Raw genomic sequence first — 144,179 nt, forward strand, 5'->3', positions numbered from 1 at the left:
GGTTGTTTTTGCAAATCTTGTAGAGAAGAACTGGGTGAAGGATTGGTAGCCGTAGCAGCTGCGTCTGTGTGAAAGGGCATGATGGTCACTTCTTTTTATAGTCGATGACTTGCGAAGCGTCGATCCAAGAATCAAAACTGGGTGGATATCCTTTCCAATGTACTTTGACTTCTTTGACACGTCGTTTGCCCACTTTACGGGTTCTGCGTTCGAGAATGCTTTCGATGTCGTACACGTCGTCTTCTTTTTTGGTGACACGTTGTAACTCTTGCAAATAAAACGTTCCTTTGAGCACTTCTCCGTTCATGTCTTCCAATTTATAGACGGCAGGATGACGGCCATGCACTCGTCCAGTGACACGAAACAATTCGGTCGTCCAGTTAGGTAAGTAACCTTTGTCGAAAGTGCGTTTGGTTTTGCAAATGCGCACCCAATCTCCTACGGCCAACTATCCACTTTTCTTGTGGACAGCCCTCGTCGGGGACGTACCAAACAGGCGCTCAAACACCAGCACTTCGTTGTCGGGAGTCACTTCTTGCGGGGCACGTCCAATGCTTCGATGGTAAGATTGGTTGTACGCTTGCACCAGGTGCGGTAAGATGTCGATGTACTTTAGAGTGTGGTGATGCGTAAAATATTTCCACATGCGTTCTTTCAAAGTGCGTTGAAAACGTTCCACGATGCTGGCTTTGGTTTCGGGATTCTCGGTGGTAAAAAATGAATGTCACGTTTCTTTAATTCTTTTTGGAAAGCTTGGTTCAGAAATTAGGTACCTTTGTCCGTTTGCCATCGCAGAAGGTGACGACCACTTTGTTTCAACACCCGTTGCAGGGCTCGCACTAACTCGCTGCTCGATTTGGAAGTCAAGGGCACGACCCAGGCAAATTTGGTAAATACGTCGATGACACAAAACAAATATTTGTAGCCACGATTGTAGCTGGCCAAATGAGAGACATCGGCTAAATCGGCTTGCCATTGATGATCGATGCCTTCCACTCGGGTGCGACTTCTGGCAAACTTGCGTCGAATGGGTTTGTGTAAAGTGTAGGTAGCTTGTTCTTGTAACCATCGTTGCACTTGAGGTAAACGGAGACTTTTCAGTCGAGTTTTGGCAGCACGATACAATTTTTGAACTCCTGCGTAACCTGCAGGATGAGAGGGATCGTAGTAAATGCTGGCTAAGACTTTTTCCATTTTTTGTTTGTTTGTGTGTTAATAAGGCACCCACTCTTGGAGGATGCTACTCTTTTTTTCTTGGGGTACTTTCTTGGATTGCAATGCTTTGCGTGTGCGACCGGCAATAGGTGTTGAAGAGGAGGATGTCTGAGCGGGGGATATCGGTTCTTGTTTCACTTCTGTCTTCACTTCTGTCTTCACTTTCTTTTTCTTTTGTGATGAAGAAGGGGTGGTCATCATCTTTTTAATCCATCCAATTCTGGAGGTAGGTGGTGTTGTTAACTTGCGTACTTTTTCTGGTGGAGATTGAAACCCTTCTTCTTCTTCTTCTCCTTTCTCTGTCTTGGTCACTGGTAGTGGTGGTACTGGTACTGGTGATGGTGCTGGACTTTTCATCAAGGTCTTCAAATCTTTCAGTGTGGGTAGAGCTGTTTCGTCTAAAGCTTTCTGGTGAAAGAGTTGCAGTCGTTGCAAGAGTTGACCGTACTTTTGTGATTTTTCTGTTTCGGACAAATCTTGGCGATTCATCAAGGACTGCAATTCGTGTTGTAACTTGGACATCTCGCTCAAATGGGGATTGGGAGGTAAATGCGAGGTGCGTTGTTCTTGCCAACGATGATATTCCATCCATCGTTTTTTAGGCACTAAAGCCAGTTATCGTCCTTCCATGGGGTTGTCAGGGGTCGATTCTGAGATCTTGGGACTTCCGAGGGCCTTTTTATCGTGCTCCCACCAGTCCTCCCAACATGGTTCCCAAGACTCCTTTCTATAAGGGACCTAACAAGAGGGGTAAAATGCCTCCACGTTGGACCAACTTCTTCTTTTGACGAATGGGAATTTTCTTTTGAACCATTTGGCGAAGAACGCGACGATGTTTGCCTAAGCATTGTTTCTGGTGTTTGGACAAAGGGATCGTGCCTTTCAAGACGTTCAAACAACATTCGCACACGGTATCGATGCCCTCTTTGGAGGCTGATTGAATGAGTTTTTTCGTAGAGGTGGAGAAGCTTTGGACAGGACAGATAACATGTCTCCATGTTTGACTAAACGTGGAGGTAGTCCTTTTCTTTTCTTTCCTTGGGTTTGTTTAGAAGAGGGATGTTTTCTGGAGGGTAACATCTTTGAGTCTTCAGCACCAAAAACACTGATACCCCGACTTGGTCACAGGCCTTTTTTATACTGGAACGCGTCGCCACTGATTGTCTTTACGGCGTATCAACTTCAGGACAGGCATGACACGTCGTGCAGGGGTACGCAACGGACTAAATCGAGCCAGTTCTTGCTTGGACAAATCCAGTAAACTTTGTAACATGCCCGATCTTTCTTGGACCTTGATTTTGGGAGAAGGTACTTTGTGAGCAGCAGCCACTGCCACTAAATTGGAGGGTCCTGCCACTGGGGAAGTTCTTCTTGGGGTCATCAACGGAGAAGTTCTTGGTGTGATCAACGTCTCCAAGTACTCTTCAGTTCTTGGTGTCATCAACGGAGAAGTGGATGAACATGAGGCTGCCGGAGACGCGGTCACCGCCGTGGCAGGTTGTGGTTTGCGAGTGTAAGGTTGCGTCCTGGCCGAAGAAGTGCCTCTCTTGCGACTAGTTTTCTTCTGTGGACTTTTCTTTTTCTGAGGACTTTTTCTCTGTTTTTTTTTCTGAGAGCTTCTTTTCTTTTTCCCGAGTAGTGTCTGGTAAGAGGAGGGTCCCGCCACTGGAGAAGTTCTCCTTGGGGACCTGGTCTTTTTCTTCTTCTTGGAGCTTCGTTTGACCTTTTTCTTGGGGAGAAGTTTGGAGGCATTAGGATCCCATCTTAAGAGAGAGCGAATGATGACCCCTCCTAGAGTACCGCCCCCTCCAGGTTTCAAAATGATTTGTTTTCTGGTTTGAGTGTCGATGCGGGGATCGGCCAGTTGGGTCAAAGCGACTTTGTTTCGATCAAAAAAGCGTTTGGTTTGATGAGGAATCTGAATGATTCCTTGGAGTAATTGACGTGCCATCACCGCGAACCATCGTAAGACTTCTTTGAGACTAGCTTCTAAGACACGAGCTCGTATTTGTGGATTTTTTCTCGACTGATGACATACAAGGCACGAATCAATTTGACGAGAAGATGCTACTGAAGGGACGTCATGTTGACGTTGTGTGAGACAGACGAAAAGGGTCTGAGGTTTTTATAGATTTTTTAGTGGAGTGAAATTAAGTCGAAGACGGAGACGTGTACAGGACAGGCCCTCCGTCTTGGCACCAGTGGTGAAACAAGTTGGTACGAGATCGCAAATCCTCGGGGCTCGTAGGTTTCAAATCGACGAGTAAATAGGCATGTGGCGTTTGAGTGGCATCGTCGTACGCCTGAGTCAGCCAAGGCGTTCCTAACTGTTTGGCTAAGACTTGCACTTGCGATTTATCTCGAGGGCTTTTAAACAAGACCACGTAATGCGCATTGAGACTAATGGCTTTACTACGTTGAAACAAATTTTGGGTGATGTAAACGACACTCGCATTACAGTGAAGCCCTTTGCGCGTGAACCACGGTTTCATTTCTTCTTTGTCTTCTCCTAACATGTCGTCGAAAATGACCAAATGGGTTTGACGGGAGTCAGAGACGATGCCGTCGTCTTCTTTATGAATGCCTTCCACAAATACGATGGAATCGCCTTGACTTTCTCGCAAGAGGCTGTATGCCGATTGCCACTCTTTGTAACACCACACGATCCGCTAAGGTGGCCGATCGATCAAATGATGTTTATGTTCGATCAAACGTTTGACGAATTCGGTTTTGCCTGAACCGCTAGGTCCAGCAATGAGGATGTTAAAGGGATGGCGAAGATACAAAGCCTCCCAACTGGCACGATCTAAGTGTTCGTCGATGACTTTGACAGTAGAGGAAGAGGGAGCAGAGACAGCAGAGGTAGCCATAGTGTTAGGAATGTTACTTGTGACACGAAAACAAACAAGACGAGAGTTTATATACCTTTTTTTTCAGAACACGTTTATTGAATGTTTTAAACATGAATACGAAAGACAAAAATACATAAAAGCCAAAGGCTTAAGTACAAGGATAAAAGGCACATGATAACCATTAACGTGGAATAAAAACAAGTGTCTGTACAACATGTTTTGGGTAAAGTTCTGACCAGTTCTATAGAGGGTAAGGTCACACAAGTGTCCTCCCGAAAGTGTCTTTCAGGCCTGTCCACGACAGTCCTGTCCTGGGTGACGGGTTCTTCTGGCACCGTCACTAACACAGGTTGAAAAGTAACTTTTTTCCTTGAACAACTCTCGTGCATACTGGGCCACTTCTTGGGTCCAAGCCTCAAAATCCCATTCTTTCCAGGCACGGACATCTGTCCAATGGGGGTGTAAGTCACAAGCTACACACACATCGTCATACACGTCTTCGGTAGCTAAAAGTTGACGAATCTTTTTTTCCCGTAGAGGTCGAGAAGTATCCAGATGAAACCGCAAGGCTTTGAGCAAAAGGAGTCTTTCGTGACCATTTAAGGCCATGGGGGGTGTGGTAGGTACTGATCGTAAAGAGTCCACAAGGAATCGGCTGGTAAACGAAATCCTAGAAAACAAGTCACTAAGACACACACCACTTGTCGACCCAAATTGAATGGATACAGTTCTTGTAATAATCGATGGTAATGATCCACGGTTTGAATATGGTCATTGAGTTCCTTCCACGGAATCTGTTGGATTACATGCGATAAAAGTCGCGGCATGGCAGCCTGTTTTTATAGTCTCTTTGTTTCGGAAACAATACAAGCACTTTCTACCCAGAGATCTTCGTTCTCCAGTGGGGAATTTAAATGTTGCATACTGTAACCGAAACGTCAGACTTCGTTTAGAACTTTCCTCTTCCGCTAAGTAGATTCCACGTAAAATATGTCGGTAATCTTTTACCTTGTCTTCCTCAATGTGTTGTACTAGGTGAATCTCGAAGTAACCAAAATGATCAACACGTGGATCATCGGGGGCTTGGAAGTATTGAACAAGGTCTGACCACTGAAACAATTTCTGACGAATCAGTTCTCTTATACCATTCAAGTACCAGTGGTTAAAGATCTGGTGACGTAACGGATGCAACTGTTCTTTATGTTTGACTTGTATTTTGACCAGCTCTCGGTAAATGCGTTCTCTCAACTCCACAGGCAAAGCACGAATGCTCTCTTGTAAAGTATCCATGAATAGGTCAGTCCGTACAATTCACAATCTTCTCCTAGAGCAAAAGTAATCCACATAGTGAGTAATTTCTGACCACTGCCATTCAGGGTAACGTCCAAGAATGTCACTGAACTCTTTTGATGTAAACGGTCTAAAGCGATACAATAGGATGAATGCACCCTTGACCCAGAGAAATCTAACACACTGGTTGACATTTTTCACTTTCCTCTTGTGAATTTCTCGGCACAAAAGTTCTACAGTCACCCATTGAGATTTCACTCTGGCAAGTCCCTGCCAAACTTCCTTGTAAATCTTCTCTTGTAGTTCTTTAGGTAATGATTCAATATCGTTTTTGAAATGAAGTTTAAATACTGGCCTCGGTGATGTCAAACATTTGACTCCTAGCCAAACTGGTTTCTTCTTCGTCAACGACATGGTGAGTTACTTTAATGTCTCGGTCCCACTAAGGGTAAGTAATGACAATTCGGTGACCATCGAGCATGTTCTACGTAGGCCGAATCTTGCGGTTCCCAGTGGTGAAGTGACACGCCGCAACTGAAGCACTTGACTTTATCTCCTTCGCCCAAGTAGAAAAATCCGGCTCTGGCTAATTCTTCGGGGGTCGGGCCTCCCAGATACTTAGGCCATTTTCCTTTGAACGATTGAAGACGATTTTCAAAGTCGCAGTATTCCGACAAACGCACAGGAAACGAATATTCGTCTTTCACAGGTTCGTTTCGATGAGGGTTGAGTGACATGGGCAGGAGTTTTCTCAGAGCTGGATGACATCCGTAGGGGGGCAGACGTGAAGATGAACATTCACCTTTAAAACGAAACCCAGTAAAATGTCCAAGAGGTCGAGCGGCATCGCTTTCGCATCCCTCAGGTTTGACACGCACAGCATCACTTTCCATGATAGGGGTAGTGAGAACAAAGTTCCCACTATGCTTTACGGCATCGCTAAGGTCACAACGTACAGCATCGTACCCATCGCAAGGCTCACAATCGCATTCCACTTCCGAAGCCCCACACTTCAATTGTGCCTGTCTAAACTTGTTTTGTGTTTCTATGAAAGTATTCATCTTGTTCGCTCGGTCTTGGTAGTCACAATGAACTATCGATCTTGACCATAGCCCCTGTTTATACTAGTCGCAATGCAGTCTCAAGCTTGTACATCGTTCTTTTTTTATATTTTTTATGTCTTGTTCTGGAAGGTAACGTCTCTAAGGTACCGTCATCATTGTACCGTAATGTCATGGGTGGAAAGGCCATAGAAAGGTAAGGGCAGTGCGGAGACCATCGAGTATGTTCCAGAATAGCTGAATCTTTATAGATACATAGATCCATTCGTAACTTCAGGCCACAAGCGAAACACTGTACTTCATATCCCAATCCTGACTCAGGTCCCAAGTAGACAAATCCTGTTCTAGCTAAAATATGCGAAGAAGGTAATCCTTTCCTATCCGTAGGTCAAGCTTGAAACGTGTCCAATGACGGGCACAATCACAATAGTCAGGTAAGAAGACTGGAAAATGGTAGGGTTTGAACTTGGAGTTCTCATCAGGTTTCTCACTCGATTCTTGCTGTGGCGAAGCCATCCTTCTAGTGGGTGGCTATCCGCTTACAACCAAAGTTTTATACCAACATGTCCATACGGCAAAGTGAAATGATTGGGCAGTCGCACTCGCTTCTGGTACACGATTTGATAGACTTTTTCCAAGGGTCGACTGACGATGTGGTGAGTGGGTAAACGTACAATCTTGTTCGGTTGATAGGTGGTCACTTTAAAATGTTCATCCTCTCCCGATTGCAAGGCTTCTTTCAATACCCCAAAGTTGACCACTCGACTGGTACGATAATTCAGAGTCTATCCTTTCCCTTTGCACGTCGTGTGCACTTCTCCTTGTGGGTCCCGGTATTCGTAGCCGTAATTTTTGGGACCGCCACTGACGAAACTTAGAATCTCGTCTGACCAGGCTCCTAAACGGTCTCCTTCGATGTCAGGGTGATGTTGACTCGGGTGATGGATGTAAATGCAACTGTCCGTGTCAAAGTACAGGACGCGTTCCCCTAACAGTTCTAAAGCTTCGTACAATTTTAAGCGAGCATGAGCTGTCACGTAAGCCGCAATGATGACATTTCCAAAAGGGTCATCTTGTACAAAGTCCAGAACTTCTTCGTAATTGACCAAGATCAAATCCTCACGAACGACGTCCACGTGTTTCATGAATTTGGTTTTGTCGTGAATCTTCTGGAAGTAGCGGGAAGGTTGTGTCAAATATTCCGTCTTGGGTAAACACGGTCGTTGTGCCATTTTACCCCACAAGCAATTTAACATCACTTTGGCAAACGATCGCCTGCCTTCATTTTTCTCGATGTGGTCTAAAGAGATGCCTTCTTGTTCATAGTATTTCTCTTTGAATGTCTTTTCGTCTTCAGAAGTGTGACACCAGGAAGGATAGCCACTGGCTTCTTGCTTAAGTTTCAAAAAGGCATCCACGTAGTCGGCGAAAATGCCTTTCTGACTGGGGTCACCCTTGTGGTATTGTTGTGTCTTGGGAAAGTGGCAAATTTCGTACACTTCTAACAGTTGGTATCCCATGTCCAGAGCTTTGAACAATTCCACGCTAACCCACGTCCCCGTCAAGGCACGTTCTTCCTGGGTGTGCTGACAAGGCGATCTTGGTTGCACGTTTCGGCACAAGTACGGCACAAAGGAAACATCAGTTTGCCTTGGCAATGGTGAGGTAGCACGGGATGGTACAAGTCCATGGGAGGCAAGACTTTGCACTTGATCAGACCTTCGTATTGTCGAATGTTTTTCAGGTAGATGTGTTCCGTCAGCAATTGCGGGTGCCCTGCAGGAAAGCCATAATATTTGCATACGTAAGGATACAGCGAACACACGTCCAAGTATTTCATTTCTTCTCCTTTCTCTTCGTCGGCTTGGTACAGCAAACAGGTGGCATTGGTCCTTCCTCCGTACGAACTATCCCTCGGGTTCAGGGGGTCCACCCACTGGTAACTTTCCACGACACGTTTAAATTCGGGATCAGTTTTCAAACGGTGATCGTACTCGTGTTCCCACATTTTCACCACTTGGTATCCTTCCTGTTCTAACTTTAGGCGTCGCTGACAAGTGTCCTGGTACAAGTCTTCCATGGTTCGTTGTAAAAACTGATTTTTAGTGCCACGGTCAGGGTAACAGACGAGACATCCGTGAAATAAGCAACCGTTAAACTCGTACACGATCTTGGGGTTTTCTAAGTCCCAGCCACTGACCGAATGCGTTCCGATGGTCTTTTCGCCTCCTCCATTGCGGGTATGCTGAATCCATTTGTCTTCCTTGTCGCACAAGTAATGTAACCAGCGTAGCGCTTTGACCGAGTATTGATGTTTGACATAGTGGGTCGTTTGAGGGCTGATGACAGCTACGGTCTTTTCAGGCATCAATCGTTGTCGATACATTAAGGAACACGCTTTGGCAATGGTGCAAGCTTCTTTCAAAGGATCGACCCCTCCGTGTTCCATGAACATTTCTCGAAATTTTCCACAGCAACGCCGTAAAATGTCCACGTCGGAACGACAATACTTTAACTTTTCTTCCTGAAAGTCGAAGGGGTCGGAGACGTGAGCCTGGTACCAAGCGTAGAAAGCTTCTCGTTGTTCGGTACGCATGTTGTCGGGGTCGTAATAGTGAACCTCAGGCAAATGGGGTAGAACGGCGTGTTTTTTGGCTTCCGTATTGAAAAAGTGTGGAAAGTACCCTTTAGCCATTTCTGTCATTCCAAACGTTTTAGGCATTCGACTCAAAGGCATGGCCAAGTAACTCATCGAATCTTTAAACTGCACTTGTCCCACTTGCATGAAAATGATTCTGGCTCCGTTCAAAGTCACTTTAGGACGTTCGGTACCTTGTTCCGTATAGTATCTGAGAAGAAACTGTCCATCGTATCCGGAGAAATTGTGAGCCATCACTGTGGCATGGCGATGACAATCTCGGTAACGTTCGATGTCCACTTGGCTCCATGTCTTGTCGATGGGGTCTAAGACCCATCGAGCGAAATCGGCTAGCGTGTTCGGTCCCCGAAAGATTTTCTCACGCCCTCCGGGAATCATGCTGCAGTGAGGGCAATGACTGAAGATAGGTTCGTGAATGCACTTCTCACACGCTCGATGAGCCACGCAGAAATTAGGAATGTGAATGCCGGTCTCTTGCATGCATTCAAAATCAAAAAAGATGAAATTGCCTTTCTTCTTGTGACCGTCCTCTTTCTCTGGTGGGGGTTGGTATTTTTGCACGTAGCACTGGTGTTCCAAGTCCACGATGTGATGACGAATGTGACATTTTTTCTTTCCTCGACATACGTGTGCCTTGACAGTATTGGTACATAGGCCCTGTCCACAGGTAGGGCACAATCTCAGGAGTTGACAAGCACATTTCTGCTGTGAACCTTGCGTCTTCAGATGTTGTTGGTAACAGGCAGGGCTGACAAACGTGCGCAGACAAGCAGGACAATGTACTCTTTCTTGTCCTTCGCTCAGACAGGGTGGAGAGGCCAAACATCCTGAGCATTTCAATCCGCAATGTTTGTGTTGCTCTCGATTATTATAACCATGGTCACATTTCTCACAGTAATAACCGTATCCCAAGAATGCAGTGATACTGGTAATGGTATCGAAATGTTCATCGTGATAATAGACATGAATGTATTTTCCGTCCTTAAAGTCTTGGCCTCGAAACAACAGAGGCCCACGCACTTCTTGAGGGTGCACTTTCAAGGTGTAGAATGGAGCTAGGACATCTTGCAATTTTTGCATCTCAGGAATGCCACAGGGTGTGTCTTTGGACAGTCCGGCTTGTTGTAACAGGAGTTCTGCTTCATTTCGTTGTTTGGCTCGATCGGATCGTTGAATAGTTTTCCAGGTTTTTTTCCATTCTGTCGTGTCGTTCTTGTTGGCATAGGTTCGTCCCACCACGATGGCTCGAGCTAAACACATCTGGTCTTGAGAATTGTTAATTTGGACAAGACTCTTTTTGGTGCTGCGAAGTCGTTCACCAATAACACCTTATTGCGTTGTCCGGTCCCTTGAGGAGGACAGACGTGGGTCATGTTCAGTGTGGCTTTTCCATCGGTGATGTCAAAATGGTCATTAGATTGTTGCACGTGTTGAATCTTGTTCATGACTTTGGAAGCAGTCCATTCTGCGGGTCTGCTAAACTCGATCCAAACAGGGGATTTCAAACCGTCGTGTTGTATGGAAAGTCTCAAGCGATCGTCTTCTTTGGCTTCACATTGTCGCTTGAGTGCGGTGAGCAAAGAATCCCACACCCCAGTGATGAACACTTCTGCTTTCTCTAACGGTACTTCAGCCTTGAAATCTTTAAACTTCACTGTGTATTTGTAAGCCGTGGTTCTAAATTTTCTAGAGGAGCGCTTTTCGGACTCTCGAATGGAATAGTATTTTTCAGGGTTGACTAAGGGTGGTGAACTTGGTTTAGAGGGTTCGGATTCTGGTTCACTCATGTCCTCTTCAAAATCACTGGCATGAATTTGTGCCAAGATTTCAGCCCTGGTACGAGGCGATAGATCACGTTTCTGCCTCTTACTTTCTTCTTCTTTCTTCTCGAATGGACAGGATCGTTTCATCTTGAGTGCAAAACGTCAAATGACTCAAGTTTAAACACCATGGACTAATTTATAGTCATGGCAGACCAGCGTATATAAAAGGGTGTGTGTCTTGTCCTTTCACTATTCATTTCACTCTCAAAGCGAGCACAACGATGGAAGAGACTAGCCAAATCGAACGTTTCATCAGAGATTTGCGAGGGGTCATTAGGAAATTCTCTTCAGACCAGCCGACGGACTACTCTCCTTCCTTTCAAGATAAAAGTCAAGATACTTGCTATATCTGTCAAAAGAAAGGGCATTGGTCTTCAGAGTGTCCAGACCGTCAAAAAAGAAAAAGAAACATGGGCTAGAAAAGACAAAAGTCAAGATACCTGTTATTATTGTCAAGAAAAAGGACATTGGTCTCCAGATTGCCCAAAAAAGAAACAAGAGGAGTCAGAAGAAAAGAGGGATTCTTCAGAAGAAGAGAGGGATTCTTCAGAGGAAGAAAGCAGCCAGGTGAAGAAAAAGAAAAAGGAGAAGAAAAGACGAAGGGAAGAAAGTGAGGAGGAAGAAGAGGAAAATACTGTGATGGTGAAGAAATTGAAAAAACAGAGAGAGTAAACAATGAGATAGAAGAAGTCTATGAACTTTTTAAAGTGTTATGTTGTGAATTGTGAATTGGATTGTAAGTATTGAGAAAAGAATAAATTAATTATATAAGGTAAGTGTCTTTGAGTTTTGATTTTAAAATAAGAACGTACACTCACGCACTCATACACAGACATGTACTATAAGGGTAAAATGGTTTTTTTTTTTTTTTTTTTTTTTGAGTTATTGGCAAATTGAAAGTGTATCTCTTTTCGAGAGACGTGGGTGGCCCTGAAAAGGGCCTTTGGTTTTTGGTGTAGGGGTGAGTTTAAGCAATCAACTTTAACTGCCTTAAGCCTTTGCCACGGCCAAGGCCTACTTCTGGACTGCGTACTGTTGATGATGATGATTTGGTTGAAATCACTAAGGGTGGTACAGTAGGCTTAGTCACAGGGTTGGCGTGTTTAGCTCGGGAAGGTCGTATTCTCTTCGGTCGTGATAAAGAAGTCTGATACATTTGTTTCAGACTTCTTAACTCTGGTAAAATGTCCAACAGTACCGTGACGGTTTGATTTTCACCCTCTTGTTTCTTTGCTGCTACTTCTTCTTGTTGTTTTTTTCTTACCTCTTCTTGCTGCTGTTGCTGTAGGAGAAAAGCTTGTTCCGCTTCCTTTTGTCGTTGTATAAATTTCTCCAATTCTTCTTTCTGTCTCTGTCTAAAATTCTCCACTTGCGGTAATGAAGGTGACGAAGGTTCCGGAACAAATTCTTGCGAGGTAAGAAAATCCACAAAATCCCAATTTACCTCTTCTGAAAGTAAGTCCGGGTTCCCTTGGGCGGTCTCCACTGCTGGTGCACCCCAATGGATCGTTTTCTGAGTTTCCGTCATGTTGAATCACTGTCTCGCATCGATTGACTGCACACAGGCGCTAGCGAATCTATATAGACCACGTGACGTCACAGACTGTTCTCTTCGGATTGGATGCGGACTAACTGAATTTTGTAACGCGTGTTTGGATTGGTCAATGAACTCAATCCATTTCAATCCTTCCTACCCCTATAAATAAGCGCAGTTCACTCATTGATTCACCTGTTCTCGGCGCCTCAAGATGTGGACCACAGTCGAATCATCCACCCTTGTTTCTTCAATGATGTTTAGGACGGACATGCTAATGTATGTCCGATCCAAGTGGACAGTTGTCCACAAGTCAGACACCAGTCTGTGGATACGAAGAGTGTACGTGGAGAGACAAGGTTGCCTCAAGAGGACACTGATTTATGGCCCTCGAGTAAGACGCAGCTTGAGGACAAGAAGATGCCGCTGATGCCCTTTATGTTAAGGGCATATTAACATAAACCCAAAGGCCCTTTTCAGGGCCACCCACATTTCTCGAAAAGAGATTGACTTTCCATTGCCTACCCCATTTTTGTTTTATTTTTATTTTTATTTTTTATTTTTTATTTTTAAAAAAAAAAATAAATAAATAGAGTGACCCAAGACTTTGTTTTATCATTGTTCATATCCTCTTGTCGCTAAACAGTCCCACCCTGTTTATTCCCATATTCCCATGTGCAATTCCCCTTGTCGCTAAACAGTCCCACGATTTTTCGTCCATGTTAAATTTACATAGTCGCTAAACAGTCCCACGGTGGTTAATGTTAAATTTACATAGTCGCTAAACAGTCCCAGGGGTGTTTTTAATGCTAATTCCCCTTGTCGCTGAATCGTCCCTATTAACTACTGATGTCACAAAACTATTTGCATCACTAGGAGTGTGTGTGTATAATGCGTTATTGTAACTTAATGCGTGTGCTGGGTGTGATACCATGAGTGTACTGGCAGGACAGGGAAAGATGAAAGAGCTGAAAATTCTTCTTTGAATGACGACGTTTGGAAAGCATTTTCATCTCTCGGTCCAAATTTAGAACTTCCCCAGAGAAGTGTTCAACACCATCCAAGAAAAACTTTGTTAAAAAGTGACACTAACTGTGGTATGATAATCGGCATAGTACGCTTGAAAAAAATCAATTCCTATCCCATCTGGTGCCTTCCCAGATATAAGCCTAGGTGTACTGTGTTCAACGTCCTCTTCAGATATAGGTTCTGTTAGTATATCACAGTCTGCATGATGTTTATTCAAAAAGGGGTTCCACCTCATTACCATCATCAATTACTATTTTGTAATATAGTCAGTTCTTAAAATAATCTTACGAATCTGAGCCATAAATATTTGATTTGCTTTGATAATCAATGTTGCCACAGGATCTAAGCGTTTTCCAAATTGTTTGTGTATTATCTCTTACAGAAAAAAAAGCTCCTCTGTTTCTATCGATGATTTTCTTTCTTTACTTTACAAACTTTATTTTTTGCACGTGTATAACTATTATGACTAACTGGAGAGTTAATTGCCCCTAAACTGCATAAGAACATACTTTGTCTCTTTTGCTATTTTCACACTCAGTATACCACTGTACAGGTTGACATGACATATTTATAGAGATTGTGTCGAGCGTATTGAAAACATTCCGCTGTCTTATGAAGCAAAATTCAATAACACTTAAGGTCTCACCTACTTTCTTGGTTTATTAATGCACATATATCTGAAAGCACTAATATGACCCTCTTACTAAAATTTGACAAAAACAGTTCCTTTACTCATTTTCTAAGTTATTATAGTAACTGTTCAGAATGAAAATGCCCTCCATATAATGATTGGTTGTATTGTCCACTGAAATATTAAAAGGAAAGCTTACGGCTTTGCTTCGTGGAGAGATAAACACCGCGACTGGGATTTCCTTGACTCGGTGCAAACCCCAACGTAGGTTTATATTCTGTCCCAAGATTTCCTTATGAAGTTAAAGAACTCTTCATTTTTTTTTACCGTTTAACATATTATACACAGTCAGTATTTATCATTCAATATTATTTCTTTACGTTTATCTGTAGATAATAATGTTTTATGAAAACCTGAATAATAATTTCAGTAGAATCCAACTATACTTACTGCTTATACACCCTCAATAGATGAATGCTATATTAAATCAACAATAAATAAGCAATATGTATTTCATCAGTTCTACTTTAGAAACGTTTTATGGTAAATAATGAAACTATACTGGATATACAGCTCTTGACCACAGCGAAGAACGAAATGTAGCATGGTTTATTCATAGGTACTTAGAAATATGTGCCACTGTCCTACGTAATTCTCCTTTCTTTGAAGGAGCTTAAACTTCTTGCAACATAGTGGCATTGTAATTGATATTAATTGTAAGATTACCACCTGTGTATGAAAGACCCTTCAAACATAGCTCCTAACGAATAACCATGTGCTGAACTTTCAAGTTCACGGTTTCTTGTAAAATTGATATTTTCTGTCTTGGAAATATGTCAAGTGTTGCTGTTAGTAGTGCAAGGATATGCTACAGGGAAATCTGCATGTGGAAAAACCAGTGGACGGATAACTGATTCATTACGAATGGCATGATTTGTCACTTCTGATTTCAGGTACATCTTTGATTCAACTGGGGCACAATGGGGATGTTTAACAGCTAGAAGAGAACTGGGTTGACATAGCACATTCTGGTTGTTACTACGTTTTATGTAGTTGTTGAGAGATTTAGGATTTTTGTTGGCCAGCGATGTGTATGATGTGTATAGTCTGTGTGTGCGGAACAGTCCTTTCTATGAGTTTCTTACATAGATATTTTCTCACGCTTTAGTTGTACTGCGTCTGGAAGCCAAATCTGGCAAATCTGTTTTGTTTTCATAACCATTTTTTCATTAGTGAATTAAGCTGTCTTGCCCTAAGTGGTGCCCGTAAAATCTTTTTTAAAAATTATTTGTTTCTCTCCTCCAAAAGCTATTTTGGCAAATTCCCGAAAGCATCGGCGTTTGTTGGAATGAAAAACAACTCTATCGAGCCAAGCAGAAGACAACAGCGGTTTGGTCCATTAATAAATTAGGTAAAAGCGCGTGGACATCACGACCCAAAATACCTGCGGTATGATAATACCTGCGTGAGATAGGAAAAGCATGGTTAGCGAAACTGCAAGAATTCTCTGTCTCATTGTTGAGATTAATATAATCTCTGTTGGAGTTAGACAAGGAAATCCCAGTCAGAAAGTTACATTATTTGTCTCCACATGAGGATCTGCCGAGACATGAACATAACCCTGTAACTGAGATGTCTTTGTCTTGTTACAAACACCGACATAGATTATTTTCCTCACCCAATTTTTTTTCCAATTAAATTAAAATAACCCGGCTGTTTGCAATATAGTTAGCAGAATCAAAACATTGCATTCAACGGTACTGTTATTGCCTCTCACTCTGTATAAAGGTCGTTAGGTTTTGCACTCCTTTAATATAATCTGAATGTTTATCTAATTGTTTCGTGTTGCAATTATTGCATCATGAGCGTCTCGAGCCTCGTACGTTTGTGGTAAACGCGCATTAATACGATTATGTTAATGAGGGCAACGGGGTACACAGTCGACTCTAAGAACACAAGTTCCACACAGGAGAAAACAGTAACATAAAAATCATTTGATATCATTACTATATTATCATATTAAACGATGGATGCCATGGGATAATAACAATATGTACCTAATATATTTTATACAGATAACGTCTGACTTTCATCAGTTCTAATTTGGAAAAAGTTCTAAGGTAGGCGACGGTACGATAAAGTACACAGCTGAGTCTAACCAAGTGTGTAATGACTTTGAGAAGATTTTTAATGCACGATATTCTTAGACATTTAAATTTTCTGTCCTGAAAATATGACATGTGTTGCTATTACTGATACAATGAGACGATACATGGAAATGTGGAATAGCGTGTAGACTGATGAATGAAACACTCTGATTGCAAGTGCATGAATTGTCATTTGTTTACAATATTTGATTCAAATGGGGCTGATTAGGTGTATTAGACAAAGTTTGAAGAAAGCAGGTCAGACATAGCACATTTCTGGTTGTTGCTGGCTTTGCGGATGATCTTGATAGAGTATGAATTTTGTAGTCAGTGAAGTGTACTGCCCGTATGTCTGGAACAGTTTTTTATGTGATAGTTCGTTCCATACAATATGGAGAATTGTATCATATCTGTAGCTCACTAACTTTCAGGTCAGCGTCATCGTATCTAACTAACAGTACCTAATTGGTTTCACACAAAGCATTTAAAAATAATTAGATACTTTTAGCTACATTTAATGATGCTAACCTGACAATGTACCTATTTTCAGATAAGATAAAATTCCCCATGTTGTGTGTAGTTTTTCGCAAAATTCCAAATAATTTAACTAGCTGCGTGTGTCCATCTCTCTCAGAAAATGTTGTATGGTGTGTTATCAAATTTGGAGAGATCTGAACTTGTTTATGAGTGAATTTTATTTTGTTACACAGCAGTCGTTGTTTTTTGATTTCATAACAACTCGGTCAGGCGCAGCAGAGTACAACAGGGGTTTCTTCTTTTAAAAAGTAGTTCATAGCGCGTGGACATAATGACTGAGACGAACAGGCTGGGATAAGAAAAGTAAATTCAGAATAACAGCTACATTTCTCTGTCACACGAATGAGAAAACGTTATGCATTCTGAAAATCGATATTTAGACGTCATTAAAAAAACTTCAGAATATTTATTTCTTATTCAGAAAAAGTAATTAAAAAAACTTATTAAGAATAAACATGGAATATTACTCAACTATATTTGATTCAATTTATTAAACAAGCAACAAAAAGGTTTGTGAATAATAATTCACAATACGCGGGTATACACTCGAGATGCCGGCTAGCCTTGGTTAACTTGCTGCTGAACAGAGGCTGTCAAGTTCTAATTTGAAAAAGAAATATATATCGTCTTTTGGCAATACAATTCATTTTAGAACAATTTCCTTTCTATACATATTTTGAAATCAACATACGTGGAATGTTTCAGTCGTGCAATCATTACTACATGAAACCATAACTGAATAGCATGTCATTATAATCTATCATCTTAACCTTTGACTTCTTTTAGCACTAATATGTTAACATGGTTTTTCTTTTTAAAAGTTCATGTTCTCAATCTTATCTTCATATTTTCTTATAACGTATCTTCTAACAAGACCATATGTGCAGGTTGTTCTAAATTCTTCCCGTGGGCTGAAGCAAAGTTGAATAGATGTGATCATTAATTTACATTACATAGTTACATTTGTGTTGTTCATAAGTGTCACATTTCCCACACACTGCATAGCAATTCACTTAAGCCAATTTTTACTAAAGATACTCAGTAAATATACGGAGCAGCTGTATCCACCCTATTACACTTTAGTAGTGTGGATAAAACTCTCCATATATTAACTGATCACGTCCTGGTCAAAGTTGGGGGCAGTTAAATTTAAATTATAAGCCAGACTAAATTATTTTATTGGCGGGATAATCTGTTCCATTATTACAAAGAAACAAGACTTATTGTTTCTTAACAATATTTTTCAGTCATGAAATAATTTCATCAATGGATCGAGAAAACATATTAATTAATTTGCAAAATAAGAGAGTTTCTAAACAATTAGTTTTCGCTGTATTCAACTTTCCCTTTTTAGACAAGATCACCAGCTACACTCAGAACTCTCTTGTTTTGATATCACAGTGTTTAGTTTAATAATTTCGTTTTGCCACAAATATGATATTATAAGGTAAAATGATGGGGTACAACTTGTGCAACTTACAAAGTTCCTCTCCATTATAACCTTCTATGTAGACGATGCAAGAAATATATATTTTTAAATTGCCGAAACCAGATACCACTATATTCCTTCTAATTAAATTTCGTAGAAACAGCGTAATATTAAATGGATTATAGTCGCCATAACTAATTCCCAATTCTCAGAGTTAAAGACATGGTGTAATGATAATTCCTATCCCACTATACGACTTATGCATGAAACATTAATCTGATACCTAGACTGACTAACGGTCATCGGGACTCACAACGATTATTAAATTTATGTATATAGCTAGATGGATCAGAAATAGGAAGCGATAGGAGGACAAGTGTCATACATGGACCAGAAATATATATCACTTCGTTTGCATGTGTTTATTTATTTTTCTTTCAGTACAAGATGCTGAATTATTCCATGTCATTTCACACACTATTATCTATCAGAATTAGCAAACGGAATATATATATATATATATATATATATATATATATATATATATATATATATATATATATATATATATATATATATATATATATATTGCTAATGTATGAATCATAAAAGAAAATCTGAAACAGGTAAACACATTCGCGAAGCTATTCTATACCCAATGGTATGCATATATGTTTGAGAGTGACAGAGAGAAACATGATACGGTTATAAATATCTTTCCGCTCACACCTTAATCAATGACCTTCTTAAGATATTTCTTATGTATGAAATATTTTCTTTCAGCTTAAGAATGTATGAGAGAAAGAATCCTTGTATTCGTTGCTTTGTGTCTGTCGTAGACATGATAAGAGTTGTTATCGAACAAGAGCTTCCAGTTTTGGGACACTGCATGACAATAGCAAGATATACTGCAGCAGACATTTGATATCATTAGATATACCAGAATATGAATTGCATCATAAATAAGATGGATGGGCACAGTAGCAACCAAATCTGAAACCAATCATATTTTGCGTCTTTAGTGTACGTTTGGTGACAATGGGTGAAAATGTATTGAAACTAGAGACCGGACCAATTTTTTATAGAACAAAAATTCTCTCCTTTTAAAGAGAAGAATATGAGATATCGAGTCCAATGTTATCCATCAGCATTAGCGTTAATGTAAAGTTGTTTTCATCCCCGTAACTTAACAAATATGTTCAGGAATTTGATGAACCTAGCTACACTTAATGTGCAGGAATGGGGGATTGCTATTTGTCAATCTAGTCGCAATAGAAAAGGGGTGCATGAGTTAAAAAGGACAACAACTGTGCTATGCTGTTCTGAAGTAAGCACAGGTAAATGCAAAAATACTACCAAAATGTAAATAGCATGCAGTACATTCTAACGTGAAAACAGAAGAAACGATCATTACCACCTTAACATTAAATGAAAACCACGAGATACACAAATTAATTATCATAAATGTGTTATTATGAAAATTAGATCATGTCAAATCAGTGCAAACCCTCTCTATACGTGTTAAATTTATAAAACTAACAGGGTTTACAGAAGGTTTGACACCAATGAGTAATACAATTAGCCACTATTGCATCCTATCGTAATTTCCAAAGAAACTCATTCCCAGATGTATCTCAAATTTTTCCAGGACACCTGCTGACTTATGAAGCACAGTACTTGTATTTATAAATGTCAATCATAGCATACTTATATTGACAAATAAAATGTTCATGCAGTTTTTGCAATAAATGACAAAAATGACAGATACAATTTGATCAGCATATCAAGATCGCATTCACTTGCATGATTGCATAGAACGCTATATTTCCTATTCTCAGCTGTAACATGGTCTAAACAAAACCAAACTATTAAAAAAGCAGATCATTGTGACCTACTTCATAACGATTTATTACTAATGATTATATTGAATATACCTATGAAGTATTATAACTGTGTGTCAGAGAAGAGAACTTAAAAGCAAAATGTCTTGATCAAGTTTCCTGAAGTTTACTGAATGAGCACTTCACATAAAAAAACAAAGCGCTGTAACTACAGAAAACTCACAAACCTTTATTGTTTGTGTTCTGTTTTGCTTTTGACTTTCAAGTATTCATCTTATATTCTTATCTAAATTAGTCATTCAAGAAATAGCTGTATCTGCAGAAGCTACAAAAATATTATTCTTGATCATTTGGGTTGTCTGCATTATCATTTGAGGTGTTACGATAGACTATAATTAAAAGCGAATCTCTAGACATTCGTGAGATAAATCAAGTGCAACAAAGCCATATCTCGTTCTAAGCTGACAGTACATCATAAGCTTCCAAACATAGTTTACACTACTCATTTTAGATATGAATGTCTGACAAGTATCGCGACCTTCTGTAATACCTTCATTAGCTTCAGAAGAATCAAAAGTAAAATCTATTTTTCTTAGGGGGAACAAAGAATTATGGAATATCCTTCAAAGATTAAGCCCTCTCGTAAAGAAATATGACACTTTAGATTTTAATTACCATATAGAAATAGCAAGACTAGTAAAATTTATCCAAGCACACAGAGACGTAAGCATGCAGATACATTGCAAAATTAGAATCATCTCTGCATTTCGTAGGTTTTTGTTTTCCTTTTTCCTGTGTTCATGAAAGTAATTACAATGAACCAATACTCGATAAATACTCTTCACGTGTTTTGCTGCAAACCATCAGTGACGATTACTTAAGCGGTTAGTATTAACTATGTATTATAGATATGTACTCTCTCATGAGTTGTTTAACAATGAACTATTTTGTACTACATGAAAGATAAATACAAAATAAAAAACATGTCAGCAGTGACAAACATGCATTGAATACCTAAAGGCCATTGTCACAACACAATGCAATAAAGTTGGATAGCTTAAAAGTTTGCCTGATAATCATATACTGTGTTATGTGTATTTATCTTATGTATTTAATTACTGTTTATGATTTTAGATTGCTGTGATCTCTTCTATAAAAACATACCATACAGGTAATTTTGTCCATAAGTGTAGATTATATTTTAGATAATGAGCTACAAATAGGTTGTTAACTTGGATTTTAGTTTTAAACCCACCAATGATAATGAACCTGTTTACAGTTTGGGGTAAATTTCCGATCGGATTGTTGAGTATTTCAATATAAGTCAGATGGGGAAGAATTGCAAAATAGACCAAGTAGAAACGTACTGCGAGACAGAAATAAAATATAATCGTAGTGATTTATATAAGGCGGAAGACGTGAACAATAATTCGTTCTTATTCCTGTTTCTATTACTGTTCTTATTTTGTTTAAATTCTGCAGAAGTACTGAATATTTTATTATTATTATTATTATTATTATTATTATTTATTGGAATTACAAAGCACTCATATGATCTTTTGACAGTAACATTAATTTTATATTATTGTGAATTCATTCAAAACCTTGCTGGACAATGCCGTTGTGACACATTAAGACTATTGGCACTTCATCACATTCAGTTTTATTAGTACACCACCACATTCCAGATTTGGAATTCATTATGAACATTCTATTGTTTTGGACATGTGATAAAACTATTATGATTAATATGGATTGGCGCAATATTAGAATTACTTTCGATTTGACTCACAATACTCTAAGTTCCTCTTATATTTTCATTGTATAACGTAGATAATTAAATTATTTGTTACGTTGAACAAACATATTGGGTTTGATTTCGTCTTCCTTAGTTTAACACCATGGATTAGTCACAGTTGTTCTATTATTTGTTATCAAAAAGGTCTTACTTGAGAAAAGTCTCAGCATAAATATTAAATTTCTAGTTATTATAAATTAGTATTTCATGTATGCTAAACTCTGTTGTTTTTTTAACTATCTGACTGAAAAATAATTGGAACAACTTTTCTCAAATAAATTTTACCTTTTTAAGTGGTGTTTAATTTATTCTTCAATTTGCCTTTGATGGTCACTGTGATAATCATGTCTTTGAGATTCTATTATTTTTTCCTGGGCGTGGTTGGGTAAGTTTACAAAATTGTCGTTTGTGAAGTGTTTTGTCTGTAATATCAGTTTTAAAGTCTCTGGTTATGTTAATTGTTCGAGGGTTTGTTTGATAATTAATGATTTAGATTAATTTTTCTTTAGTTTTGATCAATCTCGTTTCACCTTAACTGCCTTGATTGTTCTCATAAACACATATCTCTTATATTATGAAGGAAAATACGTACTGCGATTAGCAAATGTGTAATCCAGGAAATAAATTATGGAGTCATAAAGACATTCCTCAAATCATGGAGAACAGATTATACATTCAAATTTTATGCTGTCTTTCCTTCGTCCTCATCTTGTATGTTTTTTCCATGTTCAAGATTTGAAAAGCATATTACTGACAATATACTGGTAAATAGCAAATGATACCTATGGTTTAGAAGAAATATGTTTAATCATTCTAAAGAATCAAACGTTGATTTCAATCTTCTTCCAGTATTAACATCTATTGACTCAACAAGAATTTCAGTATTGCCAAACGAAATGATTATGCGGCATATTCTCTCCTTATGGGATTTATTCATGTCAAGCTGATCCACTTTAAGGTGGCCTACAAATGTACAGCAGTCGTCGTTTATATACTTTACAGCTTTATCCGTACTAGCATATACACCGATGTCAAAACAATCTTCTTTCTCATCGCTGGAATGGTGTATCTCGTCATAAACAACATCCCCAGCCTTAAATAAAGTACCCTCCTTGATCATTGGTGTAAAAACATTCAAGCAATACCGTGTCCCATCAGAAGTGGTTTTTAAGAATTCTACTGGGTGCACGCCATCCTCAAAATAATTCATAATATGTATCCCATACGTGTACCTGCATACCCGGTAGGTAATCGCCGATTGATCGAGTCCAAATAGAACGGCCCCTTTCAATACAACAAGTCCTGCATCATCAGGGACCACAACACACCAAGATGGGCACTTATTTTTCACAGCACTTGCAAGTACTGGTGATTCCGAGAAACCTCCGACAAGCAGAGCAACATGTATGTCGTACTTGTTTTCAGCATTATGGTAAGTTTGAACGTGATTCGATGCACCCTCTACAGCCTTATCAAAAAAAGAACGCATCAAGGAATTACCTATCTTTAGTTTATTTCCTTTCAATAGCTCCAGTTGCGAAGCAAACGGTGATTGAACCAAAGCCTCCTGAAGAGTTTTCTTATTTCTTTCCTCAAATATTTCCACCAGCGTTAAGGGAAGACTGATGACACATTTACCTTCAACATCTGGAATGACTATCCTCTTCTTCACCTCGAAGTCACGAAATATCCCCAAGTAGTCATCCATTGCCTCTTGCTTGAACTCTATCAAGACGGGACCACTAAAGATTTGGATCAAAAACTGTTTGAAAGCCTCATCTACCTCTTGTCCTCCCCAAGCACCACCTGTTGCTTTGTGAAGTTCTTTTAGATTTCCATCACCCATCACTTCATGGACAGTTATGTCGATTGTACCACCTGCAATAAAGATTCGTACCTTCATCTTTTTGGAAACATTTTGAAGTCTATAATCTACATGGGAAACAGGTTTAGTTTAATTTTTCAAAATATCATAAATATGTATATATCTATAAGTAAACCTGATATAATACGACTTTCGAAAAATTGTTTTATCACTAAGTAAAAATTATATTTATAGAAATTTGAGCGTATGATCAAGCCATGTAAAAGCTTGGGGCACTGATGCATAAAAGTTAGATAGGTTCTGTTACTCGCGGAATTGGATTGGTTCCTGCGAGAAATGAAAAATAAGTCTTTTACCTGCAAGATTATAATATCTGAATTTCTTGCCTATAATCATTCATCCATACATACAATGTGGGATTAGCTCTCTTAAATCTCTGAAATATAGATGTCCGTTTGATCTCCTGGACTTCGAGTACTTATCTTCTAACCTGTTTTATAGGCATTTTTCTTTTGTATGTGAGGAGGGGAGCAGCTTGTAAATATTTATAACTCCTATACCTTGTTTGATTATATTAATCTTGCTCTATATTTAAAAAAGTATAATCACATATCTAAAGATTCTATGTCGAATCAAATGATAATCAACCACAACAAAATACGTTTCGAAATAGAAACAAATTGGTTTTTTTTCATATATAGCTGTTTGTTAAATCCCGCTTACATAGCTAGCGAATTGTCACATATCTTGAGTCGCTACATTCGAAGGTGTTGCCTCCACCCGTGAACCCCAACCAATTTTGGCTGGTGGTGGGAGTAGGAGTAGGGACGGGGAATTATAACCGAATGGTGCCAGGATAATATTTCATAAAATCTAGGCTTCGACATTTCATGGAACTAATTATATTTTACCATCCTGTCTATTTTATCAGTGTTATTTTATAATATGTTTGTGTTAGAGCGTACTGGACCACATCTTACAAAAATCAATAATTTCCTATTCCAGTACTCTCAACTATCAAACTAGCCTAAACATTGTTGAGCAATGTTTCAGAAACAAAAATATACTTGAGCTCCTAGACCATAGACTAATTCTTGATTTTGCATCAAGTTCAAGTTACAGCTCAACAGAAACAAGACAAAACATTTATACAGTTTGTATGTGTTCTAGATCATGCAGGCCGAACAGAGAGAATCGATACACAGTGCATCAGCAGGGGTGTAGTGCGGTAGAAACCAGTGGGAACGGCGTTCCCCTACTGTTTTTATGCGTTCCTTTACTTTCTGAGCTCTCTATTGCAACCCCCCCCCCCAAGCATTTGAGTAGCATGCGTTCCCCAACTTCTTTTTGCGTTTTCACACTTATTTATTTAGCACTGCACCACTGTGCATCAATACAATATTTCTTGCATTATGTTACAAATGAATTAGTCTCTTACATTCCTACAATCCAATATATAATATAGTCTCCTATTAAAGTAAAAATGTAAAGCGCATGGTCACGTGATTTTGTCATACGGTTTTAATTTGCAGATACTTGTCCAGGCAAAAATAAAGACAAAGTTCACACTGGGGAAGGCATTTCACCACTGTATTTATATACCACTGTAATTTGTCCAGACAAGAATAAAGACAATGTTCACACTGGGGAATGCATTTCACCACTGTATTTATATACCACTGTATAACAATAATTACTATCGTGATATTGAATAATTCTACAAACAATACATGTAGCTGCTAAACTGCAGATATACTGCAACTCAAACAATTGTTTAAAAATACATCTCACTACTGCATGTATAATGAAGTGTACAGCAAATATTATATTTTAATATTTCAGACCAGAGGAAATTTCTCAATCTTTTTAACTATGTTCAATAACCTAAACGATATGATGGCTGCTTTTCAGACAAATAAGTTTCCAATTCGACTCGTACTGTCAGAAAATAATCATAGACGATTCATTCGTTCAAGTAAGACACTTGATTGGGTTCGTTCGAACTGAGCCAAGGAGTATATGAAATCAAGGAAATAGAGTTGACCTTACGAGTGCACGAAACGCATACCTATCGATGAGATAATATAAGAGAGGATATAATAAATAAGACAATATAACTACTGAATGTGTAACTAAACCCTGTAGTAAAGAGTAATTTGTTCCATCTATCATTAATCATAGAAATAAAACAAATCTCAACGTTCAGGAGATATTTTTATAATTACTTTTATTATTGGATAGTCTTGTCATCGCTGAAACATATACTTTCTCATTAGTTCTTCACAGCTACATAATTTATGATTTACAGACATGGTAGAGGCATATCTGATCACAACACAAAGACTTTCTCATTCACATCCTTTACCTCAAACAATAAATATTAGCAACACCAACATTAAATTTACACAATCAGGACGAAACATAGGTGTTACTCTGGACAGTACTCTCACATTGCACCAAAATGTCATGAACATATGCAAGGCTGCATATCTCGAGCTGAGACGCATCAGCTCAATTCGCAAATATCGTTCAGTTGATGCCACTAAAACACTTGTGTGTTCATTAGTACTTTCAAGACTGGACTATTGTAACTCAATTATATCTGGTTCATCTCAATATCTGCTCCGGAAACTTGAAAAAGTTCAAAACACAGCTGCTCGGATCATACTTAGAGTTCCACGATCAGAGCATACCGCCCCGCTGATCTGTACCCTACACTGGCTATCCAAAATTTGTTCTCTGTGCTACGTTTCACTAACAGCCTCCAGTTCAACATACCTACCCGATCTCACCCATGTATACACACCAGCAAGATACTTACGCTCCTCTTCTGACAATCGTATACTCATTATTCCCACTATGAAAACGAAGTCATATGGACAACTTTCTTTTGCATACCAGGGCCCAGCAACATGGAATGAATTGCCCACTGAACTTAGACACAAAGACACAGTGACCCCATTCAAGAGTGCTCTTAAAACTCTCTTATTTCGACTGCAAGAACAAAGTTAAAGACCTAATAATATTTCCTACCTTAAATATTTTCAGCATGTTTTTTATGTTTTCTAATTTCATGATGTTTTTGTTTGTTTGTAATCATATCATTATATATGTTTTTTATGTTTCAGGTGTTGTCTAATGATGTAAAGCGCTTAGAGCTTCTAAAGATTAGGCGCTATACAATGTCCTCATTATTATTATTATTATTATTTATTATTAGCACGCAAAATATAATGGTGCAAAAAAGTGAAGTTCCAGTCACTCTCTACTTTTGGTAACAGCTGCCTTTTAACGATCTAGAGGTTTCTTAGTCTAAAAGCGAGTGTTCAAACCTTTGAATTTGACAACCAAACTAAAAAAAACAAAAAACCACTATATGTTTCAGTTAGCCTGATATCTGAAACATCGGGAATCATGTAATAAACATTCAAGATTCTCAGCGTGATGTCATTGTAGAGTCCATCTTTAAACGTTCGTCGGTTGATTTATTGTACCAATTTTGTGACTCGAATATCCTTAGTGCCTTAGTCAAAATCGCAATAGCAATGATATTAATTAACCTACAACCATCACCCGTTGCAATGTGTAGCTAAAATACAGTGATATGACGAGTATAATTTATTATTTGTTTAAGTTTTCTAAACTTGTGTAGTTTACATGGAATGGTAACGGACAAAGGTCGCCTACATTTTACCACTAATGTTTCAAATATATATATTTAACTTCAGCAATAACATGCACAATGGAAGAAAATGGGATTAAACACACTTGTCTCTTTTTAGAGGATTTGCATATATATATTTAGATTAGAAAAATATGTCTGAGCTAATGCTTCAGTAAATGTTGAGATGGCATTTTGAGTATGAAATATCTAGAAATGTAAGATACCAATATGCCTCGGAGTTCATTTCTATTTAGTCTTGACATAAATTATAGTATCAAGCATTTTAGAAGAAATTACTATATATGAGGTACAACTAAAGTCCAACACTGTAATTTTTGTCATTTTCTTTTAGAACGTCATTGGCGGCGCCCAAAATAGCAAGTATAGACATAATACATGGAAGCGGCAACGTTGAATGACACTATAGTTTTATAGTACAATCTTCTTAATGTGAACCTGCGAATCGTCAAAATCTTAGATAGAATTCTGAAGTTAATGGGGAAAAGGCAGAGTATGGATTTTGCATTATATGTTGACTAGCCTCCAAGATGAAAATTCTTCGATAACACTTTTGTAAAGCTCCAGCAGTGAGAAAATAGTTAATTATCATCAAGAATTCACAATATGATGCGACTGCTATCCCAAATATGCATTATCTCATAAACTGCAGATAAGAATGCAGTCACAACAAGCCACAGCCCTGGAAAAATATCACAGCTTTGCATTTGAACATAATGCAGAAGATACTAGGAGCTCTTGAAGACAACAATTGTTCATGCACGGTCAAGAGTGTATGACAAAACATGCATCTTTTCTTAGCGACAAAGTGTATGAAAGGAACAAATAGTCGTGACCCAATGAAGTAGAACTCTCAGTAGAACTCAGACCAGTCAAAACAGTTATTGATATCACAACCCAATATGTAAATTATATAATAATAAATGTAGGCTCGATGAATATTGTCGCAGCATAAGTGCACAACAACCGAACGTGTTGTGTCACAATGCACGCCAAAAGCCGGACAATTCAATTCCATACTCCTGCTAACAAGTAAAGATGCTTCTTTCAACGTGCTATTTAGAAACATTCAGAGTGGTGTTTTGTTTTCGAAACCCACGGATTGTTCCTCTCAATGAACAAACGTCCCAAATAGTGTCCTACATGATAATAAATTGAACAGATCAGGTCACAACCTCAAACAAAAGTCTTGAGGTCGAATATGGAGACTCACTGCATTTTTGACTGTACGGACGTTTGTTTTAATCAGTGGCTACCGATTAAGTACGCTTGAAGAGAAACCTTTAGACATCCGACTAGCAATACCAATATAAACATATGATCAAATCAGGCAGATGTATGCTTCCATGGCCAAATAAACGGTGGAATTCACGAATATGATTGGCTTCCGCACCCACAAAATCTCAATTCTACATATATTTCCTTACCTGATCGTGCAATTTGTAATGTTTTACTTGGTGGTTAGCAAGAGTCATCGTTTCGCATCAACCTACTGTCATGGACCATTGAACAAATTATTAATAAATGTTGTGACTGTCAGCGTAGTATTAACTCCGATGCATATACTAGTTTTTTGTGTAACACAGCTCTAACGGGAAGATTTAACTGATGAAATCAATGAATCGATATCGGAACTTCTCATTGGAAGAGCTTGACTGCAAATTTAAAACTTGAATATATCGACACTGACAGCGTCCATCTTCCCGTAAATTTCCTTCCGTCTATTCCTTCTACGTTAGCTTTTGATAATATTAACAGAAGCCAATAATAGAGCCATCAGTAGTGAAAGGGGTCACCCTACGGACAATGGGAATTAGCATTACAGGGACCCCTGGGTCACTCTACGGACAATGGAAATTTAACATGGCGAAAAATCGTGGGTCACTCTACGGACAAGGGGAATTAACATGGAGAAAATCGTGGGTCACTCTACGGACAAGGGGAATTTAACATGGCAATAAATCGTGGGTCACTCTACGGACAAGGGGAATTTAACATGGGATTTTTTTTTTAAAAATTTTTTTAAAAAAGGGGTAGGCAATTCAAAGACTATCTCTTTTCGAGAAATATGGCTGGCCCTGAAAAGGGCCTTTGGGTTTTCTTCTTCTTCTTCTTCTAATTTCTCCTTTTCCTCCACCAACTTCTTATTTTATCTCCAACACTCTTTCTCTTCTTTTTTTTCTCCTTCTCTTCTTTCTTCTCTTCCTCCTCTTCTTTCTTCCTCTTCTCATTTTCCTCTTCTTTTTCAATTTTTTCATTCCATTCTCTCATCCTTATCCTTTCCTCTTCATCCTCCTTTTCCTCCTTTATTTCTTTCAACAGATCACTAATGATTACCTTCATTTTTCGTAAATTGTTTATCTCCATCTTCACTCTATGGGGACTATATGAGTAGTGATCCTCGTTTAGGTTAACCAACATTTGCTCAAACATTCCTAAATTGTCCATCACGTTTTGCAATTTTTCCATTTTGTTAAGGTGGTTTGATGCCATCTTCTTTTTATTCTTTGCAGAATGGTTTGAACAACTAATACTGTGGGTTCTTATACGAAAAGCGCGAACGTGAAGGAAAACATCCCCTAAAAACATAAAATGGATCTTACCTAGATCATGACCCAACAACGCGCGGACGTGAAGGAAAACATCCCCCTACTTTCTCATTTCATATAATATAACCCTAACTATACTCTCCACATTTGCTAAGAAACCCATAATCTACTATTCACACAAACTTACCTGAGCTCTTACTAACACACAAACACATACACTTCTACTATTAATAAAGAGTTAGTGTTTATTTTCACACTACTCTACCTACACACATTGGCAAATTAATAGTTATTTCTTTTCTAGAGTATTGGGTAGCCCTGAAAAGGGCTGTTTTTTTTTTTAAAACTCCAGATGCACCTATCTAATGGTTGCACCTTCCTGGCCTTGCGCCGCACACGCATCTTCTTCCCCAGTCTTCTTTCACCTTTCTTCTGGGGAGCGCAGAGGGAGGATGGTTCGCTTCAGCACCCCAATCCTCTGTTTCAGGAATATTAAATGACATCCTCTCTTCTCTTTTCTTTTCCTCTTCTTCCCTCTGTCTTCTCTCCTCTTCTTCCTTCTTTATTCTTGCTTCTTCTACTATAGCCTCCGCTGATAGTTCGTTTACTATCCGCCTGGCATATTCCAGGTGCATCTGGAGTTCTAACAGTTTCACTATTCTGCTAGTCATTCTTCTGGCTGTGTTGATCAATCAACAAGGGTAGCTGGACTGCCCAACGAGTTTCAATTTATACTGAAAGCGCGGACGTGAAGGAAAACATCCCCCTAAAAACATAAAATTTATCTTACCTAGATCATGACCTAAAAAACAACAACAACGCGCGGACCTAAAAGAAACACTCGCTCACTTTTTTATGCTACCCATCACTATTATAAATTTTTTTTATAAATCACTTCAATAGACTATCCACATACACAAAACAATCCAATCTAACCCCAAATATACACCTCAAACAGCCCAAAAAACAAACATCATTTTAATCTACTATCCACACCAACCTACTTTATCACTTATAAACACAATCACACTAACACATACCCTCAAAATGTTTATAAAGAGTTAGTGTTTATTTTCACACTACTCTACCTTTACACATTGGCAAATCGATCGTTATTTCTTTTCTAGAGTATTGGGTAGCCCTGAAAAGGGCTGTTTTTTGTTTTGTTATGGCATTCTTTTTAGTTTCTAAGAATGCGATGTCCTCTGAGGATAGACTTTCTGGCGATAGGTCTGCTTCTTCGGAAAGAGAAGAAGAATTCTTTGGTGTCGATACGACAATCGACAAAGCCTCTGTCAGCTTCAGGTTGCTGCTGTTGCTGTTGTTGTTGCTGCTGTTGCTGCTGTTTTTGAAGTCTGTACTTCTCTGTCCATTCTTCTTTCTCCCTGTTCATTTCTTCTCTGAAGAGCTCTTCTATCAGGTCTTCAGTGATTTTTAACATTCTCACATTCTCTATTTCTTCTGGCTTCGGTATCAGACTGTGTCTGACCCTATGCAAATTCACGTAGGCTTCGTTGAGCTTAGCTAGTTTGGAGCACATCTTCTTAGGAGGATGAGTCGACAATGGATGGCTAGACTGGGAACAACCCGGTTCTTAAAGTGAAAGCGCGGACGTGAAGGAAAACATCCCCCACACGGTTTTCGAGCCGCAACGTTCATGAGAGGGATAGTAAGAAATGAAAGAGCATCAATCCAACATTCTTATAGCTAAACAAACCACAAAGGCATTTTTTTCAAAACACAACATTTTTTATTCAAAAAATCACTTAACACTAAACAACAACATTTTTAACAATAATTCAACATAATAACATCAAACATTTTTTTTCAAATCACTAACATTCTTTTCTTCAAATACAATCTACTTTAAACAAGGCTGACAACGTTGTGAATGAAATTGTGATTTCCACTGTTGGAAATCATTAGGCCATTGATGGACACTACGTTTCCTAGCTTGAGACAAAAGATAAGCATACTGGTCACAAAACCATCGATGTACTTTCACATCGTTTCTAGCAGAAGAACGAGGATCGAAATGAGTCACTAAATGTTCTAAGGAATAGCCCAGGCTGCGATGATGCAGAAAATACACACAGTACTGTCCACACACCAAGGAATCTGTGCCTTGTAATTTCACGTTATTGAATCGGGTGGTTTGAGCATTTCTTCTCATAAAGTCGATGATATCGTCTTCCAAAGGGGGCAATCCGTACGAATCGAAATATTCCACACATCCTTCTTGAGGAAAGTAGACGGCTACCCAGTGGGTTCCTGGGAGATGACTGTCGTCCGTGTTGATCACGTAAGCTTGATGGTCTTTAGGTTTGCGATGAGGGAGTTCATCTTTAGCACAGACGACGGGATTCCAAGAAGCTGTATAAGAACTGTGGTTCAAAAGGTAATAAAGTTCCCAGGTATCCATTGTTTTGTGTTTGTTTTCTTCACAGGTAATAATAAGTCGTCAATTCGATCCTGACTTTTTGCTTGAAAATGTCTGACGAATAAACGGTTATTCGTTCTGTTTCCTCACTCTGTTTCAGGAGAGCTTCGATGCGATGGATCTCTTGTGTGGTTAATGGTGGACAAGAATGTTCACGCAAGTCTTTATACCACTGGTGCAACACGTCTTTGTTCGAGATGAGGCTCCAAGCTTCGTCCAGATACTCGTCCAATTTTTCTTCTTGACTCAACATCAGGCATTTATCGTGTTGAATTTGACTGGGATGATCGTTTTGACATCCATAACAATTTATCTTGATCAATTCCGTCATTTTGTCGACCAAGTGTTTGGCAAAACAGCAGACTAAATGGGCTTCTTGTTCTGGCCATCTCGACTTCATTATGATATCTTCTTCGTCTTTGTCTTGAGATTCTTCTTTTTCCACGGTCTCCTTACATTCCATCTCCAAAGTTTCTCCACTAGGTAAAGAGGGATAACAGTCTTCCATGGCTTTCTAATAATCTAGAATGACTTCTCTCAAACTGTTGATTTCTATGGTATTATCGAATTCTGCATACAGGATGACGTTCACTGTCGTTGGTAGTTTATCTGCAAACTGAAGTTCCACACGAATCTGGCCAGATTTTATAGGGTGGAAATGTCCCTCGTCGCTGCCTTGGTCTGGAGTGAAATCGAAAGCCCACAAAGCATAGCCTCCTGCATATTCGTCGTACTCAATGCCGTGACTGGTGTTGGTTCCTAACTGACCGGTGGCTTCGTACAGGGACAAGTACGATCTCAAGTAATTGTTGTTGGTAAAGTCAGGTTCGAAAGGTCGGGTACACAAGGTCTTGCCATCGCGACTGACTTCGATTTTCTTCACGTTGAAGTGTTGAAAGTTGAAAGGATTTTCAGCGAAGGCTCCGTTAAAGGCTGCATTCGAGACCATACCAAGGATTAAACGCTTGGGTAACTGTCCTTGAAACAGATGATCTTCGGTTATGGATTGAAGGTTAGCGGGAATGGTGAACGTTTTCACTTCCACGCGTCGGATGGGATACTTGGCGGTCGTTCTGCTCAACGTCTGACTGATTTCGTTTCCCACTTTAGGTAACACTTCCACGCGCCGTACGTAGAGTCTGGCTTGTAGGATTGTGCTTTTAGGATTGCCACCCTTAGTAGCAGTTTCATCAGCCAACAAATGGAAAGTGGCACTGCTGCGATTCAGTCTCAGGCGCACATTGACCCCGTTCAGCAAATATTTCTCTTGCAACCACATGTCCAAATGCAAACGATCCATCAGTTCTAAACTCTTTTTGCCTGTGATTCTGTCTCGTCTTGCCACAAAGCCGTCATTGTCACCTGCGTCAGCTATCTTAAACTTGCCCGCTTCGTCATCTACCCACAGCACACAGGCATTGAGATGACTTGTCTTGGCATCTGGTCCGTACGTCAAGAGATTTTCCAGGTAGGCACGGTAAGGGTAAGTATCCATGCTGCTGCTAACCAGTTTGTTGTTCAAGTACAAGTCCACTGAGCTGAACAAGGAATGCATGAAATTGTTGACGGGAGCTATAATCTCAGTGGCATCTACTGGACCATCATCCTTATCTATAACTTGGATTTTCAAGTACAAGTAACTGCTATTCAGATCGATGTAATCTTCGGGCTGTCCTTTGATTTCAAACTCGATGGGAGCTGAGGCTGCCAATGAGGAGACGGGATGAAATTCCACCCATTGGGATTCTTGCATCGTCATCATGGTGGGGGGCATGGCAAACAGATCCAGTTCCGTCTTGGAACAGGCGCAAGACTCTCGGTGCATCATTTTTTGTTGTTGCTGTGTTTCAATAATCGAAAACGTCTAAGTCTCGAACGGTTCTTCTTTTCTTGGCCTTTCTCGCTTGAAGTCTGGTGAAAGGGTGTTTTCTTCTTCGTCGTCTCTTTCTGCCTTGTCCTTGCTGAATGCTTGACTCGGTAGCGTGCAGGGCATTTATAGGTGTGTCTCGTCGGCCTAAAATGTCTTTGCCCGTTTGCAGCAAGACATTTTTGCCAGCCCTCATGAAGGCTTCTTTAGGGTTTTGTTTGTCGATGATGACATTTTGGAGAAATTCTTTGCCTTGTGTCAGTGCCGCATCTTTCAAGGCGTGCAATCCTCGTGTCACCATCGGTTTCAAGACTGGAGCCACCGAACGAAAGGCCGATTTTAACATGTCTCCTAAACCGTGTCCTCGCTGTCGAGCAACCCCTCGGTACACTGGATACATGACTTACTTACTTACGAGTCGTGAGAGAACCGTTTTCGAAAATGGAGTTTAACCGTGACTTTTCCTTTGGTGAATGGAATATCTTGTCCCAAATCTCCTTTTATAGTAATGTTGACCGTGTCCAAATACGACTTGCTGACGGGCAAATAGTGAGGATGGACAAATTCGCGGTGAACGTGGTAAGTGTTTCCACCTTCTTCGTCAGCGATCGTGGCAGAGTCCACTTTGAAAGGAATGACACGCAGTAACGGCACGGAGGTGTGTCCCACCACGTTGTATTCCACCACATCGGAATACACAAAGATCAAATTCAGTCCTTGGTTCAGTTCTACCGGGGTACGAAAATACTTGACAAAAGTATCGTTGTCGTAAATGACAGTTTTTTGTTTTAGTGTTAGTTCTATTTTCTTCCTCATCTTTATGTCACCACCCAACATGTCAAACAATTCATCATTAAAATAGAAACCTATGATTTTTTCATCAGGAAATTTCATCAGGAAGCGACGAGCTGTTTTGTGGTATTCCAGGGTGACAGCTTTGGACTTGAAAGTCTTAAAAGCTTCCCCAAACACGCCATTAAACTTGGAGACTATGGCGCTGACCAAATGTTGACCACTAAAATAATAGCCTGAGGGAATGAACAACTCATAGTCCATCCAATTTGGATTGACTTTGTTTTTTGTTTTATGGGGATATTTGTTATTCTCATTCATCCACTTTTGCAATGGTTCGTCATAAACTTCCACCGTAAATTTACTTTGATCGTCAATGACATTGAGGACTTGGGTTGGGTGAATCATTTCTACCAAAGCCACTTCCCAATGGGCTTCGTGATCTAAGGGGATGGCCTGAGGTAATTTGGCCGTGTAACAGCACAACGTGTTCTTGGGAAACACCTCCATGGAACTGTCACTGGGTAAGGTTAAGTAAAATTGGTTTTGGTGACTCATAATTCCAGAGTTCTGTGGCTGTCCGAGGGGTTAGTGGATGTCAGAGGCGTGTCTCCGCCCAAAATGGGGTTTTGGTTGTGGATGTTGGAGTGGTGACTGGCACTGGCACTGGACACAACGTTCCCGTTCGAGGAGAATTTCAGGGAGGGATTGGGAAGCAGGTAACCGATGCAACTGCTCAATAAAATGGTCCACAATTGTTTGTCTCCTTGTTGCAAACTCAAATTGGCGATGGCTGCCCCGATGACACAATACACCACGAAGATTTGGCAGAAAAAGACGATTTGCGTTTTAGGCACACGTTCTCCACACCACACCCACAAGGGTTGTTTTTGTAAATCTTGCACAGAAGAACTAGGGGAAGAAGGACTGGTCGACGTAGCTGCGTCTGTTGCTGTGTGAAAGGGCATGATGGTCACTTCTTCTTTTTATAGTCGATGACTTGCGAAGCGTCGATCCAAGAATCGAAACTGGGTGGATATCCTTTCCAACGTACTTTGACTTCTTTGACACGTCGTTTGCCCACTTTACGGGTTCTGCGTTCGAGAATGCTTTCGATGTCGTACACGTCGTCTTCTTTTTTGGTGACACGTTGTAACTCGGGCAAATAAAACGTTCCTTTGAGTACTTCTCCGTTCATGTCTTCCAATTTATAGACGGCAGGATGACGGCCATGCACTCGTCCAGTGACGCGAAACAATTCGGTCGTCCAGTTAGGTAAGTAACCTTTGTCGAAAGTGCGTTTGGTTTTGCCAATGCGCACCCAATCTCCTACGGTCAACTCTCCACTTTTCTTGGGGACAGCCCTCGTCGGGGACGTACCGAACAGGCGCTCGAACACCAGCACTTCGTTGTCGGGAGTCACGTCTTGCGGGGCACGTCCGATGCTTCGATGGTAAGATTGGTTGTACGCTTGTACCAGGTGCGGTAAGATGTCGATGTACTTCAGAGTGTGGTGATGCGTAAAATATTTCCACATGCGTTCTTTCAAAGTGCGTTGAAAACGTTCCACGATGCTGGCTTTGGTTTCGGGATTCTCGGTGGTAAAAAAATGAATGTCACGTTTCTTTAATTCTTTTTGGAAAGCTTGGTTCAGAAATTCGGTGCCTTTGTCCGTTTGCCATCGAAGAGGGCGACGACCGCTTTGTTTCAACACCCGTTGCAGGGCTCGCACTAACTCGCTGCTCGATTTGGAAGTCAAGGGCACGACCCAGGCAAATTTGGAAAAGACGTCGATGACACAAAACAAATATTTGTAACCACGATTGTAGCTGGCCAAATGAGAGACATCGGCTAAATCGGCTTGCCATTGATGATCGATGCCTTCCACTCGGGTGCGACTTCTGGCAAACTTGCGTCGAATGGGTTTGTGTAAAGTGTAGGTAGCTTGTTCTTGTAACCATCGTTGCACTTGAGGTAAACGGAGACTTTTCAGTCGCGTTTTGGCAGCACGATACAATTTTTGAACTCCTGCGTAACCTGCAGGATGCGAGGGATCGTAGTAAATGCTGGCTAAGACTTTTTCCATTTTTGTGTTAATAAGTCACCCACTCTTCGGTGATGCTACTTTGGGTGGGTCGAAAGGGTGGTTTGGAAACGGATTTACGTGTCCGATGGGCTACGGGAGTAGAAGTCGAAGGTAGTGGTGGTGGTGGAGGTGGCAATGGAATGGCTTTGGTTTTCTTTTCTTTTTTCGCTTCTGGTTTCTCTTCTTTCTTTTTCACTTCTGTCGAAGAAGGCGTGGACATCATCTTTTTAACCCAAGCTTTCATTTCTTCTCGTTGGGGTGTGGGGGACGGGGTCAACAAGGATCCTGCAATCTTACTCGAAATGGGAGCTGCTGACGGTGTTTGAAACACTTCGCGCGTCTCTTCTTCCTCAGGTCTTTGTGGGGTAGCATCTCTGGTGACGGTTGGGGATGACAGTAGTGGTGGTGGTGGTGGTGGTAATGATGGTGCTGGACTTTTCATCAAGGTCTTAAAATCTTTTAGAGTGGGTAGAGCTGTTTCGTCTAAAGCTTTCTGGTGAAAGAGTTGCAGTCTTTGCAAGAGTTGACCATACTTTTGCGATTTTTCTGTTTCGGACAAATCTTGACGATCCATCAAGGACTGCAATTCGTGTTGTAACTGGGACATTTCGCTCAAATTGGGATTGGGAGGTAAATGCGGGGTGCGTTGTTCTTGCCACCGATGGTATTCCATCCATCGTTTGTAAGGCACTAAAGCTAGTTTTCGTCCTTCCATGGGGTTGTCAGGGGTGAATTCTGAGATCTTGGGACTTCCGAAGGCCTTTTTATCTTGCTCCCATCAGTCCTCCCAACATGGTTCCCAAGACTCCTTTTAGTATGGGGCCTAACAAGAGAGGTAAAATGCCTCCACGTTGGACCAACATCTTCTTTTTTTGACGAATGGGAATTTTCTTTTGAACCATTTTCCGAAGAACGTGACGATGTTTGCCTAAGCATTGTTTCTGGTGTTTGGACAAAGGGATCGTGCCTTTCAAAACGTTCAAACAACATTCGCACACGGTATCGATGACCTCTTTGGAGGCTGTTTGAATGAGTTTTTTTCGTAGGGGTGGAGAAGCTTTGGACAGGACAGATAACATGTCCCCATGTTTGGCTAAACGTGGTGGCAGTCCTTTCCTTTTTTTTCCTTGGGGTTTTCTGGAGGGTGACATTTTTTTGCTTGTGGGTTCCGGGACATTCACCGAACAGACACTAACGTCGATGACTTAACGCACACCCTTTTATCTTTTTTGGGACTATCGCTTTGTCATAAAGGTAACAATGTTTTTCCGAAAATCGCCAAGGAATCCTCCCCTTTGTTGGCGCCTCTTTTTCTTGGAACGACTGTGTCTTTTTTTAGGGTAACGTCGATGCTTGGCTAAGCGCTTTGTCGGATGACGCGTCTGCCTTTGTCTCTTTCTTTTGTGGCTTTTTGGAGGTGACATCTTTTACAAGTTCACTGATACCCCGACTTGGTCACAGGTCTTTTTATACTGGAACGCGTCGCCACTGATTGTCTTTACGTTTTATCAGTTTGAGGACAGGCATGACACGTCGTGCAGGGGTACGTAACGGACTAAATCGAGCCAGTTCTTGTTTGGACAAATCCAGTAAACTTTGTAACATGCCCGATCTTTCTTGGACTTTGATTTTGGGAGAAGGTACTTTGTGAGCAGCAGCCACTGCCGCTAAATTGGAAGGTCCTGCCACTGGGGAAGTTCTTTTGGGGGTCATCAACGGAGAAGTTCTTGGTGTAATCAACGTCTCCAAGTACTCTTCAGTTCCTGGTGACATCAACGGAGAAGTGGACAAACGTGAGGCTGCCGGAGACGCTGTGGCAGGTCGTGGCTTGCGAGTGTAAGGTTGCGTCCTGGCCGAAGTGCCTCTCTTGCGACTAGTTTTCTTCTTCTTCTGTGGACTTTTCTTTTTCTGGGGACTTTTTCTCTGTTTCTTTTTCTGGGGGCTTCTTTTCTTTTTCCGGGGTGATGGTGGTGGTGTCTGGTAAGAGGAGGGTCCTGCCACTGGAGAAGTTCTTCTTGGGGACTTGGTCTTTTTCTTTTTCTTCTTGGGGCTTCGTTGAACTTTTGTCTTAGGGATAACTTTGGGGGCATTAGGATCCCATCTTAAGAGTGAGCGAATGATGACCCCTCCTAGAGTACCGCTCCCTCCAGGTTTCAAAATGATTTGTTTTTTGGTTTGAGTGTCGATGCGGGGATCGGCCAGTTGGACCAAAGCGACTTTGTTTCTATCGAAAAAGCGTTGGGTTTGATGAGGAATCTGAATGATTCCTTGGAGTAATTGACGTGCCGTCACCGTGAACCATCGTAAGACTTCTTTGAGACTAGCTTCTAAGACACGAGCTCGTGTTTGTGGATCTTTTTCTCGGCTGATGCCATACAAGGCACGAATCAATTTGACGGGAAGATGCGACTGAAGGGACGTCATGTTCACACTGTGTGAGACAGACGAAAAAGGGTCTGAGGTTTTTATAGATTTTTTTCATGGGAGGAGTGAAATGAAGTCGAGGACGGAGACGTGTACAGGACAGGCCCTCCGTCTTGGCACCAGTGGTGAAACAAGTGGGTACGAAATCGCAAATCCTCGGGGGTCGTAGGTTTCAAATCGACGAGTAAATAGGCGTGTGGCGTTTGAGTGGCATCGTCGTACGCCTGAGTCAGCCAAGGCGTTCCTAACTGTTTGGCTAAGACTTGCACTTGCGATTTATCTCGAGGGCTTTTAAACAAGACCACGTAATGCGCATTGAGACTGATGGTGCGATGGGCTTTACTTTGTTGAAACAAATTTTGGGTGATGTAAATGACACTGGCATTACGGTGATGCCCTTTGCGCGTGAACCACAATTTAATTTCTTCTTCGTCTTCTCCTAACATGTCGTCGAAAATGACCAAATGGGTTAGACGGGAGTCAGAGACGATGCCATCGTCTTCTTTAGGAATGCCTTCCACAAACACGATGGAATCGCCTTGACTTTCTCGCAAGAGGTTGTACGCCGATTGCCACTCTTTGTAACACCACACGATCCGTTGAGGGGGCCGATCGATCAAATGATGTTTATGTTCGATCAAACGTTTGACGAATTCGGTTTTGCCAGAACCGCTAGGTCCAGCAATGAGCATGTTAAAGGGATGGCGAAGATACAAAGCCTCCCAACTGGCACGATCTAAGTGTTCGTCGATGACTTTGACAGTGGAGGAAGAGGGAGCAGAGACAGCAGAGGTAGCCATGGTGTGAGAAATGTCACTTGTGACACGAAAAACAAACAAGACAAGAGTTTATATACTTTTTCAGAACACGTTTATTGAATGTTTCAAATATGAACACGAAAGACAAAAATACATACAACCCAAATAGTGATGTACAGGAATATAAAACACAGCAAAGCGATCAAAGTGAAATATAAACAAGTGTCTGTACAACATGTTTTGGGTAACCAAGATGTCCTAGGGACAGTGTGTAATGTTCTTACAGTCTCTACATGAGGTATTGTCACACAAGTGTCCTCCCGGAATGACCTTTCAGGCATGTCCATGACAGTCCTGTCCTGAAGCGAGTGGTTGTTCTCGGTGACGGGTTCTTCTGGCACCGTCACTAACACAGGTTGAAAAGTAACTTTTTTCCTTGAACAACTCTTGTGCATACTGGGCCACTTCTTGGGTCCAAGCCTCAAAACCCCCCTTTTTCCAATCACGAACATCTGTCCAATGAGGGTGTAAGTCACAAGCTACACACACATCGTCATACACGTCTTGGGTCGCTAAAAGTTGACGAATCTTTTTTTCCTGTTGAGGTCGAGAAGTATCCAGATGAAAACGCAAGGCTTTGAACAAAAGGAGTTTTTCGTGACCATTTAAGGCCATGGAGGTGGTAAGTACTGATCGTAAAGAGTCCACAAAGAATCGGCTGGTAAACGAAATCCCAGAAAACAAGTCACTAAGACACACACCACTTGTCGTCCAAAATTGAATGGATACAGTTCTTGTAATAATTGATGGTAATGATCCACGGTTTGAATATGGTCATTGAGTTCCTTCCACGGAATCTGTTGGATGACATGTGACATAAACCGTGGCATGACAGCCTCTTTTTATATTCTCTTTTTTTCGGATGCAATACAAGTACTTTCTAGCCAGAGATCTTCGTTCTCCAGTAGGGAATCTAAATCTTGCATACTGTAACCGAAACGTCAGAGTTCGTTTCGGTGTTTCCTCTTCCTCTAAGTAGATTCCACGTAAAATATGTTGGTAATCCTTTAACTTGTCTTCCTCAATGCGTTGCACTAGGTGAATCTCGAAGTAACCATAATCATGAACATGTCGATCATTAGCGACCTCAAAGTTTTGAACAATGTCTGACCATTGAAAGAATTTCTGACGAATCAGTTCTCTTATACCATTCAGGTACCAGTGGTTAAAGATCTGGTGACGTATCGGATGCAATTGTTCTTTACGTTTCACTTGTATTTTGACCAGCTCTCGGTAAATGCGTTCTCTCAACTCCACAGGCAAAGCACGAATGTTCTCTTGTAAAGTATCCATGAATAGGTCATACTAAATCCTCTTTGGTCTGACACAAGAAATGTACTCTTTGCACAAACATGGTTTCACTTCAGTGTCGAATTTAAATCGTTGAGTCACTAATCTACACATTACAATTCGTTCAGAAGTTTCCTCTTTCACCAAGTTGACATTGTGTGAAAGATGTTGGTAATTCGTTAACTCTTCCTCTGGAATTCGATGCAGTACGTTTACAATGTAGTAGATAGAATCGTCAATACCAAACCATTCCTTTTTATAACCAGGAGGTCGTTGATCAATGTCTGTCCAATGGAACACTTTCAATTGAATCAGTCCTTGTATAGCCTGAAGGTACCAGTGGTTCAAACACCGGTGACGTATCGGATGCAATTGTTCTTTACGTTTCACTTGTATTTTGACCAGTTCTCGATAAATGCGTTCTCTCAACTCCACAGGCAAAGCACGAATGTTCTCTTGTAAAGTATCCATGAACAGATGATTATGGTAAAAAGTTACTTCAATGTCTCGGTCCCACTAAGGGTAAGTAATGACAATTCGGTGACCATCGAGCATGTTCTACGTAGGCCGAATCTTGCGGTTCCCAGTGGTGAAGTGACACACCGCAACTGAAGCACTTGACTTTATCTCCTTCGCCCAAGTAGAAAAATCCGGCTCTGGCTAATTCTTCGGGGGTCGGTCCTCCCAGATACTTTGGCCATTTTCCTTTGAACGATTGAAGACGATTTTCAAAGTCGCAGTATTCCGACAAACGCACAGGGAACGAATATTCGTTTTTCACAGGTTCGTTTCGATGAGGGTTGGGTGACAGGAACAGGAGTTTGCTCAGGGCTGGATGACATCCGTAGGGGGGTAGACGTGAAGGTGAACATTCCCCTTTAAACCCGGTAAAATGTCTAAGAGGACGAGCGGCATCGCTTTCGCATCCCTCAGGTTTCACACGCACAGCATCACTTTCCATGACAGGGGCAGTGAGAACAAAGTTCCCATGATGCTTTACGGCATCGCTCAGGTCACAACGTACAGCATCGGTCCCATCGCAAGGCTCACAATCGCACTCGTCTGCAAACTCCGTTACGCAATTACAATGGTAACCACATGGACAATCGCAGTTTCCTTCCGGACATTTTCCGTCGCAATGCATGGGTCTTATCCATCCAGTATTAGTCACACTAGAGGAAGATACAACTTTTTTACAATCCCCAAACTGAAACGATGTCTTTTTCAAAGTATTCATCTTGTTCGCTCGGTCTTGGTAGTCACAATGAACTATCGATCTTGACCATAGCCCCTTTTTTATACTAGTCTCAATGCAGTCTCCAACTTGTACATCTTTCCTTTTTTACGTTTTTTATGTCCTGTTCTGGAAGGTACCGTCTCTAAGGTACCGTCAACATTGTACCGTAGTGTGATGGATGGAAAGGCCATAGAAAGGTAAGGGCAATTCGGAGACCATCGAGTATGCTCCAGAATAGCTGAATCTTTATAGATACATAGATCCATTCGTAACTTCAGTCCGCAAGCGAAACACTGTACCTCGTATCCCAATCCTGACTCAGGTCCCAAGTAGACAAATCCTGTTCTAGCTAAAACATGCGAAGAAGGTAATCCTTCCCTATCCGTAGGCCATTTCTGAAACGTGTCCAATCGACGGGCACAATCACAATAGTCAGGTAAGAAGACTGGAAAATGGTAGGGTTTGAACTTGGAGTTCTCATCGGGTTTCTCACTCGATTCTTGCTGTGGCGAAGTCATCTTTCTGGTGGGTGGCTATCCTCTTACAACCAATGTTTTATACCAACGTGTCCATACGGTAAGGTGAAATGATTGGGAAGTCGAACTCGCTTCTGGTATACAATTTGATAGACTTTTTCCAAGGGTCGACTGACGATGTGGTGAGTGGGTAAACGTACAATCTTGTTAGGTTGATAGGTGGTCACTTTAAAGTTTCCATCCTCTCCCGATTGCAAGGCTTCTTTCATTACCCCAAAGTTGACCACTCGACTGGTACGATAATTCAGAGTCAGTCCTTTCACTTTGCACGTCGTGTGCACTTCTCCTTGTTTGTCCCGGTATTGGTAGCCGTAATTTTTGGGACCGCCACTGACAAAACTTAGAATCTTGTCGTCGGGATGCTCGTCTGTCCAGGCTCCTAAACGGTCTCCTTCGATGCTAGGGTGATGTTGAATCGGGTGATGGATGTAGATGCAACTGTCCGTGTCAAAGTACAGGACGCGTTCTTCTAACAGTTCTAAAGCTTCGTACAATTTTAAGCGAGCATGGGCTGTCACGTAAGCCGCAATGATGACATTTCCAAAAGGGTCGTCTTGTACAAAGTCCAGATCTTCTTCGTAATTGACCAAGATCAAATTCTCTCGAACGACGTCCACGTGTTTCATGTATTTGGTTTTGTCGTGAATCATCTGGAAGTAGCGGGAAGGTTCTGTCAAATATTCCGTCTTGGGTAAACACGGTCGTTGTGCCATTTTACCCCACAAGCAATTTAACATCACTTTGGCAAACGATCGCCTGCCTTCGTTTTTCTCGATGTGGTCTAAAGTGATACCTTCTTGTTCGTAATATTTCTCTTTGAATTGTATTTGGTCTTCGGGAGTGTGACACCAGGAAGGATAGCCGCTAGCTTCTTGCTTCAGTTTCAAAAAGGCATCCACGTAGTCAGCGAAAATGCCTTTCTGCGTGGGGTCACCCTTGCGATACTGTTGTGTCTTGGGAAAGTGGCAAATTTCGTACACTTCTAACAGTTGGTATCCCATGTCCAGAGCTTTGAACAATTCCACGCTGACCCAGGTTCCCGTCAAGGCCCGTTCTTCCTGGCTGTGCTGACAAGGCTGGTCTTGGTTGCACGTTTCGGCACAAGTATGGCACAAGGGAAACATCAGTTTGCCTTGACAATGGTGAGGTAAGACGGGATGGTATAGGTTCGTGGGAGGCAAAACTTTGCACTTGATCAAGCCTTCGTATTGTCGAATGTTGACCAGGTCGATGTGTTCCGTCAACAATTGCGGGTGCCCTACAGGAAAGCGACAATATTTGCACACGTAGGGATACAGCGAACACACGTCCAAGTATTTGATTTCTTCTCCTTTCTCTTCGTCGGCTTGGTACAGCAAACAGGTGGCATTGGTCCTTCCTCCGTACAAACTATCCCTCGGGTTCAGCGGGTCCATCAGCTTGTAACTTTCCACGAGACGTTTAAACTCGGGATCGGTTTTCATACGGTGATCGTACTCGTGTTCCCACATTTCCACCACTTGGTATCCTTCCTGTTCTAACTTTAGGCGTCGCTGACAAGTGTCCTGGTACAAGTCTTCCATGGTTCGTTGCAAAAACTGATTTTTAGTACCACGGTCAGGGTAACAGACGGGACATCCGTGAAATAAGCAACCGTTAAACTCGTACACGATCTTGGGGTTTTCTAAGTCCCAGCCATCGACCGAATACGTTCCGATGGTCTTTTCGCCCCCTCCGTTGCGGGCATGCTGAATCCACTTGTCTTCCTTGTCGCACAAGTAATGTAACCAACGTAGGGCTTTGACCGAGTATTGACGTTTGACAAAGTGGGTCGTTTGAGGACTGATGACAGCCACGGTGTTTTCAGGCATGAATCGTTGTCGATACACTAAGGAACACGCTTTGGCAATGGTGCAAGCTTCTTTCAAAGGATCGACCCCTCCGTGTTCCATGAACAGTTCTCGAAATTTTCCACAGCAACGCCGTAAAATGTCCACGTCGGAACGACAATACTTTAGCATTTCTTCCTGAAAGTCGAAAGGGTCCGAGGCGTGAGCCTGGTACCAAGCGTAGAAAGCTTCTCGTTGTTCGGTACGCATGTTGTCGGGGTCGTAATAGTGAGCCTCAGGTAAATGGGGTAGAACGGCATGTTGATTGGCTTCCGTATTGAAAAAGTGTGGAAAGTACCCTTTAGCCATTTCTGTCATTCCAAACGTTTTAGGCATTCGACTCAAAGGCATGGCCAAATAGCTCATCGAATCTTTAAACTGTACTTGTCCCACTTGCATGAAAATGATTTTGGCCCCGTTCAAAGTCACTTTAGGACGTTCGGTGCCTTGTTCCGTATAGTACCTCAAAAGAAACTGTCCATCGTATCCGGAAAAATTGTGAGCCATCACCGTGGCATGACGATGACAATCTCCGTAACGTTCGATGTCCTCTTGGCTCCACGTCTTGTCGACGGGGTCTAAGACCCATTGGGCAAAATCGGCTAACGTATTTGGTCCCCGAAAGATTTTTTCACGCCCTCCAGGAATCTTGCTGCAGTGAGGGCAATGACTGAAGATAGGTTCTTGAATGCACTTCTCGCACGCTCGATGAGCCACGCAGAAATTAGGGATGTGAATGCCAGTCTCTTGCATGCATTCGAAATCGAAAAAGATGAAATTGCCTTTCTTCTTGTGACCGTCCTCTTTCTCTGGTGGGGGTTGGTATTTTTGCACGTAACATTGGTGTTCCAAGTCCACGATGTGGTGACAAATGTGACATTTTTTCTTTCCTGAACATACGTGTGCCTTGGTATTATTGGTACGTATGACTTGTTCACACGTAGAGCACAATCTCAGCAGTTGACAAGCACATTTCTTCTGTGAACCTTGCGTCTTCAAATGTTGTTGGTAACATTTAGGGCTGACAAACGTGCGCAGACAAGTGGAACAAGGCACTGGTTCTTCGCTCAGACAGGGTGGAGAGGCCAAACATCCTGAGCATTTCCATCCACAATGTTTGTGTTGCTCTCGATTATTATAACCATAGTCACATTTCTCACAATAATAAACATATCTCAGGAATCCAGTGATACTGGTAATGGTATCGAAATGGTCATCGTGATGATAAAGGTGAATGTATTTTCCGTCCTTAAAGTCTTGGCCTCGAAACAACAGAGGTCCGCGCACTTCTTGAGGGTGCACTTTCAAGGTGTATCGTGGAGCTAGGGCATCTTGCAATTTTTGCATCTCTGGAATGCCACAGGGTGTGTCTTTGGGCAATCCGGCTTGTTGTAACAGGAGTTCTGCTTCATTTCGTTGTTTGGCTCGGTCGGAACGTTGAATAGTGTCCCAGGTTCTTTTCCATTCTACCGTGTCGTTCTTGTTGGCATAGGTTCGTCCCACCACGATGGCACGGGCTAAACACATCTGGTCATGAGGGTTGTTAATTCGGACGAGACTCGTTTTGGTGTTGCGAAGGTCGTCCACCAATAACATCTTTTTGCGTCCTGTCCCTTGAGGAGGAGAGACGTGGGTCATGTCCAGTGTGGCTTTACCATCGGTGATGTCAAACTGATCATTAGATTGTTGTACGTGTTGAATCTTGTCCATGACTTTGGAAGCAGTCAATTCTGCAGGGGTGCTAAACTCGATCCAAACAGGGGATTTCAAACCGTCGTGTTGTATGGAAAGTCTCAAGCGATCGTCTTCTTTGGGTTGACATTGCTGCTTGAGTGAAGTGAGCAAAGAATCCCACACCTCGGTGATGAACACTTCTGCTTTCTCTAACGGCACTTCAGCCTTGAAATCTTTAAACTTCACCGTGTATTTGTAAGCCGTGGTTCTAAATTTTCTAGAGGAGCGCTTTTCCGTCTCTCGAATGGAATAGTACTTTTCAGGGTTGACAAAGGGTGGTGAACTTGGTTTAGAGGTTTCAAATTCTGGTTCACTCATGTCCTCTTCAAAATCACTGGCATGAATTTGTGCCAAGATTTCAGCCCTGGTACGAGGCGATAGATCACGTTTCTGCCTCTTACTTTCTTCTTCTTTCTTCTCGAATGAATGGGATCGTTTCATCTTGAAAGCAAAAAGTCAAATGACTCAAGTTCAAACACCATAAACTACTTTATAGTCATAGCAGACCAGCGTATATAAAAGGGTGTGTGTCTTGTCCTTTCACTATTCATTTCACTCTCAAGCCGAGCACAACGATGGAAGAGACTGACCAGATGGAACGTTTCGTCAGAGCTTTGCGAGGGGTCATTAGAAAATTCTCTTCAGACCAGCCTACGGACTACTCTCCTTCCTTTAGAGATAAAAGTCAAGATACTTGCTATATCTGTCAGAACAAAGGGCATTGGTCTTCAGAGTGTCCAGACCGTCAAAAAAGAAAAAAAACAGGGGATAAAAAAGACAAAAGTCAAGATACCTGTTATTATTGTAAAGAAAAAGGACATTGGTCTCCAGATTGCCCAAAAAAGAAACAAGAGGAGTCAGAAGAAAAGAGGAATTCTTCAGAAGAAGAGAGGGATTGTTCAGAGGAAGAGAGGGATTCTTCTGACGAAGAAAGAAGACAGGTGAAGAAAAAGAAACAGGAGAAAAAAAGAAGAAGGGAAGAAAGTGAGGAGGAAGAAGAGGAAAAGAGTGTGACGGTGAAGAAATTCAAAAAACAGAGAGACTAAACAAGGAGAAAAGAAGAAATCAATGAACTTTTCATTAAAGTGTTGTGTTGTGAATTGTGAATTGGATTGTAAAAAATGGAGAAAAGAATAAATGAATGATATAAGGTAAGTGTCTTTGAGTTGTGATTTTAAAATAAGAAGCTACACTCACGCACTCATAGACAGACACGTACAATAAGGGTAAAATGGGTGGGGTTTATTTTTTTTATTTTTTTTGAGTTATTGGCAAATTGAAATTGTATTTCTTTTCGAGAAATGTGGGTGGCCCTGAAAAGGGCCTTTTTCTTCATGGTGAAAGGGTGAGTTTAAGCAATCAACTTTAACTGCCTTATGCCTTTGCCACGGCCAAGGCCTACTTCTGGACTGCGTAATGTTGATGATGATGATAATGATTGGGTTGAAATCACTAAGGGTGGTACGGTAGGCTTAGTCACAGGGTTGACGTGTTTAGCTCGGGAAGGTCGTATTCTCTTCGGTCGTGATAAAGAAGTCTGATACATTTGTTTCAGACTTCTTAACTCCGCTAAAATGTCCAACAGTACCGTGACCGTTTGATTTTCACCCTCTTGTTTCTTTGCTGCTACTTCTTCTTGCTGTTGTTTTTTTCTTACCTCTTCTTCTTGTTGCTGTTGCTGTAGGAGAAAAGCCTGTTCCGCTTCCTTTTGTCGTTGTATAAATTTCTCCAATTCTTCTTTCTGTCTCTGTCTAAAATTCTCCACTTGCGGTAATGAAGAAGGTAACGAAGGTTCCGGAACAAATTCTTGCGAGGAGAGAAAATCCACAAAATCCCAATTCACCTCTTCTGAAAGTAAGTCCGAGTTCCCTTGGGCAGTCTCCCCTGCTGGTGCACCCCAATGGATCGTTTTCTGAGTTTCCGTCATGTTGAATCACTGTCGCATAGATTGACTGCACACAAGCGCTAGCGAATCTAAATAGACTACGTGACGTCACAGACTGCTCTCTTCGGATTGGATGCGAGCTGACTGAATTCTGTAACGCGTGTTCGGATTGGTAAATGAACTCAATCCGTTTCAATCCTTCCTCCGCCTATAAATAAGCGCCGTTCAATGCATTGATTCACCTGTTCTCGTCGCTTCAAGATGTGGACTACAGTTGAGTCATCCACCCTTGTGTCTTCCATGATGTTTCGGACAGACTTGCTCATGTATGTCCGATCGAAGTGGACCGTTGTCCACAGGACCAACACCAGCCTGTGGATACGTAGGATCTACGTCGAAAGACAAGGATGCCTGAAAAGAGTGCTGATGTACGGACCAACAGTAAGACGCAGCCTAAGGACAAGAAGAAGACCAATGCGGTGCCATTTATGTTAATGAATACATTAACATAAAAATCAAAGGCCCTTTTCAGGGCCAGCCATATTTCTCGAAAAGAGATAGTCTTTGAATTGCCTACCCCTTTTTTAAAAAAATTTTTAAAAAAAAAATCCCATGTTAAATTCCCCTTGTCCGTAGAGTGACCCACGATTTATTGCCATGTTAAATTCCCCTTGTCCGTAGAGTGACCCACGATTTTCTCCATGTTAATTCCCCTTGTCCGTAGAGTGACCCACGATTTTTCGCCATGTTAAATTTCCATTGTCCGTAGAGTGACCCAGGGGTCCCTGTAATGCTAATTCCCATTGTCCGTAGGGTGACCCCTTTCACTACTGCCATCAGAGCAACAACTTCAAGTCTACATTGCTGGTAAAAGAAATTGTATCACATACCCTTTCTACAACTCTAGCAACTGCAGCTATGAGCGCAAGTTAGCGCGATCTCCGCTGGACAATGGCACGTGATCATGTTTCATCTAACCAGCAAATCAGGTCTTCGACAGGATTTCACATTCTGACAAAAATTGAAGTATCAACAGACACGGTTGGATACTTGTCAACAATCAACGCTCCCGCAATAGAAATGTCAAATGTGCATTAATGACATTATGTTCCATTTTGCCGTCGGTATACCCTTAAAATATGTATAATATTCCATTTGTCTACGATCAGGCTCTGTTTGCAAAGTAGCACAAATAGCATTGTTAAACCCAGAAAAGACAGGAAGAAGTTTGCTAATGATGGATATCTTTCATACAATTTGTAACTTTATGGCAACTAGAGAGGAGAATTCGCAGGTTCATAGGTGATAATTAGCACCTTCAACTATCGAGTATTCTAGGCATGATCCATTTCTGCTTTGCACTGAACAAAATCAACAATGCGAGGTATATTCTAATATACTACGCTCAGACGACACAGCCGAAGGAGACCTTTCATAACCTTCATGAATGTTTTCAACACGCTGAATTCTTTGTTACGCGCAGTCACGCAAATCCTTTCAGTTGAACTGCAGCAGACCAAACAAATGAAGAAACGATGAATAAAGAACCCGAAATTGCCCTAATAACACGTGACTTCAGCCTCAAGCCAGGTACTATGTTCCGCTATTATCGTAACGGTCAGCACCGACCAGCAGCACTGAGGCTTGTCCAGATCTCTATCATTTAGACCTTGAGAAGCCCCACATTACGAGAGAAGAGTCTCGAGTTGACTCAGTGGTAGACCATATGGGAAACAGCTAGCAAATCCATCTGATCAAGATCCTTCAAATTCTCTGGGTGTTTCCTCTGGGTCACCTGCACCATTTAAGATATTTTCAGACCTACTGACAATCAAACGGCCTTTGTCTACCTCTTGGTCCTTACATTGGGCATTGGCAAATGCTCGTGGCACAATAAAAAAAAACAACAGGGCCATTTTAGCTCAACACCTCCATTCCAAACTCCAATCGTATAAAAAAGTTCTCTGACTTCATTTTTGCTCAGATGCTTTATGCTGACCAGGAAGTGAAAATATTGACGTGGTATTTAAAGTATACCATCCAAACAAGTCGGCGGAATGCGCAATATGTGACCCAAAAAAGGATTAACTTTCTTTCAAGTCATGTTCACAAAATAAAGCTGTTGACATGAACGAAGAGAAAGAGTAACATGACAAAGATTCTTGCCGAGAGATGGAATGAACAAAAAGTAAGAAAGAGCTTGGTGACCAATCTATGTTCGTTACACGTTCGTCACAATGATTCAAACTTTCCAATATCGATCGTCAATACCAGAGGTTCTCAACACAAACTATGAAAAGAAGATGCAAATAAATGTATGCAAGCAAAATATGCTGAAGAAAGCTACCCAGCTCTGATATGCGTTGCAGATGATACAGATGTCTTAATCATATGCGTGGGTCACAGCTCATATACCAATAGTACACTCGTCATCAAATGTGGAACAAAAGCCCGTGTCAGACTTGTTGATGTCACAATGTAAACAAAGTGAATATAATACGGCACCAAATGTTCCGTGGTAGAAGAGGGGACATGCAATATGGGAAGCATTCATATATGGAGACACTCTCCTGAAGCACACACTTAAAGCGAACTATCAGGATGTCACAGATAATCCCCCCAATATTCCTCACCCCAGTGAAGGACATGGCTGGACAATGAGCAAAAAATGGAAAACTTATCATCCAATGGATGACTGGTTCACCCTCCCCAGATATCGTCCGTGGTCTAATGTCATGCCAGTTTGCTTGGGTTTGCCGGCCACACTGCATATTAATTTTGAATAATCTCAAATGCAGAAGAGACTGCAGGATGCTGATCTGCTTAGATATGATGATCTCGTTCCGCCTCTTCTGTACGCAATGATGAGCACTATTATTACATTTGCTTTTTAAGAATTAAAAGTTATCAGATGTATATCCTTTTTGACTGCATTTTCTTGGGGGGTGGGTGGGTGTTACCTTTTATGATTGTGTATCATAAAATATATCCAACACTTTGGTACAAAACCCCACCATAATATATACATCAGCAGAATTTGATTAATGGACAACAGTTAAGGTACAATTACTTTAGGACATACCAATTCCAAACTAGAGGCCAGTTTCTGAGATATGTTAACTCGGGCGCAGAAAATATGAGCCATTATGAAAAACGGCATTTAGCCTGGAACCTAGAATGTCCATGACATGATTATAAAAATCGCAGACGTCAGGCAGACTGAAAACCATCATGCATTCTAGTCTCTCATTGTAGTAGTTAAATCTAGTCTGATACATGAACTATATGTTAGTGCTTGGTTTCTTGATGACAAACGTCACTATAACTAAATGAACCAATTTAGAATTATAAACGTGATCAAGAAAACGCAACTAGTCCACAATCACTCCACTAGAACAAAGTAATCACTCTGATGTGCAACTGTGACAATTCTATCCATGGAGACAGATACGTGAGATACTGTACATAAAAGGGAAAGTATCTGAGAATCGTCTCGATTGAAAAATTTATTTCTGTTCAAAATTCAGAATTTCAATTTCAGTAAATGGTTTATATACTCATTTAATCCTTTCCAAATTATTCTAAACTAAAGAGAATGTTCCTTGTTTTAGTTGTAGGTCTGTGTTCCATTTGAGTGCTGAAGCACTTTCGGCACTACAAGTATTCTAATTCAGTTGGGAACAAAGTATTTGCGACTTTGTTCTAATATATTATATCTTCAGTTTGTGTGCTAAGATTATTTCGAGACTACGCCTATTCAACTACAGCTTTTGTATTTAACCAGCTTTATATAGATGTCGAGACGAAAGCAATCAAATCTCTATAAATCCCATCCTTTAGTTCAAAATATGGAAAATTCTTATTCAGAACTCGGATTAGTACAAAATGCATACTTTTCATGCTTGAAGACATATATAAGCAACCCTATTGTGTATTACCCTTTCCCATCTGTGTTGATGTATCACAGTGATATAATACAACATGTCCTAGAATGATTTCTCAATGATTCAAAAAGAATTATTTAGCATGTTACGTGTTTAGGGTCTCATAAACAGTAACAAGAAAACAAAATGAAGACTCAAGCTTTGTAACATTTAAGAAATAATTTATATCCCTAGACAAACAAGGTACAAATGAGGAAATGAACTTACGGTTTTAAGAATCAAATCCGAAACTAAGAATGTTTCAAGAATTAAAAATTTAGAAATCCTAGTAATAACATGTTCTAATCAATTTGAGTTCGAGTCCCAACGGAAATCCAAAATGGAAGGCGATCACGTATTTTATAGCCAGTAAAGTATTGATGTGTCAATAGTTCATTGTTGATCCACAAACAATAACATCCCAATATTTAAATTCCGAATAAAATCTCAATAAATTGTCTTTGTCCAAGAATTCTGTATGAGGTCTTAAATATGAATTAATTAATCTCTTAGAATCACAACAATTTGAAGAAAAATTAAAGTATTAAACTCCAACTGGTCAGAACAGAACAAAAACATCTTGATATCTAAGTGTTTAAAAGCCCAACTAAATAAATTCTCAAAACATTACTATTAAACCTGACTTATATATATATATATATATATATATATATATATATATATATATATATATATATATATATATATATATATATATATATATATATATATATATATATATATATACATAGAGAGAGAGAGAGAGAGAGAGAGAGAGAGAGAGAGAGATAGATATGCACACAAAAACTGACAACAATAGGTACAAGACTGGTTTTTAACTAGCTTCGTCGCCTTTGACATTCACGGATGTTTTGTCAACAGCTATTACAAGACAGAGGTAAGGGAACCTATAAGCACAAAAGATTGCGTTGAAAATACAAACGTTTAAATAAATATGTATAAAAGAGATAATGTTTGAAAATGTTCTACGTTGAGTTTCAATTGTAAATAAACACTTTGAGGAAAAATTAAACCAAGCAACTTACAAATGAAGATTCCAAATGGTCACCCAAACGCAAATAAAAGTATGATGTCTTTACAGCCCCCACTGTATCAACTAAATAGTTCATTCGCTTTGCTTATTACTCACTTACCCACCGATAATTACAGCCATTTTTGTTACTCATTGCTGGTGTTATTGTTGTTTTCAGAATTGACATTACCAAAATAATTATTTATGGTATACTCTACGGTTACACCACTTCAAATTACCACAACTGTTCATGTTATTGCCCATACTTTTTTTGTTTCCATTTAATCGCCACAGTTCAAACCAATTAGGCAGGATATCAAACATTTTCAAACATTTTTCCATTAGACTTTGTTAAATAAACTCTTGTTGTTTCAATGCTTTCTTTTGTTTGCTATTTGTGTTGAGTCTGTTTTGTAATTTACTTTGAGAACGATTCAGTGAGTCATAGCGATCACCCAAAATAAAACTAACTTTGCACTAGTTTTGTTGCAATGATTTTTATTGATTCCCAACACCCACATTCAGTTGCTGGATCCTTTGCTCTTGAAAATAACTGCTCTTTGCCCCATGATTTGCAGTACATAATTAATTTTCAAATATTTTTACGCAATGTTTAAAAGTAAAACTATCGTTGATACTCTGAAAATTATTCATACAAAGGATATCTTACAAGCTGTGTACGACATTTTATTTATGTTTTCTCAAATACATAACCTTGCATTAAATTTAATAACCTTTCTGCTTTTAAGATAAATATATCATTGACCTTAGTGTCCGAAAGATACTGTTAAAATTAAAATAACTCACTATTATCCGAAAACGAAGGGTGCGTGAAATAAAGGTTTATACATGAAAATTGGGATGTCCGGATCCTTAAAGCAAAAATGATCAACTGTGCATATAATCATTTTTGGAAAGGTTTAAAATGTTATTTTTTTAAATGGAAAAGTTTCATCTGTCATTAAGTATAACATAAAGCTTGATCTTTATCATTTACGTAATGTATTAAGAATGCCATTCTAACATCATTTAAATGCTCTGAGACTACGGCCTACTGGAATAAAATATAAGCAATATGATTCTTATGTTTATAAATAAAATAATGTGTCTTATTTAGACTCTCCAATTGCAAATCTATCGGTTTCTTCCATGGTCTCCTTTAACATATCAATTTAAAGATCTTTTTATGTACTGTGTTTATAAAATATTCCAACGGGAAGGATGTCAATTTACTCTCCAATATAGTTGCCGATACAAATCATTTCTAATTATGTGTAGATTATTTGCTTACGCAACCAATTATATATAATGTTTAACAACCAATTTCAGTAATTGGAAGAGTCATTAAGATTGGGGGCTTTTTCATGTTACGCACCTCCAGCATCAATCACTATATATTGAGTGTCTTCAGTCAGCGGTACAACGGCCGTCTTCCCTTCAGATGTCTCGGCTATTAAAGGAATACGTCGGCAGTAGACAGAGGCTGCCTCTGGTTCCAACACAATGGTGAGGTGGTCGTCTTGAAGTCCGGCCTGGAAGGCAATTACGTTCTTTGTTCAGTATACATTTTGTACTTATATATGTGCATTTGTTGTTTTGTTTTCTACTTATCCGTCATTATTAAAGATAATAAATATGTCACAACATTTTCTTTTTTTATTCCCATGTCATTGTTTGTAACACAATTCATTACAATGCTACCTATCTTGGTCTTTGTTCTACACTTTACATTTACCTGTTTATGCGAGATGATACTACATAGAGTGTCCTGCTTGATGGTACCAACAATGTCTTGACGAAAACGGTTACTTAGTAAAATTACAGAAATATTGGCTGCTTTTCTTAATTTCTGGTCTGAATAGTCGGTGGCAAACATAAATTTAAAAAAATAGATTGGCCCTCTTCAGGCTCAATCGTACGATAAGACCAATTATCGGCGTCTCCCTCAACTCATAAAAGTGATTAAAGTGATGCAATATCATCAATGTTACAATTGGATAGGGGGTGCGTGGCCTGGGCCTGACGTCCCGCTTGCCAAAGGAAAGTGAAGCGTCTCTCATAGCTTCTCCTTCCCAGGTGTAGTGATCGCCGCAGGACCACTGTCTCGCTCTGCGGGGCAGGAGGTTACTTGCATATGGCCTCTCCTACACTATTGTGTCCACAGTAGCACCTTCACGCGGTGCCCCCTGTTTTAACAGAGCCTGCTGTGTGGCGCGACCGAGTACCCGGCGGTATAACTGGGTGGGCAGACTGGGCTCATTAGCCTTGGCAGGCAACCAGTCTAAGAGAAGGGAAACTCTGACCCCAAACCCGGGCAGATGAAGCTCGTTAGCCTTGTCAGGCAGTTCATCTAGGAGAAGGAAACTCTGATTCAAAACCAACCACGTCCCATCCATTGGATTATGGCTCCACTGCCTTGTGGATATCTTCGGGAGAAGGAAAGGCTACGGGAGTAAACCCAGACAGAAAATCAGGAGTGGAGCCCCTAAGGCGGCTGGGGGTCGACTACGGCCTCCTTCCGGCAGCTCCTGCATCCAAACTGGTGCCAAATGTCATGCTCATCATTCCTTTGGACCCCACCAGCAAGGACGAGAGGGGGATCCTGACGTCTGGGCAGCCCAGGATCTCCATACTCCACGCCCAGGCTTGCGCTCTGGAGAGGACACTCCAGTCTCGCTACTGAGTGAGGAAACAACACGGAAGCTGACAGTTTACGGGTTATAAGTCCCACGCGATTGGCGTAGGGAAGGGGCGCCATGGGTCAGCTTTGACGGTGGGAGGGATCATCGTGTCCCACTGGCCAACTATCGCCCGCCTCAAGCCGGGCAGCCCCCGGTCAATAAGGCGTTGACCCGCCATCGTCTGCCTGCTCCAGTGGGTGTCTGGAGCTCAGTGTGTTGTTCAGCATGACAAGCAGACGGTAATTCCACACCAGACAAAAGAAACAAGAAACCAATAAAGAAGACTCCAGCTCTTCGATTTGCAAGCTGGAATGTGCGCACCATGTGTACAGGCTTCTCCGACGACCTCAGAGAAGTAGACAACACCAGAAAGGCGGCCATCATCGATAGAGAACTCACCAGACTAAATATCAGCATAGCTGCCCTCCAGGAAACCAGGCTCGCCTCTAGTGGCTCCCTCAGAGAGGAAAACTACACCTTCTTCTGGAAGGGTCGAGAACCTGAGGAGCCCCGTCAGCACGAAGTGGGCTTTGCCATCAAAAACAATCTCCTGGCCTTGGTTGAACCTCCCACAGGGGGCACTGAGCGTCTCTTGTCCATCCGCCTCACCACTACTTCAGGTCCTGTCAACATCATCAGTGTCTACGCCCCAACCCTCACGTCATCAGAAGACGTGAAGGATCAGTTCTATGGGCAGCTGGACGAACAGATCAAAGGATGCCCCAAAAATGAACCACTATTCCTCCTCGGCGACTTTAATGCCAGAGTAGGTGCGGACCACGAGTCATGGCCTACCTGCCTCGGATATCATGGCACTGGAAAGACCAATGAAAACGGCCAGAGACTGCTGAGGCTATGCACCTACCATGGTCTGTGCATCACAAACACCTTCTTCAAGTGTAAGCCACAACACAAAGTGTCATGGAAACACCCCAAATCTCATCACCGGCACCAACTCGACTTGGTCATCACCAGGCGCTCTGCCCTTAACAGCGTCCTCTCCACCAGAACCTACCACAGTGCAGACTGTGACTCCGACCATGCCCTTGTGAGCAGCAGAGTGCGACTACAGCCACACACGCTACACCGCTCAAAACCAAAAGGACGTCCTCGCATAAACACTGCGCAGATGTCAGTCCCTGCCAAGGTGGAGGAGTATGTGTCTGCCCTGAACAAGGCTCTCCAGGACCTGCCTGAGTACGACGCTACAGCCAAGTGGAACGCCATGAAGGGTGCCATCTACAGTACAGCTATGTCAACGTTTGGCAAGAAGGAACGACCCAGCCAGGACTGGTTCAATGCACACCTATCAAGGATGGAACCACAAATCGAGGAGAAACGAAAAGCCTTCATAGCTTACAAAAAATGCCCTAATGAACGGACGCTTGCTGCTCTCAGAAGTGCCCGAAGTAACACCCAACGCATTGCTAGACAGTGTGCGAACGAGTACTGGCAACAACTGTGTGAAGGGATCCAGCGCAGTGCCGAGTCCGGACACATCCAAGGTATGTACAGTGGCATCAAGAAGGCTCTAGGCCCTACAGTGAAAGGGGTCGCTCCTCTGAAATCCCTGACGGGAGAGAAGATCACAGACCGTGGGCAACAGATGGCCAGATGGGTGGAGCACTACTCAGAACTATACTCCCGAGAAACGTCAGTCACTGATGCAGCCCTCAGCAGCATAAAGAATCTGCCCACCATGGAAGAGCTCGACAAAGTGCCAACCTTAGAGGAGCTCAGCAAAGCAATCGACTGCCTTCAAACGACAAAGCACCAGGTAGTGACAGCATCCCGCCCGAAGCTATCAAATGTGGAAAACCAGCATTGATTAAACCACTGCACGAGCTACTTTGCCGCTGCTGGGAGGAAGGAGTAGTCCCCCAAGACATGCGTGATGTCACAATTCTGACCCTTTACAAAAACAAGGGCAACCGCAGTGACTGTAATAATTACAGAGGGATCTCGCTCTTGAGTATTGTTGGTAAAGTGTACGCCCGCATCATACTCAACAGGCTGCAGTTGCTGACAGACCGTGTGTACCCGGAATCACAGTGCGGCTTCAGAGCAGGCAGGTCGACGACAGACATGATCTTCTCCCTACGACAACTCCAAGAGAAGAGCAGAGAGCAAGGTCAACCACTCTACATGATGTTCATCGACCTCACCAAGGCCTTTGACTTAGTCAGCAGGAAGGGCCTTTTTGAACTTCTGAGTAAGATCGGTTGCCCCCCAAAACTCCTCAGCATGATAATCTCTTTCCATGCAGATATGAAGGGAACAGTCCTGTATGATGGATCCTCCTCAACCTCCTTCCCAATTAACAGTGGTGTGAAGCAGGGCTGCGTGCTGGCACCAACACTTTTTGGGATCTTCTTCTCCCTGCTCCTGTCCTACGCCTTCGACACGTCGGATGGCATATATCTACACACCAGGTCCGACGGGAGGCTGTTCAACCTGGCACGACTGCGCTCAAAGACAAAAGTGAGAGCTGTGCTCATCAGGGAGACGCTTTTTGCAGATGACGCAGCTCTTGTGGCCCACACCGAGGAAGCCCTCCAGAGACTGGGAGACCGTTTTGCTGTTGCCTGCACGCAGTTTGGTTTCACCATCAGCTTGGAAAAAACAAATGTCAGCGTGCAAGATACCACCATTGCCCCTTCAATCAAAATCAACGGTGTCACCCTGGAAGCAGTCAACAACTTTACCTACCTAGGGTCAACCATCAGCAACACTCTTTCGATTGATATGGAGCTGGATAGAAGGCTTGGAAAGGCAAATACCATCATGGCTCGATTAACGAAGAGGGTGTTGGAAAACAACGCGCTGACAGAGCACACCAAGGTCCGAGTCTACCAGGCCTGCGTTCTCAGCACCCTTCTATATGGAAGTGAGACCTGGAGTACCTACATGAGGCAAGAACGCCGGCTCAACTCCTTCCATATACGGTGCCTAAAACGCATCCTGAAAATCAGCTGGCAAGACCGTGTTCCACACAGCGAGATCCTGCAGCGTGCAAGTACCCTAAGCATGTACTCCCTGCTAATTAAACGCCGCCTTCGATGGCTGGGTCACGTCCGACGCATGGAGGATGGAAGGCTGCCAAAGGACATCTTATATGGACAGCTGGCCACTGGCATGAGAAGAGTAGGACGCCCCTCACTCCGTTTCAAAGATGTGTGCAAGAGGGACATGAAGGCATGCAACATTTCACCCGATGGCTGGGAAGAGCTGGCCGAGGACCGAGGCACCTGGAGACTGATGGTAAACAATGGCATATCAGTCGCTGATGCGAGGAGAGGCCAGTTGGCGGCAGAGAAACGTAAGAGAAAGAAGAACGCAGCAGCAACCACAGTAACGCAGACTTCCCAGCATGTCTGCACCAATTGCAGTAGGGACTGTCACTCACGTATAGGCCTGCACAGCCACAGCAGACGATGCCAACAGAGACAGACAACACCCCAAGGGCGCTATTCGCATGGTCTTTCGAGACCGAGTCGCCAATGATGATGACAATTGGAAAACATCTTAAGGCACACCTTATTTAACTGGAAAACTCTTTTGACACAAGTGTGTCCAATTTTACTGTCAAAATGTAAAATATAATGGAAAATTTTGAATAAATCCAAGAAATTGGGAATAACAAATATGTTTGTACTGAAACAGTTCTAATCATGGTTTTCTGTGTGACTAATCAATCATTATATGAAAAGACTGACGTGTTTTAGAATTGTTGAAAGTAGGAAATATTTATCTTGTCATTCCTTACAGTGTTCAGTTACTATCTGGTACTGCTGACAAAAAATTCAATGGAACAATAAGTTACCCTTCAATGATGTACATAACACCATATCAGCCTTTCACACAAGAATTGCTAACGTGGATAACCCAAGGTGCTAAATATCATACGAGCATAATGACCTATACGATATCTAGGTTATCATCCCTAATCGTTAATATCAAAACCCATTCACTAAGATGTTTTACATTAAGCATAACTGCCTTTCAATAAAAAGACAAATCATTGATTTACATCCCTTCGTAACTTCTGCAAAGCAAAAACAACTCATAAAACGAGGAGACTTCCAGCATATATACACACACACACACACACACACACACACACACACACATATATATATATATATATATATATATATATATATATATATATATATATATATATATATATATATATATATATATATATATATATATATATATATATATATATATATATATATATATATATATATTAGGTGTCATTAATGCCGACACTCACATGAAAAACAATAAAGCGAAAATATGCCATAAAGCAGGCATGTGCAACTTCTCCAGGCTCGGGCCGGATATATGCGGACTTTAAAGTCACACCCCATGATGGAAATAAAGAGACAAAACCTGGTCGCGCGAAGGATCAAGCCCGTATCTTGCAGGCTGTAGATGCTTGCCATAAAGTATAGTTACATACATGCACACATACATGCATACATTTATACATACATACATACATACATACATACATACATACATACATACATACATTTACTTTACCTGTATTGCGGATTCACGCATGAATTGTCTAGCCTTGTCATTCCATATAGCTGGAATAGTCAACACCCACTGAATGCTCCCCTCTGGTAACCCTCCAAAAACTTGTTTGGAGCATTCAGATAAAAGGTCTTTCCTGAGATGACCTATTGCCAGGCTTATAACTGTCATTGCAGAAAGTTTCTTTCCCATCTCATCTTCTATTTCTTTTCGTCGATTAAGGTTCTGAAATCATTAATAAAACTATTTGGTAAAGAGCAATATCGCATTGGCTTCACTTAAAACACTAGAATTACTGTTATGGTTATTTATAAATGTGCCATGTTTACTTTTCATCTAAAACCTGACAGCAATTCAACGTTCCTTATATTGCACCAATAAGTTCTCTCAAATAGTATTCCATTACAAAGCAGAAAATTCCATTCTGGTCTTATATTTTCCTTCGTTTGTCAGAAGTTCGTCAGATGTTCAAGCAGCAATTGACTCATAAATCACTTTAGGTTCTTTATCTCCTTTCTCATCAGCACGTATTAAAACCCAGGACAAAGGCACATCTTGGACATTTATAGTAAGATTCCCTAATACTTCTTTTCCTTCAGATAGGATTTCGTTACTTCTATGATAATCCCTCCTTATTTTAGTCTGTAAAAGCTAAAATTCTATTATGTATTATTTTGCTTTCACCTGAAGCTAAAAGATGTGTCACTACTATGCTAACACGAAGAATGCATGATGTTTCTTTAGTTGTATCACCACCATTTGTAATATGTGTGTACGCAAAGAGAGCGTTTGGTTCTGCTTTTTAGAAATTGCTGTCTAAGATCACTATTGAGGTGAAATGGTTATATCTATCAATAAACCTATGCATAGAAGTTGAGCATTCTAAAGTTGGATGTTTAACCACACTTCGTTTAAGCTCGAATGGTTTTGCCTTACCCTGTCATCATAAAGAGCCATCTTAAATTTTCTGAAGTAGTACCAGTTACCATGTTCAGCACTGGCTGCTAAGTCTGCATACTTGTCCTCTGCTTCGTATCCGAAGGCTTCTAGAGTCTTGCCATCAGGATGGATCAGAACTGTTGTCGGGGCCTTTAGGGAAAAGGATTTCCCGTTGTTCCAGATTTTTGTATAAATTTTAGTTGGATTCGAATTGTAGTCATGTCGGAATGAGAAAGCCCAACTTGAGAATGTAGTACCAAAATCTATAGCGGCTACTAACATATTCTCGTCTGCCTTGGTTAAAAAGAACGTTTTAAATTAGAAAGTGATATAATCTGTTTCATAAACTTTGTTTATTCAGGAAATGCGACCACGATTACAATTTCATCAATTCAAACAAATGTCATCGAAAGTTTCTTGATTTTTTAAGTGCAAGATTAATTCCTAGTTGTACACGCACAAATTCATAAATCTGGATCTTTCATGAGGAAATCCTGCAACTTCTAAAGGTTATTCTGTAAAATTTAAATTCATCATTATTGTTCTGTGTTTTACTCGTATTAACCGAATTTTCTTTCACTTTACAATTTTGTATAGAGTATGTCTCTAGACTGCATTTTTGTATCTCCACCATTACTACCTTTCCCTTAATCTATTAACACATACACAAACGTGTGTGGGACAAGCAAAAACGTTTGAAGATATATCCTGCTATGATAAATTGTATAACCAATATAGGCAATAACAGCTACGGTGCAAAACGTTTTCAAAGTTTTTTGTTCACATTTTTAAATATAGCAACGTTTCCGACAAAGGAATATGGAAGGACATTAGCTCCAGTAAGGTTTTCAATCTAGTATTGTAAACATTTAATAAAATTAACGATATAATAAACCAAAATTAAAAATATCGACATGACTATGCATTGCAGTGTACTGGCCTAGTGACCCACTATAGTCAGTGCCTTATCTTACTAAGCAAAAATGTATCAAATAGAATGTGACACTCTAATTTGCTTCTAGTGAATACGACTATGTGAAAATTCATTGGTCAAACGTCAGCTCAAAAATCTAGTATACGAAATGGAGGTCATATAGCAATCACACTTGTAAAAACTCTAATGTTTTGTTTCAAATATTAATTTTGAATCTAATCTGTATGAAAACTTTATCAATTTCCAGTCGTTTCCTGGCAGCTCTGCCTTACGAGATTTAAACAAAATTATATTTTACAAAATAATTCTTTGCAATACCCCTAGCAATGTCATCAGAGGAAGTAACAATGTGAGATGTGTGATGGATATGGTTTACTGAAGTTTTCGAGATAAAATGAGGAAGAGATATAATCGCAAAACATGGAAGATAATATGTTCCGCTGTATTTGTCCTTGTTATTTGTTTGTGTCCTCCACTTTTAGAAAAAGATCCGTAGATCTCGAAAATGGCTTGGCCAGTTTCCCTGACTTGCTAAACCGTGCATTATTATGTACATTTCCTCGATACTATTTCATATTGATAAATATTCTATGTACACCATGATGTTCCACGAACTGACAATCACAAAATGAACAGCTATAAGGAGCTATTAAGAACTGATTGCGAGTGTGTGCGAGGGTTCTAGTAAATATCAAACCAGCAGCAGAGGGAGCGAACAGACCACTTGGCTGAAATATAATTTGCTTAAAACAAAACATCATACAAAAAAATAAGGTCACAAACATCTTAGGGTTTATTTTGTATGTACTTTGTTTACAATGTATGAGGCCCAGCCCCCTCTGCTCCTATTAATTTATCCAAAACTTTTATCAAGTCCAATACAATATCTTGTTCTGGAATCATGCAAATTTATTGTTATAAATCCATGCGGAGTAGCTTGCGCTCGTGAAAAGAAGTTGTTAAATTTAATTATATCCATGCCACCGCTACACCAAGTTTGATGAATATTTCGCAACGTATGCGTATCGACTCTATTAAACATAACTAAAATATTACAGTTATCTCTGATCACTTTTGGTATTTGTGCGTATCGCTGGATAACATAAATCACATCAGTATTTTATGTCTGCCACGTGAAAATATTCTAGCAGGATTTGATTGTTTGTCCAGCATCACATCATCGTATACAATTAAATTATTAATAAATCCGTCTAAAACATCAACACTCGGCGCTTCATCAAGATCGGTTATAAGCTCGACAACATCGTTATCTTCGTCCAGTAATTTTGTATTTTCATTAAAATCTTTAAGTACATCATAGCATCTCTGATCATCAACTGATGGAGCTACTAAATACAACTTATCCCACTTTAACTATCTCATTATCATTATCTTACCCGATCCAGATGGACCTATTATTATCATTCTGATGGAATTCGGTAACGCAGGATGGTGTTTAAATGGCTCTTGCTTTCGTGTCGCTGAGAAATCAATTATATCCATATTATAAATAATATGAATTTATATTGTTTACGTTGAAGAACTAAAACTCCAACTAATGATCTATCCACTGTTACAACAAAAAAATGCGAGAATAGCATATAGTGGAAGATGTGTAATATGTAATAAGAAATTTTCGTTTTTACCCACAAAAGACGGTGATGATGTTGCTACAATAATGTCAAAGTTCCCAGGAACCCCATGGGCTAAATACCCTGGAGAAAAACATCTACCAGGATATAATTATTGTGGTACTGGTAATCGACTTGATATCAGGCTTGACAATCAGGATCAACCAAAACCAGGTGAATATCCCATAAATGATATGGATAAAGCATGTCACGTTCATGATGTGGCTTATAAAAATAAAGATGTACAACATAGGCATATTGCAGATGTGAAGTTGATTCATTTGCTAGATTCCATAAAAAATAAAAATATCAGAGAATCATTAGCTAACTGGTTGGTAAGATCCGCGATGAAAAGTAAACTGGCGTTGGGGCTGGTAATTAGTTAATCAATTATTATAAAATGGAACCAATTTATTATAGTCCAAGCGGATACTGGAGGGGTAGAGCAGCAATTAGTAAACTCTCTGATTCGGCAAATGTCACGCGTTCTGCCGCCGCTGCGTGGTTAGCACGACAGGCAATATGGCAAATGTATCTACCATCACCGAAACGAACTCAGTACGCACATTTCCATGTTAGTGTTCCTAATGAAGTTCATCAAGCAGGTATTCTGTTTTTACCTCATGATACGATTAAAGCAGGTAGACGTCAAATAACATACAAATCCGCGTTAACTGTCATTGATGTTGCAAGTGGATATAAAAATGCAGAACCGCTATCAACGAAAACATCATCTGAAGTAGCTTCTGCGTTTGAACGAATTTATCAACGAGGTGGTCTACGATGGCCACATCTATTACAGGTTAATCCCGGCAAAGAATTTCTTGGTCGAGTATCATCGTTAATGAAGTAACATAATGTCAAAATACCACCAGGACATACTGCAATTCATTGTGATAAGGCAATTGTTGAAAGATTCAATCGAACACTTGCTGAGGAGTTATTTGGATATCAATACGCGAAGGAATTCATTCAGGATAAAAGATCTTGCGAATGGGTTGCAAGATTACCAAGCGTGAAGTAACTCGAACAACCAACATGAAACCCACTAGTGCAATTACAAAAGCGCATATACCAATACAACGACGTGATTTTTCAGCGCAGCCAGTACTGGGTAATATTACTGTAAGATATTTATATGAACCCGGTGAACCTGAAGGTGGTAAAAAAAAGAGCGACCGATCCTATTTGGAGTATTACGACGCACAGGATATCTAGTATAACAAGATCTACTGGTAGATCCGCAATCTACAGACTGGATTCAACTGCTCCTCATCGTGGTTTTACACGTGAACAACTACAAGTAATTCCTGAGGATACACAATTACCACCGCAATCACTTAACTAGCACCCCTACGTCGATTACACTCAAGACAGGTCAACATCACATTTTCGCGTGTATGGCCAAGACGATTATTTTTTTATCCGTGGTAAATTGTCTTGGATCATTTTTCAGATACCGCCATAACATTATACAATTACAACTTGCACAATGATTATTCTGTCGTTGTTTCAGCGTGTTGATAAATTCAACATCAAGATCAAAATCACGTTTATTTTTTGTCATTTTGTTTATAACCGGCTAATTTTTTTCTTATTATATCATTGACAATATCATCGTCATTGATCACTGATTCGTTCATGATGATTCTCCGCAACTGAGAAATTCTTCTGAATCTGGGCACTGCGAGATAATCTAAAGTTGACCACTCGGTACGATCATTGACGATCCATACAACTGTGTCAGAGATGGTTAATCCTTGAGATGAGTGACTTGTCATCGCGTAGCCTAGCGTCCATGGAGATTTATTTGTTTTTAGCACATCCTCAACAACATTGACATCAACTGTGACAATATCATTTAATATTAAATTCTGTTTCTCGGTCTGTTCTGGTATATCAACATCAATATTCTGCCGCCGTGTATCTACTGGTCGATGACATAACGGAACTGGCAACGTTGTACATTTTTCTTTATGTAACTGAAACAACCGCTGCTGAAGTATATCACGAACTATCTTTCTACTTGCAACTATCAAATCATTTGGTCTCCACGTTTGCGGAAAGTCGTTCACAGAGGTTTCTGAAATTATCCCACGCATTACCTCACACTGAATTTTATTCGGTTGTAGTCTGATTAATTTTTTAAACTGTTTTAATTCTGTATCAAGTGCTCTGTGATCATTATTTATTTCCTCGTAATAATCAACAAATTTTTTAACCAATCATGTGGAGATGGTCCAACAAACGGTGGTGGTTGACCGTGATCGCCGCACATTATCACGGCAGTATTTCTTGTTAATAACCAATCAAGAAATGTTTTTAATGTGTCTAGCGGTACAGTGCATATTTCATTCCAAACGATAATCCTTGGAATATATTTTTCTCCCATCCTCGAAGAAGTCCATGCATCACCCTTCCATCGGAAGAAGCTGTGATAAGCACATGATTGTACTCCTCCTTGTTTCATCTCTCGCGCGAGTCTGTGTGTAGGTGTCAGCACGATCATATCTAATTTCTGAAATAGTTTGATCGCTCAAGTGGTTTTACCAGACCCTCCCGGTCCGTTTAGATAAACGGTCTTGTGTCTTGTTATTGGATCATATACCGATGGTGCAGACGATAGTTTTAATGTCTGATGTTTTTTTTACAGTAAATATCTTTAACCGCAACATCAGCGGATTCGGAATAATCGAGTATACACTTCTTTTTTATTCTCCACGAACCCCACGATGCACAAGTATCGATATGTAGTTGTTCTAGCAATCTTAAATATTTTTTACTTATATAAAACGAATCCGTAGCAACTCGGACAGCAAACTTAGAAACTTTATTTATTATTGATAATAGAGTTATCGAAACGTATGCGAACATTGAAGATCTTAAATGAGTAAACTGCGGTGACTCACCGTCCATATAGCTCACAATTGTGCCTAATTTGGTTCCATTTGACAAGAAAGCTATTTCTCGACTTATAAACGTATTTTTCCTCGTTGTATCAGCGATTATAAAATCTAACTCAGCATCGTCTATAATCAGTCTTGTACAATGTCGTTTATGATCATATGATCCTCCTTGGGTGAACTTGCCAATTATTTTTCTACCAAGATTTTTCGTAATTTTATTCTCATAATCGGTTTTATCCGGGTTTTCATCATCGGAATATTCTTTTTGTTGTGGTAACCAAACTTCGGTCTGTTTCCGATATGATATAATTGCTTCGTTTACAATCAGCGATATTAACATCGCACAATCGAGCATATACCGTAACAGTACTATTGGTACCCACGTTTTTTCTGAAAAATGTTTTCCAAACCAAGCATAACAAATTGGATGAAGACCCATAGCAAACTCGAATGACTCGATACAAGCGAATCCAGTCAGGTCAAAATCCGGTAATGGTCCATTTATCGATAATCGCGTCATTTCGTGTGTCGGATGGCCGAATCTTTTAAAGTATACAGAACAATCTCCGTATCCGGGAAAACTTCCCGGATAACATGCAACAATATGAACCGAAATAACATCATTATGATCATATTTAGTATTCCACAATCCGCCGTGTCCGTATTCGACACACCTGGATATTATATCATGAAGAAAATCAAACCTAGTTGGTTTCCACGAATTTTTCTTTCCAGCAAAATAAGCCGCAACTGACGGAACAGTAAAACAGTTGCTCAATAGTTCGTCAGTATCATCAGTATACTGCAGCGCAAGATTTTTTATTTTCTCGTGAAGAAGATCTGTTCGATAAATAACACCATTAGGTCTTACAAACTGATCAAATTTACTCTTTCCTTCCATGCAAATACTTCCCAATTCATCATCGTTTTCAGAACTCTGAAATAACCATAATGACACAGGATCATTTTCACTTATTTCGTTAATAAAATCAAACATGCCTCCACGGTAAAATTTAACAGTTCGATTTCGAGGAAATGTTGTTACTGCGCTAGTCCACGCGTGCGCATTGTGATCAATAATTTCAATCGAAGCTCCTTTTGATTTATATTTTGATTCATACAATATTTCTCCTGTTATTGTCGCTACGGTTATTGGGAATTTTTAATTTTTTCCCTAGTTCAGCGACATCTTTGATAGACGCCCCGATATCTTTTACCATTTCTCCCCACTCGTTTATTATTTTACGTCTTTCATCTGTTAAACCGTTTCCACGAGTCGAAACGGTAAAATGTTCTGTTACTCGTTCAGTTACACAGTTTATTTTTGAAAACTTCATCGGTTTCAGATTATCACTTATCGGATAGATTCAATAAATAACTGCTGTTACAGGATACGCTCGCTCATAATACGTTTTGTCAATACCAGTCAATAGACCTGGTTTGGAATTTCTACTCAATATGGCAATTTTTCACCCTTGTGTACAGGATCATATTTGTCACGGATAATCCAATTATCTGTTTCTGTTAGCACGAAAACTTTTATTCTGAAAAGATACTTGCGATTATCAAGGTGGTTAATAATAGTTGCCGCTCGTTTGCCATTTATCGTAGAGTCGATGTTGCTTATAATCTTGAACGTTGACCATACGTGATATGCGCCATCTGTGCGAAATTCTTTCTTGGCGTCGTGAATTGTATTAATCAAGCTTTTTTTCTGATCAACCAGATATCGCATCGGTAGGTCAGGAGAAATCCTGTCGAGATTAAATTTATATGTTTTCCAGGGCTTGATTCTGGATAATGTATCGAACTCGTTTATATTATATTTCAAACAAGTATTTAAATTGAAATATTATGTATATAATGTCTCGATGCAAATGGTTGATGATCGGTTCATTAACCCCCTGCAATAAATCCTGTTAAAAGGAATCCTGCGGACAACACTTGCAATGTGTTTGCGATGGAAGTCTAGGACCAATACCGTGTCTGCGATGTGGTGTTCGAGTACGAGATAAAACACAATTGAGTGCACAATGTAGTGGTAAGCGATATAGAGAACTTAAAAGATACTAAGAAATAAAATCTGTAGAGGACTATCTAAATAAGTTTTCAGACAAATTATGATTTAAACAAATAATATTATATATATATGGAGCAAAATATAGACCACGAGTTTGTAAAGCATCCTACAATAACGAACTACGAATCAAATCATGATGGTGTAATTAGAAATTGTAGGCTGAAAAGACCAGTTGGTTTTGTTACTAGTGCTGGCTATCTAATGTTTACTGCTGAAGGGAAGAAAAAATATCTCTGTCACCGATTCGTGTATGAATGTCACAAAGGGTTGATCAAGGACGGTCTTGTGATCGATGTTGAAAACCCTCAAAATAATAATTTATCCAACCTTCAAGCTGTTACACAGAGCGAGAACTTAACACGTGGATATACTGGGAGATGTAAATCAACCGGATGGAAGGTGATTAAATCCTTTAACACAGAGACTTGCGAAGAGAGAATTTTTAAATCAATGAATTCAGCTGCAAATTATTTTGGTATTTGTAGGTCTTCAGTACAAAGAGTTGCAGAAAATATATACAAATCCGCCATCTCTAAAATATATAAACAAAAAATTGTTTTATGCTATCAATAATGGAGATAAACTATCATCTTTAGCAAGTAATTACCTCAATTATATTTATTTAATTTTTGGGTCCGCATTTCACTCGCACACTACTTACTCGAGCGAAGGAGGATAATTATGTTGAGGATATGCGTGCAATAAAATTACTTCCCCTTGACCAAGACACTCATAGATAAATATTATCATAAACATTCTATGTAAGCGGAAAATTGTTGTACATAAATATAAGCTTGTAAATGTCCAGTTCTCCCTTGTTAACACATCATATCTATCTTTGATAGAACGCATCATACACGAGTGTGTATTATTTCACGTAAAACCGTAATATCGATATTTTTAGTATTCTACGTTAAAATTGTATTTTAGGGAGATAACTCTGTTGAGTATATTCATGTAATTAAGTTACCTCCCTCTGACCATGTTACGAAGCCAACAACGTTTCCTAAATTATTTTTTAGGTACATCTGATTTTATGTAGAAATAAATACATTGTATAACGTACTCTGAATTTGTTGTACAGAATAGAAAAATACGAAATATTGCTTTCTTCGGTGATGGTTAACTATATAATAATTTCTGAAACGTATATCTGTCAGATGCTTTAGTAGCTCATTGCTAGAGTGTCGAATTTATGATGCTCGAGGTCCGGCGATCGAGTCCCATGACTGACAACTGTCGGTGGTTACGCATATTTTATAATTAATTGGGGCTGCGCCGAAACTCAATAGAAAAAACACCCTTCCACGTATTCACCAAGTGGTGGATACATGTTTTTCTATCACCCACGGGCTGATTATTGGGTGTGTGTAAAAAAGTATATTGAGCGTAGAGAATAGCCCCGTATATGTTGTACTGTCCTTGATGTTGTATTGTCCTTGATGTTGTATTGTCCTTAATTAAGTTTGTGTGCCACTGAACTCGTATAATGCGATGGCAAGCTACGTGTTCTGGGTTGTATTGTCCTTAATTAAGTTTGTATACCCTCTAAACTTGCTAGAATGTGATAGCAGGCTAGGAGCTATGAGGGTTGTATTGTCTTCACCAAACACGCCCTCTTGAGCCTCTAGACCGTTGTTTGACGGGTTAGGGGCTCTCAGAGGGGGTTGTGTTTCGTGTACCCTTGAACTTGTAGAATGCGGTGGCATGCTACGAGTTCTGGGTTGTGCTGTCCTTATGTGTATCCTCCAATATTTCTGGATTGCGGTGGCAGGCTAGAAGTTTATCTATGGATTATATGTTGTGTTGCCCTTGAACCCGTAGAATGCGGTGGCAAGCTACGAGTTCTGGGTTGTGATGTCCTTAGTTAAGTTATATGTTGTGTGCCCTTGAACCCGTAGAATGCGGTGGAAGCTACGAGTTCTGGGCTGTGATGTCCTTAATTAAGTTATATGTTGTGTGCCCTTGAACCCGTAGAATGCTGTGGCAAGCTACGAGTTCTGGGTTGTGCTTTCCTTAATTAAGTTATATGTTGTGTGCCCTTGAACCCGTAGAATGCGGTGGCAAGCTACGAGTTCTGGGTTGTGATGTCCTTAATTAAGTTATATGTTGTGTGCCCTTGAACCCGTAGAATGCGGTGGCAAGCTATGAGTTCTGGGTTGTGATGTCCTTAATTAAGTTATATGTTGTGTGCCCTTGAACCCGTAGAATGCTGTGGCAAGCTACGAGTTCTGGGTTGTGCTGTCCTTAATTAAGTTATATGTTGTGTGCCCTTGAACCCGTAGAATGCGGTGGCAAGCTACGGGTTCTGGGTTGTGTTGTCCTTTTGTGTATCCTCTAGACTTGCTAGAATGCGATGGCAAGCTAGAAGTTTATTTTGTTTTGTTTTATACTATGAAACATCAATGATATTAAAAAACAAGAAAAGACGGTATTAATATCTCCGATGTACTGAGTACCTAACTACATATCAAAATAAAAATATATTTCAGAATAATAAAAAATATTTCAGAATAATAATAAAATACTTTTTTGGTGTATTATTTGCAAACCTAATCGATTTACATGATTTTGACTATCAAACTACGACCAAACTGATCGATTTACATGATTTTGAGTACCAAACTACAAACAAACTGATCGATTTACATGATTTTGAGTACCTAACCACCCATCAGAATTAACAAACTGATCGATTTACATGATTTTGAGTACCAACCACCCCATCAATTTTAGAATTAAAAAATATTTCTAATAAAATCAAATATTTCAGAATAAATAAAATATTTCAGAATAATAATAAGATATTTTTTGTAGTATTTTTTGCAAAACTGATCGATTTACATGATTTTAAGTAACACATTGATCGATTTAAATAGTTTTGAGTACATAAATGATCGATTTGTATAATTTTGAGTACAACCACCCCATCAGAATTACAAAACTGATCAATTTTGTTAATTTGGGTACCAACCACCCCATTAGAATTACAAAACTGATCGATTTACATGATTTTGAGTACCAACCACCCCATCAATTTCAGAATTTAAAAAAATATTTCTGAACAAATAAAATATTTCTGAATAAATAAAATATTTCTGAATAAATAAAATATTTCTTAAACATCTATGATAAAAGTCTAGGATTTCACATACAGATTCACAATTAATTCCTCTCCCCGTAGGTCAATTAAGCATCCGAGGTGGTCTGTGAACTTGAAATGTATTCGTGTTAACATGTTATTATGACAACGTTGATAAACAGGATTAGTTGGTTCTTGCACGATCAAATCCCCGGGGGAAAATTGTGGTGTCAACGTGTATAAAACGTATCCCTGTTGAGTCTGATTTGACTTTCCAAGATCTATTTGATAGCTACCATCGACTATGTCACAAACTAGATTAACAGCGATTGTTGAGGTTATATTGACGATCCCTGGTGAAGTATGTCTACCGCCGCCGTATGGATCGTTGTCATGTCTAAGGACAACCGGAGGTGGTGCCATTTTTCTCCACGCATCGAGTATTTTAGGAAAGTTCTCATTGATAATATCGTTGAGTGATTTTACTAGTTCGTCGTCATTAATCCCTTGTATTACAAATGTTGGTAATTGTTGTTCAGTTATTTTTTAATGATTGAGAAACAAATGTTTAGGGGTCATTGTTGTACGTGGTTTTGTATAATGATCAGTATCACCGTAGCTAATCATATTCCAAATGACAGTTTTATTGATGTATCTAAGATCTGATATAACCTGATTTAGATGTTTTATCGTCTTAACGATTTGTTGTTTCACATCATCACTGTAGTATTTTGTGATGTCAGAAAAGAAATTTCGTTGTTTGCTGATTGATTGTCTAAATTCAGAATTAACAGGATCTAAAAATGACTGAATAAATCCTTCATCGATGATTGGATTCATTTTATCATCATGGGTATACAAATGTTCTATTATTTTAGGAAGCTATTCACCATCAGGAGCAGTATTTGCCTCGCTATTCTGGAGTTATTATAAATTTCTTTTCATTTATTGTAAAATCATCTGACTTTGGTTCTGGTGGTCCATGATATTTTGGCAGGATTTCAGGCCAACCTAGTACGGATCTTATCGATGATTGATAAATATCAACGGCATAATCAGGAGAATGTATCTCAATCGCAGCGGATAGCGTCGGCTCATAAACTTTAATTGATATCTTTGCTTTTTTCTGGTTATTGGTTTTATTCTGCGCGCAAATTCATCGTTGATTTGTTCAATCTCATAACTGCCAGTGGGTATCCCAACAACCTGCCAGTCAGGTGTTCCATCCGATTTGTTCTTATTATCAAATACAAGCGAATTATTTGCTGGCGTACCATTAAATGATTTCGATCTGATGTTTGGCCAGCTGTAATATACTCGTAATTGTGCTAGTGCGATTTCTTTTACTGGAATCGCAGTTGGAAAACTGACATTAAACTCGGGATTAGTCGTACTTACTGAGATCATCGTTGTTTTTAACGGATTTGTGTTTGTCACGATCTGCTGGAGTAGCTCTAGTGATGTCATTATTTATTATATTTGCACCTTTAATACCAGCACCATCGTGATATATTTTAATCATTTCTGAAAACTCAAAATCTGATATTTTTCCATCATTGAGGCTCTTTGAATACAACGAGGATAACTTTGAGCATGTTACCGTCGCTATGTGCAACTTTATCATGTAATCGGATAATTTTTCATTCATGCACTTGCATATTTGTTTTTACAATGATATTGAGCACACCTGCAATTGTTGTTTCAGCTGAAATACAGACTGTTACGGCTACTGGCGCCATCATTGTTATCGTTGATAATAATATGCCGGTGGACGCAACAACATTGGATGCTGAATAAACGATTACGTGAACGATAACTAGTCGTCGTCGATATTTCTTTACTTTTATTGTGTATTGTTCGACTCGATCTTTTAAGCTTGTTTGTCATTCACGTACTTGATTGTACCTAAATTTTTGAACGTCCATTATATTTTATGCAGTGAACAATTGAGGTGTTTCAGCTATAAATTCTAGACACAACCAGTAAGATGCCGCGGTTAATTTCTTACCAGCTGCTTCCAGAATAAATATTTCGTCGGTTCCTTTATTTAATATGATAGACACAACTCCAGAAAACTTATCGGTTGAATGCCGCCATAGATGCGACGTAAATATCTCGAATTTTGCAGCACTGAACACAGACAGCCTGTACACACCAGTGACCGTTGCGGTATATTTAATAGTTTTATTTTGCTGTGACCATGTTGCGAATCCAAATGACACCGTGTATACTATGTTGGTAATATGCCCGGGAGTTATTCCGGGTGGAATTTTAATCAGACTAATTTTGTTAACGATATCAGGAATCCCACTTACGACATCTTCGGGTGCTTTTTTAGTTGGGTCCAGATTAGTTTTGATTTCGGAAAGTATTGTGTCAACGGTGAGAGGAGTGCCGAAGAATTTATCAATGGTTTCATCGGTTTTTTGAACATTTCTGCGAAATCTTGCAAAAGCTCCTTCGTGCACATCATACTCGGCCCGCAACGTGGATAATTTACCATCTACGGTGCTGTAGCCGACGTCATACCCGGCCCGCAACGTGGATAATTTACCGTCAACGGTGCCATAGTTAACATCTACATATTTTTTCTTTCGTCGCGATATCTTCGTCGGATGTTGGATCTCTTAACACTGTTATCTTGTTTCCGTTCATGCTGAGTTCACCTGTCATTATGTCACCGGTAGTTTTTAAACGATTAGCAACACTTTTTGCAAGTTCATCTCTGATGGTTGCAAACGATATATTTGAGTCTCTGACTCTACCGCCGTCAGTAATACGGGAATGTTATCCGTGACCGCACCGAGTACTCGTCGAACTATATCATTCCATTTGATGTTGCTCGTTTTTAGTTTTCATATCTGTCCTGAAAAACAACAACTTCATCTCGGTCAACTCCAGCCAGGTTCATAATATTAGCAAGTTCATCTTTAGTCGCTTACTTCGACAAATCAGTATCATCTTTTTTTGTCCTTGATTGAAGAAGATCTTCCTTAAATATCAACCATTATAACTTAGGATCCGTTCAAAACGAAGCGGTTACTTGTATAATCATGCACGACTTTATGAGGTGCCGCGGAAGACTTTGAAATGGCGTCGAGTACATTAATTACTTCACTGCCGAATATTGGCGGATCTGTGGTTGTTTGTGTTGGTAGCGTTGAATACCAAACCGTTGCGTGAAGTTGCGCGACATACTTGATAAACTCACGAGGTGGAGCTAACCCGTACGAATCGAAATAAACGATTCCACGTGGATCAGTTGCGTATGCAATCCAATGAGTACCGGATCCTGAATTATCATCAAGATTAATAATACCCGTTTCAATATTGTTTGGTCGGTCTGGCAATTGATCTCGCATAAAAGCACCTCTGAAGTTTTTTATTTTTAGTTGTTTAGCAGCATCAAGTAAATAACAATTTGATGCTGAAATAATTAACGAAGTGTTCCTGAAAGCCTCAGACCTCTTCCTCGATGAGATCTTGGTAACCTTTGACCTAGTCCTCTTTTTTTAATCCTCGCCCTGTTGCTTTCTTTAATGCCATTCCAGCAGCGGTTTCAACATCATCTAATGCGGCTGCTTTTGCTACGGCAGGTGAGGCTGCGGAAATTAATGCTGAAATAGCCGCGAGAAGTGGAAAAATACCACCTGTTTTATTTGAGTCTTTAACCGCACCCGCAGAGAGATTAAGTTTGACGCCTGATTTTGATTGTTTAGCGCCGTTGAAATGTTTAAGCTGACGTTCCGATAATGATAATTTATTTTGACCACCCGTGATCTGATTTCGCTTTAGTGATATTTTCATTCCTTGGTTTTTTGCTGAATTTGATTGAAGGTTTTTAATCTGACCAGGAGTCAGACTGACACTAACATGATGATATGGCATTTTATGATAATACTCGTGTTTTTAAATAACATGGTTAAAGATTTTCCACTGGTGCATCAATAACTCTCATTCGTCCACCAACACCCTCAAGCAAAATTGATTTGTCGCTAAATATAACAGCAACTGCTCTGTAAGCTCCATGAGCAACTGGTGGACCAGCTGCTGCAATAGGAGGTTGTGTTACCTGAGCTCGAAAGTGAATATCAACGACAGATTGTCTAGATAAATCAAGATGTTCCAACGAAAAGTAATAAATCGGATATAATGTTGTCAAATCTAGTTGTGATATTTGTAGACCAGTATCTATATTTTGATCACGCCCCATAAATTACATCAAACGATGATATGCACGCGCTACGTGATTTTGATCAAAATTTAACAATATATCTTCAGCTGGTTCTTGATGTCCATTTATTCGTAAAGAAACTTCATTAACTCCAAGTTTGTCAAATATCATATGACTACGTATTTGTAAATTCATTCGCATAAAATCCTGAAAAGTAACAAATATATGTCGTGGTGCGCAAACACCCTGCCGTGAAGCTATATGCCATGTAAATAAACCATTAACATAACTTTGGATACTGTCTGTGGTCACTGTCAGCCATGATAACAATGATTTACAGCCCGAGTCCATAAAAGAGAGTAACATTTGTTCCTCAACAATTGACTGAGTCGTTACTGGCATCCACAATGAAAATTTTGTCAGTATTACTTTACCAGCATCACCAGCAGGTCTCCACAGTGCATCATGATCGGCAGCTTTTCTTACCAGTGCAATTGTATGTCTAGCCCCGAAGAGAACTTTTCTAACATTTCTGCAAAATCCAAAGATATGGGATAATGGAATCGCGCATGAGAAATTTCTAGGATTACCTCTTAAGATCGATCGTCGTGATGAAAATCCTAAGTTGAACTCTGAATTAGCATCATGAACAACTGGACACACATCAGCATCAGCGTTATTGGCAAAATTTCTTGGTCGTCTTACACTATACTGTCTGTGATCTGGGTGATCAGAAGTGTCCTTGGCAAACATCTTTGTCGGACCGGCTGATCTTGTATAACCATCTGAATATCTTGCTAGACCTATTATCGCTGTGGCAACATTAACGTCTTTTTGAATCGATTCAATATTTCTTCCATCAATCATGTATGTGGCACTCTCAAACAACGCCATAATACCGTTGCTGACAAAACCGGTTCTAACATCACCTCCGTACTCTGTATTATCTTCTTTTATAATTTCACCTTCTACTTGAATAAACGCTTCGGCGGGTAAGAAATATCTACTTGTATCCTGAACTTGTAATTCGATTCGACCATGTTGATTTGGTTCTCGTGCGTCGTAGGAATAAAATTGATAATCACGTAACGATTCATCTTTGAGAACTGACGCGTCTATATCGAACGCTGGCTCGGATACACGTTTGAACATTTATTATAATTGCCATGATCTAAATCATGGTCGCCTTGACTTGCCAAGGACACGAAGACTGATTCCTGCTATTAAACTTGAAACTACATTTGTTTCTGCATCTTCAGATAATTCCGCTAGTTTTTGATTTGCGGCTTGATTTATTATTTTACTGACATTTGCGAGCATAATTTCAGCGCTGGCCAGTTTCATTGGTTGCCGCGGTTTTCTTCGTACTAATAGAGATAGTCTTTCCTTGACTGTCGAGAACGCTTTATTGTCACGATTACCAATAGCGCCAGGAATTTTATCACGAACAGCCTCAATAGCCTTCATCCCTAATTGTTTTGCAATCGGTATTGCTTTTGGAGCCATCCTTCTAAATAGACCTTGAACAACATCACCGAGTCCATCTCCGTAAATTGTTTTGTAATTTGGCAGTCGTGAGTTTACTACCCTGACCATGATCGGTCCACGTTGAGCAGTGTGTATAATCATTTTTATATACTGATTAATTAATTGTTTAGTCGTTGTGATAATCATCAGCAATTTCATCAATAAGGGAACGATAAATGCTGCGATCCATAATACCGCCTTGAAATAATCTTCGACAAATATCAGATATTTCATTAACAATTTCTGGAGAATTATTTCCAGCTGGTTTTCCTGCAATTAGTATTTCTAGTAGTTCTACGTCAGAAAGAACATTGTTAGGACAATCAATGAGACCACTTCCTGATAAACCACTACTCTTACGGCAAATGGTACACAGTGCTTAGAAAAAACTCGAGAATAAAAACAAGATACACAATTTGAAGCACGATACGTACAATTTAAATTTGTAAAACCTCGATGCATCAGTAATTCGTTATATTTGTTGTAGTAAAACAACTGACGATTGAATGGAGAGACAGGAAAAGAAGCCATTCAAATCTATGACTGTGCCTTTTAAAAATATATAATAAAAAGTAAATCTGCGTTTGTTTAGTAGATATCCGGAAATACTCCACTCGTGAAGTGGAAACATTTTATATTGCCACTCATGGCTTCAACGCTTGTGACAGTATAAAGCTTTCACTTCACTCGTGAACTACATATATCTTCTATATGTTTGTCAAATAAAGTGACGAACATACTTCATCACTGTATATGTGAATCCAAAACAAGGCAGAAATCATTGCAGGTTATTACAGACGGAAACATTATACATTAAACAACTTCAGACTTAAAATGCTGTAAAGGAAAGTTTGGCATAAAGAAACCATCAAAGAAAACAAAAGCAAAAGAACTAAACAAATTGCTTTAAACGATCTAAAGGTTCAAAAAATGAATAACAACTAGATAGTCAAATCGAGAAACAACACAATATACGCACACGTTTTATTAATCTACCTATCAAGGAGAATGAGTTCAAAAAATACATAACAGAATCTGAGAAAGGTCTTAAACAATAGAAGGCAGCCTTTAAAGAGCAGTTCAAACAGATGCAAATAATAATCATTACTCAAGTGACTTTCAGTAGTCAACATTTTCGTTATGTCTGGGGTGTATCATCTTCAAGTCAAAATCAACGCCAAAACCTAAATCAAAGCACAAAGCAAAATGATTGCGAAACTGAATCATGAAAATAAATAACAAGGTTCAAGAAATCTATCCTGCATTCTGTAAATGGTTTATTTCAATAGACAGCAAATTGTTTCGTGTCTTTAAGTACCTTTTGTTATTTATCATCTGCTGTATAACACTCTCATTTTTTATTGGCGGGAAAACAAAATACTTAACTCATATTACATTGACTTTAGGTAATAAATTATTTCTTTTACAATCTTGATTGTGTATGATGTTACAATGATACTTGCTAAAACAACAGCAATTATGTCTGTACTAATGTGAAAGAGCAGGCCTTGTGCAATCTGTTAGTCATAGTCAGGTATCAAACAAGCTAGTTACTCTTCTCATTAGTTGCCTATCAGTCTCTTCATCGTGGCGTGTAGGCAGCCTATAATATACACTATAATCCAGTAACTCAAGAAAATAAATTTTGTATTTTTAATAGCAGTTCTACAATACTTTTGGTCCAAAATATTTTCATGTGGGGATGAATGATCCTAAATTTTGATTTAAAATTGTTTAGATGGACAGCATAATGGTTCAAATATAAAGACAGCATTAATGTATGATATAATACAGAGACGTGAAACCATTTATGACTTGTATTTTTTATACAAAAAAAAACAAACAAGAAAATCAAAACAGACGCATTGTTATTTTTCCAGAAACGTACTTTCGTAGATATATGCGATTTGAAAGTATGATTGTTGATCATCTCGCATCCTAATTTCACCAGTAGTGATAAAACGAAAATCCCCATAGTACAGAATGGAAATGTTCTCGAGTTCAATAAATATATTCACTATAGATGTAGAATATCAAAAACATGTTCGAACTCAGTTATTCTTGATTCTTGATTAAAATATGCTTGACGCATTTGGTCTGTAATATTGTACACGTATTATAATCCATGTTAACAAAATTAGGATTGCTTATCTCTCTCTCTCTCTCTCTTAAAAAGTGAGCGCCAACTACACTGGTCAACAGTGAAATCATTACTGACTTGAAAAGGCCCTAATCTGTAGTATTTTGGTGTGCCGAACACGAATATAACCGTGAAAAATTTGTATTGGCTCTCGTTTTGAAGATATTCATATACCTCATTTTCTATGTTTCACTGTGTAAATTTCTCCAGTAGGACTGCAGCAACATCCGGAATAATGATGTAACATTGCATAATACCATCATGCTCACATCATCCACAGTTGATTGCATCATTTTCTGATGCAATGCAATACTAATGCCATGCGGCTGCTGAAGTAAGTTGACGTCAGCAGTGTACTATACATGTGTAGGCCTATTATACTAATGCCAGGCGGCTGCTGAAGCTGACGTAAGCAGTGTACTATATAAAGCCCAATCAGATAGGTTCAGCATTTAAAATATTTTAGACGTTGTGCGAGACAGTTCAAGCTACTGTTACATAAAACTTATTATTTTATCCATTTACGTACAATAAAGAACAGTAATGCCTCGAAAGTGTGTTAATACCGCGGACAATTTTTGCTATATTTGTGGGGAAGTGACATTTGCCAACCAGAAGAAAAGTATCAATTCTCAAGTGAAGAAGGCATATCATCTTTACTTCGGATGCAAGGTTGGTGACCAAGACAAGCCTTGGGCTCCGCATATATGCTGTGCTACATGTACAACACAGCTTTCACAGTGGTTGAATTGCAAAAGGTCATCAATGCCGTTTGCAGTCCCAATGGTGTGGAGAGAGCCAAGCAACCACCTAAATGACTGTTACTTCTGCTTGGTTCCTCCTCTTTCCGGCGGAATAACGAAGCGAAAGAAGTCGAGAATAGTCTACCCAAACATTCCGTCTGCATTGAGACCAGTTCCACATGGTGAGGGACTTCCTATTCCAGAACCTCCAGCAGAATATTCTCTTGATTCATCTGACGAAGACAAAGGTGAGTCGACCTGTTCTTCTCCTGGTCCATCAGCATGCAGTGATCCAGATTTTCACTGTGGTGCATCATCAACCCCACACAGAATAACACAGGAAGAACTAAATGACCTGATTCGTGATTTGTACTTATCAAAGAACAAGGCAGAATTGCTAGGATCAAGACTCCAACAATGGAATCTTCTAGAAGAAGATGTCACAATTACTGCATATCGAAAGCGCCACCAGCAATTGGAGCCTTTCTTCAGAAAGGAAAGTAATCTGATATTCTGTTCCGATATTGAGGGCCTCATGAATGCTTTAAAAATCACTCATGACCCACAAGAATGGAGACTATTTGTGGACTCTTCGAAACTGAGTCTCAAGGCTGTGCTTTTGCACAATGGAAACATTCTTCCATCTATTCCAGTAGCGTATGCTGTCCACATGAAAGAGACATACGATAACTTAAGGCAGCTACTGAATTCCATTGAGTATAACAAGTACAGCTGGCACCTCTGTGGTGATTTGAAGGTAGTTGCCCTTTTAATGGGACTGCAGCAAGGATATACAAAATACATGTGTTTCTTATGCGAGTGGGATAGCCGAGCAAGGGAAATGCACTACATGAGGAAGGAATGGACTCACAGGCAGAATGTAGCCATTGGAGAGAAGAATATCCAACACCCAGCTCTGGTTGAGGCTCAGAAAATCTTGCTACCACCCCTTCACATCAAACTAGGTTTGATGAAGAACTTCGTGAAAGCCATTGACCGGACTTTGCCAGCATTCCGATACCTGCATGAAAAATTCCCTCGACTCAGCGAAGCAAAGATTAAAGAGGGAGTTTTTGTGGGTCCTCAGATTCGAGAGCTTTTCAAAGATGACCGGTTCAACAACTTGCTGGAAGGTGACGCGAAACAAGCATGGAATGCTTTTCGCCTAGTTTCTACAAACTTCCTCGGAAATGTTAGGGCAGAAAACTATAAGGAACTAGTAGAAGACATGTTGATGAAGTATAAGAAACTTGGCTGCAATATGTCTCTAAAGATTCACTTCCTTCATTCCCATTTGGATTTCTTTCCTAGCAACTGTGGTATTGTTAGTGATGAACACGGCGAACGTTTTCATCAAGATATCGCAACAATGGAACAAAGATACCAGGGAAAATGGTCCACTACAATGCTGGCTGACTACTGCTGGACACTCCTCAGAGATGCTCCCGAACAGCTGTACAAGAGACAGGCGAAGAAATCTAAGATGTAGTCAATGACTTGATTTTTTATAGGTAGGCTATTACAGTTGACCTTTTACTATTGGAATGCATTTCGTTATGTAAACATTAATTTCTTGCAGATTACAAAAAAACTAGAGCCAATTTTGCAATTTGACTGTCATATTCGTGTTCAGCACATAAAAATTGATAAGAATTGACTAATTTTATTTCAGTAACATGACTTTTGTAAAAATTTGTTGTACAGTGCTATTTAAGTGACAAGACAAATAATTTCTATGAACCTATGATACAAGTTATCAGTGTGATAGCGTGGTTTCCAGATTTCAGTTACCGTTTGGGCAAAACGCCTCCCATAACCAATGGCACTGGACAACAAATTTTTACAAAAGTCATGTTACTGAAATAAAATTAGTCAATTCTTATCAATTTTTATGTGCTGAACACGAATATGACAGTCAAATTGCAAAATTGGCTCTAGTTTTTTTGTAATCTGCAAGAAATTAATGTTTACATAACGAAATGCATTCCAATAGTAAAAGGTCAACTGTAATAGCCTACCTATAAAAAATCAAGTCATTGACTACATCTTAGATTTCTTCGCCTGTCTTTTGTACAGCTGTTCGGGAGCATCTCTGAGGAGTGTCCAGCAGTAGTCAGCCAGCATTGTAGTGGACCATTTTCCCTGGTATCTTTGTTCCATTGTTGCGATATCTTGATGAAAACGTTCGCCGTGTTCATCACTAACAATACCACAGTTGCTAGGAAAGAAATCCAAATGGGAATGAAGGAAGTGAATCTTTAGAGACATATTGCAGCCAAGTTTCTTATACTTCATCAACATGTCTTCTACTAGTTCCTTATAGTTTTCTGCCCTAACATTTCCGAGGAAGTTTGTAGAAACTAGGCGAAAAGCATTCCATGCTTGTTTCGCGTCACCTTCCAGCAGGTTGTTGAACCGGTCATCTTTGAAAAGCTCTCGAATCTGAGGACCCACAAAAACTCCCTCTTTAATCTTTGCTTCGCTGAGTCGGGGAATTTTTCATGCAGGTATCGGAATGCTGGCAAAGTCCGGTCAATGGCTTTCACGAAGTTCTTCATCAAACCTAGTTTGATGTGAAGGGGTGGTAGCAAGATTTTCTGAGCCTCAACCAGAGCTGAGTGTTGGATATTCTTCTCTCCAATGGCTACATTCTGCCTGTGAGTCCATTCCTTCCTCATGTAGTGCATTTCCCTTGCTCGGCTATCCCACTCGCATAAGAAACACATGCATTTTGTATATCCTTGCTGCAGTCCCATTAAAAGGGCAACTACCTTCAAATCACCACAGAGGTGCCAGCTGTACTTGTTATACTCAATGGAATTCAGTAGCTGCCTTAAGTTATCGTATGTCTCTTTCATGTGGACAGCATACGCTACTGGAATAGATGGAAGAATGTTTCCATTGTGCAAAAGCACAGCCTTGAGACTCAGTTTCGAAGAGTCCACAAATAGTCTCCATTCTTGTGGGTCATGAGTGATTTTTAAAGCATTCATGAGGCCCTCAATATCGGAACAGAATATCAGATTACTTTCCTTTCTGAAGAAAGGCTCCAATTGCTGGTGGCGCTTTCGATATGCAGTAATTGTGACATCTTCTTCTAGAAGATTCCATTGTTGGAGTCTTGATCCTAGCAATTCTGCCTTGTTCTTTGATAAGTACAAATCACGAATCAGGTCATTTAGTTCTTCCTGTGTTATTCTGTGTGGGGTTGATGATGCACCACAGTGAAAATCTGGATCACTGCATGCTGATGGACCAGGAGAAGAACAGGTCGACTCACCTTTGTCTTCGTCAGATGAATCAAGAGAATATTCTGCTGGAGGTTCTGGAATAGGAAGTCCCTCACCATGTGGAACTGGTCTCAATGCAGACGGAATGTTTGGGTAGACTATTCTCGACTTCTTTCGCTTCGTTATTCCGCCGGAAAGAGGAGGAACCAAGCAGAAGTAACAGTCATTTAGGTGGTTGCTTGGCTCTCTCCACACCATTGGGACTGCAAACGGCATTGATGACCTTTTGCAATTCAACCACTGTGAAAGCTGTGTTGTACATGTAGCACAGCATATATGCGGAGCCCAAGGCTTGTCTTGGTCACCAACCTTGCATCCGAAGTAAAGATGATATGCCTTCTTCACTTGAGAATTGATACTTTTCTTCTGGTTGGCAAATGTCACTTCCCCACAAATATAGCAAAAATTGTCCGCGGTATTAACACACTTTCGAGGCATTACTGTTCTTTATTGTACGTAAATGGATAAAATAATAAGTTTTATGTAACAGTAGCTTGAACTGTCTCGCACAACGTCTAAAATATTTTAAATGCTGAACCTATCTGATTGGGCTTTATATAGTACACTGCTTACGTCAGCTTCAGCAGCCGCCTGGCATTAGTATAATAGGCCTACACATGTATAGTACACTGCTGACGTCAACTTACTTCAGCAGCCGCATGGCATTAGTATTGCATTGCATCAGAAAATGATGCAATCAACTGTGGATGATGTGAGCATGATGGTATTATGCAATGTTACATCATTATTCCGGATGTTGCTGCAGTCCTACTGGAGAAATTTACACAGTGAAACATAGAAAATGAGGTATATGAATATCTTCAAAACGAGAGCCAATAAAAATTTTTCACGGTTATATTCGTGTTCGGCACACCAAAATACTACAGATTAGGGCCTTTTCAAGTCAGTAATGATTTCACTGTTGACCAGTGTGGTCTTAAACTTTCTTTCATCGAGAGTGTAAAGCGAGTGTATCCCGTGCAGGACGGAAATATACCCTACGGTGAGACTCACGCGAAAGAAAACTCAACGGCGCCACTCGCTAAATGATACACTTTCCAACCATTTACTCAAACTGTACTAACTGTAAATCAAATTGTATTTATTTCTGAATCCCCGTTATTGCTCCGGTTTAGTATCTGCGCACGGAGTCGTCGAAAGGTTTCCATTTCGGGCAACACCGTCTCGTACTCCGCTGTGGTAATGGTTTATCGTGGATGGCCAAATAGTACGGCTTAGTGACTATATTAAGAGTCCTTTACTCTGCAACGCGAATTTCTGAATCAACACTTACTAATTGATATAACCGAAACTATTTTTAAGAGCGCCGCCAGTGATACTAGTTGGTATAACTATATCTCCGACAGCAATTCCAACTAGTGTACCTATGATGGTTGCGGTAAACGCGGTTTCCGCCAAGCAAAGGCCAGTAGTGATCGCATTGGCGAGTCCTCACATCGCATCCACAGTGACACACGCGTTTATATTTTGCGAGTACAACAGTCTTATTTGGCCGATTTCACCTCGCAACTGTTGTTCTGCTGAGATTCGTTATTCGTGACAGTAGCTTTGCTGGTCGATTACATTTCTCATTTTAATAATAATACCGCTACGAAGAACAACAGTTCGACAAGACGGATTTGATAAGTTGGAACATGCACAAACAATCCCAACCAAGTATTTTCCTTTACTGTTACAACTGCCACGCAATCGATGAAAATAACCTCTCCGGTAATATTTTGTCTTCAGTGGTTGCTTGCATTATTTTAGGTTTAGCTGTTACTACATAAAGTTTGCTATGTTTGGTGTCATCGATGACAGTTCTCGTTTTGTTTAAGAACTGTTTCACAAATAAATGTGTCGTTGGTGAATATCAGTCTAGGCTTTCTTTAGCCGGTCGATTTAATTTTGATGGTTCGATATGTCTAATGAGGTAGGTTTACGGGTAAGTTCCAATCCACACTCCAAAGTTGTAGAAACAATCCCTAGATATACCCACATCAAACGTGGATAGCGACTGGGCGCTGGCGCGTGCTGATACAATGATTCCATGCTGGCTACCAGTCGGGATTGGTACATAAGATTTGGTTCCAACAATTAATTTCTTTGTGGTTCTATGAGTAATTATACATAAATGTATACAAGGGATTATGCACGACATTTTTATGTAGATATTCGTCGACAATCGGCACCAAAATCACGATTAATGTTGCCAAGCTTTCCGACAAACATTCTTCTGATTCGACTTCTACAAAATATCGCCGAAAACAAATTATGTCATCACGGCGTCAGCTACGTATACAAAATTTACGGTTTTTAAATAAGTAAAACAAATACAGTTAATAACGATTCATCCTAATATCTCTATTCTTTCAAACTTGTTGATCTTGAACAAGCGTGTAACAGAATAAGGTTTTAATGACTTTTCATTGGAATGTGGCCTAAATATAAAACGCATGCCTCTGTGTGTGTGTGTGTGTGTGATTTGGATTTTTAACGTAGCTTTAACAATTTTTCAGTCATATTGCTACGATGTCTGCTGTGTGGCAGTTTATAGTGATCTAGCACTGGGGCATCATGTCACAGACATATGGCATCATGTCCCACCCAGTCATATTATCCTGACACCAGGCCGACCAATCCTAACTCTAATCACGGACCATGTACAGATTGTGATATGCACGTGCGACCTGATTGCTATCCAAAGCGAGAAAAGTTTCTCTGACGGTTCCTAGTGGCTATTTCAAGTCATATATATTCCTACAATGGAGATCACCGCCATTCAAAAGAACCATATAACGAAACGCTACAAACACTTTTCTTGTAACACTGATATCTTATTAATCAATTACTTGCCATGATAACTACTGAAAGAGCAGTCATACGAGTCTGTAGTGAGCACTAGAAATGATAACGTTCACATGCCTCCGGAGATCATAACTAAGATTAAACGCGATGATGCAGATCCTTAAGGGGTTATCACAGTCATCCACAGTATTATTTTATACAAATCAAATTTATCAGCCGCGGAGCCAGCGTCACTCAACATCGCATAATTGTTGTGATTAGATCTGTAAAAGCATTGGGGATAACTAAGCAAAAACCAAACATATAATTGAGAGAAATTGCACACCGAACGAAAATGAATCTCCAAGAGGTTTTGCTCAACTATACAAATCCACTGTTGAAATTTGGTTGGATGAGAGTCATGGCCGATGCTGATCAATCACCTTGCTTGTTTCTAACCTTGTAGCGATATACTGGATATAAGATACATGGTCTGATGTACCCATCATATACGGGCCTGTGGATCTTGATTAATCGTCTCTGTACCTGGCGAGTCCGATAATCGTTGTGGCAGCCTTGATGTATTCCAGCTATGTTTCGATTTCCTTGTTGTCGATGATCTATCGAGCTCTGTTGAAGAATGTCGTGACAACACTGATGACCCTAATAATTTACATCGTCGGTCTACGTTTTCCATCAAATTCCAACAAAGAGAAAAATGGCGAGACATGTCATGCACTTGTAATTATATTCGTCCTTTTCGAACGATCTCCTTAGCTTGATATGAAGAATACAGAAACTTTTGGACGCTAAGATCTAGCAAAACAAACACGTACATGTCAAACTCGGGACCGGATACATGTCTGGGATCTGCGCGTGCCAGATTACGTAAGTGGTAACTCAATCAGGTCAAATCGGTAGATTGTTGTTCAGGGGAGACAAACTCACAATGGCTCATGGGATTCCTCAGCTGGTGTAGATTTGCCTTGTGCATACATTCGCGCCTCTCGCATAGATTTTACTCACATATCGTGCCGGAGATCTCTTAAAGAAACACGCGTGGGACATAGTTTACTTTGTTAATATTATTACCAGACACAACCACGAACAACTACAATTTGGGTTGCAATCCCGCGTATTTATCGACAGACTTGCCGGCCGTTCGTCTTGAATTTCCCCACGACGATGACGATTCTGAAGAGAAGATGGTCATTCTGTTACTTTATTTATGGCGTCGCCATATCGACGAGTGACTAAAATGTACGTTGCCGTGGAAATCTCTTGTTCATGCCCAAAAGGTTGCTCACGAGTGCATCAGTGCTGAAGTTGATAAACTGCATCGAGTCAATAACCTACAGGTGGCCCAGCAGGAACGGTATGTCCATTTCTGTTTCGGAATGAGACTTTATGGTGTAGTCGATGCCGTTGCGACCCCTGGCATGATCAAGTAGTCATCTTATTCAAAAACGTTACGAAGCGCAACCGGAATTCTTAACTTTGTTGGGGTAAATGTGAGGCTGTAGATTGCATGCGTTGTGTACGACTTCTCTGTATAAGTGATCAGAGATCACGACAGTGATTATGCATGTTGTTATCGGTGGAGCCGAAAGATCCATCATAGATCCATCCATGTGTGGAGAAGGAAAACTCACTTATGAAGTTGTATGTAATGATCATGATCCGCTGTAACCTCGATATATGTAAGCGACATCTCAATCGTGTCTTTGTTGCGGTACAATATTGACGACTCAGTCGCTCCAGTGCATCTGGGAACAATGTTGTGAAACCCGCATTGGACCTATTCAGCAACATGCTTTGTATTTAACGGAGCCGTGTGAGTTTCCAAGGGAATGTTCTAGCTTTCAAAGGCAGCGTAAATCACATACGAAACCTCCATCTTCCTTTGCACCACAGTGCATTTCTGAGTGTTATTGCAAGGTTCTGTCATGATCGTACCATGCGGCTCTCAGTCTGTTTGTCAAGCAACTGTTGCTTGCTAAATGCACTCGGGCAGCGTTAGTACGGTATTATTTTCATATAGTACCGCGCCTCTGGGTCATCCATGCCATCAAACTTGCAACTAGTAACAGGCAAATAATTGTCATAACAGAATTAGCTTCAACAGAAAGGGGCTGGGGGAAGGGTCTATCGCCCAAGGCTCGCCGCGGACGCGATTTCGGAACTGTACGGATTACATTTTTTCTAATGTAGCAAGCAAAAAAAACGAATAAATTATTGGAGTAAAGAAGACGTTGACCTAGACCAGTCAAAAAGAGAAAGAAACAAACAACAACATTCAAACCCTACTCAAATCCGCGGCCTTAATGACCTCTTAATTTCTAAAATGAAAACCAACATTTTTGCCACCTTCCAATTTTTGCCTTTACTAGAGGTAAACACAAGCTTTTATAAACGATCCGCGACGTGACAAAATGTCCACATATATATATATATATATATATATATATATATATATATATATATATATATATATATATATATATATATATATATATATATATATATATAATCGGGACATTAAATAAATTGTAGTATCTTGGCGTGCTTGCTTAGCACTACTTGCCAGCTCTCAACTTCATGCTCAACATTTAGCCTTGTACTTAGAATCACTCGGTGTAACATAAAAAAAAAACAATAATAAAGATCATAAACTATTTATCTTCGTCTTTTCAATTTTTGCATGACTAACCTATGTGGCTAAACGTGCGTGTCTAATTGTGCTCTTGATTCACTGTAACTATTGTCTCGTGCGGACAAATGTGCTTTATCCAATATAACGAAGTCGATCCACTATCAGACATCCCCAGTATTGGTGTTTTAAGTATGGAAGCACCGGTCAAAGACGGTAAACATGTTAACACGGGTATTTTTTTCTCCATCTGATATCTCTATCAAAGCTGCTATAAAACACGAAAGCTTCCCTTATAGCAACCCTGGCCGTCCTATAATCTACCTTGTGTGCAGTATTAACTGAATTTGTATTTGCAATGTATCAAATGTGAGCTATGTAAAAAGAAACATGAGAAAGGTACCTTCTATTTACAGTTGTGTTAATCTATTCACTGAACATCCCAATGCTTGCAAACAACTCATGTCCTTACAGATCCAAAGTAGCTGGTCAAATAAATATCATTAGAACACCGTGCTCTTAATAAGATAAACTGAACACGAGGTTGACCAAGGTTTTGATTTAGAATATTCTGGAAATGAAATTGTTGACGATTTGGTGGAATTTTCTATCGGAAATTAGGGAATTGCAAAATGATCTCTTGCTTTGCAACTCATGTTTTTTTTTTTTACATTTAAAGGCTGCTTTATAAACAATTATTCATTTCTGTTTAATATCAGTCTTTATGAATCTATCATAAGATTTTAATGTTGTGTTGAGATGTAATTGTATAACTTCAGCTTTAGACAAATGCTTTAATTCTAATTCTTTAAGACAAAGAGGACATGCAAAGACAAAATGCAGAGACAGAGAGACAGAGAGAGAGAAGGAAGAGAAATACAATGTAGATTAAAAGATAATTGGCATGCGGCGCACACTCCACCACCCTTTACACACAAGTTCGGGTGTTGATGTTAGCAGTAATCTTATGATAGTACCCCTTTTCGATAAGAAAAAGTAGATCAATATTTTTCACACTTTGAGATAATTGCTCAAATTTTGAAATGACCAAGAGAGCATTGAACTTTGTTGAAGTCAACATTTCACTCTCGGTACAGCAAAATGCTGATTATGATATGGTTAACGAGAGCATTTGAAGTGTTATGAGTTAATACCTGGGGCACATGGACAAAGGTTTACGAATTGTAGAAAAGAAACTGGCAAAACCCATGTCAAATTTCCATGGGAAAACTATCTACTTCATAGGTGATACTCAACCAAGAAGGTTGATAAAGATTACGACAGCCTCAGACAGCTTATATTAATATAAGAGTTCGAAAATTGCATCCACAGCGATGTCAAGATCTATTTTGAAGACCAAATAAAGACAACTTTGTAACATGCTGCTCGAATAGCTGAAGATTGTTCTTTGACTCACAAAGTTTTGTTTGTAAATACGTCTTCCTCGCAACAAAGGTTTGGTAACATCTCAGTCTCTTACAAGTACTTCCAAAACTCAATTTGGCACAACTTTCTGAACAAAACAGATCAGAAGTCCTTATCTCTATTCACCTTCACTTATTGTAAAAAGAAATGGCCTGTCATTTCTGATTGATACAGACTGAAAAATAAGCAACACTACACATTGTTATTCCAAATGTTTTTGTCTCAAATAATAGATTGAACTGGAAATGAAAAGGTAATAATTCAATCAAAATATATATAAAAAATTGTTGCCAGTTATATTGTCCATTTGTCATATGCAGACCTTTTTATTCTCTTATTTTTGGAAGAAAACACACAAAGCGTATCCGAGAAATTGATAAAATGTTTGATAATATACATTCATAGAAAATGATTAATTATTTTTCTCTCCTTCCTCATAATCATGGCATTAAAGATGGAGATTCCTGGCCATTTGCACACTATATTTGTATTCATCTTTTGTTATTACCAGACCGTCGAATAAACAATATATGTGGTAGAAGTGTTTATACTAAAGATAAAACCTTTATAGGAATTTAAATTTGTTATTCCATGTCATTTCACCAGGACTAAACCTAATCAGTTACATGACATGTTCTACCAATTACTTGACATGTTTTACCTACTGCTTGACATGGTCTACCTATTGCTTGGCATGTTCTAGCTATTGCTTGACATGTTCTACCTACGTCAGTGTACATACATGTGATATCTGAAGAGTCTTCTGGAAGAAGATCTCCCAATTTGCAAAATTTTCTTCCAAACATTAATTGAGCTGAAATTTTCTTATTTAAAGGGTAACTTTATTACTGCCATACCTTGTCCCTCATGAAGATAGATATATCTGGAAACCATGCATTCTGCTGGTAATAATAGTATAGTCTAATGCCATCTATTTTTGTAATAGAAATTTACATTTTTGATTCCTGGTTATTTCAACAGGAATAAACCTGATCAGTTATCTGACATGTTCTACGTATTGCTTGACATGTAGTAGCTACTGCTTGACATGTTATACCTTTTTGCTTGACATGTTCTACCTACTGCTTGACATGTATCGCGACGACAGAAGAATATTTCCCAATGTCCAGAATTTTCTTCCAAATATTATACAATGAATAAGGACACAACTTCATACCTTCAATGAGATTTCCCAATTTTCTAATCAAAATTAATAGAACCTTTGACAGAGAAACATCATTTTTTCAACACTGGCTCGCTGATAGAAATTATTGTGTAATGTCTTGTAAATGACGCAAGTTCGATCAGACAGGCAGTATGATTTCAATGCGAATGTTTACAACGTTTCTACCTAAAGTGCATACATTTACAGTTGTTTGAGATTCCTTTTAGGAAATGATTACTAGATGCAGAAATTCCAGATTTGCTGCACCATATTTATTATCGGATATTTGCATTAGTACAAATAGGCATTGAATTGTTTTAAAATTTAGATTTGGAATTGCATCATAATAAGAAATATCAGCATGTAGACCTATTTTACCTCAAACAAATGCTGTGGTATATAAATTTCTGTTCATTAGGAGACCGGCATTTGTCCGGCATTCTTCTCTAAACAGAAACGATTATATTTACTCCTCTAAGCTAAAGTTTAAAGCACTCTTGTCCTAAGGTTGATTCAGATCCCCAGCCCAGCCCTCTATCTATTGACCCGCACCCTTAGCTTTATTTGTAACGAACCCCGGTGGTGTTTAATTAATCAAAAGAACAGTTCGATGTATTCATAGTCATTCAGAACATAACTGTAATAATATAATTTTCTTTAAGTTTTTGTTCAATGTTATAGACAATGTAATGATAATTTAGATTGCCCTCATGAAAATATTTCTCATATATTCTGCAGGTACATGTATTTCTTTTTTATTTCGATTTTAATCGGTTGCTTGTTCAACGTGGAAGATGCGTGCTTAGGCTGAGCATCATGTTAGACGTTTATCCAGACAGCAGCGCGACGGAGTTTGACCTGGTATTTACCAAGTCGCTGCTGACTTTGAACGTTGATATCCTAAGATGACCTCTCCTTATTTCCAATATCTTTCGCAGACTGGTACAGGTACACTGGTTCGGATCACCCTTGTTTATTTTAATTGGAGATGATATCCTATCATGATATATGTTACTGATTATATTTTAGATAATCATTTCAGCATTACGTTTAATACAAAATATAATTATTATCGTACAATCTGAATGCATCATACCTTAAGAATCTTTGAATGATTACATTGTCTTAAAACTAATTCCCGTCACACGAGTAACTCCAATATCGTTGAGCAGAAGTGTTCCACAGAGTCTAGTTGCACAGTGCACATATTTCAACTTTGTTTAGTACAATATAACAAAACATATAACATTATACAATATATATTGTAATCCGTATTGATGATACCGGTCGTGTAAATAATCACTGAATTGAATTGAACTGAATTCATTTATAACTGTATTGACAATTCCCAAGAAAAGCATCATTTAGAGGAAATAACTAAACGGATGTAGGTAATCACGAAATAATATAATAATTATATAGAATGACAAACTATATTAGCTCGTGTGGAAGAGAGGAATCCTAGCAATATAAACCAAACTTGTTTTAATATAAGAACAAGCAAAAAGTATAAACGGTTTCAAAGGTATATTATTAATCCAATTTGTCTCTAAAGAAAAATTGCTTACCGACTATGATTATTCGAATAAAATTATCACTTAAACCCCCCATAAAACGAAATACTGAAAAAGTTCTAAATAAATCTGAAGTTCCAATATGTCGTGAAACATGTGTAGCATAACCTTACCAATAGAAATAGAAGAACATATATTTAAGATCAAATGCTAAATGTCCACGAAACTAATTGGTAACAACACAGCTTTTGCTGCTTTTACAATATAATAAATAGATGTGCTGCATGATGGAAATATAATGTTACATTGGACAGGAACTTGTAAATTGTACAATTTGTTTAGAAACTGCTTCGTAATATTACATTGCATTATATATATATATATATATATATATATATATATATATATATATATATATATATATATATATATATATATATATATATATATATATATATATATATATATATATAGATACATATATATACATATATATATACATATATATACATATATATATAGATACATATATATATATATATATATATATATATATATATATAGAGAGAGAGAGAGAGAGAGATATATATATATATATATATATATATATATATATATATATATATATATATATATATATATATAGAGAGAGAGAGAGAGAGAGAGAGAGAGAGAGAGAGAGAGATAGATAGATAGCAGAATAGTGGAATTAGTCCCTTACCAAAATCCAAGTCAGGCAAACAGTACTTGATGACTATAATGTATGCGTGCAAATGAATTCCAGAGGCAGTACCATTGAGAAATTTTAGAGTTAAAACCATAGTAAAGGCTTGGATAAAGTTTCATTACGCATTTTGACCTTCCCAAACCAGTCCATTGGGTCGTATTTTCCTTGGAAAATTTGGTAATTCCTGAAAAAATCTATTGCGACGCTTTGTAAACTTTTTAGTTTCTGTTTAATATCAGTCTTTGGGAACCTGCGATAAGACTATAAAGATAGAATTCAATAAGAAATCTTTATTTAAATTATTCCTTGTAATTACAATATGTTTATTGACATTTTGGACCCTAACACAACTCTGGGATTATTGAGACTTCATTGTGGTTCACCAACGACAGTCAAGAAAATGGAATTCATTCAAAACAGATCATTGCGGTTGTCTAAGTGGTTAGAACGTCCGCCTCGGATTTGAGAGGTCGCGAGTTCGAACCCCGGTCGAGTCATACAAAAGACTTATAAAAAATGGTTTTGCAGCTGCCTCGCTTGGAGCTCAGCATCAAAAGGCTAGTGTTAGAATTGGTCGGCCTGGTGTTAGGATAATGTGACTGGGTGGGACATGATGCTGCATGTCTGCAGCATGATGAACCAGTGCTACACATCACTATAAACTGCCACATCGCATACATCGTTGCCATGTGACTGAATAATTGTTAAAACTACATCAAACATTTAAATCACACACACAAACAAACAAACACACAAACACACACACACACAAGCACACACACTCATTCCCAACACTATATACTCTTGAAATTGTGATAGAACATTACAATTATTTGGAATTTAATTCGCAATAATGTCTCTTTTGAATTTAACTTTGTATTATAGTGAAAACAATTATTTGTTTCTTTTAATAAACGTTTTGGTTTCGTTTCTTTCTGTTACATAGTTTAAGACCATAGAGTAGAAACAAACCTTCCACATTATGTTGCCAATCCAAAATTGATAGTTCAACCCGTCGTTGATACAATTTGCCATAATTCGACTAACCGCAGGGCAGGAGGAGCTCCCACCCCCACCCCAGCTAAAAAGAAAACTGTCACTTGATACTATCGTTTTATTCTTACTCACGTTCATTTGGTATTATGCACACTTTGAGTAAATAGAAACGAAGGCTTTTCCTTTCGTGCCTTTTCTAGGAATGTCATGGCCCTTTTTAATTTTGGAAACAAGGCTCCCTCCCCCAACAACTGACCTGAATGGGTCCTGTACCTTGTACTCAAAGTGTAGCTTTATATTTAAAATCGCTTCAAGCAGAATAGTCATCTTCCAGAATACAAACTTTTAATAGTATTCTTTTCGACCAGGATAACTAGCTTTAAATCACTGGGGTTCGTATTGTTACTTACAATTTAATTATAAATCATATATGTATTATATAATTCTCGCAGTACCATTTTAGAAAGAATCAACGATGCTATTTGTAGGTACACTTCGTTTAGCGGAATAAATCTGATACCGATGTTTTAACTCAGGCATTCAACATTTTATAACTGCCGAAAGTTTGACTTATTACCATTTATTACTTATAGGTACACTGCAAGCAAAGATACCAGCCCATGTGTCTTCGATTTGCCAAGTGCATGCTAATTACACTCTTGAATCCCGGTCTGACAACTATTGTTTCACGCCTTCGTGGACTTTGACCTGTATAATCAAGTCTATCCTTGATCAGACATCATACATAAACTTCCCCTAATCCTAGCAGAAATGGTCATAGAGGGCAGTGCGCTTGCAGAGTTTTTTTCGCGGGGAAGGGGGGCAAGTATGTGGTCAGCTATAAAGTTTTACGAACGTTGACCAAACTATGTTTAGAGGTGAAATCGGCGGGGGGTGGGGCGCACTTGCCCCTATTGGTCGTAACCATTCTTAGAATCTTATTTTTTAAGTGCACAAATATTATTTGTGTGGAAAATACTACCTACCATTCTCAGATGTTGCTATACTATTGGCTGAAATACCGATGACTGAAAAGCAATTTATTTATTCCCGTCCTTACACGTACAAATGTCCTTTCACGTCCAAATGTCGTTGGTCCAATAAACTCTTTAAGCACAGACAAGGAAGTTAATAAGACAAAATGAAAACGAGGTTGACCAGGGCGTCTTTAAGGGTGAATAATTTGCTTAGATTGTAAACAAAACTACATATATGTGCATTTTTATTAAAGTTTGATCATATGATAGAAAGACAAATGATATATTAAAATGCGTACCATTTGGTTCCTATTTTTTAATTAAGTGAATTTATTAGGTCAAGTATAGTGTCCTTTTATAATTTCAAATTATATTTTGTTTTCTAATGAATAATTAATTCCAGTTCAGATTTATTTGTCTAAAATAAAACTTAAAAAGTCATCTCTACTCTGTTAGAATATATTACTGTATTACTATATAACTCTTTAGGATGATCGAATTTATCTATCCATGTCATAAATGTACCTCTTTTGTAGCACGTTTCTTAAATGGAACAAAAGTGATCGCAAATTTTGTTAGTCTTCAACTAACACTATTCACACACAAAAACATTATTTGTCTGCAGTTAGTTGTCGGCAACATAACAGTCAATATATAGTATAAATATTTTGCAATATAGACCAGTAAATAAATAGCGAAATTGTTAAATTAAAGTAATGTAATCTATTAGCATCAGTTTTGGTTAAATACACTAAAGAATATCATGGCAGATCATATCAGTACGGGAATCCATACCGTTTGTTGGAATACGAGGTTTCTGGTCTGGGCATTTTATTTTCATTTGCTGGCAACGACTTGAAAGACATTTCGGTACCACGAATCATCTACTCTGAATAATAGATTGAACTGGAAATGAAAAGGTGATAATTCAATCAAAATATATCTAAAAAATCGTTGCAAGTTATAGTGTCCATTTGTCATATGTTTAAAGGAATCAGAACCAGTACAGACCTTTTTATTATCTTATTTTTTTTGGGGGGGGGGAGAAAGCTTACACGAGAAATTGATAAAAGGTTTGATAATATACATTCATAGAAAATGATTAATTATTTTTCTCTCCTTTCTCATAATAATGGTATTAAAGATGGAGATTCCTGGCCATTTGTACACTATATTTGGAGTTTTATTTTATTACAAAAGTATTATTACCAGACAGTCGAATACACACAATATGCGGTAGTAGTGTGTATAATAAAGATGAAAACTGGACTACGTTTCCATACTACAATATGGGAATGTTTCAATTACTATTATAAAGCTCAACTTGAAAATTCCGTATGCCAACACGAGAACATTTATGGCTCACAACTATTGTTATTTAAAAGAATAATTTGCTTGAGTCCCTGCATCTTATCATGCTTTAAGTCTTTCAATCCAGTGCTATGAAGAACCAAACAGGCCGTAGAAGGTATGTAATTGATAAACCTATCACGCCAACTACTAAAAGGTATTTATTAATGAACAAGCAGTTCATGAATTAGAGAATCAGCGTGGTGTTACCTTTCGTTTGATAAGTGATCTTAGATAATAGGTAGCAATAATCTATATTGCCCTTTTAAAACATTGTAGACAAAATTGATATCTAGTATGTTTCATCAGTTTCATTGCAACATCGCACATTATTAAAAGTATAATCAAACTAACTTTTTACAAAGATAACATTATACATGAATTATTATATCTTACAGACCTTTTCAGAACATTAAAAATGTGAGTATAGTGACAAAGATTACAGAAACAAATGAGCACTGAAAAGACATGAAACATGTCCATTCCCACAAACTGAAAGCATTTTCAGAATATAGGAAAGACTTGATATTTACTTCTTTTCATTTATTCTCGTAATTTTGTTTGGTAGCCACTTTATATTTGTTCCATGCTCTTGTATGCTTTCTTTGTAACGTGCAGATGGTATAGACTTTATATACAGGGGTGGGGATATTGGCTACTGAATGTAAACCGACTAAGCCTTGTTCTTTACAAATTCTTTTGTAAACTCTTTTATAGTCTTCTTCAGTTACTTGTAAATACTATTTCCCACCATTCCCTTTGATAGTTACCTCGTTTGTCAATTAGTCGAATTGATTATATGTTTATTGGTCGGGTGGGGATTATTTTTTCTAAAGATACCTCTGCAGCATTTATTTGACGTGAGACTTTTTATGTGTTATACTGTTTGGTTATGTTGATCCGAACTGCTTATTATTATTATTATTATTATTATAAAGAAGTATACCGTAGATTATATAGTAATTTGGCAAAACACGCCGACTGTATTTATCTTTTGTATCAATCAGAATACAGTTTCTCATGTTCAATCAATGGCCATATATTTACAATCACTCAATTTATGGCATTAATATATATTTAACTTAACAATAATAAATTCTTTCAGGTATTTTTTTCAGTCTGAATGACTAATCCTATGTATGCCAAGCGTATTTTCGATTGCTCTTAACTCGATGTCTGGATAATAATTGTGTATCATGCCTTGATGTAATTATTCGTATATAATAAAGACTTTGCTCTATCATAAATTATAAATTAGGGTCTTCTAACTATGGAATCACCGGTTACAGTCACTAAATGTGCCAACATCGAGTTTACTTTTCCACATCAAAATGTGTCTATTAAACTGCGTACGAACAAGCAAGTGCAAATATTACAACCAGACAGGACTGAGCTCCACGACCTGTTTTACAGGCGGTCGTAACGGAATCTTATTATAACAGCATACACATGTAATTGACGTACCATTCTAGATGTGTATACCTTTCAGCAGAAAATATCTATGATTGAAAAACATTTATTTCTTTCAAATGTCGCTGGTATGATGAATTTCTTTAGTAGTCCAGGAAGTTAATACAATCGAGTGAAAAAGAGATTGACCAAAGTGACATTTACGCTTTAATAATTGCATTATTCGTTCCAGTTCAAGATTCATTTATATAAAATAATAAAGTCGTCTCTATTCTACTGTCTGTCTGTCAGACTGTATGGTCACGGTGAGCTATTTTCGTGATAATGATGTATGCCTCGTCACGATTCATACCCTCAACAAATTTCATGAAACTCGGAAATACAGTATGCATATAGGGTGCTAAACTTATTTAGTTATGAGCTAAAACCAAAAACGTAAAATAAACCAGTTAAATGTTAAATGTAGGTTACGGAAGCATTTTTCTCAGGTAAGACTATTACTGATAGAGATGCATGTATCATCAGTTTGATCATGATAAAATAACAAAGCTGATAAAATTAACTTAAAAGAGAATTTTTAAAAAATAAGTGAAGCATGAACAATAGGTCTTAGAGGCCTACTTTCTCGACAGACGGTACTCATCATGGCGAATTCCCACACCAAGGTTCACGAATTTAGGTAAGCTAAGCACAAAACAGTTAACTTAAGCCAACACAATGTAAAATATAGGTTACAATGACATTAATTTGTGATACGGGCATGATACTAATATACAGAACACACTCATATAAATAAAACCAATAATTTGATGATTCTGTCGTGAACAGAACACGAAATATAAACTTAAACCACATAAAGTAACCGAAGTCAGTGAAGTCATTAGTACAGGTTATGTTGTACTGAGGGTGTAGTATGCACCACTCACCAAGTGTCTCATTTCCAGGTATAGTAGAATTTATAGTGTGCAAAAAAGAGCTATCAAAATGTAAACACTTAATACAATTTAACAACTTATGCCGGATGTTTCAGAGGACCTTTGGTAATGGATAGACAATATATATCACAGTATTCCCCACAAAACAATGGGACTTATCCAATATGCTACTGTTCTCCTTGTAAAGTGCTCTCATAAACTGATGATTCATTCTTCAATAACACGCTTCATGTCTTGATATGTACTCATTACAAGACTGAGAAATTAGAAGCTCTGACAGAATGTTCACTAAAAGAAAATAGTACTCTGATAAATAGGCAATTTGCCAATTGCAAACTTTGTGATTCTTATGAACATTGAATACTGAGTTATTTCCTTTTTTAATCTGTGAAAATCTACAATACCCTTGAAAGAGTCAAAACTAAAACTAACCTGAAAGGTTCACCCTGATCTGACATATACCTAATTCGAGCTGAAATTTTCTTTTTTAAAGGGCAACTCATTACTGCCATCCCTTGTCCTTCATGAAAATAGATATCTCTGGAAACCATACATTAAGCTGGTAATAATAGTGTAGTCTGATGCCATTTTATTTTATTATAGAAATTTAATTTTGTATTCCATGTCATCTCACCAGAACTAAACCTGATCAGTTATCTGACATGTTCTACCTATTGCTTGACATGTTCTACCTATTGCTTGACATGTTCTACCTACTGCTTAACATGTTCTACCTTTTGCTTGACTTGTTCTACCTACTGCTTGACATGTATTGCAATGACAATGTACATACATGTGATAGATGAGCCTTCTTGAAGAATATTTCACAATGTCCAGAATTTGCTTCCAAACATTATACAATATACAAGGACACACTTTATTAGAATAACAAACTATATTAGCTCGTGGGGAGTCGAGGAATCTTAGCATTATAAACCATTCTTGTTTTAATATAAGAAAAAGCAAAAAAGTATAAACGGCTATAAACGCATGTTAGTAATGCTCACCGACTATGACTGTTGGAAGAAAAGTATCACTTAATCTCCACACAAAAAACGAAATACTGAAAATGTTCTAAATAAATCTGAAGTTCCAGTATTTCCTGAAAAATTGTGGAGCACAACCTTACCAATATCACACGAAATAAGGGAAGATATAATGAGGATCAAATGGTAGCATCATAGCAGTAACTGGTTTTGACAATATAATTAACAGATTTCCTGCAAGATGGACATAAAATGTTATATTGGATTGGAGCTTGTAAATTGTACAAATGGTTTCAAAACTTTCTGCCTGGTAACATTGTTGTTGTTTGACCAACGGGCTTTCGAATCTTCTCCATACGGGTGACATGACCCGTCGACGGGAGTTGGACTCTCATGACCATCGCTTCGATACTGGTTATGCCTGCTCTATCCAGCACCTCTAGGTACGTCACTCTGTCTTGCCATTTGTCGCCCATAATCCAGCGCAGGGCTCTCGTATGGAATCGCTCAAGTTGCTTGTTGTGTTTCATGTATGTTGTCCAGGTCTCACATCCATACAGGAGGCTTGTTAGCACAACTGTTTTATATACCTTTATCTTGGTGGACAGTTTGATATTCCTGTGACTCAACACGCGAGAGTGGAGAAGTACATTGAGAAACTGGCGCTTCTGATGGGTGCTGTTATCTCTTTGTCTAACGATCCATCGGAAGATATGATGCTGAGAAGGTACTTGAAGTGATCGACAGCTTTCAGTTCGGAGTCTTCGATAGACAGTCGAGGGTGAGCTATGGTGCCTGGGACAGGTTGGTGAAGTACCTCTGTTTTGTTCAGACTTATAGTGAGTCCGAAGAGTCTCGATGCTTCTGTGAAGAGAGTAACGATGATCAGGAGATCTGCGTCCTTGAAAGCGCAGTCATCTGCAAAAAGTGCTTCAAAAATAGTTTTCTCCATTATTTTGGACCGGGCAGTTGGTCGGCGAAAATCGAAGAGAGAGCCATCCAGTCTGTACTTTATGTACACACCTTTCTGGAGATCACGTGTAGCATGGTTCAGGACACATTTAAATAATAGGCTGAATAATTCTGAGGCGAGAACGCAACCCTGCTTCACGCCGTTAAAAACTGTGATGGCTTGGATACATCCCCCTTGTAGGGAATGAGTCCCGTCATGTCGTCGTGGAAAAGTTGGATCATCTTAATGAACTTTCTAGGGCAACCTTATGAGTGCTAAGATGCCCCATAGTGCATCCTTGTTGACTGTATCGAAGGCCTTTGTGAAGTCTATGGAGACACCGTAGAAATTCATGTTTTTTTCAGTGCACTTTTCCTGTATTTATCTCACTGTGAAAATCATGTCGATCGTGTTCCGATCTGGTCTGAAGCCACACTGGGCCTCTGGCAGCACGGCTTCCGAGACATCACCTACCAGACCGGTGAGAAGGACGCGCGCCAAAATCTTGCCTGCAATCGACGTAAGTAATATGCCTCGATAGTGGCCGCAATCAGCTTTGTTCCCTTTGTTTTTGTATAAGGTGACAATCTTTCCTTCGTTGAACTCCTGTGGCATGGCCTCCTCCTCTCAAATGATGATTATGATGCTGTACAATGCCTCAAGTACCTTAAGGCCAGCTGCTTTGAAGTGTTTAACGCGAATTCCTTGCCAGAGCTGATCATTTCTGATCTCTCGCTCGACTTCTTCCGTGGTAGCGGGCTTGTCCAGGTCAAAGATAGTTGGCTTCGGGACAGTTGCGACTAATCCTGCAGAGTCTACGGTGGAGGGTATGTTCTGGAGGTTGAAGAAGTGTTCGGTGATACTGTCTTTGTCCATGAGCAGAGTGGTCCTGTCAGAAGAGATTTAGGGGGTGCTGCAGGCTTTCGACGGTCCATAGACCTCTTTCAGGGGCCTGAAAAACTCTTTCGAGTTGTTGGTGTGTGCGTAATGCTGAACTTCATCTGTTATGTGGTCCCACCAGCTATTTTGCATAATGCGGAGTTCTCTCTGGGCTTTGCTCTGCAGGCGTTTAAAACGATCACAGTTTGAGACTGAGTCAGCGTCTTTCTCTCATTCTATGTAGGCCTTTCGCTTTTGTTGAAGGAGAATGGCAATCACTTCGTTATTTTCGTCAAACCACTCTTGGTCGACTTTTCTTTTGGGTCATAGGATGACCTTCGCAGACTCACTCAACATGTCCTGGAGCTGGTTCCACTTTGAGGTTGGGTCACCAGTCAGAGGACCGAGTGCAATCAGTAGATTTTCAATGTGAGCATGATATTGTTCTCTCACCTATGGATGATTCAGCCTTGCAGTGTTGAACTTGATTCTGGTAAAATTCGTCTTTTTGCGTTGTGGCAGGACAATGTTGAGATCAAGTAATGCCCTGACTAATCATTGGTCCGTACAGCACTCTGCTTCCTTCAAGTCTCTTGTTATCCATACATCGCGGAGTACTCTGTTTCAGACGATAATTTAATCGATCAGATGCCATTGTTTGGATCTGGGATGCATCCAAGTCGCTTTATAATGCTCTTTTGACGGAAGAGTGTGTCTGAGATATCTCCATTCCGGCTTTCGTAGTCGTGGCCCACTCGGGTGTCTAAATCACCAAGTACGACGTGTTCGTCGCAAGCTGGGGTAGCTTTTTACGAGGGCATCGAGACCTTCGTAGAAGGCCTCCTTGTTTTCTTCGCTGCTGGTCAACTTGGGGGCATACAAACTGATGATGGTGATATACCATGAACTAGAGAGGGGGACGCGGAGTTTCAGACAAGCTTTCGTTCACATGCGTAAGAATCACTCTGAATTGATGCAAAAGTGCAGTATGAATTTCAAAACCGACTTAGTTGATTCTTTTTTTATCTTCTGTTTTCCCCTTCCAGAAGAAGGTTTAGCCACCATCGGGTTCGCAGACAGATCCTACATCGGCTAGACGTGTCTTGCTAAGAGCGGCAATGTCAATCTTGTATCGACAAAGTTCTCTGGCAACAATGGCTGTTCTTCTCTGAGGCCTGGGTGTATCTTCTTTGTCCATGGGTGTGCGTACGTTCAATGTACGGAGAATGAGTTTGGTTTTTTAAATTAGAATGACTCCCATCTAGATTAATTTAAAATGTTCATAAAGGTCGATTGGATAAACTAATCATTAATTTTCATACTAGATGAGAGTCTCGAATCCATTTGTTATCAGATTTTACCGTTTTATTCAAAATATAATTCGAGAAAAATTATTTGTTCAAATTATTCATTGGATTTACTAAGTGATCATTGAATATAGATAAACTCTTTATGCTGGATTTGTTAGGACCTTGATTTTTTGGGAACTTATTCAAAGACATACTAGATGGCGTCTTTTTGGTACATTGAGATATTCAGGAAAACTTGTTATTTCGCAAGAGTTTTTACTCTTTGACTTGCGAAAGTACATTGAGGATTATTGTGGGGTTTAATTGATAAATTGTAAATGTGTTGAATTTTAGCTTTGTATTGTAGAGAAACAAATACATTTTACTTACATTGTTGGCTTCACTTCTTTCTGTTACGTAATTTAAGACCTAAAATCGTAACATATGCACCCTACTAAAGGACTTATTCTGTTTATAGCTTTACGTATTTCAAAGCAAGACATTACTAATCATGTGCTGTTAAACGGGTACACTTCCATATACCCGGTCGATACTTAGTTGACATATCAATTGATAATGATAATAATACCGAGTGACTTCAATATTAATCAGCAAATATCTGCTGTATGGGTGTCCCCCACCGCTCAAGATCATTTGAAGTAGTTAAGGGTGTGATTTAACTACGAAGATAAGTAGATAAATTGCACTCATCATGGTCAAAGAAGATATGAAAAAACTGTATAACAGACTGAGAGAGAGAGAGAGAGAGAGAGAGAGATTTGATAATTTGAAGGGACAAAATAAAAAGAGATTACAGCAACGGAATTTAATGCAGATTTCGAGGTTCAGCTTTGGTTAGATTTTTATTTGTAGTGAATCTGCAAATCTGGTAGGAAGAACCTGGGTGTAGTGACTTTCGTCCCTGATAAACAGATGCACCCGCAATTACATACATACATTAAAATGAACCGTATACAATATTTGTTTTAACAATTAAAATAGTTGCATGGATGGGCGTATCATATAGAACACACCCAAATAATTGCTAACTGGCATGCCAGACAATTAGATCTATATAATCTGATGGGTCCTGATGATCTTCGTAGGCACAATTACAAGCTGACACAAATGGAATTACACAACTGCATAAACCGTCGGGTACAAAATCAGCGGTTGAGGATGAACGAACGGCAGAGAGTAAACTAACAACGAGGTAACTGGGAAGGCCCAGCGCAGGACCACCCACCCACTGGATGCCACTGGCAAGATTCCTTACATAACCACGTTGGCTGAGTGCGAGACTCGAACCCACACTGAATAGGTTAGATGAAAGTGATTAGTAAATTAGACCATTCGTTCAAACTGAAAAAAGTACAATTTATGCGGGAGGCTTTTGAGCGTCTGGGTTTTGTTGTATTCTGTACCCTACATCGTTTAAACATTTACATTATATGATATGATACTGTACGTTCCCTCAGTTCTTGTCCCTCCTTTTAATTTTTTTTAAAAGCGACGTGCTATGCAGTGTGTGATAATTTCAACATAAGAATAACACAAATGTAAGTACGCATAGTAATAATTAAATTAAAGTAATTTTGCTTCACCTTTAATTTTAAGCAACATGAGCGTCTAGATTACTGGTAAACATGTTATTAGAAAAAATTAAGATAAATTTAAAATTTGTTAACATATCAGTGCTAAAATACTTTAAAGTATGAGAGAATATGTCATAAAAACATCTAGACAGATATGTAGTTATGCATTTCTTACATGTATTACTGCACGACTGAAACAATTCAGGACTGGTGAACTTGTATGTACAGTCATGGAATTCCGCCGAACATTTAAATTACAAACTTTTACATTTCATTAGTAGTATGCAATCGCCTCAAAGTTAAGGAATGGTTGTATCTCAGAAGTATATTATTCATTAGCTGTATTAAATTAGTGTTATTAGAACTATACCATTTATACCAAGTCATTGACTCGTGCGCAAAATGCCAATAATATATTTAGCATTACATCAAACAACCAGTTATCATGCCAAAATTTGTAAATAGTCTGACTAGTTTTGTGTCAATGGTATTGTGACCTTGAGGTTCTAAAGATCTCTGATATTTGCTAAGATATGATTAATGACTAGCTGCAAACAGCGATAACCTTGATTTGTAGTCACAAAGGATCTGTAGATTTTGCAATCATCGGTACAAAGTACAACGAGAAACAAACTATGGATCTCTGATCTGGGTATTACTGTTGATATATATATATATATATATATATATATATATATATATATATATATATATATATATATATATATATATATGTGTGTGTGTGTGTGTGTGTGTGTGTGTGTGTGTGTGTGTGTTCAGGTGTTGTTGCATTGACTTACTAACGCCCCACTTCAAATCAGCATGTGGACAGATGTGAGATTGTAGTTATCGGTAAAGGCGAGCTCTTTATCTTAATCGGTCAAAATGTATGTATGGATGTATGTCGTGCGTGCGTGCGTGCGTGTATGTATGTATGTATGTATGTATGTATGTGATATAACGACACATCAGCACGAGTACGTGTAGATAATACCAACCAAACACTAGATCGCAGACAAGGAAATCCATGCTAATAGTTGGTACAGGATGATACGCCTACCCCAGATAAGAAGCAAATATAGAAACTGAAGATATAAGGTAAATCTTTTGTAATCATCTAACACCCCACCACCACTAACAAAAATAAACAACAGAAGAAAACAACATACATACAAAATAAATGCATCGAAAAAGAGGGTAAAATCATTATTAGGCAACAAACAACGTTCTCACTCTTTCTCATTTGGAACATCATTGACGCATCCTATGCCAAACAGGCTGTCACCATTAGTCATCTAATACAACGTACAGGATGTCCCTTCAAGCTGTAGACCACGCTGAATCGTTTCCGGACAGGACATTTTCATTGTGTAGTCAACCTTGTCCGATGAGGCCAGACCACTGACTCTTCCTGTTGCTGTGAGTTCTGCTGACCATGTCACACACTGTGAACAACTAACTGTTCGCTAACAAAATTCCCCGGTGGACTGCAGGCAATGCCCCTTGCTGATGAAGATGCCCATAAATGGCTGGACATGCACTGCACACGATAAATACTAAATAAATATTTATGAAAAATGCATCCACCCCCTCGTCATCATCATGCATTCTCATCTATATATGTATCTATATATTTCTCTATCCACTTATGTATGTCTGTCTGTATCCACCCGTCAATTCATCCTACCATCCAATCCCTACAATCATTGATTTTTTATCTATCCGTCCGTCCTTCAATCAATCTATAATTTATATTTTAGTTTATTGCAGCTTTGCTCTCTTAGCAATTAAAATGGATACATAGGAAACCATATCACTAAATGCATAATAATTACCTTTAGATAAATCCAAAAGCTTATAGACACAGATAATTATATTATACTACTGTGATTTGTGCATTTATTTCACGGTTGATTGGTTTATTCATAGTTATTAACCACGTGATCTCAGTAACATGCAAACCATAGAGTATTTATAATATCTGCATTCTGAGCAACACTGATCTGATAAGAGGTCATACCAATATGTAAACATGTATTTTATGTATGTGGCATGACTGTTTTAGATGTATTCACGGCATACGCAAATTACCTCTTTAATAAGATTCTATAATTTACATGCTGCTACATCCCTCCAGTTCCTGGACGCACAGTTCTGTACTGACCGTTATACTCTCCTGACAGTGATTATAATAATTACATGAGTACAATGGTAGAAACAACATTAAAGTTGCGATAATTGATTATATTGCACCGTCATGTTGTTCAAATGGTATTTTCACTACTCTGAAATAAGTTCAACTTAAACGTTTGCTTTAAGTGTTAAAATAATCAGACTTTTGTTACGGTGACTACAAATTTTTACAACTAGTAATCATGTCATCCTCCACTTTGGATCGACCAAGATAATGTTTTCTAGCTCATAAATCTTCATATAAACATCAAAGGTAAATAACTATATATGGTGAATATATGCGATATGGACTAAAGCTCATCTTGAAGTGATTCAGTATAGCCGGGGATATAAATAACGTCAGGTACGTTCCCTCCAAAATCCATTATATATGCTGTACATGTTGTTAGTTAGGTCCTGTTATTAAAACATGATCAACTTAAAATTCTTTTTTACATATTTTTAGGGCCAAAAGTTTTTATTTCGATTTTGGTTTATTTTTCTTTGCATTTTAGGTGTGAACTTTTTTTACTTCTTCGTAACTAATGTGGCCTGCATACAATAATTTATATATGTCACTGTTGCTTTCCAACATATATTGTTACTGCACAATGTACAATTACTGTTCATGTGTAAACTGTAATCGTATGTTACTATATTACCTGATTTAGAAATATTGCGGCTATGTTCTTTTCTGAGCCAGAAATAAAATGCTCACTGCAAATACAAAAACAACCTTCATTATTTTCTTTCCTTTCTTCTCCATTTTTCAAAATAAATTAAGGCTGCATCAACTAAAGAGCAAATTAATTTCTCGTTTGTTCATCTTTCCTATCTTTATATTTGAATGCAATCTTTCCCTCGATGTCATTGTCTTCGCACTCAACAAATAAAGTCAACCTGCTTGGAAAGTTTATGTAATAATACTAGAGTACATGATTGGCAATAGAAAGAAAATACATTCTGAGACACTGTGTTAAATGTGTCTATTGTTTGTTCACACAGACTAATGTGAATTAGCATATTATTTTATTTTTTTGCTTGCTCTCTATATGAACATCTGATGAGTAAATACACAAGACCGTATTTAATACCCTATATTATGATATAAAAATACGTAACAATAAATTGTTACGGAAATAAATCAATATTTCGAGCAAAGCAATGCTGTACCACCCAGAATCACTTTTAATCTGGCTTCACAATACACTAATATGACTTACCACCAGGTTCTGGTTTATGATTTCGGCTCTATGGAACTCGTGCCAGCAAAATCTAGCTAATAATGTTGCCTTTGGTTATATTAATCATCAAATATCTAAATGATGTACATCACATGTGGCATAGGATCATTTTATATGGTTCAAGGCAACATAACCGGCATTCAACACCTTCCGCCAGCTTGTGTGATAATCTGTGGCCCAGATATCTACTATGCGTGATTTTATGATTGGATGATGAAAGGAGAGAAGAAGAAGAAGAGAGAAAGAGAATAATGTAAATTTCAACAGCATCGATCTTTTTAATTTCTTTACATGAGGTGTGTACTAATATAAATGTTTGCTGTTTCCCACGGTTTATATTTGTCGTTGTCTGCTCTGTATGTTTGTTTCCTTTCATTGCTGTGAGACCTTGCAGCAAGACGACGTTTGCTCGCGGAGACAAATAACATATATAAAAACCTTTAACATGACATGTCCATGCTGATTTCTCTATTGATGTCTATTTTATCTATAATGCCCGGTAAGGAATAAAAGCACATTTCGCAAATTGCTATTTGTGGAGAAAAAATAATACAAACGTACACATAAATTAAGCTGAAATGTAGTAATATTGGTATTTACAATTATGGATCTTGTAATGAATGGACGCAAAATATGTGTCCTCTGATTCCCAAAGTAACGAAACTACACGGGGATTTTCATCTCTTTGAACTATTTTTCTGCTTTCCGTCTTTTTCTGTTCTTTTATTGCATTATTTTTAAATCTCTACGCTATAATAATAATAATAATAATAATAAGGTGATGATGATGATGTTGATGATGATGAAAATGCAGAAGAAAAGATGAAGAAGAAAAAATATTTGATAATAGATGACAGAGGATATTTGTCCAGTCTCTTCTAAGGAAATATGTACGATTTCGATTTCAAACCGATACATAAAACTTAAATTGCGATATTGAATATTAAATTTTCTTAACAGTGTTACATTTCAACTCCCATAGTTCGGAATGGAAATGTTTTCGAGGTGAATAAATATATTCACTATAGATGCAGAATATCAAAAATCTGTTCGAACTCAGTTATCCTTGACTCTTGGTTATTATTAGCTTGACGAATTTGGTTCGTAATATTGCATCCCTATTATAATCCAAGTTAAGAGCGCCGCCTGTGACACTAGTTGGTATAGCTTTAGCTCAGACAGCAATTCCAACTGGTGTACCTGTGATGGTTGTGGTAATCGCGATTTCAGCAACGCCAAGGGCAATAGGGATTGCGCCGGCGGGTCCACAAATCGCATCCGCAGTGACACACACACGTTTATATCTCGCGAGTACAGCAGTCTTTTGGGCCGATTTCACCTCACAACTGTTCTTCCGCTTATATTCGTTTTCCGTGACAGTAGCTTCGCGGGTCGATTACATTTCTCATCTTAATAATTATGCTACTACGAAGTACAACAGCTCAACAAGACGGCCTTGATAAGCTGTAACATGCACACGAACTTCAACCAAGTATTTTTCTTGGCTGTTACAACTGCCACGCAATCGATGAAAATACCCTCTCGAGTAATATTTTTGTCTCCAGTAGTTGCTTGCATTCTTTTAGGTTTCGCTTTATCTACATAAATTGTGCTATGCTTGGTGTCGTCAATGATCATTGTCGTTATGTTCAGGAACTGTTACACGGACAAACGCGTCTTTGGTGAATACCAGTATAGGCTTTCTTTTGCCGGTCGATTTACTCTTGATGGTTCGATATAACTGACTCGATAGGTTTACGAGTAAATTCCACTCCATAGTTGTAGAAACAATCCCTGGATATATCCACATCAAACGTGGTCAGCAACCGGGCGCTCTGGCGTGCTAATCCAAAGATTCCATGCTGGTTCCCAATCGGCATTGGTACATAAGATTTGGTTCCAACTATTAATTTTTGTGTGGTTCTCGGCGTAATTATAAATAATTGTACACAAGGATTTATTACCGCCATTTTCACGTAGATATTCTTCGACAAGCGGCACAAAATCACGATTAATGTTGCCACGCTTTCCCAGCTGAACCAACACACATTCTTCTGATTCGACTCTGACTGAATATCGCACCTGAACAAATTCTGCCATCACTGCGTCAGCCACGCATACAATGTTAACGGTTTTGAAATAAATACACCCAATACAGTTAATAACGCTTCATCCTAAATATTAGTCCCGTGTATCTATTCTTTCAAACTTGTTCATCTTGAACAATCGTGCTGCCGAATAAGTTTTTAATGACTTATTATTGGAATCTGGCCAAAATATAAAATGCAAGCCCGTACATATATATATATATATATATATATATATATATATATATATATATATATATATATATATATATATATATCTGTCTGTGTGTGTGTCTGTGATTTGGATTTTTAACATAGCTTTAACAATGTTTCAGTCATATCGCTATGATGTCTGCAGTGTGGCGGTTTATAGTGATCTAGCACTTGGGTTCCATATCACAGACATATAGTATGATGTCCCACCCAGTCACATTATCCTGACACCAGGCCGACTAGTTCTAACACTAATCCTGGCCCATGTACAGATTATGCACGTGCGACCTGATTGCCATCCAAATCGAGCAAATTTCTTCTGAGGGTTCCTGTTGGCTATTTCAAGGCATGCATGTTCCTACTATGGAGATAATAAACCTCAGCGAGTAAATAGACTACAGTTGGGCCAGCCGGAACAGTATGTACTTTTGTCTTTGGGAATGACACTTAATGGTGCAGTCGATGCCGTTGCGACCCCTGGCATGATCAAGTATCCACCGTACCCACAGAAGCTACGAAGCACAACCGGAATTCTTATTATGTAAAGGGGCAAATTTGCGGCTGTAGATTGCATGCGCTGTATACGACTTCTCTGTATAAGTGATCACAGTTCATGACAGTAATTATACACTGTGTTAAGGGTGGAGCCGAAATCTCCATCAAAGATTCATCCATGTGTGTCCAAGGGAAACTCGCTTATGTCATTGTAGGTAATGATCATGTCCTCGGTAACCTCGAAAAATATAAGGAACATCGCAATCGTGTCCTTGTTGTGATACAATACCGACAGCTCAGTCGGTCCTATGCATCTGGGAACAATGTTGTTAAACCTGATGGGACGCAACATGCGTTGTATTTAACAAAGCCGTGTGAGTTTCCAAGGCAATGTTCTGTCAATCAAAGTCAGCGTAAATCACATACGAAACTTTCATCTTCCTTTGCACCACAATGCATTTCTGCGCATTATTGCAGGGTTCTGGCATGATCGTACAAACATCAATACGATCAATAAAGCTATACAAAGAAGTTAAGCATTCTAAAGTTGGATGTTTAACCAGGCTTCGTTTAAGCTCGAATGGTTTTGCCTTACCCTGTCATCATAAAGAGCCATCTTAAATGTTCTGAAGTAGTACCATTTATCATGTTCAGCACTGCTTGCTAAATCTGCATACTTGTCCTCTGCTTCGTATCCGAAAGCTTCTAGAGTCTTGCCATCAGGACGGATCAGAACTGTTGTCGGGGCCTTTTGAGAAATGGATTTCCCATTGTTCCAGCTTTTAATAAATTTTAGTTGGATTTGAATCGTAGTCATGTCGGAATGAGAAAGCCCAACTTGAGTAGGAAGTACCAAAATCTATAACGGCCACTAAAATCTTCTCATCTGCCTTGGTTAAAAAGAATGTTTTAAATTAGAAAGTGATATAATCTGTTTCATAAATTTTGTTTATTCGGGAAATGCGACCACCATTACATTTTGATCAATTCAATAAAATGTCATCAAACGTTTCTTGATTTTTAAAGTGCAAGATTAATTACTACTTTTACACGCACAAATTCATAAATTTGGACCTTTCGGGAGGAAATCCTGCAACTTCTAAGGGTTATTCGGTACAATTTAAATTCATCATTACGAACACCGTTTCGGCTACCCTCATAGTTTTGCTGATATAAATAATTGTTTTGTGTTTTACTCTTTATTAACAGAATTTTCTTTAATTTTACAATTTCTTATAGAGTATGTCTCTAGAGAGCATTTTTGTATCTCCACCATTAATACCTTTCCCTTAATCTTTTAACACACACATACACACGCACGTGTGTGTGACAAACAAAACGTTTGAAGATATATCCTGCTATGAGAAATTGTATAACCAATATAGGCAATAACAGCTACGGTGAAAAACGTTTTCAAAGTTATTTGTTCACATATTTAAGTATATCAAAGTTTCCAACAAAGGAATGTGGAATGACATTAGCTTCTAGTATTGCAAACATTTAATAAAATGAACTATATAATAACCAAATTTAAAAATATCGACATGACTATGCATTACAGTGTACTGGCCTAGTGACCCACTATAGTCAGTGCCTTATCTTACTAAGCAAAAATGTATCAAATAGAATGTGACACTCTAATTTGCTTCTAGTGAATACGACTATGTGAAAATTCATTGGTCAAACATCAGATCAAACATCTAGTATACGAAGTGGAGAACACTAGGTCATATAGCAATCACACTTGTAGAAATCTAATTTGTACTTCAAATATTAATTTTGTATCTCAATTTGTATGAAAACTTTATCAATTTCCAGTCTTTGCGAGATTTAAACAAAAAATTATATTTTACAAAACAATTCCTTGCAATACCCGTAGCAGTGTCATCAGCAGAACTGGCAATGTGAGGTGTATGATGGATATGGTTTACTGAAGTTTAGAGGGAAAGAGAAAATGAGGAAGAGATATAATCGCAAAACATGGAAGATAATATGTTCCGCTGCATTTGTCTTTGTTATTGTTTATGTCCTCCAGCCTTAGAAAAAGACCCGTAGACCTCGAAATGGCTTGGCCAGTTTCCCTGACTTGCTAAACTTTGTATTATTATGTACATTTCCTCGATATTATTTCCTATTGATAAATATACCCTGTGCACCATGATGTTCTACGAACTGACAATCACAAAATGAACAATTATACAGAGATATTAAGAATTGATCGCGAGCGTGTGCAATGGTTCTAGTAAATATCAAACCTGCTTATGAGTCCCGGACGTGTAAACAGTATATTTTGACGAAGCACGACGGAGTCAGGCTCAAATATGACTTGGAAAACGCAGGGATGCGAAACACTTTAACAAAATGTGCAACTGTTGTCAACGCTTCCCGAAAGACTCTTGATGCACAAATGTATACTATCGTTTTGATAAAAGGAGACATAATCATAACAAATGAAATTGGTTATATAAAGGATATCGTTTATTTATGGTTTCAGTCCATTTGTTCATTCTTTCCACGCATTGAGACCGTGGCTTATATTTAAATAGTTCACTGAGATATCTTGAAACATATCAGTGGAAAACATGATATCGCCACAGTGGTGATACCACTTTTGGAACTCTTCTTTCTCATCTATGAAATAAATATACATGCCCTTATCAGTGTTATTCTGATCCGTAATTCCCTATTAAGGCCTACTCAATTTTTTCTTCTGCTCTCTGTCTCTGTCTCTGTCTTTCTCTCTCCCTCTCCTGATCAAAATATGCAGATCTTAAAATGTGTCCAACTGTAGACCCTCTGGTGTACATTTATTTAATAAATGAGGTACTATCAAGAAATACCTAAAACAGCAAAAGCAGACCTCAAGTACTAACATTTTAAAAAAGTAGTTTCCTACATGAATCATGGAAACTGTCAATTACTGAATTGCATGACATCTTGATAGGTGTCACTCACATGTTATTGTATACCCGTGATACTAAAATGGTACACAATACTTAGAAGAAAAAAACTCGAGAATAAGAACAGTAATAATTTTTTTAAGCAGCAATTTTTGCTCCAACTCAGTAGTATCAATCAAAGTATAAACTCTGTTAACAGAAATAGAAATATCCTGATTTTATTTTGACAACATACACAATTTGTGGCATGATACGTACAAGCTAAATTTGTAAAATCTCGCTGTACCAGTAATTTGTTTTATTTAGTGTAGTAATACAACTGATGACTGCATGGAGAGACCGGAGAAAACCCATGCAAATAGATAGCTGTGCCTCTTAAAAATATATAATAAAAAGAAAATATACGTTTTTTAAGTAGATATACGGAAATATTTCACACGAGAAGTGGAAACATTCTATATTGCCACTCGTTGCTTCAACGCTTGTGACAGTACAATGTTTCCACTTCACTCGTGAACAACCGATATCTTCTATATGTTTCTCAAACAAAGTGAATAACAAACATCCTCACAGTATATGTGATTCCAAAACAAAGCGGAAACCATTGCAGGTTATTACAGATGTAAACATTAGAGATTAAACAACTTCAGATTGAAAATGCTGTAAACAAAACAAAACATCAAAGAAAACAAAAGCAAAAGAACTAAACAAATTGCTTTAAACGATCTAAAGGTTCACGAAATGAAAACAACAAAATATTCCAATTGAGAAACATCACAAGATAGGCACACGTTTTATTAATTTAACTGTCAAGGAGAATGTGATCCAAAATTATATAGCAGAATCTGAGGAAGGTCTTAAACAATATGAGGCAGATTTTAAAGAGTATTTCCAACAGATACAAATAATGAGCATTACTCAAGTGACTTCCAGTAGTCAACATTCTCACTATTTCTGGTCTGTATCATTTTCAAGTCAAAATCAACGCTAAAACCTAAACCAAAACACACAGTGATTGCAAAACTGAAGCATAAGAATAAATAAAAGGGTATAACAAATCTATCCTACATTCTGGAAATGGTTTAATTCAAGAGACAGCAAAGTGTTTCGTGTCTTTACAGTACCTATTGTTAATTTTCACGTGCTGTATAACACGCTCATCTTTTATTGGCCTGAAAACAAAATCCTCAACTCATGTTACATTGAATTTAGGTAATAATTTCTTTCTTTTACAATCTTGATTGTGTTTGACGTTACAATGATACTTGCTAAAACAACAGCAATTCTGTCTGTACTAATGTGAAAAAGCTGGCCTTGTGGAATCTATTAATCATGGTCAGGTATCAAACAAACTAGTTATGCCTATCAGCCTCTTCATCTTGGCGTATTGGCAGCTTATAATGTACACTATAATTCTGGGTTGTAAATATGCAAATACTGTATGTATGTTGTGCTGTGCCCGTTGGACTTGCTAAATTACTCGAATAGAGGTTCATAGGGGATCTTTTTTTTCTTCTAAATATATATATATATATATATATATATATATATATATATATATATATATATATATATATATATATATATATATATATATATACTAAATAATGAACTATGAAAATATCAATGATGTAATTGTTGCTATTAAAAAATTAGAAAAAGACAGTATTAATATATCTGATGAACTGAAGGATTTTTTTTGTAGTATTTTTACGAAACTGATCGATTTGCATGATTTTGAGTACCTAAATACCCATCAGAATTAACAAACTGATCGATTTGCATGATTTTGAGTACCTAAATACCCATCAAAATTAACAAACTGATCGATTTACACAATTTTGAGTACCTAAATACCCATCAGAATTAACAAACTGATCAATTTACACGATTTTGAGTATCAACCACCATATCAATTTCTGATAAAATAAAATATTTCTGATAAAATACAATATTTCTGATAAAAATAAAATATTTCTGAATAAATACAATATTTCTGATAAATTAAAATATTTCTGATAAAATAAAATATTTCTGATACGATAAAATATTTCAGAATAAATACAATATTTTTGAAAAATCTATGATAAAGTCTTACGACAGAAATCTTAAGATAAAGATCTACGATCTTACATATAGATTGACAATCAATTGCTCCCCACGCAGGTCAATTAATCGTCCTATGTGGTCAGTTAGTTTAAAATTTATTCGTGTTAACGTATTATTATGACACCACAGATAAACAGGATTAGTTGGTTCTTGTACGATCAAATCCCGAGGGGGAACTTGTGGTGTGAATGTGTATAAGATATATCCTTGTTGAGCCCGATTTGATTTTCCGAGATCTATTTAATAGCTACCATCGATCACATCACAAACTAGATTAACCGCGATTGTCGATGTTATATTAACGATTCCCGGAGATACATGTCTACCACCGCCGTGTGGTTCATTATTGTATCTAAGAACAGTTGCTGGTGGGACTATTTTTCTCCATGCATCGAGTATTTTAGGAAAGTTTTTCGCGACAACATCATTGAGTGATCTTATCAGTTCCCCTGTTTCAAATCCTGGTTGTGTAAAATTTAATAAATCTGCTTCAATTATTTTATAATGATCAATGTATATTTGTTTGATACTTTTTCTTCCTGTATCTATATAATTATTAGCATTTATTACCTCAATAATAGTCTGACTAAAATATTTAAGACCTAATACAATTTGATTTAGATGTTGTGTCGTTGCAATGATCTGATGTTTTAGATTGATATTGGGATACTCCAGGATATAGTTTTTAAATAAATATGCTAATGTCGTTAATGTAGTTGTGTATTCAGTTTTAATTTCGTTAGCCCTTGATCTGAAATCTCTTTCATAAACAATATTAGTTGAAGTTTTTATATCAAAATCAATGATAGAAAACGGTGTTATAGGATATAGTTTTCCATCATGAATAATACGAGTATCCCTACCAGTCCATGGATACAAATTTCGGTATTCTGGAGTTGTTATAAACTTGGCTTCGTCCGTGAGAAATTCAATTAATTTTGGTTCTGGTGGTCCTTCATGCACTGGGGGGACATCCGGTCAACCTAGTACGGATCTTATCGTGGACTGATAAATATCAACTACATAATCAGGAGAGTTTATTTCGATTGCAGAAGATAGCGTCGGCTCATGAACGTTAATCGATATTTTTTATTCTTTTCCATTTATTGATTTTATTCTGCGCTCAAATTCCTCATTGATTTGTTAAATCTCATAACTACCAGTTGGTATTCCAACAACAACCCAGCCAGGTGTTCCATCGGGTTTATTCTTATTAGCAAATACAAGCGAATTATTTGCTTGTGTACCATTAAATGATTTTGATCTGATATTTGGCCAACTATGGTATACTCGTAATTGCGCTAGTGCAATTTCATTTGCGCGTATCGCAGTCGGAAAATTGATACTAAATTTAAGATTAATCGAGCTTACCGAGATCATCGTGGTCTTGTGTGGGGTTGTCTTCGTCACGATCTGCTGGAGTAATTCCGTCATTATTAATACTCGTACCTTTAACAGCACTGCTATATATTTTAATCATTTCTGAAAACTCAAGATCAGATATAATTCCATCACTGACACTCGCTGATAACAACGAAGATAACTTCGAGAATGCGACCGTCGCTGTATGTAATCTTATCATGTAATCGAATAATTTTTCATTCGTGCAAGTACATATTTTTTTTGCAATGATATTGAGCACACCTGCAATCGTTGTTGTAGCTGAAATACAAATAGTTACAGTTACTGGTGCCATCATTGCCATTGTTGATAATATCACACCGGTTCCAGCAACAACAGCGGATGCTGAATAAACGATTACGTCGACGATAACTAGTCGTCGTCGATATTTCTTTACTTTCACCGTGTATTATTCTACTCGATCTTTTAAGTTCGTTTGCCATTCACGCGCTTGATTGTACCTGTATTGAGATGCATCGTCGATTGAGGTATTCATTATATTTTATGCAGTAAAAAATTGAGGTGTTTCAGCTACAAATTCCAATCACCACCAGTAAGATGTTGCGGTTAATTTCTTATCAGCTCCTTCCAGAATAAATATTTCTTCGTTTCCGCTATTTAATATAACAGATACAACCCCGGAAAACTTATCAGTTGAATGACGCCATGGATACGTTGTAAATATTTCAAATTTTGCAGCACTGAACACAGACAGCTTGTACACGCCAGTGACTGTTGCGGTATATTTGATAGTTTTATTTTGCTGCGACCAGGTTGCGAATCTAGATGACACCGTGTATACGATGTTTGTGATATGCCCGGGAGTTATTTCGGCTGGAATTTTAATCAAACTGCTTTTATTAACAATCTTAGGAATCCCGCTACGATCTCTTGCTGTGTTTGTTTGATCGTGTCGATGTTCGTCTTGATATCAACGAGTTTTACGTCAACGACCAACGGATTACCAAAAACTTCCTCTTCGGTTTCATTACTTTTTCTAAAGTTTCTGCGAAGATTTGTAAACGCGTTTGCATGAACGTCATACTCGGCCCGCAGCGTGGATAGTTTACCATCTACCGTGTTGTAGTTGACGTCGACGTATTTTTTTCTTGCTACGTCTTCGTCGGATGTTGGATCTCTTAAAACTACTATCTTATTCCCGTTCACCCGTCACTGTGTCACCGGTATGTTTCACGCGATTAGCAACACTTGCTGTAATTTTATCTCTGAGTGGCCCTGAAAAGGGCCTTTGGGTTTATGTTAATGTATCCATTAACATAAAGGGAACCGCATTGGTGTTCTTTTTGTCCTTAGGCTGCGCCTGACTGTAGGACCGTAAATTTGTACTCTTTTGAGACATCCTTGACGCTCCACATTGATTCTTTGCATCCACAGACTTGTGTCTGTCCTGTGGATAACTGTCCAGTTGGATCGGACATACACGAGTAAGTCCGTTCTAAACATCACTGGAGACACAAGAGTAGAGGATTCCACGTCGGTCAACATCTTGAGGCGGCGAGTAACAGGTGAGTGATTGCACTGAACTGCACTTATTTGTAGGGAGAGAAAGGATTGAAACGGATTGAGTTCGTTGACCAATCCAAACACGCGTTACAAAATTCAGTCAGCCCACATCCAATCCGAAGAGAGCAGTCTGTGACGTCATGTAGTCTATATAGATTCGCTATCGCCTGGGCGCAGTCAATCCATGCGACAGTTTTTCAACATGACGGAAACTCAGAAAACGATCAACTGGGGTGCACCAGCCGTTGAGACTACACAAGGGAACCTGGACTTACTTTCAGAAGAGGGGAATTGGGATTTTGTGGAATTTCTTACCTCGCAAGAATTTGTTCCAGAACCTTCGTCACCTTCATTACCGCACGTGAAGAATTTTAGACAGAGACAAAAAGAAGAATTGGAGAAATTTATGCAGCAGCAAAAGGAAGCAGAACAAACTTTTCTTCTACAGCAACAGCAGCAAGAAGAAGAGGTGAGAAAAAAACAGCAAGAAGAAGCAACAAAGAAACAAGAGGGTGAAAGTCAAACCGTCACTTTACCTCTTGTGAACAGAACTGTCTTCTTTCTTCCTCTTCTTCCTCTGAAGAATCCTTTTCTTCTTTCTCTGAAGAATCCCTCTCTTCTTCTTGTTTCTTTTTTGAGCAATCTGGAGACCAATGTCCTTTTTCTTGAAAATGATAACAGGTATCTTGACTTTTGTCTTTTCTAACCCCTTTTTTTCTTTTTTGACGGTCTGGACACTCTGAAGACCAATGCCCTTTCTTCTGACAGATATAGCAAGTATCTTCACTTTTATCTCGAAAAGAAGGAGAGTAGTCCGAAGGCTGGTCTGAAGAAAATTTTCTAATGACCCATCGCAAAGCTTTGATGAAACGTTCGATATGGGTAGTCTCTTCCATCGTTCTACTCGGTTTGAGAGTGAAATGAATAGTAAAAGGACAAGACACATACCCTTTATATACGCTGGTCTGCCATGATTATAAAGTAGTCCATGGTGTTTAAACTTTAGTCATTTGACGTTTTACACTCAAGATGATGAAACGATCCAATTCATTTGAGAAGAAAGAAGAAGAAAGTAAGAGGCAGAAACGTGATCTATCGCCTCGTAGCAGGGCTGAAGTCTTGGCACAAATTCATGCCAGTGATTTTGAAGAGGACATGAGTGAACCAGAATCCAAACCCTCTAAACAAAGTTCACCGCCCTTAGTTAACGCTGACAAATACTATTTCATTCGAGAGACGGAAAAGCGCTCCTCTAGAAAATTTAGAACCACGGCTTACAAATACACGGTGAAGTTTAAAGATTTCAAGTCCGAAGTACCGTTAGAGAAAGCAGAAGGGTTCATTACCAGGGTGTGGGATTCTTTACTTACCACACTCAAGCAACAATGTCAACCCAAAGAAGACGATCGCTTGAGACTTTCCATACATCACGACGATTTGAAATCCCCTGTTTGGATCGAGTTTAGCAGTCCTGACGAATTGACCGCTTCGAAAGTCATGGACAAGATTCAACACGTGCAACAATCCAATTACCAGTTTGACATCACCGATGGAAAAGCCACACTGTCCATGACCCACGTCTCTCCTCCTCAAGGGACTAGACAACGTAATAAGGTGTTATTGGTGAACGACCTTCGCATCATTGAGCGTAGCCTCGTCCAAATTCACAACCCTCAAGACCAGATGTGTTTAGCTAGGGCTATCGTGGTGGGACGAACCTATGGCAACAAGAACGACACGGTAGAATGGAAAAGAGACTGGGAGAATATTCGACAATCGGACCGAGCCAAACAACGAAGTGAAGCAGAACTCCTGTTGCAAGAAGCCGACCTGTCCACAGACACACCCTGTGGCATTCCTGAAATGCAAAAATTGCAAGATGCCCTAGCTCCACGTTACACCTTGAAAGTAAACCCTCAAGAAGTGCGCAGACCTTTGTTGTTTCGAGGCCAAGACTTTAAGGATGGAAAATACATTCACCTTTATCATCACGATGACCATTTTGATACCATTACCAGTATCACTGCATTACTAGGATACGGTTATTACTGTGAGAAATGTGACTATGGCTATAACAATCGAGAGCAACACAAACATTGCGGATCGAAATGCTCAGGATGTTTGTCCTCTCCACCCTGTCTGAGCGAAGAACCAGTGCCTTGTTCAACTTGTCTGCGCACGTTTGTCAGCCGTGCCTGTTACCAGCAACATTTGAAGACGCAAGGTTCACATAAGAAATGTGCCTGTCAACTGCTGAGATTGTGCCCTACGTGTGGAAAAGGCATACTTACCAATAATGCCAAGGCACACATATGTCGAGGAAAGAAAAAATGTCACATTTGTCACCACATCGTGGACTTGGAACACCAATGCTACGTGCAAAAATTCCAACCCCAACCAGAGAAAGAGGACGGTCACAAGAATAAAAAAGGCAATGTCATCTTTTTCGATTTCGAATGCATGCAAGAGACCGGTGTTCACATTCCTAATTTCTGCGTGGCTCATCGAGCGAGCGAGAAGTGCATTCAAGAACCTATTTTCAGGCATTGCCCTCACTGCCGTAAGATTCTTGGAGGGCGTGAAAAAATCTTTCGGGGACCGAACACGCTAGCCGATTTCGCTCGATGGGTCTTGGACCCCATCGACAAGACATGGAGCCAAGAGGACATCGAACGTTACGGAGATTGTCATCGTCATGCCACGGTGATGGCTCACAATTTCTCCGGATACGATGGACAGTTTCTTCTTAGATACTATACAGAACATGGAACCGAACGTCCTAAAGTCACTTTGAACGGAGCCAAAATCATTTTCATGCAAGTGGGACAAGTACAGTTTAAAGATTCGATGAGTTACTTGGCCATGCCTTTGAGTCGAATGCCTAAAAAGGTTTGGAATGACAGAAATGGCTAAAGGGTACTTTCCACACTTTTTCAATACGGAAGCCAATCAACATGCTGTTCTACCCCATTTGCCTGAGGCTAAAGACTACGACCCGACAACATGCGTACCGAACAACGAGAAGCTTTCTCCGCTTGGTACCAAGCTCACGCCTCAGACTCTTTCGACTTTCAGGAAGAAATGCTAAAGTATTGTCGTTCCGACGTGGACATTTTACGGCGTTGCTGTGGAAAATTTCGAGAACTGTTCATGGAACACGGAGGGGTCGATCCTTTGAAAGAAGCTTGCACCATTACCAAAGCGTGTTCCTTAGTGTACCGGCAACGATTCATGCCTGAAAGCACCGTGGATGTCATCAGTCCTCAAACGACCAACTATGTCAAACGTCAATACTCGGTCAAAGCCCTACGCTGGTTACATTACTTGTGCGACAAGGAAGACAAATGGATTCAGCATGCCCGCAACGGAGGGGGCGAAAAGACCATCGGAACGCATTCGGTCGATGGCTGGGACTTAGAAAACCCCAAGATCGTGTACGAATTTAACGGTTGCTTATTTCACGGATGTTCCGTCTGTTACCCTGACCGCGACAATAAAAATCAGTTTTTACAACGAACCATGGAAGACTTGTACCAGACCACTTGTCAGCGACGTCTAAAGTTAGAACAGGAAGGATACCAAGTGGTGGAAATGTGGGAACACGAGTACGATCGCCGTTTGAAAACCGATCCCGAGTTTAAACGTCTCGTGGAAAGTTACCAGTTCATGGACCCCCTGAGCCCGAGGAATAGTTTGTATGGAGGAAGGACCACTGCCATCTGTTTGTTGTACCAAGTCGACGAAGAGAAAGGAGAAGAAATGAAATACTTGGACGTGTGTTCGCTGTATCTCTACGTGTGCAAATATTGTCGCTTTCCTGCAGGGCACCCACAATTGTTGACGGAACACATCGACCTGAAAAACGATCGACAATACGAAGGTCTGATCAAGTGCAAAGTTTTGCCTCCCACGGACTTGTACCATCCCGTCTTACCTCACCATTGCCAAGGCAAATTGATGTTTCCTTTGTGCCGTACTTGTGCCGAAACGTGCAACCAAGACCAGACTTGTTAGCACACCCAGGAAGAACGTGCCTTGACGGGAACCTGGGTCAGCGTAGAATTGTTTAAAGCTCTGGACATGGGATACCAACTGTTAGAAGTGTACGAAATTTGTCACTCTCCCAAGACACAACAATACCACAAGGGTGACCCCACGCAGAAAGGCATTTTCGCAGACTACGTGGATGCCTTTTTGAAACTAAAGCAAGAAGCCAGCGGCTATCCGTCCTGGTGTCACACTCCCGAAGACCAAAAGACATTCAAAGAGAAATACTGGGCACAAGAAGGCATCACTTTAGATCACATCGAGAAAAACGAAGGCAGGCGATCGTTTGCCAAAGTGATGTTAAATTGCTTGTGGGGTAAAATGGCACAACGCCCGTGTTTACCCAAGACGGAATATTTGATAGAACCTCCTCGCTACTTCCAGATGATTCACGACAAAACTAAATTCATGAAACACGTGGACGTCGTTCGCGAAGATTTGATTTTAGTGAATTACGAAGAAGATCTGGACTTTGTACAAGACGACCCCTTTGGAAATGTCATCATTGCGGCTTACGTGACAGCTCATGCTCGCTTAAAATTGTACGAAGCTTTAGAACTGTTAGGGGAACGTGTCCTGTACTTTGACACGGACAGTTGCATTTACATCGATCACCGGAGTCAACAGCACCCTGCCATCGAAGGAGACCGTTTAGGAGCCTGGACAGACGAGCACCCCGACGACAAGATTCTAAGTTTCGCCAGTGGCGGTCCTAAAAATTACGGCTACGAATACCGGGACCCACAAGGAGAAGTGCACACGAAGTGTAAAGTGAAAGGATTGACACTGAATTATCGTACCAGTCGAGTGGTGAACTTTGGGGTATTGAAAGAAGCCTTGCAGTTTGGAAAAGATGAACACTTTAAAGTGACCACCTATCAACCCAACAAGATTGAACGTTTACCCATTCACCACATCGTCAGTCGGCCCTTGGAAAAAGTCTATCAGATCGTGTACCAGAAGCGAGTGCGACTTATCAATCATTTCACCTTACCGTATGGACAGGTCGGTATTGGTCTGTATATAAAAAGGAACCCTAGGCAAGATCGATAGTTCATTGCGACTACCAAGACTAAGCGAGCAAGATGAATACTTTCAGAGAAATACAAAACAAGTTCAGACAGGCACACTTCAAGTGTGGGGCTTCTAAAGTAGAATGCGATTGTGAGCCTTGCGATGGGAACGATGCTGTACGCTGTGACCTTAGCGATGCCGCAAAGCATCATGGGAACTTTGTTTTCACTACCCCTATCATGGAAAGTGATGTTGTGCGTGCCAAACGTGAGGGATGCGAAAGCGATGCCGCTCGTCCTCTTGGACATTTTACTGGGTTTCGTTTTAAAGGGGAATGTTCACCTTCACGTCTACCCCCCTACGGATGTCATCCAGCCCTGAGCAAACTCCTGTTCATGTCACCCAACCCTCATCGAAACGAACCTGTGAAAGACGAATATTCGTTTCCTGTGCGTTTGTCGGAATACTGCGACTTTGAAAATCGTCTTCAATCGTTCAAAGGAAAATGGCCTAAGTATCTGGGAGGACCGACCCCCGAAGAATTAGCCAGAGCCGGATTGTTCTACTTGGGCGAAGGGGATAAAGTCAAGTGCTTCAGTTGCGGTGTGTCACTTCACCACTGGGAACCACAAGATTCGGCCTATGTAATGACAATTCGGCTCGATGGTCACCGAATTGTCATTACTTACCCTTAGTAGGACGGATACATTGAAATAACTTACCATGTCATTGAAGAAGAAACCAGACTGGCTAGGAGCCAAATGTTGGACATCACCGAGACCAGTATTTGAACTTCATTTCAAAAACGATATTGAATCATTACCTAAAGAACAGCAAGAGAAGATTTACAAGGAAGTTTGGCAGGGACTTACTAGAGTGAAATCTCAATGGGTAACTGTAGAACTTTTATGCCAAGAAATTCGCAAGAGGAAAGTGAAAAAAATTAATCAATGTGTTAAATTTCTCTGGGTCAAGTGTGCATTCGTCCTATTATATCACTCTAGACGGTTTACATCAAAAGAGTTCAGTGAGATTCTTGGACGTTACCCAGAATGGCAGTGGTCAGGAATTACTTACTATGTGGATTACTTTTGCTCTAGGAGAAGATTGTGAATTGTACGGACTGACCTGTTTATGGATACTTTACAAGAGAACATTCGTGCTTTGCCTGTAGAATTGAGAGAACGCATTTACCGAGAGCTGGTCAAAATACAAGTCAAACGTAAAGAACAGTTGCATCCGTTACGTCACCAGATCTTTAACTACTGGTACCTAAATGGTATAAAAGAACTGATTCGTCACAAATTGTTTCAGTGGTCAGACCTTGTTCAACACTTTGAGTTAGTGAATGAAAGAAATGTTCATCATTTTGGTTACCTCGAGATTCACCTAGAGCAACGCATTGAGGAAGAGAAGTTAAAGGATTATCAACATATTTTACGTGGAATCTGCTTAGCGGAAGAGGAAACATCTAAACAAACTCTGAAGTTTAGGTTACAGTATGCAAGATTTGAAGAACGAAGATATCTAGTTAGAAAGTACCTTTATTGCTTCCGAAATAAAGAGACTATACAATCAGGAATCCATGCCACGGCTTATGTCACATGTGATTGAACAGATTCCGTGGAAGGAACTCAATGACCATATTCAAACCGTGGATCATTACCATCAATTATTACAAGAACTGTATCCATTGAATTTGGGTCGACAAGTGGTGTGTGTCTTTGTGGCTTGTTTTCTAGGATTTCGTTTACCAGCCGATTCCTTGTGGACTCTTTACGATCAGTACGTACCACCCCAACGGCCTTAAATGGTCACGAAAGACTCCTTTTGCTCAAAGCCTTGCGGTTTCATCTGGATACTTCTCGACCTCTACGGGAAAAAAAGATTCGTCAACTTTTAGCTACCCAAGACGTGTATGACGATTTGTGTATAGCTTGTGACTTACACTCCCACTGGACAGATGTCCGTGCCTGGAAAGAATGTGATTTTGAGGTTTGGACCCAAGAAGTGGCCCAGTATGCACGAGAGTTGTTCAAGGAAAAAAGTTACTTTTCAACCTGTGTTAGTGACAGTACCAGAAGAACTCACCAGGACTGTCGTGGGCATTCGTAAAAGACCCGTTCGGGAGGACACTTGTGTGACCTTACCCCCTATAGAACTGGTCAGAACCTTACCCAAAACATGTTGTACAGACACTTGTTTCTATTCCACGTTGATAAGTTCGATGTGCCTTTTATCGTTGTACTTAAGTCTTTGGCTTTTATGTATTTTTGTCTTTCGTATTCATGTTTAAAACATTCAATAAACATGTCCTGAAAAAAACTATATATACTCTTGTCGTCTTTGTTTTCGTGTCACAAGTGACATTCCTAACACTATGGCTACTTCTGCTCCCTCTTCCTCTACTGTCAAAGTCATCGACGAACACTTAGATCGTGCCAGTTGGGAGGCTTTGTATCTTCGCCATCCTTTTAACATGCTCATTGCTGGACCTAGCGAATTCGTCAAACGTTTGATCGAACATAAACATCATTTGATCGATCGTCCACCCCAACGCATCGTGTGGTGTTACACAGAGTGGCAATCGGCGTACAGTCTCTTGCGAGAAAGTCAAGGCGATTCCATCGTGTTTGTGGAAGGCATTTCTAAAGAAGACGATGGCATCGTCTCTGACTCCCGTCAAACCCATTTGGTCATTTTCGACGACATGTTAGGAGAAGACGAAGAAGAAATTAAACTGTGGTTTACGCGCAAAGGGCATCATCGTAATGCCAGTGTCGTTTACATCACTCAAAATTTGTTTCAACAAAGTAAAGCCCATCGCACCATCAGTCTCAATGCGCATTTCGTGGTCTTGTTTAAAAGCCCTCGAGATAAATCGCAAGCGCCAGTCTTAGCCATACAGTTACGAACGCCTTGGCTGACTCAGGCGCACGACGATGCCAGTCACACTCCACACGCCTATTTACTCGTCGATTTGAAACCTACGACCCCCGAGGATTTGCGATTTCGTACTCAATTGTTTCACCACTGGTGTCAAGACGGAGAACCTGTCCTGTACACGTCTCCGTTCTCGACTTAACTTCACTCCAAAAAATCTATAAAAACCTCAGACACTTTTCGTCTGTCTCACACAGTTTGAACATGACGTCCCTTCAATCACATCATCCCGTCAAATTTATTCTTGCTTTGTATGGCATCAGACGAGAAAAAACTCGACAAATACGAGCTCGTGTCTTAGAAGCTAGTCTTAAAGAAGTCTTACGATGGTTCACGGTGACAGCACGTCAATTACTCCAAGAAATCATTCAGATTCCTCATCAAGCCAAACGCTTTTTCGATCGAAACAAAGTCGCTTTGACCCAACTGGCCAATCCCCCCATCGACACTCAAACCAAAAAACAAATCATTTTGAAACCTGGAGGGAGCGGTACTCTAGGAGGGGTCATCATTCGCTCTCTCTTAAGATGGGATCCTAATGCTCCCAAAGTTCTCCCCAAGTAAAAAGAAGTCAAACGAAGCTCCAAGAAGAAGAAAAAGACCAGGTCCCCAAAGAGACCCGTGTCGCCAAGAACTTCTTCAGTGGCGGGACCCTCCTCTTACCAGACACCACCCCGGAAAAAGAAAAGCCCCCAGAAAAAGAAACAAAGAAAAAGTCCCCAGAAAAAGAAAAGCCCACAGAAGAAAACTAGTCGCAAGAGAGGCACTTCAGCCAGGACGCAATCTTACACTCGCAAACCACGACCTGCCACGGCGGTGACCGTGTCTCCGGTAGCGTCAGGTTCAGTCATTTCTCCGTTGATGACACCAAGAACCGAAAAGTATTTGGAGACGTTGATCACACCAAGAACTTCTCCGTTGATGACCCAAAGAACTTCCCCAGTGGCAGGACCTTCCCATTTATCGGCAGTGGCCACGGCTCACAAAGTACCTGCTCCCACAATCAAAGTCCAAGAGAGATCGGGCATGTTACAAAGTTTACTGGATTTGTCCAAGCAAGAACCGGCTCGATTTAGTCCGTTACGTACCCCTACACGACGTGTCACGCCTGTCCTCAAGTTGATACGACGTAAAGACAATCAGTGGCGATTCGTTCCAGTATAAAAAAGGCCTTCGACCAAGTAGGGGGTACCAGTCAACTTCCAAAAGATGTCACCTCCAAGAAGTCAAAAAAGAAAGAGACAAAGGCAGACTCGTCATCCGAGAAAGCGCTTAGCCAAGCATCGACGTTACTTTAAGAAAAGACAGTCGTTCCAAGAAAAAGAGGCGTCAACAAAGGGGATGATTCCTTGGCGATTTTGGAAAAAACGTTGTCACCTTTATGACCAAGCGATAGTCCCCAAAAAAGATAAAAGGGCGTGTGTTAAGTCATCGATGTTAGTGTCTGTTTGATGAATGTCCCGGAACCCACAAGCAAAGATGTTCCTCTCCAGAAAACATTCCTCTTCTAAACCCCAAGGAGAGAAAAGGAAAGGACTGCCTCCACGTTTAGTCAAACATGGGGACATGTTATCTGTCCTGTCCAAAGCTTCTCCACCCCATCGAAAAAAACTCATTCAAACGGCCTCCAAAGAGGTCATCGATACCGTGTGCGACTGTTGTTTGAACGTGTTGAAAGGTACGATCCCTTTGTCCAAACACCAGAAACAATGCTTAGGCAAACATCGTCACGTTCTGTGCCAAATGGTTCAAAAGAAAATCCCCATCGGACAAAAGAAGAAGATGTTGGTCCAACGTGGAGGAATTTTACCCCTCTTGCTAGGCCCATTACTGAAAGGAGTCTTGGGAACCGTGTTCCGAGGACTGATGGGAGCAAGATAAAAAGGCCCTCTGAAATCCCAAGATCTCAGAATCGACCCCTGACATCCCATGGAAGGACGAAAACTAGCTTTAGTGCCTTACAAACGATGGATGGAATACCATCGTTGGCAAGAACAACGCACCCCGCATTTACCTCCCAATCCCCATTTGAGCGAAATGTCCCAGTTACAAAACGAATTGCAGTCCTTGATGGATCGCCAAGATTTGTCAGAAACAGAAAAATCGCAAAAGTACGGTCAACTCTTGCAACGACTGCAACTCTTCACCAAAAAGCTTTAGACGAAACTGCTCTTCCCACTCTGAAAGATTTTAAGACCTTGATGAAAAGTCCAGCACCATGATCGCCACCACCACCACCACCACTACTACTACCAGTGACCAAGACAGAAAAAGAAGAAGAAGAAGAGGAAGGGTTTCAAACTCCAACAGAAAAAGTACGCAAGTTAACAACACCACCTACCTCCAGAATTGGATGGATTAAAAAGATGATGACCACCCCTTCTTCATCAGAAGAGAAAAAGAAGGTGAAGACAGAAGTGAAACAAGAAAAAATATCCCCTGTTCAGACATTCTCCTCTTCGACACCTATTGCCGGTCGCACACGAAAAGCTTTACAATCCAAGAAAATACCCCAAGAGAAAAAGAGTAGCATCCTCCAAGAGTGGCTGCCTTATTAACACACTAACCAACAAATGGAAAAAGTCTTAGCCAGCATTTACTACGATCCCTCCCATCCTGCAGGTTACGCAGGAGTTCAAAAATTGTATCGTGCTGCCAAAACGCGACTAAAAAGTCTCCGTTTACCTCAAGTGCAACGATGGTTACAAGAACAAGCTACTTACACTTTACACAAACACATTCGACGCAAGTTTTCCAGAAGTCGCACCCAAGTGGAAGGCATCGATCATCAATGGCAAGCCGATTTAGCCGATGTCTCTCATTTGGCCAGCTACAATCGTGGCTACAAATATTTGTTTTGTGTCATCGGCGTCTTTTCCAAATTTGCCTGTGTCGTGCCCTTGACTTCCAAATCGAACAGCGAGTTAGTGCGAGCCCTGCAACGGGTGTTGAAACAAAGCGGTCGTCACCCTCTTCGATGGCAAACGGACAAAGGTACCGAATTTCTGAACCAATCTTTCCAAAAGGAATTAAAAAAACGTGACATTCATTCTTTTACCACCGAGAATCCTGAAACCAAAGCGAGCATTGTGGAACGTTTTCAACGCACTTTGAAAGAATGCATGTGGAAATATTTTACGCATCACCACACTCTGAAGTACATCGACATCTTACCACACCTGGTGCAAGCGTACAACTAATCTTACCATCGAAGCATTGGACGTGTCCCGCAAGAAGTAACTCCCGAGAACGAAGTGCTAGTGTTTGAGCGCCTGTTTGGTACGTCCCCGACGAGGGCTGTCCCCAAGAAAAGTGGTGTGTTGGTCGTTGGAGATTGGGTGAGCATTGGCAAAACGAAATGCACTTTCGACAAAGGATACTTACCTAACTGGACCACATAATTGTTTCGTGTCACTGAACGAGTGCATGCACGTGATCCTGCAGTCTATAAGACATGAACGGAGAAGTACTCAAAGGAACGTTTTATTTACCCGAGTTACAACGTGTCACCAAAAAAGAAGACGACGTGTACGACATCGAAAGCATTCTCGAACGCAGAACCCGTAAAGTGGGCAAACGACGTGTCAAAGAAGTCAAAGTACGTTGGAAAGGATATCCACCCAGGTTTGATTCTTGGATCGACGCTTCGCAAGTCATCGACTATAAAAAGAAGTGACCATCATGCCCTTTCACACAGACGCAGCTACGTCGACCACTCCTTCACCCAGTTCTTCTCTGCAAGATTTACAGAAACAACCCTTGTGGGTGTGGTGTGGAGCACGTGTGCCTAAAACGCAAATCGTCTTTTTCTGCCAAATCTTCGTGGTGTATTGTGTCTTCGGGGCAACCATTGCCAATTTGAGCTTGCAACAAGGAGACAAACAATTGTGGACCATTTTATTGAGCAGTTGCATCGGTTACCTGCTTCCTAATCCCTCCCTGAAATTCACCTCGAGCGGGAACAGCGGGAACCTTGTGTCCAGTGCCAGTGACAGTCACCACTCCAATAACAACAACAACTCCATTTTGGGCGGAGACACGCCTCTGACGTCCAGTAACCCCTCGGAGAGCCGCAGAACTCTGGAATTATGAGTCACCAAAACCAATTTTACTTAACCTTACCTAGTGACAGTTCCATGGAGGTGTTTCCCAAGAACACGTTGTGCTGTTACACGGCCAAATTACCTCAAGCCATCCCATTAGATCACGAAGCCCATTGGGAAGTGGCTTTAGTAGAAATCATTCACCCAACTCAAGTCCTCAATGTCCTTCCCGGTCAAAACAAATTTGAGGTGGAAGTTTATGACGAACAAATGCAACAGTACTTGGATACCTATGGGAAAAATCTCATAAAAAACCCTGTCTCAAAAATTCTAAAGTATACCACCTATGTCTTGTCCATTCCCGCAGGCTATTATTTTAGTGGTCAACATTTGGTCAGCACCAGAGCTTCCCGGTTTAATGTCGTGTTTGGGAAAGCTATGGACCATTTCAAAAAAATGTCACCCTGGAGTACCACAAAGTAGCTCGTCGCCTCCTGATGAAATTTCCTGACAGTAAAACCATGGGTATGTTATTTTGTCCTGAATTGTTTGTCATGTTGGGTGGGGACGTGGAACTGAGGAAGCACGTAGAACAACAAAAAGACCAATCAGCAGTCATTTACGACAACGAAAATTTTGCCAGGTATTTTCGTACCCTGGTAGAACTGAACCAAGGACTGAATTTGATGTTTGTATATTCCGATGTGGTGGAGTATAACGTGGTGGGACACACCTCCGTTCCGTTACTGCGTGTCATTCCTTTCAAAGTGGATTCTGTCACGGCCGCTGACGAGGAAGGTGGAAACACTTATCACGTCCACCGTGAATTTGTACATCCTCACTATTTTCCGGTCAGCAAGTCATATTTGGACACGGTCAACATTGCTATAAAAGGAGATCTGGGACAAAATATTCCATTCACCAAAGGAAAACTCACGGTGAAACTTCATTTTCGAAAACGGTTCTCTCACGATTCGTAAGTCATGTATCCAGTGTACCGAGGGGTTGCTCGACAGCGAGGACACGGTTTAGGAGATATGTTAAAATCAGCCTTTCGTTCGGTGGCCCCCGTGTTGAAACCGATGGTGACACGCGGATTGCACGCCTTGAAAGATGCGGCTTTGACGTGTCCACGATTGAAGTCAGTCGCGACGGCAAGACCTTGTGTACCCGACCCTTCGAACCTGACTTTGACAAGAAGAATTACTTGAGATCGTACTTGTCCCTGTACGAAGCCACCGGACAGTTAGGAACCAACACCAGTCACCGTATTACGTATGACGATTATGCAGGAGGCTATACTTTGTGGGCTTTCGATTTCACTCCAGACCAAGGTAGCGACGAGGGACATTTCCACCCTATAAAATCCGGTCAGATTCGTGTGGAAATTCAGTTTGCAAACCGAGTTCCTGATGAAACGGTGAACGTAATTCTGTATGCAGAATTTGATAATACGATAGAAATCAAAAGTTTGAGAGAAGTCATTCTAGAAGCTATGGAAGACTGTTATCCCTCTTTACCTAGTGGAGCAACTTTGGAGATGAAATGTTAGGAGATCGTGGAAGAGTAATCCCAAGACAAAGACGAAGAAGTTGTCATGATGAAGTCGAGATGGCCAGAACAAGAAGCCCATTTAGTCTCCTGTTTTGCCAAACACTTGGTCGAAAAAATGACGGAATGGATCAAGAAAAATTGCTATGGATGTCAAAACGATCATCCCAGTCAAATTCAACACGATAAATGCCTAATGCTGAGTAAAGAAGAAAAATTGGACGAGTATCTGGACGAAGCTTGGAGTCTCATTTCGGACGAAGTCGTGTTGCACCAGTCGTATAAAGACTTGCGTGAACATTCTTGTCCACCATTAACCACTCGAGAGATCCATCGTATCGAAGCTCTCCTGAATCAGAGTGGGGAGACGAAGCGAAGAAACGGTTATTTGTCAGACATTTTCAAGCAAAAAGTCAGGATCAAATTGATGACTTATTATTACCTGTGAAGAAGAAGAAGAAAAAAAACACACAAAACATGGATACCTGGGAACTTTATTACCTTTTGAACCACAGTTCGTACACTGCTTCTTGGAATCCTTTCGTCTGTGCTAAAGATGAATCCCTCATCGCAAACCTCAAGACCATCAAGCTTATGTGATCAACACGGACAACAGTCATCTCCCAGGAACCCACTGGGTAGCCGTTTACTTTCCTCAAGAAGGATGTGTGGAATATTTCGATTCGTATGGATTGCCTCCTTTGGAAGACGATATCATTAACTTTATGAGAAGAAATGCTCAGCTCACCCGATTCAATAATGTGAAATTACAAGGCACAGATTCCTTGGTGTGTGGACAATATTGCGTGTATTTTCTGCATCATCGCAGTCAGGGCTATTCCTTTGAACATTTAGTGAATCAGTTTGATCCTCGTTCTTCTTCTAGAAACGATGTGAAAGTAGATCGATGGTTTTGTGACCATTATTCTTATCTTTTGTCTCTAGCTAGGAAACGTGGTGTCCATCAATGGCCTAATGACTTCCAACCGTGGAAATCACAATTTAATTCACAACGTTGTCAGCCCTGTCCAAAATAATGTGTAAATTGAAATAAATGTTTGGTATTTGAAATAATGTTTGGTATTTGAAAACAATGTTTGATTTTATATTGTTGGATTATTATTAAAAATGTTAGAGTTGTTTGTTAGTGTTAAGTGATTTTGAATAAAAAAAATGTTGTGTTTTGAAAAAATGCCTTTGTCTTTTGTTTGGCTATAAGAATTTTGATTCATGCGCTTTGACTTCTCTCTATCTCTCTCATGACACTCATTAAACGTTCCGGCTCGAAAACCGTGTAGGGATGTTTTCCTTCACGTCCGCGCTTTGACTTTAAGAACCGGGGTAGTTTCCAGTCTAACCATTCATTGTCTACTCATCCTCCTACGAAGATGTGTTCCAGACTAGCTAAGCTAAACGAAGCCTACGTGAATTTGCATAGGGTCAGACACAGTCTGATACCGAAGCCTGAAGAGATAGAGAATGTGAGAATGTTAAAAGTCACTGAAGACCTGATAGAAGAGCTCTTCAGAGAAGAAATTAACAGGGAGAAAGAAGAATGGACAGTGAAGTACAGACTTCAGAGACAGCAGCAGCAACAACAACAACAACAGCAGCAGCAGCAGCAACCTGAACCTAGCAGAGGCTTTGTCGATTGTCGTATCGATACCAAAGAGTTCTTCTTCTCTTTCCGAAGAAGCAGACCTATCGTCATAAAGTCTATCCTCAGAGGACGTCGCATTCTTAGAAACTAAAAGATCGCCCTAGCTTCAACTTCACGCAAGCAAAAAACAAACAGCCCTTTTCAGGGCTACCCCAAACTCTAGAAAAGAAATAACAATCGATTTGCCAATGTGTGTAATTAGAGTAGTGTGAATATAAACACTGACTCTTTTCTAGTGTGAATGTATATGTTTATGTGTGTGTGTCTGTGTGTGTGTGTGTGTGTGTGTGTGTGAGTGTGTGTGTGTGTGTGTGTGTGTGATTGTAAGTGCTTAAGTAAGTTTGTGTGGATAGTAGATTATGATCATGTTTTTTTTTTGCTCTTTGACGTGCGTGGATAGTAGATTTGGGGTTTGATTTGACTGCTTTGCGTTTGTGGATAGTATATTATTTGTTTAATGAAATTTTTTAGAATAGTGATAGTTAGTATAAAAAAGTCAGTGAGTGTTTCTTTTAACTTCGCGCGTTGTTTGGTCATGATCTAGGTAATATAAATTTTGGGTTTTAGGGGGATGTTTTCCTTCACGTCCGCGCTTTTAGTATAACTTGAAAATCGCTCAGTAGTCTAGCTACCCTTGTTGATTGATCAACACTAGAAAATGAGTAGAATGAGCAGCAGACTGACTAAATTCATGGAACTTCAGATGCATCTTGAGTATGCCAGATGCCTCCTGAACGAGCTGGCCGCGGAGGCCCTTGTGGAAGAAGACAGGATAGAACAGGAGGAGGAAGAGAGAAAAATGAAAGAAGAGGAGGAAAGAAAGAGAGAGATCAGGTGTCACCCTATGATGAACCCTGTGTGCAAGGTGACACCTGAGGCAAGGACATCTCCCCAGCCTGTAGCTGAACCACAGTCACAACGTGACCAACAAGAACAAGTACAGGACCCACAGGAGGCAAGGAGGCCAGTTGTTCATCCTCGAGTGTGGAATAGAAGACAAAGAAGACAGAGGGAACAAGAAGTGTTCACTATTCCGCAAACGGAGGAGTGGGATAGTGAAGCCACTCAACCACCGTCTGCTCTTCCAACGACTCAAGTGAATTAGACCAATGATTGGAGTAGACTTTGTATCTGTGGTACCAGACCCGGAAGGTGCCGTCATTAACCAGGTGCCCTGGAGTTTAAAAAAACAAACAGCCCTTTTCAAGGCTACCCTAAACCTTTAGAAAAGAAACAGTAATCAATTTGCCAATGTGTGTATGTAGAGTAGTGTGAATATAAACACTGACTCTTTCTTCCTAGTGCGAGTGTATGTATTAGTGTTTGTAAGTGATGAAGTAGGTTTGTGTGAATGGTAGATTATGGGGTTTTGTAAGCGCTCACGTACGTTTGTGTGGATAGTAGATTATGGATTTCATTTTAATGCTTTGCGTGTGTGGATAGTAGATTTGGGGTTTGTTTATTGCTGCTTCACGTATGTGGATAGTAGATAATATGAAATGAGAAAAGTAATGGATGTTTTCCATCACGTCCGCGCGTTTTAAGTGATTATCTAGGCAATATAAATTTTGTATTAGGGGGATGTTTTCCTTCACGTTCGCACTTTAACTATAAGAACCCACAAAGTTCGTCGTTCGCACCATTCTATGGAATAAACAAAGAAGATGGAGGTGACAAAATTATTCAACAATTTGAGAGATAGCTATTTTTGGATCATGGATGGGACTTATGTAGTAGAAAGATTGAATAAGGAAGGAAGATTTGAAGGTAGCCTGAACAATGTGAAGAGTCTTGGAGTAGCAAAAGATCAAATAGGGGGAATGATTGAGGAAGAAGTAGAAGGAATCAGAGGATTCATTGACCCACCTTACGTGAGAGTAGGTACTTTAAAGGAAGCCTTGGATCATGCCATAGAAGTTAGGAGCTTCCTAGAAAATAGCTTTCATTGGACTGACTGGTGGTACGTAAAGTGGGGTTGTAACCAGTTGATAAAAGCAGAAGAACTAATGAGAGAGGTAATGAAAGTAGAAGTGATGAAGATAACAGAAAAATGGAGCAAAGAGAGAAAGGAAGAAGAGAATAAGAAGAAGAAATTAGAGTTTGAAAGATTAAATAACAACTGGATGAAGATCCAACAGAAATTCAGAGAGATGGGCCATCCTGACTTGATAACAGAGGAGGAGAAGAAGAGGAAGAAGAAAGGAATAATGGAAAAAGTGAGAACTTGGTGGAAGAAGTGGAGGAGTTAGAAGAAGAAGAAGAAGAAGAAACCCAATGGCCCTTTTCAGGGCCACTCCAATTTCTCGAAAAGAGATCTACTTTCAATTGCCTATCCCATTTTTATTTTTATTTTTTTATTTTTTTATTTTTTTTATAAAAACAAATAGAGACCCCTCCCTGTTTCAATTTTCGCCTGTTCCCTTTCCATAGACCCATCAGGTCGGGACCGTATTAAAATAGGGTCCCGACCCTGTTCCATTTGACGCTCGACAGTTCCAAATTCCCATGTTAAATTTACATAGACCCTATACAGTCCCAGGGGTTTTTGTCGATGTTAAATTTACATAGACCCTATACAGTCCCAGGGGTGTTAATGTTAAATTTACATAGACCCTATACAGTCCCAGGAAAGTCTGTAATGCTAATTCCCCTAGACCCTATATCGTCCCAGGGGTTTTGTCCATGTTAAATTTACATAGACCCCATATCGTCCCAGGGGTGTTTTTAATGGTAAGTCCCATAGACCCTATATCGTCCCACCTTACTACTTTGCTATTTTATCAGTCTGCGCTGCAGTTTGTTCTAATACCGGAAAAATACCGTTTTTCCTCTTCTCATCTTCCTCCTTAATATTTCCCCATATAGTTTTTTCAACAGCCGCTGCAGCTTTCTTAGTAGCTGCAGTGACGGGTTTAAATAGTTTTTTTAGTGTCTTCTTCGTACTCAACTTGTGATTGTTGCTGCGCTTGCAAGTTTTTTCTAAATGAGTCTCTGACAGGAAGAAATTTTTTGATTGCTTCTAATCGTTCTCGAGCTATCCTTGCAGTATGAGATTCAGGATGTACCATTATTTTAATATAACATAATGATTTAATTATAGCAGCAGAGAGGGTGGGACCTCGCGAAGACGTAATTGCGTAAAAGGCGTGCATAATAAAATAGAAAAAATCACCAACGACAATGGAGTAATATTAATTAGACAAATTCCGGAGAGATTTTCTCAGTAAAGTATCGACGCTTTTTTAAATCTGTCGACGTTTTTTTATTTTTCGATCATTTGTAGGAAGGCTTATTTTCGAGATTTGACGTTTTTCGACCATTGGTCTGTTCACCCTCTCTGCTGCTGCTGGTAATCATAAAATGCACTATCATAGTAATATTTATAAGACGAAATTAAGTCTTTATATAATCTAATGAATGACGACAGTATAGTGATTAAAAAGGATGATTAGTCAAATACTATTATTATTATGAATCAAGAAGATTATGTTAAAGAAGTTGAACGTCAATTAAATGATGAAAACTACTACAAACATATTGTCGAAGATCCGTCAATAGAAATTAAATAAAAAATTTCAACATGCATTAATGAGATGGCTATAATAAAAAAAAATCCGTATATGAGGAATTTGATACTTTTCCTCTTAATATGTGTACACCTCAATTCTACATATTACCCAAAACTCATCATGAAATCATACATTAAGATACAACAAATTTCAAAAAAGTTGAAGTCTATTCCACATCTATCTGATAATTTCAATCCTGGTATTATTAGATGTAACATCACTATATACCAACTTTCCGCATGCAGATGGTATTGAAGCGTGTAGATATTTTCTTGATAACAATCCTAATATTAGCACGCTATCTTGTGAAGATATTTGTATAATAATAAAACTTATCTTGGAAAATAATTATTTTCAATTTAATAATACGAATTACATACAAATAATGGGTACGGCAATGGGTATTAATATGGCTCCTTCATACTCTTCGCTTTCATGGGTAAATTTGAAAAGGATTTTCTTCAAAACGAAAAGTCTAATCCACATCTCTTTGGTTCAGATTTTTTGATGACATATTTATATCTGGAAGCAGTCAACCGAAGAACTGAAAAAATGTATTGATCGCCTAAATCATTTTCATCCGACAGTTAAATTTATTTATACTACATCTAGTACGCATGTTTCATTTTTAGATGTAAATGTGATATAAAATATTGATAACACTATCTCTACAAATATTCATATCAAGGAAACTAATATCCACAAATATGTGGAATATTCTTCATGTCATCCCATGTCATGTAAAAACGGTATACCATATAGCCAGTTGAAAAGATACCGACACATTATTTCAGATGATTGTCAATTACAAAATTCGTTGAATAAATTATAAACATATTTACAAAACAGAAATTATCCTACACATATAATTGATTCTGCGCCGAACAAAGCCCATAATATTACTCAACATGAGGCTTTTAAAACAGCAGAATGTAAAATAGAGAGAGATCTAATTCCTTTCACAATACAGTCGAATCATTCATTATCTAATCTACGTCGTGTAATTAATAAATTTTATAGTCTCCTAAATTTATCAAATAAGACCAGCGTAAAAGCACTTTACAAAAATAAATCAATTATCGCTTAAAGAAGACCCAAGAATTGCAAGATTTTTTTATTAGTACTAAACAGACAGAAAAGAAAAAAAACAAAAACATTTTCATCATCTAAATGTAACATACACCAGTGCTCTTGATGTGCAGATATAAGAGAAACTACTAATATGAATAATCATCGCTTTCATATATAAAATTATAGAGATCCGCAGTTTTCATCGAATATTTCAACACAGTTTAACACTAATAATCACTCTCTTAGCGAACTGTCTTTCATGCCAATATATATTGTGCATGGTGACACGAATAGACTCAAAAAAGAAACTGTTTGGATTCATAAGTTAGACACTTTGTATCCTAATGGCCTTAATACCAATGCACTATATAAAATTGTATAATTTTTTTTTAATTTATAAATTGAATATCCTATTTAACAACATAATTATATGTATGATTGTTTGTCTCTTTTATTTTATTATTGTACTGTTACGTAATGACGTAATTGTTGTTTTAAAATAAAAGACATTATCCGTTTCTTTTAAAACATTTTCTGCCTGAAGAAGCACAAATTAAATGCGAAATTATTTGCACAAAATTTTCCACCCCACACATATCGTTCTCCATTTTCCCTCATAGGTTTTATCTCCATCCATCAAAGAGCAGACCGTTCATTGTAACAGTTGATTTAAATATTTTCAATGGAATTTAATCTTGGCCTCTTATTTTAGTAATATCTCCTAATTACACTGGCGACAGTAACGTAGGTATTGATATACACCATTTAGGTTGCAATATTTTCAAATCCAAGTTTTATTTATTGTTTACATTGAATTTTTTGGAATGATAGACGTATATTGATATAGCAAAAAGGTATGCATTAAGGAAAGAAACATATATAATGAGTTACCGTATCAGCGACATTGATTTATGCCTCATTAGTGAATTTGGGTCTAGTACGCGTGATCATGCTGTTATTATATATTACAAATAAATGTAATCTTGTTTATTTTGCATCGGTAATTTAGTAGTGAAATATTTTTTAAACTTCTCGTTCAACTTGAAATAGTTTGTTATTATTGAGAAATAATTTAATTACGAACATTGACAAAAAAGAAGAAATGAGCTAAATGATGTAGTACATGTGATCATTCAGAAACCGTCCGAATTATGCGCATTAGCCATGATAAACTTGGTAGCGACCGCTTTTCTTGAGTAGGCATCAATGATGCTTTTTAATGAGTTCAAGTATCATTTGTCAATAGTTAGCAAATCTCAGTGAATAATCATATTAAATTGTTCAGTTAGAGAGATAATAACATAACCCTTTGGCTTATCGACGGTCAGAGCCAATTCAGTCATTTCAGGATGACTTAGGTTATTAGGGTGGAACCATTTAATATATAAAACTGCAGACATCACATCATGCTTACATCCTCTCTTATTTTTCCAAATAAAATGCATCTAATGATTTGAAGAGCAGAGCGAAAGGGGCAGATAACACTTATTTTTCGTTAAGTACAGGAGCGGAGTTCATGAAATGGAAAACTTGAAAACTTTTCACATTCTATAGATTTAATAAGTTATTAAGTTGAAGAAAAAACAACAATAAATAAAGCCTTAACAACCACGTGGCAACATCTCAGAATTACTATATATTATCCTTGGGGCGACTTCTCCAGGCGAAGTGGGGCGACTTCTCTAGACGAAGTGGGGCGACTTCTCCGACCACCATGGGGCGACTTCTCCTGACACCTGGAATGAGTTCTCCCTGGGGCGAGTTCTCCCAGGGCGAGTTCTCCCAGGGGCGAGTTCTCTGCTATTCCATTCTTGCTGTTGAATGATCTCCAAATAATGCAAGTCGAACCCTAATTTCGATAGTTAAGGGATCCTTTCGGCAAGCCATAAACAAGTCAATGTCATCAGTACCAGCATTAGCAAAAACATTACCAGCATCAACAATAACAATATTAGATTTAAAATTGACGCATGCGGTTCTTCCTGGAATTATCGTATTATACTCTCGTGTAAGATACTTCCAAATTCGCGTCTTTCTGCGCCCATTGTTTCACGTTTGCTTTAGTTTTAAGAAACGAGGTGGGTAATTCAGCCGAACATAGCTTCCACATTTTGCATTGCTTTGCCAAACAAATCCTTTAGGTAAAAGCTTTTAAAAGCATTGAGGGCATTAGGAAAGGATTTCTGCGACTCAGTCTTTTAATACCAGGATTTGTTGTCACATTGACTGGTTATCCAGGTCATACTGTTTCATCAGAAAATAAATAAATTATTAAATGCTCTATTGCTTGAAATTAAAAAAAGTAGGGTGAAAACCTCACACTCCTTCTCATATCAGGATGATACTAATCTTAAGCCCGCTAGCTTTTTGTATCCAACACAAATATTGTACCGCTATTATTGTGTGACTTCCTGCTTGAACGTAGAACATGGTAGCAAAACATTTTGACTAGTTTAGTTTGAACCTTTTATTTGAGTCAAGAATTCATCGGTTGAAATAATGTGGTTCATTTTTAACTGATACAGAAACTTATACAGTGTATCCTTTAAGAAAGTAATTCTATATCGTATGAATATTTTCCAAGCTTTTAGTATCGGTTACGGAAGCACTTAAACCTGGAGTTTGTTATGTATGGTCATTTGGAAGTGAATTATCTGTTTTTATTCAGCCTATACAGACGTTTTTAATGGTATTAAAATACTGTTTAAATTAGTCTATATTAATATATATATATATATATATATATATATATATATATATATATATATATATATATATATATATATATATATATATATATATATATATATATATATATATATATATATATATATATATATAAGTATGGGGAAAAAGCTGTGGTGTGAAATCTGTCAGCATACATTGCAGTCTTCCAACAATTTTGGGGTCATATGGGTTTTAATCCTATGTATTTATTCTTAAACAAAAAGAATACCGTTTATTTGTTTTGTTTTGCGTGCTAATACTGTCGATATTTTTATGTTTTCCTGTGAGATTCATACATTAAGTACACAATACAGGCAAACAAACCGTAACCCTATAAATCTTTGTAATACAAGGTCATTACTAATCTTAAAATAAAGATCATTTTGACTGGTGTACGATCATTTTGACTGGTGTACGTTCTTTTTAACTGGTTTAGGTTCGCATAAATCGAATGTAGAGTAGGCCAAGGAGTGTGGTGAGATAATAGAGTATTGCATTTAGCATGAATAAACGAAGACGAACAATAAGATGGAAAAGAAGATAAGAGAAGAAACGACGTCTCAAATTCTCGATACAAATTCTGAAGGCGCTCTAGAGACAAACCGTTTTATCAGGTTCTACGTAAGGACTAGCCATTATATCCGGGGTGGGGTGGGTTCTCTCCAACCAAGATATTTTATTTTATCTCATGGAGGTAGTATCAACAAATCAGAGCAAGAGTATTTTGTATTTTAAGAAGTACGAAACTTATACTATTTTGGAGTACGAAACTTTAAAAAAAAATGTTGGCACAGCCCCCTCCTCTAAAATTAAATGGTGTCTCACCGATTGTCACATTACAGATACATTAGATTCTTCCATTGCTTGCCATGTGTAATTCCCACCTTTTTAAATTCTCTCTCTCTCTCTCTCTCTCACACACACACACACACACACACACACACACATCATTCTTCCGCCTGCTATGACTGCACAGAAAGTTTCTTTGAAAATAAACTATTTTTAAAACTTACTGTAATTGCATTGTTTGCATTAATTGCACTGTTTGAATTTTTTTGTACAATGGATATCCTAGCTGAGATCCGATGGAAGGGGCCAAAAGACTAAATTCTCTAGATAGTTACCACATTGACAACCCTATATACCAACTTTAGCTAATGTCCACCTAGCGGCTCCTGAATAGATAGAGTGACCAACTGAAGGACAGACGGGATGACAGACGTAGGATATCATATTATTTTCGAGAAGGCATGGTTATTATT

General features: G+C 39.2%; 1 protein-coding gene across 2 annotated transcripts; it reads right to left on the bottom strand.

Moving 5' to 3' along the window:
- Window positions 1-18,802: 18,802 nt before the first annotated feature.
- LOC149776029 (heat shock 70 kDa protein 12A-like) lies at window positions 18,803-96,876 on the bottom strand. Of its 2 annotated transcripts, none has more exons than XM_089941810.1 (5): window positions 96,761-96,876; window positions 62,001-62,297; window positions 61,068-61,289; window positions 55,211-55,367; window positions 18,803-23,724 (listed from the first exon to the last, which is right to left on the bottom strand). In XM_089941810.1, the coding sequence occupies exons 1-5, from the start codon at window positions 96,761-96,763 to the stop codon at window positions 22,655-22,657; spliced, it is 1,749 nt and encodes a 582-aa protein (XP_089797936.1). In that variant the 5' UTR covers window positions 96,764-96,876; the 3' UTR covers window positions 18,803-22,654. The 2 variants fall into 2 exon arrangements, with proteins under 2 accessions (XP_089797936.1, XP_089797937.1); XM_089941811.1 differs by having other exon boundaries at window positions 62,001-62,293; window positions 96,761-96,866.
- Window positions 96,877-144,179: the final 47,303 nt, after the last annotated feature.

This window comes from Sinohyriopsis cumingii, chromosome 18, assembly GCF_028554795.1.
Source record: "Sinohyriopsis cumingii isolate HCF-2022 chromosome 18, ASM2855479v2, whole genome shotgun sequence".
In the NCBI taxonomy this organism is placed as follows: domain Eukaryota; kingdom Metazoa; phylum Mollusca; class Bivalvia; order Unionida; family Unionidae; genus Sinohyriopsis; species Sinohyriopsis cumingii.

What these genes read in the sequence shown, in the direction of transcription:
- LOC149776029 (XM_089941810.1), bottom strand. An exon ending in TGCGTGAATCCGCAATACAG is followed by an intron (nt 55,368 to 61,067) that starts GTAAAGTAAATG and finishes ATTGCCTTCCAG; the next exon opens with GCCGGACTTCAAGACGACCA. An exon ending in TATAGTGATTGATGCTGGAG is followed by an intron (nt 23,725 to 55,210) that starts GTGCGTAACATG and finishes TCTTTATTGCAG; the next exon opens with GTGGTACAATCGACATAACT.